The following is a 102,423-nucleotide window of genomic DNA, read 5'->3' as shown; positions in this document are numbered from 1 at the left end:
ATCTGTACAAATGGCCCAAAACAAGCCGACATTGGGGACACAGAAAATGTACAAAGTTATGCAGGCGAGGGTCAGGGTCAGTTCATGACATAGAAACAACGTTTTTTAAGCGCTGACAAAAGGCAACAAGTGCTGTATGCAAACATTATTTACACACATGTGCCACACATGTATTCCCTTCAAAAAGAAAGGTAGTTGCATTACATGTACATGATTATAGAAATCCATAGTCTTATGTACAATATTTATACTTTCATACTTAAAATTAGACAGGTATTAAGAATCGTTCAAGAGAAGGACTCAAACTTTTTTTTTTGCATATAAAGCAACATATAGCTTCATTCCCCCTCCCCCTATCTCATAAGAGTGCAGGGGTGGGGAAGCTACATCCCGTGGACCACCTTCGGCCCGTGAGAGGATTTAGTAATTCCAAATAAAATGGAACGTAATTGTAGATTTCAAAATAAAGGTCTATGGATGCTCGCAACATATTAAAATGAACACTTGTATCACATGGTTTGAATATTGCCCTGAGGACTAAAACTCGAGAGATTCCCCACCTATCATGACCATCATGACATCTTTGTTGTGATTCCAGTTGAAACATCACATCCAGGGGGGCTTGCTTTGGAATGGTCTCAGCCAGGGATTCTCAAAATGTTTGTGTCCGGCCAGGGACCACTGACAGGAAATAAATGTTCCAAGGACCCTCTCATGTAATTTTTGCGGGAACAAAGATGTATTGATGCTAACGAGATCGTTTTTATCCCATGAAATCCGAATGTGATGATATTAACGTCAAAGTTCAACAAAGACAAAATTATAAATTTAACAATTGAATTTAACAACTCCACGTTTATTCCTGTCATGTTACACTTTGTCAGGGGGTCACGTCGAGGATCCGATTTCCTTATGACTGTGAACTCAAATCACATGTATGCTTGCCTCATATGACATCTCCTCATCAAAATTTAGAATAATTAACCCTCAAGTCAGAGGCCTGAAATAACTGTTTGTTCACATATTATTACACTTATTTTAAGCCCTTCAGGGATAGCGGTAACTACTGTGGACCGTTTACCGTGTTATCAGTTTACAGCAAGGGTATCAAACTCATTTTTTTGCTGTGGGCCACGTTGTAGTGACAGTTTCCTCTCTCGCAGGCCGTTATGAATTTTGGGAAAAAATTGAATGTTTCATCTCCCCCACATATTACATACAGAGCGCACAACAAATTAATGAATGACTAGTTTTCAAATGTGAAGTAAAAAATAATGGCTTACTTGGTTTGTATGGGACAGTTTGAAATTTTGGTTCGAAATTTGGCGAGATCATGGAATAATTTCGCAAGTTCAATTTGCTTTCGCGGACTGAATAAAATATGGTGTGCCAGATTAGTCCCCCGGGCCTCTACTTTGACACCAGTCATTTACAGGGTGCATGAAAGGGTTAAAAGGGGCATTGGTAATAAAAAAAATAACGGTTGCAAAATCTCCATATTTGTTAAAGTGAAGACAATTTGCAATCACCTCCTGTGCCACGGCCAGTTTGAGAACCACTGGTGGAATCATCATCAAGAATTGGGAATTCAAAGGTAAAATAAAGGCCTTCTGCCAGGAAAAAAACGTTCTTACTGCATATATTGAAAAAATAGTGAAGTGAGGCAAGATAGTAACAGAGTAATTTTGCTTTGCAAAAAAATGTCCTTCAATGAAGACCCAATAGATTAGAAAGCCAAAGACGTTTCTCGCTGGTGTGTTTAAAAAGATGGGAAAGGGTCACTGAGCATGACTTGGCTTAATATGGCTATTCTACCCTCTACAGAGGACAAAAGTGCATAGACAGCTCTGCTTGACTGTACGGTACAACACAAGAGAGCTCATGTCGACATTCCTGGTCACCAAGTGGAAGAAAAGTTCCCCGGTTTCTCTAGAGGGGGCACATCCAGTATGTCACCATTGAGTTCAAGGCAAGAAAAAAAGGCCTGAGAAAGATTAAGATCCTGTTATGAATCATGAAGAAGAAATACGCCAGTAAGTGGCAAAAGCTATCAATAGAGGCCAAAATGAGAACAAATAAGCGAGGTACATTAGAAACATTTGGGAAATCTTCTTTCAGAAATACAAAAATCAATTATGCATGACAGACATGCTCACTTTACACAGGCATGCCCTTTATTTTCCAGATGCGGATTTGATCCGGCCTTCCACGCCAAGTATAAGAAAAAAACCCTCAGAGGAGTAGGAGAATATTCCAAAACAAAAAGTGCACATTATTTGTAATAACACATATTAGTTTGATCGTTGCATCATATTTCGTCATCAATGTCTTATGGCTCTCAAGAGGGTTTTGTAAAAACTGATCGGAAAACCTTTCCCCACCCTTGAGTTAAAGCTTCGGGTGGTCTCTGAAAAGATTGTTGGAACTCTCAAGCTCCCTTGCCGCGTGATCACAGTGTTTAAAAATAATTTGTGGACTTTTTTTTTACATGATCCATTTATATTGCTTATCACTTGAATACTAGGGTCTTACCATCACAATGTTTATATGTTTCTGGCAATAACGAGTTTAACAGTCTCAAAGGGAAGGAATGGATGATAACACATTATGCTAATTTATTTAGCGCCGTGGCATGATCCGGGTTTATATTTAGATCCAGAATTACAACTGGACAATGACAGAAGTGTGGATCAGTTTTCCATTGATTTTGAAATTCACAATTTCAGTCAAAATGTGGAATAACCGCGAGTTATCTGTGTAGGGGCCTACACTGTAGGATCTAAATCATACAGTGGTGGTCCATCAAGGAAAATGTTTCTTCAGCCGTCATCTGTACTTCTTTGAAGGTGTCGGACGTTTCGCGCTTCATCCAAAGAGCTTCGTCAGCGAACTAAAGTTGTGCTGGTAAACCTGGCCCTATATCCCTCATGGTCAGAGGTGGCCATGCCAGACCTCTGCTCTGATAGGTCCCTGCTATAAGGTCGGGGGAGCAGTCGACCACTTCCTGAAGCCAATTTCACCTCATTAGCCAGATTGGCTAATGAGGTGAAACCAGAGCCAAGGATAGAACAATAGAGGTAATCAGATTGGAAGGGTAATCAGATTGGTCAGAGTAGAGGTCTGGCTTGGCCACCTCTGTCCATTAGGGATATGGGTCCAGGGTTACCAGCACAACTTTAGTTCGCTGATGGGGCTCTTTGGGTGAGGAGCGAAACCTTCAAAGAAGTACAGATGACGTCTGAAGAAACATTTTCCTCAACAGCGACTCTACATATGGTAGAATGCATTCTTAGTGTCATCGCAATGTATTTTGAGATGGGGTTAATTGACAATTCTGTCCACTTGTCCCGATCTAGACATATTGTACATAAAATGGTTGGATGTCCTCAACGTTAAATAACAAGCACTGATGCCTCGACTCACAAGTAAACATGGTCACAAATGCCATAAATCTGCTCAAACTCATCTTTGCACGTTATGTATCTAACCACCAGAGGACAGTATAACACAGAAAGAGACAAAGACTGAAAGTTGTATTATGAGCATTTGTTCTCAGAGGATAAAGAATATAAGCCCAAGAGTTTTGTTACATTTTCTACACGTGTTGCTGGACTTTTCGTGTGCATGTTACTATCTGTTGCTTGAAGGATTATGGCGATAAAATTGTTGCTAATGGTGAGCCTGTCAATGGCATTTTGCTGTATCATGTGTTTGCATGATGCAGATAACTGACTTTCTTCAAGTCAAGTCAAGTCAGCTTTATTGCATGACATACAGCACAGATGAAATTAACATAATTCTTATGTGATTGGTTTAAATACATCAAATGTAATTGTGTTCGTTTTAAGTGAAGTTTGACGGTAAATTTCACCTGGGAGAGGCAAGAAACGGGTTGTAGCCGCTTTTTTCCCCCAAGAATTGTTCACTGTCTGCCATCTTGCTGCATGCTGTGAAGGGAGTGGAGTTCGCTCACACTAGTGTCTTAAATTTCTGCTGACAAATAATAATAATAATAATAATAATAATAATAATAATAATAAAATGTAAAAAAATCAAATGAAATATCAGCTAAGTACATCTGGAAAAAAAAACAGTACTGTAGTTGCGTCACTCCTAATCAAGGCACCACTAGGCAAATCTATCGTCCAATCACATATTGACGTTTTTCAGATCAAATAATGTCATTCCAAAATGCTTCCGGACTTAAAGATACTTAACTAACCGAAGCTTTTCCTCTGAGGATTTCATAGCCTTTTGAATAAAGAAAAAGTATAAAATTCCAATTCAAAGAAAGTTGAATGCATGTTATAGGTTCCACTACAAAAGGAGTTTCATTGTAGTCTCCTACTAAATACTTGTGAGAACATGTTAGATACCCACATCGATGCGCAGGAAAACGATTCATGACCCAGTCCGTCAGTCAAATAGAGAACATTTAAGAGATGAAAGGTTCCAGTCTCGTCCCTCTTTTAACATGAATGCTTTGGTCCTTTTTGTACCGCTACTAGGGCTGAGGGGGGAGGATCCAGAGCAACGCGACCAACACAACTCACAAAAGCACATAAAAAAAAGGGGGAAAAAATAACGTCCACATTTTAGGGTCTATAAAAATACATATCATGGCTACTGTAAAAAGAACAGCCTTGAAGGCCTTTGAGGTTTTTCGTGATTTTTTTTTTTTTAATCGGAGGGCGGGGGGTAGGGTGGGGAGGCAACTGAAGATCCTCAGAAAGCAGAGGTGAGTGTGGGAGCCGCATGAGGGGGTTACCACCAGGGCAGCAGGGCTGTCCTGTCTTTCTGTTTCCCTAGTGGATGGAGTTGATGTCTGTTCGGCTGTTGGCTTGACCATGCAGGCTGTTGCCCCCTACGGTCGTGGTGGACGTGGTGATGGTGTTGTGCTGAATAACCTGCTGCTGCGTGCAAGTTGGAGATGGACTTCCTGCTGGACTGCTATCTGGACCTGAGGACACAACGTTGGGGGTGGTAAATGACCTTCAGGTTACGAGCTGACCCATTATTGTCATGATCTTGTTGGCGACCAACGGGTGGCGCTGTCGGCCCCGCCTGCACCTGCACAGGTGCTGGTCGTCCCGAGCCTTGGCGACTGCCACGTTCGGATTGGCGACCACCGGGTAGCGCTGTCAGCCCTGCCTGCTGCCTCGCAGGTGCTGGTCGTTACAATCAGTGACACTTAAAAGGACTCCCGGCACGACCATCCGTTGTCAGGTCATTGTTGAATGCATTGTGCATTGTATGCTGAGCATGCGTTTGTTTCATCTTGGTAGACTTTTACTCTTGGTCTTTATTTCACGTAAATAACACGTTTCCATAATTTATTACAGAAGAGGTAATTAAAAAAATATTTGAATGACATTGCAGTGTTTGCTGTCTCCATGATGTGGCTCAGGGGATTGTGTAACTTTTATTGCGTAACTCTCTGGCTATTATAATTATTTGTATTTGTTTTTTGTTCCACCAATCGAAAAGCAATGATGGAAGACATGCTTATTTAATGTAATTACATTTAATTACAGGTAATTAAATGTCATTTTATTTAATTTTACAGTATTTTATTTTATTTTATTTTATTTTATTTTATTTTATTTTATTTTGCAAGTGAATTGCCATCATGGGCTGGACCAAATGCTCTCGAGACACATTTTACAGGTCACCAAAGAACGTCGTTTGCACATACACATCTCCCTCTAAAGAAAGACATATTTTAAACACCATAAAATCACCACAAATGCCTCCCCGGTCTAAAATAACCCATAAACAGATCACACAAAAATGAAGAATAGAATCACCCGGCTCTGTACACACACCAGCTGAATTATGATCACATTTAAGTGGACATGTGTGCACAACGTAAGACTCGTTGATGAACGACCAGTCTGGGAGGTGGTTTCTTTCCTTTACACAAGAAACATTCAGTCAGGACGGCCATGGGCCTGGTTTTCCTCTCTGAAACCACACAGGGGAGGCTCGCGCCCCTAATTATGTCTCGTATCGCTATCAAAGGAGGCGGTTATGATGTCACACTGGGAAACAAATTGCAGCTCATGACGTATTTGTCACGTCGGGTTTCAGGTGTGGGATTTCTTCTTTTTAAAATAAAGCATCTCCACAGCAGCGCCATCAACACTGTTGGCCAAGTGTGTGTTTGTAGTTGTTGTTGTTGTTGTTGTTGTTGTTGTTGTTGTGGTGGTGCGCTCGCTCGTGTTTGAGTGACTCACTGAGGTAACCTTGGGACTCTTTTTGCATAGTGGTGATGGGACAGTCCTTGTGTGTTAGGAGAAGCTGCTTGAGCTGAGTCACTTCATTCTTTAGCATCGTCACTTCATTCTGTCAAAATAAGGAGATAAAAAAATCGACAGAATCATAATTTCAGCTGCATAGGGTCTGCATAAAGTTAACGTCAATGAACATCATGTGTAAATAATGAGTACTGTATTTTCCGGTGGATAAGGCGCACCCCCAATGAATGGTGTATTTTCAAACGTTTTTCATGCATAAGGCGCACCGGACTATACGGCGCACATTCAATGAATGACATGTTTTACCATGTTTTCCATATATAAGGTGCTACAATAGAGCCGTGTTATGTATCCATTAGTGCATGGTGTCAAACTCAAGGCTCGGGGGCCAAATCTGGCCCAGCATATCTTTTTGTTGAGCCCGCAAAAGCAAATCCAACTTGTCCACTTCCGTGATGCTTGCTAAAGTCCGAACCAAATTTTCAAATTGACCCATGTAAACCACAATAACAGTCATTCTTTTTTACTTAAAATTTGAAAATGAGAGATTCATTATTTATTGTGCACTCTATACGTAATATGTGGAGCGGATTGAACATTCTCATGGCTTCCTCAAAATTGAATGACTCTGTGTCTTTGTGTTGTCATATTGTCTTTGTGCTGTGCCTTTCCAGCAGCTCACGTATTTTGTTTTTCTACTTTCATTCCTGCCATCACTTTGCTGCTGTGAAATGTAAATTTCTCCACTGCGAGACTAATAAAGGCAAATCCAATCCAATACAATTCATAACGGCCGCTGCAATAAATGAGTTTGACACCCCTCCCCAAGATGAATCCAGTATTTACATAATGGTCAGGGGTGTTCATTTACAATACAATACATATTGAATTATATGGCGCTTTAACAACAGAAACTAGAAACAGAAACAAAAATTTAAGAAAGGCCTATTTGATGTTTGACATCATATTCAATAATATCACTTGTAAATTATGGTAAAAGGAACCTGGGGCTAAGTTCCAGAACCACATACAAAAATGTGAAAATACACAATATAATAATCATATAAAGATGGAGGACACTGATTTGCTGTGGCGACACCTTGAAGGGAAAAGCCGAAAGGAAAAGAAGAAGATATATAAATATAATAAATATAATAAACAAAAAAATAGTTTGACACCCTTGCATTAGATGGTGCTGCAATAAAGGGACTGTCAACAAAACAGTCAGATAGTCAGATGCTGACTATATTATATTACAATCCAATAATAAATATTTTTTTTAGAAATTACCAATCTTCCTTCTTTAAACCTTTGATGTTCCTTACAGGTTTTCATGTAAAATTTTGGCCTTAAAATGTTTCAGAAATGAACACATTTTGTTTTTCTTGAGACACTAAATGCAAAAACAAACAAACAAAGAAACGTAAAATTTTCAATTTCCAGTCATTATTCCCAAAATGGCAAATAATGGCAAAACCGAGGAAAAAATGTCCACCTTGCAAAGTAATTTTAATAGATTTTTGAAATGAAACGGCATTTTATACTGTATATCCCAGGATGGACCACACACGACTTCTTTTACAGGGGGAAATGGAGTCGGTGGCTGCTGACAGTACTTGTGTGCCCTGTTGTGGCTGAATTTTACTTCACATATAAGGTGCACCGGGGTATAAGGCGCAGGGTCATCTTTTGAAGAAAAATCAAGGCTTTTAGGTGCAAGTAATACTTGGCAATAAAGATGATTCTGATTCTGATTCTGATGTGAAATTCCTAGACACCTGTTGCTTTTGGTTTCATGTTTATACCTGAAGCTGCATGTTGGTCTGCGTGAGTTCTTCTGCTTTCTTCTCTAACGACATCACCCAAACTTTTCTCTTCTGTCTACATCGCGTCGCCGCCGCTCGATTTCGTTCCAGAAATTTCCGCCGCCGTTCGTCCGGATCTTCGTCCACAACTCGCCTGCGCCGGCCGCCGCTTGGGGGCGGGGAATGAAGTGTCTGCGTTGGTTGCATATGTTGGGTGGCAGGAGACATCTAAAACAAGGAAGGGGTGCAGGTGACGGGGGGGGGGGGGGGGGGGGTATTAATCATAACCCAGCTCTCTAATGAGACAGTTTATGCCTGCCAACTTGCAACCACAGACGCGATGTTTGTGACACAGCTGGAAAACATCCAGACACCTGACTGCAGCAGCCACCCCGCTGCTCTCCAAACACAAACAAGCGTCCATACATTACCCCCCATCCCCTCAAAGCAATTTCAAGTGTGCCAACTGCCCTCAAAACAACATCTGGTTCAACGAGTGAGTGACTGGGCCGATTCACCAAGCTGTCTACCGAGAGGTGTCGGCACTTTTCCACCACCCACTTCCACTCAGGCTAACACCGCGGCAGACGCAAGTGCGTGGCTGGACAGAGATTGACATATATTTGGCGAGGTCAACTGTTTTTCAGTTTTCGACCGTGACCATTTCTTGATGTGAAATATGGAAAGCACAAACGGCTTCAATGCACGCCAATCATATATCAAAAGTGTGTTTTTCATGCATACGTGGAGCCTTTGGAGCCTCCAAAGACTCGTACTGCTTGATGTTGTGACGTTTTATCATCCAACAATGGAAGAAGGACGTGAATCAAGTGATAATGAATTTTGTATTTGCGGTCGGGTGTTTCCCTCTTTGCAAACGGTTTGGAGCAAAGTTTTCCCAGAACAAAATTACAATAATTAACATTTATTGACTGAACTGTTCCCTGCAGCCGGCTATGCTAAGAGGATAAGAATAAGACAAGCGGTTCGATGACAGTTAAAGGACAACCAACGTCACTTTTTTGTTTTTTAACTGACACCAGAAAAACGTTTTATAGCATCTAAAATACCCAAAACACGCAGTATGATAATTTTAGTCAAATGCAAAACACCAATAAAAATGACTTAAAGCAGGGGTGTCCAAAGTCGGTCCTCGAGGGCCGCCGTCCTGCCTGTTTTCCAGCTCTCCCAGGAGCAACGCACCTGATTCAAATCATCAGGACCATTTTGATGCTGCTTCAGAGCTGGCTGATGAGCTGATCATTTGAATCAGGTGTGTTGCTCCTGGGAGAGCTCGAAAACAGGCAGGACAGCGGCCCTCGAGGACAGACTTTGGACACCCCTGGGTTAAACCATAACACAGAAAACAAATGGTTTATGAGGAGATGTGCACACTTGGAAATTACAGGTATAGTACAGACCAAGGTTATTGTCGAAAAAGAAAATGAAATAACTAAAATTGAAAAAAAAAAAACATTTTCATGAACTAAATCAAATACAAAACGAGGGGAATATCAACCAAATGAAAATGTACTGGACTATTTTTTGCACTTATGAAACTAACTAGAATGATCATAATGTCAATTTTTATCTTCATGTTTTAAGTAGGGCGGCCCGGTAGCCGAGTGGTTAGCACACCGGCTTCACAGTGCAGAGGTCGCCGGTTTGCGTCCCGGTCCGGCCTCCCTGTGTGGAGTTTGCATGTTCTCCCCGGACCCGCGTGGGTTTTCTCCGGGTCCTCCGGTTTCCTCCCACACTCAAAAAACATGCATGGCAGGCAGATTGACCACTCCAAATTGTCCCTAGGTGTGAGTGTGAGAGTGACCGTTCTATGTCTTTGCGTGCCCTGCGATTGGCTGGCAACCAATTCAGGGTGTCCTCCGGCTCGTGCCCGAAGACAGCTGAGATAGGCTCCAGCAACCCCCGCGACCCTAATGAGGAATAAGCGGTTCGGAAAATGAGATGAGATGTTTTAAGTACATGCTTTTATTTTGAATGCTAAATGTTTGAAATACTGTTTGGCCATATACAAGAATGACGGTCGAACAATCGTTTGGGAATTGTAGTTTTTTTTTACCTTGCACTCAACAAATACTCGGAAAAAAAACTAACACCAAAACTAGAACAAAAAAAACTAAAATGAAGAAGTTTCAAAAATGATAAGTACTACAAAAAAGGAACCCCATTAAAATTTACTGGATTAAAAAAAATCAAAATACAGTGATACCTCAGCTTATGAAAGGTTTAGCTCACGAACGAAGAGGACACAAAAGAAAATTACGGTCATAAGAATCAGAAGAAGGAGATCATCGAAAAACACGAACGAGGTGTGCCTTTGTGTGACTTAGCGTCCCAGTACCAGTACGCGAAGTCGACCATTGCTACGTGTGGTTAAGGGTGTTTCTGTGTTGTCGAAGCAACTGTCTCAGGCAATAGAATAGGTTGAAAAACTTATGTTGATTTGGATTAACGAAAAGCAGCTAGCAGCAGACAGTGTGAGTGAGGGTATTATCGACCATCACCAAGGTAAATAAGACGACTTTATTATACAGTACAGTTCATTTCTTTAAGTCTGTGTGAACTCTCAGTCGTACAGGAGGGGCCCATCGATGAAAAGGTTCTTAGTGAAAGAAAATGGTTTGAAAGGGGAGTAAAAGAAGCTATTTTCATAAAACAGCAAAATCCTTCCCTGAACTGTAATGGTGGAGTGAGGTTCAATTTGGATCGTTCGTACAATAGACTGTTTGGGCAACATAGGATTAGTCATACTGATGAGATGATACCAGGGCCAATTGGGCAATCAGGCCAGTCGTCAGTCAGGACAATAGAAGCTGTCAGTGGAGCTGCAGGGATTAGTCCTCTGCTCCACCCAACCTGAGAGCAGGGACCTGCCATAGCAGTATCCGGCACTGCCATGTCTGGACAGTAGGGATATATATAGGGCCTATACTGCCAGTAAGACTTTAGTTCGCTGAAGAAGCATCTTGGATAAGAAGCGAAACGTCCGACACCTTCAAAGAAGTACAGATGACGGCTGAAGAAACCTTTTCATCGATGGACCACTCCTGTACGACTGAGAGCTTAGACAGACATATAGCTGCCAACTTTGGGAGTGACAACCTTCTGCTGGTACGTAACTTAGAAAAGGCCACTTTAAAATTAGCTGACTTAAAGAACCACCTCAGATTCAGACACCTTAGATGTAGACAGAGCTGCATCCTAAATGCTTGAAGCAACCACCCCTGGAACTCGGATACTTAGCTGATAAGACGCAACAAAATTATACTAGGAAAATACTAAATTTGTGAATTAGGAGACTTAACATAGAGATAAAAAACAAACAGTCAGAAATAGAAACTTATTATCAGCGATTACAAACTGAACTTGTCCACAAAATCTATCAGGAAGTGTGTGAATTTACTAAATCCGGAAACATGAGGCACCACAGCATAACCAAAGAGAGACAGAGGGGTAAATTTGAAAAATTACTCTTACAGAAACAGTCACAGCTAGTGGTAAACACGAGAAAAATTAGGAATGAGCAGATTTCAAGGGAGAACTGGATCAAAAATTTGTCAGACAGAGATCTCTGTCTGACAAATCAGAGACAGAAAAGGCTGTACTAACCAAAGGTTTAAATTTCTCAGTAACTCTTAAAACAATACCTACAATAGACTACATCACAGCTACTGAATCGGCTATTAAAAAGAACAAACTTTCGTATGCAGAGGCAGATGATCTACGCATTAAAATACCACCCCTTCTCAGTAGTGCCAAACCACCTCCGTCCAACATAACATGAGAAGAGAGAAAGACGTTAGCTACTCTACAAAAAGATAAAAATATTACTATTTTGCCAGCAGACAAGGGTAGGTGAACAGTGGTTCTCAACACATTGGATAATGGATGTGACGTTTTATCATCCAACAATGGAAGAAGGACGTGAATCAAGTGGTAATGAATTTTGTATTTGCGGTCGGGTGTTTCCCTCTTTGCAAACGGTTTGGAGCAAAGTTTTCCCAGAACAAAATTACAATAATTAACATTTATTGACTGAACTGTTCCCTGCAGCCGGCTATGCTAAGAGGATAAGAATAAGACAAGCGGTTCGATGACAGTTAAAGGACAACCAACGTCACTTTTTTGTTTTTTAACTGACACCAGAAAAACGTTTTATAGCATCTAAAATACCCAAAACACGCAGTATGATAATTTTAGTCAAATGCAAAACACCAATAAAAATGACTCAAAGCAGGGGTGTCCAAAGTCGGTCCTCGAGGGTCGCCGTCCTGCCTGTTTTCCAGCTCTCCCAGGAGCAACGCACCTGATTCAAATCATCAGGACCATTTTGATGCTGCTTCAGAGCTGGCTGATGAGCTGATCATTTGAATCAGGTGTGTTGCTCCTGGGAGAGCTCGAAAACAGGCAGGACAGCGGCCCTCGAGGACAGACTTTGGACACCCCTGGGTTAAACCATAACACAGAAAACAAATGGTTTATGAGGAGATGTGCAGACTTGGAAATTACAGGTATAGTACAGACCAAGGTTATTGTCGAAAAAGAAAATGAAATAACTAAAATTGAAAAAAAAAAACATTTTCATGAACTAAATCAAATACAAAACGAGGGGAATATCAACCAAATGAAAATGTACTGGACTATTTTTTGCACTTATGAAACTAACTAGAATGATCATAATGTCAATTTTTATCTTCATGTTTTAAGTAGGGCGGCCCGGTAGCCGAGTGGTTAGCACACCGGCTTCACAGTGCAGAGGTCGCCGGTTCGCGTCCCGGTCCGGCCTCCCTGTGTGGAGTTTGCATGTTCTCCTCGGACCCGCGTGGGTTTTCTCCGGGTCCTCCGGTTTCCTCCCACACTCCAAAAACATGCATGGCAGGCAGATTGACCACTCCAAATTGTCCCTAGGTGTGAGTGTGAGAGTGACCGTTCTATGTCTTTGCGTGCCCTGCGATTGGCTGGCAACCAATTCAGGGTGTCCTCCGGCTCGTGCCCGAAGACAGCTGAGATAGGCTCCAGCAACCCCCGCGACCCTAATGAGGAATAAGCGGTACGGAAAATGAGATGAGATGTTTTAAGTACATGCTTTTATTTTGAATGCTAAATGTTTGAAATACTGTTTGGCCATATACAAGAATGACGGTCGAACAATCGTTTGGGAATTGTAGTTTTTTTTTACCTTGCACTCAAAAAATACTCGGAAAAAAAACTAACACCAAAACTAGAACAAAAAAAAAACGAAAATGAAGAAGTTTCAAAAATGATAAGTACTACAAAAAAGGAACCCCATTAAAACTTACTGGATTAAAAAAAATCAAAATACAGTGATACCTCAGCTTATGAAAGGTTTAGCTCACGAACGAAGAGGACACAAAAGAAAATTACGGTCATAAGAATCAGAAGAAGGAGATCATCGAAAAACACGAACGAGGTGTGCCTTTGTGTGACTTAGCGTCCCAGTACCAGTACGCGAAGTCGACCATTGCTACGTGTGGTTAAGGGTGTTTCTGTGTTGTCGAAGCAACTGTCTCAGGCAATAGAATAGGTTGAAAAACTTGTTGATTTGGATTAACGAAAAGCAGCTAGCAGCAGACAGTGTGAGTGAGGGTATTATCGACCATCACCAAGGTAAATAAGACGACTTTATTATACAGTACAGTTCATTTCTTTAAGTCTGTGTAAACTCTCAGTCGTACAGGAGGGGCCCATCGATGAAAAGGTTCTTAGTGAAAGAAAATGGTTTGAAAGGGGAGTAAAAGAAGCTATTTTCATAAAACAGCAAAATCCTTCCCTGAACTGTAATGGTGGAGTGAGGTTCAATTTGGATCGTTCGTACAATAGACTGTTTGGGCAACATAGGATTAGTCATACTGATGAGATGATACCAGGGCCAATTGGGCAATCAGGCCAGTCGTCAGTCAGGACAATAGAAGCTGTCAGTGGAGCTGCAGGGATTAGTCCTCTGCTCCACCCAACCTGAGAGCAGGGACCTGCCATAGCAGTATCCGGCACTGCCATGTCTGGACAGTAGGGATATATATAGGGCCTATACTGCCAGTAAGACTTTAGTTCGCTGAAGAAGCATCTTGGATAAGAAGCGAAACGTCCGACACCTTCAAAGAAGTACAGATGACGGCTGAAGAAACCTTTTCATCGATGGACCACTCCTGTACGACTGAGAGCTTAGACAGACATATAGCTGCCAACTTTGGGAGTGACATCCTTCTGCTGGTACGTAACTTAGAAAAGGCCACTTTAAAATTAGCTGACTTAAAGAACCACCTCAGATTCAGACACCTTAGATGTAGACAGAGCCGGTTAATTCCTAAATGCTTGAAGCAACCACCCCTGGAACTCGGATACTTAGCTGATAAGACGCAACAAAATTATACTAGGAAAATACTAAATTTGTGAATTAGGAGACTTAACATAGAGATAAAAAACAAACAGTCAGAAATAGAAACTTATTATCAGCGATTACAAACTGAACTTGTCCACAAAATCTATCAGGAAGTGTGTGAATTTACTAAATCCGGAAACATGAGGCACCACAGCATAACCAAAGAGAGACAGAGGGGTAAATTTGAAAAATTACTCTTACAGAAACAGTCACAGCTCGTGGTAAACACGAGAAAAATTAGGAATGAGCAGATTTCAAGGGAGAACTGGATCAAAAATTTGTCAGACAGAGATCTCTGTCTGACAAATCAGAGACAGAAAAGGCTGTACTAACCAAAGGTTTAAATTTCTCAGTAACTCTTAAAACAATACCTACAATAGACTACATCACAGCTACTGAATCGGCTATTAAAAAGAACAAACTTTCGTATGCAGAGGCAGATGATCTACGCATTAAAATACCACCCCTTCTCAGTAGTGCCAAACCACCTCCGTCCAACATAACATGAGAAGAGAGAAAGACGTTAACTACTCTACAAAAAGATAAAAATATTACTATTTTGCCAGCAGACAAGGGTAGGTGTACAGTGGTTCTCAACACATTGGATAATGGAGACAAAATAAATAGGTTAATCAGTGATTCCAACACTTATGAGCAACTAAAAAGGGACCCTTCCAATAGATACAATAAAGAAATGATCGACTGTCTCCAAAAGTTAGAGAAAGGAAAACATATAGACAAACAGATGTATTTTAGATTATACCCGGGAGAGGCCACGCCATGTATCTATGGCCTGCCAAAAATACATAAAGAAGGGTTCCCCCTCAGACCCATTGTTTGTAGCATTGACTCCTCTACATACAATGTAGCCAAATATTTAAAAACTATCTTAGCTCCGTTGGTTGGTAACGCAGGGTATCACGTAGAGAACACTACATGGTTTGTAGAGAGTATCAAAGGCCTCATATTGGAACCTGAGGAAACATTGGCGTCTTACGATGTGACTTCTCTCTTTACATCTGTCCCAACCCCAGCAGCAGTCTCAGTGGTGAGGACGAGACTGCTGGCGGAAGTTTCTCTGCATGAAAGAACCAAACTTAAACCGGACCACATCTGCCAATTATTGGTTGTGCTATGGGCTCACCAGTTTCACCCATAGTGGCTAATCTGTACATGGAAGAGATGGAAAAACAGGCCCTCACACCTTCCCGGGGACGAAACCCAGACACTGGTTTAGATATGTTGACGATACTTTTGTCATAATTAAAAAACAAGAAATTCAATCATTCACAGATCAGCTCAACTCTGTAGACATCAACATTAAATTTACTCGTGAGGACATTAAAGAGAACAAAGAGAGCCTTTTTGGATTGTAAAGTAATTATAAAAGAGGACAGAGCGCTAAAAACAGAAGTCTTTAGGAAGGCTACGCACACTGACCAATACTTATTTTTCGATTCTAACCACCCACTACAACACAAACTACGAGTTATCAGAACCCTCCAGCATAGGGCAAAACTAATATCAACAAGCGTCAAAGGTAGAAAAAAGGAGTCAAAACATATCAGGAGAGCACTCACAAACTGTGGTTAGCCTCAGTGGTCTTTTAACAAATGTCAAAAGGTAGGAATAGGGAATTAAACCAACCATTCTGAAGATACTAAAAGGAGAGGAGTAGCAGTACTTTACATTGCAGGAGTTTCTGAAACACTACAAAGAGTCCTTTGGCAACAAAAATTCCTACTTATTTCAAACCGATAAACACTTTAAGGCAAAAATTACTGCATCCAAAAGATAGGCTGTCAAATGAAAAAAAAGTAATGTAGTTTATTCAATACATTGTAAAAATGAAAATTGTAAAGAGCAATACATAGGGGAGACTAAACAAATTCTCAAAAAAAGACTTTATCAACATCGCAGGGATAATCGGCAGTACATATCCTCCTAAAAGCTAGCAACCACTCATTTGACGACAATGAGGTTAAAATTTTAGCGAAAGAAAATAGATGGTTTGAAAGGGGAGTAAAAAAAAGCTATTTTCATAAAACAGCAAAATCCTTCCCTTAACTTTAATGGTGGGGTGAGGTTCAATTTGGATTGTTCGTACAATAGACTGTTTAGACAACATAGGATTAGTCATGGTGATGAGGTAATACCAGGGCCAATTGGGCAATCAGGCCAGTCGTCAGTCAGGACAATAGAAGTGGAGCTGCAGGGATTAGTCCTCTGCTCCCCCCAACCTGAGAGCAGGGACCTATCATAGCAGTGTCCGGCACCGCCATGTCTGGACAGTAGGGAGATATATATGTTTATTATTATCCATAATGCTTTTAGCGAATAAGTCTTATGGTAATATATATATATTATATATAAGAATTATACGCTGAAGAAATTTATAACTCATGTAACTGAACTAAAGAATATAGCTGAAAATTTATAATTTATTTACTAACTAAAGCACTGGTAGAATATATAATAAATATATATATATTTTATAGTTTAAGTTATTAGTAAATATATTTAACGGGATTGATAGGTTATTCACTTTGAAGGAATCTTAAGGAAAGTTGGCAATATTCCGCCCATATTCACAATTTGGAGATTAAGTTCAGGGTGAGTAATATTTTAATAGAAACATTAACGCATTTACATGCAAATGAATTTGTTCCCTTTAGACTTGTAATTTATCTAATTAGTCCCTTATGCATGCGTCCAGAATTTTTGACATATTAATTAGTTTTTCGGAGAACATGCACGCATGTGTTAAGGCTTTTTATTGCCAGTAATCAAAGGGAAACCCTGGATTACCACCTTTGCCATCTGTGTTCAGGAAAATGTTCATTTGGTTTTTATTGAACAATATTTAGTTTCTTGTGTCGTGCATTTGCCCATGAGGTCCGTGGCTGGTTGAACGTGCCAGCCATTAAAGCGCGTGTTCTGCCGAGCTCGCCCATATGTCCAGGCATTTGAACAGAACTTGTTGATTCTTTTCTGTAAAAACCATGAGATACACGTTGTAATTCTGTTTAATATCTACAATATTTTGCTTTGAGAACAATTCGAGGAGTTCGGTTAACACAAGAGAAACCATGCGATTTCACCCTCCCGTGCAAAAATTGTGCAGACAAAATGAAAAAAATCACACAGGCTCGTCTTATTAATACACCACATGTGAATGAGAAGTTTAAACAACCTCACATTGTGCCTACCCGGATCAAGGTACTACCACTTCGGACGGGCGATGTGATTAGACGCTTAAGTCCATCACTCGAGGAGCGATTGTCACCTCCGTTTTGAAATACATGAGTGTGTTAATTCTGACCTGCTTTTAAATTATTTTTTTTTCCAGACGTGTTTGTGTGATAAGTCTAAAAACTCCTTATTAACCATAACACTTTGAATAGTGTTGCTAGAATAGAGGTTCCCAACGTACATTGTGTATTAATCCAGAGGTGACGTTGACAGTGGGAAAGGGCAGATCAAGCTGAGCCATTATTTTGGGGAAGATTCTACCCAACCCAGCCTGTGATCTGCGACTCACTACAATGTTCCCCAACAGATTGTTTCTCCAGTCTTACATTATATGTACCAGGTATTAGATTACGGGGGAATGGCCAGGGCGACGAGACCACTTAGTTATGGGGAGAGTTCCTTCCCAAACGCTCATATTCCGACGAGCACAAGGACCTACAACGGCACAGTCCTTATCCTGCAACGCGTAGCTGGTCAGATGAGTGACATAATTAGACAGCATTTTTGTACATCCTTGCCCGATAACCTTGTCTATTTTGCATGTTGGTCTTTCTGTTGTCTTCCGTGTGTATGTTGCCTCACTTCTGCATAATTTAAGGGGGGTGTATGTAACGGAGTTGTACACTTAGGTTATTAAATTATGAAGGAAGTGACGCAACGGCGCACAGTGTGGCACTATGTCCCGCCCATAGTTTCCAGAACAATCTCGAGGAGATTCAGGGTGAGTCGCAATTTTCTGTTGGTCTCGATTAACGCGCATTTTCATGACAATATCTTATTTTGTTTCCCCTTTTGTACTGTCTAGTGTTATCTAATTAGTTCCCTTATTCATTTCGAGTCCAGATTACTTTTTGTGTCATTATTTACTTCACGTTTTGTCGAGTGGAACTTTGGAGCGCATGTGCTTCATAGTGCTTTTCTATTGCTCAGTTAATCACAAGACGAAACCCATGCGACTTCACCCATCCCTTCTGCCATACTGTGTTGCAGGTAATAATTGTTTCATTTCGTTTTTATTGAACAATATTTAGTTTCTTGTGTCGTGTCTCATTTGCCCGTGAGTGTCCGTGGCTGGTTGAACTGTGCGCCAGCCATTACAAGCGCACCGCGTGTTCTGCCGAGTCTCCGCCCATGATGCGTTCAGGGACATCTTGTAAATAACTGAACTTGTGTTGTATTCTCTTTTTCTGTAAATAACCACTATACGATCACACGTTGTTAATTCTGTTTTGTTATCTACAATGTTTTGCATTTGAGAACAATCTCGAGGAGATTCAGGTTAATCACAAGACGAAACCCATGCGACTTCACCCATCCCTTCTGCCATACTGTGTTGCAGAAATAAAAGAAATAAAAAGACACATCCACGCGTCTCGTCTTCATTAATACAGCAGCATCGTGGAGATGAAGACAGTCACTGTTGTGACACCCGTCACATATATATATATATATATATATAATATATATATATGATTATATATTATCCATACTATATATACTATACTACCAGTAAGACTTTAGTTCGCTGAAGAAGCATCTTGGTAGTATATATATATATATTATATTAGTAGTATATATATATATATTATATATATATATATATATATATATATATACTACCAGTAAGACTTTAGTTCGCTGAAGAAGCATCTTGGAAGTGAAACGTCCGATGGGTCCGACACCTTCAAAGAAGTGCAGATGACGGCTGAAGAAAGCTTTTCATCGATTTATTTCTTTAATTACAATAGAATAGCACATTTACTATACATAAAAATAAGGTATATTTTGTGTAGTTTTAAGGCTTATTTAGTAGAAAATTATGTTTTCTGGGGAACTGGGAACGGATTATTCTCATTTTTAATGGTTTCTTATGGGAAATAAATGTTTGGCAGATGAACTTTTCGCCTTACACACACTTTCTAGGAACCAATTAAGTTCATAAGCTGAGTAATTACTGTAAAATATAAAATGTAAAATTATTTTAACCCTGGCACAGGAGAAAATGTGGCGCTTTAAGCGCTTGATACAATACTATTCCAATCCAGTAAGTGGTAGCGTGTGCATTCAAAAGTGGTTGTACCAAACTGAAGTATGTCTTACCTGGGAAGCAGAATGCATCTGAGGGTGTGGCGAGGTCTGGTGTGGGTGCCCGGGATGCAGGTGGGCATTGTGGGAGTTGTGATGCGGGTTGTGTTGGTGATGATGGCCGCCCTGGCCGTGGCCCTGGCTGTGGTGGTGATGGCCGTGGTGCTGGTACGCGTGGGGAGGTGCTTGGAGATGCTGGTGCGGGTGGGAGTGCGAGTGCGAGTGCGAGTGCATGTGATGGTGGTTGCCTTGCTCTTGCCTTGACGACATCATCTCCATCATGTGACCCATGGAGTTCATGTTTCCGTTGGCGATGGCGCCAGGGTGATGTGAAAGTGCAGCTTTCAGCCTCTGAGAGCAAAAAAAAGGACCACAATATTGATGTCACCGATTTTCAGTCAAGATTAGCATCAAAAGCAATTCCTCCATCAATTGGTCACTGTGGAATTGATTTTAAATCAATCCAGTCTTGAAACCATAAAATCCAAATGGGTTATAGTACTTGGCTGCCAGCAAAGGAGGCAGTGTTGAGTTAACCTATACAACTCCAGAGTCAGAAGAAGATCAGGATGTCAGATCCTGGATTATAAAACATTCAGATTCATTGCACCGCTCAATGCCATTGAAATAACTTATTTTTGAACATTTTAACCCACATTTTTCTAACTTGTCCATACCCAATCTAACCTATAAAAAGCATAACTTCATTTGTATGTACAGTGCATGTAAGTTTTATCCATCATTGCTGTTGTATTTAATGGTGGACCAACAGAGTCTGCAAGTCCTTCTCTGCTGGCCTGAAAATATCTGAATCACAGACTGATGTAAATTATATTTTGCCCATGATTTTTTATTGAATACGTACTTTGAAATTGTCTTTCAGCTTCCTTTCATTGCTTTTCCCCTGTTGTGCTTCTTCGAGACGTGTGTTTTCTTATCCAAGCATTTCACCAATCACATTTCAGCCATCATTTGTGACCAGGGTCAGAAACCTACCTGGACACCTTCACAATAAGTTCTACGGGCCTCCTCACATCAAATGTGTCGTAATCAATCACATTTCAAGTTGGCGACACCAAGGCCTTCACACAGGCCTTATTTCTTGGCTAACGGTACCCTCTTACTGGACTTGAAGTAAATCACACCACACTTTTTATATGAGTCGCTATCACAGCTGTAGCTGCAGTAAAGGTTGTATAGTCATAAAATAATTATTCAGGTTTGGATTGATTCTGATGTAGCACTACTGAAGGCCTAGGTGTGAAATGCATGGCTCGCCACTGATATTTCATCAAGTAAAAAGTGTGAAGTAAAGAAAACTGCATTATTTGTGAGCAAGATAAAGTCCTTCATCAGGGGTAGAACCTCGCAAATAAACCATTTCTGTAATTGAAAAGAACATTCAGCAATATTTAATATTTAAGATTGGTTACCATATCTTAAAATGTTATTAGCCAGGTCAGTCTCCGTTCGATCTTTACTGCTCCTTCTTTGCTGTTTTCCGTTACAAGACTGAAAAACTTGATTGTTTTGATGAAGGCCACTCCATTGGGATATGTCACATAGCACCAATAAGATCGTTTCATCGTTTCATCGTTTCCTCAATCCAATCGCAGTTGCACAGCAAGACGGTATGAGAAAGCATGAGAAAGGCGCATTAAAAACAGCCAGGGTAGATTATTCATTCTGATGTTTTTAACTGATTTACTGCCATTCATGAATTTATTAGAGAATTGAAAGTATGACGTAGAATTTCAGAATTTGTTCCGGTTTTGTTTTTTCGTGCTTGGGTGCTGATAAAGCGCTGACCATGGCCTCTGGCAATGTTTTTTTCTTTCCCACAAGGGGCAGCCTTTCCCCTTTTAGCGCTTTGTTCCAGCTTCTGTCATGAGCGAGTTGACAGCGGGGCAGAGCCTCCGCTCCCGCCGTTCGCCAGCTGCTGTCAATTCCCTCATTACTGACTGCGGGACATTTAAACCAGACGCTGGCACTTACCCAGCGTCGGAAGATACTTCGCCTCACGCTTTGCCAGTACCTTGAATGTATATTCAGTACATAGTTGCTTCGCCCGAGGATATCATTCTAGCTACGATCGCATGTATTTTGTTGCCTCGCGTCGTAGGCTGTTTTTGCACCCTCGTGTGCCTTTTCATTTTGTTAGTGTGGTTGGGTGGATTGCCGCCGCTCGCCCACTAACGTTGTTTGTTTCGTCACTATTTCTGTTAATAAATCGGTTGCCTGCACCTGACGTAGTTGGTCAGATGAGTGACATAATTAGACAGCATTTTTGTACATCCTTGCCCGATAACCTTGTCTATTTTGCATGTTGGTCTTTCTGTTGTCTTCCGTGTGTATGTTGCCTCACTTCTGCATAATTTAAGGGGGGTGTATGTAACGGAGTTGTACACTTAGGTTATTAAATTATGAAGGAAGTGACGCAACGGCGCACAGTGTGGCACTATGTCCCGCCCATAGTTTCCAGAACAATCTCGAGGAGATTCAGGGTGAGTCGCAATTTTCTGTTGGTCTCGATTAACGCGCATTTTCATGACAATATCTTATTTTGTTTCCCCTTTTGTACTGTCTAGTGTTATCTAATTAGTTCCCTTATTCATTTCGAGTCCAGATTACTTTTTGTGTCATTATTTACTTCACGTTTTGTCGAGTGGAACTTTGGAGCGCATGTGCTTCATAGTGCTTTTCTATTGCTCAGTTAATCACAAGACGAAACCCATGCGACTTCACCCATCCCTTCTGCCATACTGTGTTGCAGGTAATAATTGTTTCATTTCGTTTTTATTGAACAATATTTAGTTTCTTGTGTCGTGTCTCATTTGCCCGTGAGTGTCCGTGGCTGGTTGAACTGTGCGCCAGCCATTACAAGCGCACCGCGTGTTCTGCCGAGTCTCCGCCCATGATGCGTTCAGGGACATCTTGTAAATAACTGAACTTGTGTTGTATTCTCTTTTTCTGTAAATAACCACTATACGATCACACGTTGTTAATTCTGTTTTGTTATCTACAATGTTTTGCATTTGAGAACAATCTCGAGGAGATTCAGGTTAATCACAAGACGAAACCCATGCGACTTCACCCATCCCTTCTGCCATACTGTGTTGCAGAAATAAAAGAAATAAAAAGACACATCCACGCGTCTCGTCTTCATTAATACAGCAGCATCGTGGAGATGAAGACAGTCACTGTTGTGACACCCGTCACATATATATATATATATATATATATATATATATATATATATATATATATATATATATATATATATATATATACTACCAGTAAGACTTTAGTTCGCTGAAGAAGCATCTTGGTAGTATATATATATATATTATATTAGTAGTATATATATATATATATATATATATATATATATATATATATATACTACCAGTAAGACTTTAGTTCGCTGAAGAAGCATCTTGGATAAGAAGTGAAACGTCCGATGGGTCCGACACCTTCAAAGAAGTGCAGATGACGGCTGAAGAAAGCTTTTCATCGATTTATTTCTTTAATTACAATAGAATAGCACATTTACTATACATAAAAATAAGGTATATTTTGTGTAGTTTTAAGGCTTATTTAGTAGAAAATTATGTTTTCTGGGGAACTGGGAACGGATTATTCTCATTTTTAATGGTTTCTTATGGGAAATAAATGTTTGGCAGATGAACTTTTCGCCTTACACACACTTTCTAGGAACCAATTAAGTTCATAAGCTGAGTAATTACTGTAAAATATAAAATGTAAAATTATTTTAACCCTGGCACAGGAGAAAATGTGGCGCTTTAAGCGCTTGATACAATACTATTCCAATCCAGTAAGTGGTAGCGTGTGCATTCAAAAGTGGTTGTACCAAACTGAAGTATGTCTTACCTGGGAAGCAGAATGCATCTGAGGGTGTGGCGAGGTCTGATGTGGGTGCCCGGGATGCAGGTGGGCATTGTGGGAGTTGTGATGCGGGTTGTGTTGGTGATGATGGCCGCCCTGGCCGTGGCCCTGGCTGTGGTGGTGATGGCCGTGGTGCTGGTACGCGTGGGGAGGTGCTTGGAGATGCTGGTGCGGGTGGGAGTGCGAGTGCGAGTGCATGTGATGGTGGTTGCCTTGCTCTTGCCTTGACGACATCATCTCCATCATGTGACCCATGGAGTTCATGTTTCCGTTGGCGATGGCGCCAGGGTGATGTGAAAGTGCAGCTTTCAGCCTCTGAGAGCAAAAAAAAAGGACCACAATATTGATGTCACCGATTTTCAGTCAAGATTAGCATCAAAAGCAATTCCTCCATCAATTGGTCACTGTGGAATTGATTTTAAATCAATCCAGTCTTGAAACCATAAAATCCAAATGGGTTATAGTACTTGGCTGCCAGCAAAGGAGGCAGTGTTGAGTTAACCTATACAACTCCAGAGTCAGAAGAAGATCAGGATGTCAGATCCTGGATTATAAAACATTCAGATTCATTGCACCGCTCAATGCCATTGAAATAACTTATTTTTGAACATTTTAACCCACATTTTTCTAACTTGTCCATACCCAATCTAACCTATAAAAAGCATAACTTCATTTGTATGTACAGTGCATGTAAGTTTTACCCATCATTGCTGTTGTATTTAATGGTGGACCAACAGAGTCTGCAAGTCCTTCTCTGCTGGCCTGAAAATATCTGAATCACAGACTGATGTAAATTATATTTTGCCCATGATTTTTTATTGAATACGTACTTTGAAATTGTCTTTCAGCTTCCTTTCATTGCTTTTCCCCTGTTGTGCTTCTTCGAGACGTGTGTTTTCCTATCCAAGCATTTCACCAATCACATTTCAGCCATCATTTGTGACCAGGGTCAGAAACCTACCTGGACACCTTCACAATAAGTTCTACGGGCCTCCTCACATCAAATGTGTCGTAATCAATCACATTTCAAGTTGGCGACACCAAGGCCTTCACACAGGCCTTATTTCTTGGCTAACGGTACCCTCTTACTGGACTTGAAGTAAATCACACCACACTTTTTATATGAGTCGCTATCACAGCTGTAGCTGCAGTAAAGGTTGTATAGTCATAAAATAATTATTCAGGTTTGGATTGATTCTGATGTAGCACTACTGAAGGCCTAGGTGTGAAATGCATGGCTCGCCACTGATATTTCATCAAGTAAAAAGTGTGAAGTAAAGAAAACTGCATTATTTGTGAGCAAGATAAAGTCCTTCATCAGGGGTAGAACCTCGCAAATAAACCATTTCTGTAATTGAAAAGAACATTCAGCAATATTTAATATTTAAGATTGGTTACCATATCTTAAAATGTTATTAGCCAGGTCAGTCTCCGTTCGATCTTTACTGCTCCTTCTTTGCTGTTTTCCGTTACAAGACTGAAAAACTTGATTGTTTTGATGAAGGCCACTCCATTGGGATATGTCACATAGCACCAATAAGATCGTTTCATCGTTTCATCGTTTCCTCAATCCAATCGCAGTTGCACAGCAAGACGGTATGAGAAAGCATGAGAAAGGCGCATTAAAAACAGCCAGGGTAGATTATTCATTCTGATGTTTTTAACTGATTTACTGCCATTCATGAATTTATTAGAGAATTGAAAGTATGACGTAGAATTTCAGAATTTCTTCCGGTTTTGTTTTTTCGTGCTTGGGTGCTGATAAAGCGCTGACCATGGCCTCTGGCAATGTTTTTTTCTTTCCCACAAGGGGCAGCCTTTCCCCTTTTAGCGCTTTGTTCCAGCTTCTGTCATGAGCGAGTTGACAGCGGGGCGGAGCCTCCGCTCCCGCCGTTCGCCAGCTGCTGTCAATTCCCTCATTACTGACTGCGGGACATTTAAACCAGACGCTGGCACTTACCCAGCGTCGGAAGATACTTCGCCTCACGCTTTGCCAGTACCTTGAATGTATATTCAGTACATAGTTGCTTCGCCCGAGGATATCATTCTAGCCACGATCGCATGTATTTTGTTGCCTCGCGTCGTAGGCTGTTTTTGCACCCTCGTGTGCCTTTTCATTTTGTTAGTTAGTGTGGTTGGGTGGATTGCCGCCGCTCGCCCACTAACGTTGTTTGTTTCGTCACTATTTCTGTTAATAAATCGGTTGCCTGCACCTACGCCTCTGTCCTGTTTGGCGATCCACCACCTATCCCCAACGTTCCCGCTCGTCAGCTGCAACTGTCGCCGCCGGAACGTGACAGATTCAGCTGTTGTTAAAACGCTATATAAACCGCTGCTCACTTGCGAAAAAAAATATTCTGTGACTGTCAAGTGTCCTTGAGAGTTTTGAAAGGGGCTCATAAATGAAATGTATTATTATTATTATTATTATTATTATTATTATTATTATTATTATTATTATTATTGTTCTTTTCGTTTCGGCTTTTCCCCTCAGGGGTCGCCACAGCGAATCAATGTCCTCCATCTATCCCGGTTTTGTGCATCCTCTTCTCTCACACCAGCTACCTTCATTATTATTATTATTATTATTATTATTATTATTATTATTATTATTATTATATTGCATTGTATTTTGGACAGCCACCCACATTTCAAGCTCATATAACTCCAAATCCATTTGGGAATGAACTCTTTTTTTCTGATGAAAGAAGAGTGTCTAAGGTTTCTTACGCTCCATTGAATGTTTATGTAGATTTTAGTTTTTCCTTGCGTTGGTGCCAATAAAGCGCTGGTCAGACCTCTGATGATGTTTTACCTTCCCACAAGGGGGCAGCATTTGCCTTTTGTGCAGCCGCCCCAATTTCAATTGCAGTTAACTCTAGAGCCAAATAAAACCAACAAACTTTTTTTCTGATGAAAATAGAGAGTCTAAGGTTTCTTACGCTGCATTGAATGTTTATGTAGTCCTAAAACTCAATATTCTGCTGAGCCTGCGATTTGAGTGAACATGACAAAAATCCTGGCATTATGTCTGGCAGCAAATTAGTTAAGTTCGTGTATTACAAAGTAAGTAAAACTAAAACAATAATATTTTTTAAATCAAAGTAAACTTTATTTATCGGTGTTGTTTTTTTAATGAGATGTTTAAGGACTCCGGGAAATAATGCCGCTTTCGGCGATTGCCTGCGTTTGCCAAAAGGAAAGAAAGTAAATAGCATTATGAGACAGGCTAGTCAAGTAATGCAAGCATTTCAAGATCTGCATGATTTTCAGTCTTTTCTGTTTGCTTATCAACGTGGTATTAACATACTTACTTTCTTTGTCTCAACACGAAGAAGCCCATTTTTACATCCTTTTTAGTTTCACGGATGGTTTCATGTCAAGCAGTTCAGCCGGACTTAACGGCCTTAATTTAAAAAAAAATAAAAATAAAAAAAAATACATGTCAACTTGTGCGGCCTAAAAAACGGATATCCAAATGATTTGTTGATCATTTTCCTTTTTGTCATCAATGATTTTGTTTTGTGCCCATCCCTACCTTCCCCAAAAGTAAATCATACAAGTCTTATAGGAACTGATATGTTTTATCTTGCTGAATACTCACAGTTATGATGGCTTCATGCACTGACTAGATAACATCATGAATAGCTCCATAAATCCATATGTCTGGGGAACAAATCAAAGCACTTAGTCTGTCCTCTGTCTCCCCTTCAGTCCTGTCATCCCCCCTTTTACATTCTCTGATTGCCCATTCCACATCTTGCCTCTTCATATTCTTAATAACCTCCCGTTCTGTGTGTGTGTGTTTATGAGATGAGCTCCCTGGCAAGGTGCGAGTCTCAGACTGTTGACCCAGCAGGAGGTTTGTTGCCTTAAGTCTACTTATCCGTGACAGACGTTGCGGTTTTTCCCTCTTCACTCTTTAGGTGTTCTGATGTTGCTTGTGTTTACTCTCGCGTGACATTTTAACGCGAGAGGTTGTTTTTTTTTTCTGGTCATGGCATGAAGACAAGATAATCTACAAATTTACAAGTGTCCAGTCTGCCACAAAGGTTCAAATGTAGACATCATACCCCCCAAAAAATATGTTCACTTCTCATTCATGACATTGACATAAGCGGGGTTCACAAGTAACAGGTCAGCGCTGTTTAGTCTAAAGTGTTGCATAAATGCATTTGCAATTGGTTTGATTTACGGTTTTGGAAATAAAAGTCTTTCAACACAAGGCTACTGCCATGAATCCCACACTTTTCATTTCGGAACTCCCTTCCCCCTGTTCCCCTTCCTCCCAGCTGCTGTCAGTAAGTCCATAGAGCGTCCAGGGCTCCATATCTTTTAACAACCTCTACATTCACGATTCCCACAGGGAACGTCATCCAGCTGGTCTGGATCACAATACTTAGACGCGACCGGAGCACTCCATCAGCTCGCCCTCTCTGCTCTCACACCATGCATGAATGGAAAGCTTTTTACCAGACGAGAAAAAGAAGTCCATTTCTCCAGTCCATTCTTTTCGGACCTTGATTGTGAGCTGCATTCTTGCAATCCCCACATATATGTTCGCATCTATTCTAAGGAAACTGGAATTATGAAATGATGACCTTGTCAAACCTGTTTTTGGTGACTTTGGCCATGCGAGAAATGGCAGAAATAGTGGCACAGACCTCACATTGTTTTATTTTATTTTTTTTCGCTATTCCACGTCCATCTATATCTGATTCTAAAATTCAGCCGGCGGTAGCTTGAACAGGTCAACGCTCACAAGGGGGAGGACTAACTCCTCTGTGTTGTAACCATTAGGGTTAAAATACCACAGAGGCCACGCTAACCGACAGCATGCATCCTCAGCCTTGCAGCTGTCCTTCCTTCCATCCGCATATTCAACAAGAACAGTTTGTTGTAACACGTGGAGAGCAATAATCGGACTCAAAACAACTACAAATCAACCGATCATGCATCCAAGACTGAAAATGAATTAGAGCAGGCTTACAAAGATCCATCATGTTCTTCAGTGTCGAGGGAGATATCGCTCGCCTATCACGGGATGAATTCTGAGGGTGACAGCCCTCACGAAACACATTCACTTCACCCTTCAACTTGTCACTCAGCACCAAGGGAGGTGAGCCCCGCCTCTGTTGTTTGAGAGGAAACCAATCAGACCCAACTGCAAGTCTCCCGAGTCATGTCAAGTTATCACAAGAAATAACATAAAATAGCTATGATGCACAGTGGGGGGCGGGGTGCTTGCAACTGAATGCTGTGATAGCAGGACGTCAAGAGGTAACAGGAGGTGAAGGCAGCCTGCGAGAGGGCAAAAGATCCTTGTTAGAATGTGGTGAAGGGGCAGAGGGGGTGGGGGGAAGGGGTCTGAGATTAAACACCTCTTCCAAACAGGTCATCGGCCCACAACGGCAGGAGCTCGTCTCCCGGTGCGTTTGATACAAGTCCAGCTGGCAGTGTTGTGTTAGCCAGCTATTTTGTAATCGAATTAGCCAACAAACAAAATCCAGATGCAAGTGAAATGTACTGACTTCCATGGACGAAGAGTGGTGATGGTGAAAGCCAGAAACATAACTGAAACTAAAAGGATGATGCGTTATCAGAATCAGAAAGCAGAATCAGATGGCCTTTAACAGTCCCATAATGGGGAAATTTGCAATATACGGCAGTGAAATTGAAAGGGGGGGGGGGGGGGGTCAAAGATGTCAAAGATAAAACAAAGTATTCTATGCACGCAAAAAAATATGAAAATAGAGAGTCTAAGGTTTCTTACGCTGCATTGAATGTTTATGTAGTCCTAAAACTCAATATTCTGCTGAGCCTGCGATTTGAGTGAACATGACAAAAATCCTGGCATTATGTCTGGCAGCAAATTAGTTAAGTTCGTGTATTACAAAGTAAGTAAAACTAAAACAATAATAATTTTTAAATCAAAGTAAACTTTATTTATCGGTGTTGTTTTTTTAATGAGATGTTTAAGGACTCCGGGAAATCATGCCGCTTTCGGCGATTGCCTGCGTTTGCCAAAAGGAAAGAAAGTAAATAGCATTATGAGACAGGCTAGTCAAGTAATGCAAGCATTTCAAGATCTGCATGATTTTCAGTCTTTTCTGTTTGCTTATCGACGTGGTATTAACATACTTACTTTCTTTGTCTCAACACGAAGAAGCCCATTTTTACATCCTTTTTAGTTTCACGGATGGTTTCATGTCAAGCAGTTCAGCCGGACTTAACGGCCTTAATTTAAAAAAAATAAATAAAAAAAAAATACATGTCAACTTGTGCGGCCTAAAAAACGGATATCCAAATGATTTGTTGATCATTTTCCTTTTTGTCATCAATGATTTTGTTTTGTGCCCATCCCTACCTTCCCCAAAAGTAAATCATACAAGTCTTATAGGAACTGATATGTTTTATCTTGCTGAATACTCACAGTTATGATGGCTTCATGCACTGACTAGATAACATCATGAATAGCTCCATAAATCCATATGTCTGGGGAACAAATCAAAGCACTTAGTCTGTCCTCTGTCTCCCCTTCAGTCCTGTCATCCCCCCTTTTACATTCTCTGATTGCCCATTCCACATCTTGCCTCTTCATATTCTTAATAACCTCCCGTTCTGTGTGTGTGTGTTTATGAGATGAGCTCCCTGGCAAGGTGCGAGTCTCAGACTGTTGACCCAGCAGGAGGTTTGTTGCCTTAAGTCTACTTATCCGTGACAGACGTTGCGGTTTTTCCCTCTTCACTCTTTAGGTGTTCTGATGTTGCTTGTGTTTACTCTCGCGTGACATTTTAACGCGAGAGGTTGTTTTTTTTTTTCTGGTCATGGCATGAAGACAAGATAATCTACAAATTTACAAGTGTCCAGTCTGCCACAAAGGTTCAAATGTAGACATCATACCCCCCAAAAAATATGTTCACTTCTCATTCATGACATTGACATAAGCGGGGTTCACAAGTAACAGGTCAGCGCTGTTTAGTCTAAAGTGTTGCATAAATGCATTTGCAATTGGTTTGATTTACGGTTTTGGAAATAAAAGTGAGCAAACGAAAGACTTCAACACAAGGCTACTGCCATGAATCCCACACTTTTCATTTCGGAACTCCCTTCCCCCTGTTCCCCTTCCTCCCAGCTGCTGTCAGTAAGTCCATAGAGCGTCCAGGGCTCCATATCTTTTAACAACCTCTACATTCACGATTCCCACAGGGAACGTCATCCAGCTGGTCTGGATCACAATACTTAGACGCGACCGGAGCACTCCATCAGCTCGCCCTCTCTGCTCTCACACCATGCATGAATGGAAAGCTTTTTACCAGACGAGAAAAAGAAGTCCATTTCTCCAGTCCATTCTTTTCGGACCTTGATTGTGAGCTGCATTCTTGCAATCCCCACATATATGTTCGCATCTATTCTAAGGAAACTGGAATTATGAAATGATGACCTTGTCAAACCTGTTTTTGGTGACTTTGGCCATGCGAGAAATGGCAGAAATAGTGGCACAGACCTCACATTGTTTTATTTTATTTTTTTTCGCTATTCCACGTCCATCTATATCTGATTCTAAAATTCAGCCGGCGGTAGCTTGAACAGGTCAACGCTCACAAGGGGGAGGACTAACTCCTCTGTGTTGTAACCATTAGGGTTAAAATACCACAGAGGCCACGCTAACCGACAGCATGCATCCTCAGCCTTGCAGCTGTCCTTCCTTCCATCCGCATATTCAACAAGAACAGTTTGTTGTAACACGTGGAGAGCAATAATCGGACTCAAAACAACTACAAATCAACCGATCATGCATCCAAGACTGAAAATGAATTAGAGCAGGCTTACAAAGATCCATCATGTTCTTCAGTGTCGAGGGAGATATCGCTCGCCTATCACGGGATGAATTCTGAGGGTGACAGCCCTCACGAAACACATTCACTTCACCCTTCAACTTGTCACTCAGCACCAAGGGAGGTGAGCCCCGCCTCTGTTGTTTGAGAGGAAACCAATCAGACCCAACTGCAAGTCTCCCGAGTCATGTCAAGTTATCACAAGAAATAACATAAAATAGCTATGATGCACAGTGGGGGGCGGGGTGCTTGCAACTGAATGCTGTGATAGCAGGACGTCAAGAGGTAACAGGAGGTGAAGGCAGCCTGCGAGAGGGCAAAAGATCCTTGTTAGAATGTGGTGAAGGGGCAGAGGGGGTGGGGGGAAGGGGTCTGAGATTAAACACCTCTTCCAAACAGGTCATCGGCCCACAACGGCAGGAGCTCGTCTCCCGGTGCGTTTGATACAAGTCCAGCTGGCAGTGTTGTGTTAGCCAGCTATTTTGTAATCGAATTAGCCAACAAACAAAATCCAGATGCAAGTGAAATGTACTGACTTCCATGGACGAAGAGTGGTGATGGTGAAAGCCAGAAACATAACTGAAACTAAAAGGATGATGCGTTATCAGAATCAGAAAGCAGAATCAGATGGCCTTTAACAGTCCCATAATGGGGAAATTTGCAATATACGGCAGTGAAATTGAAAGGGGGGGGGGGGGGGGTCAAAGATGTCAAAGATAAAACAAAGTATTCTATGCACGCAAAAAAATATTTATGATTTTAAAACAGCCAACCAACAACAAGGCGACGAGCACGATAACGGGTAGCCCGTTTTTAAAGTGTGTGTTCGCTAACCAAACAATGACAAGTTCAGGTGTACAAATACTTTTTTTCCACTGTATACTTTGATTGGTTGATTGATATAACAAGTGCTATTTGAACAAAAATGGTAGAGCAAAACATGTACACAGACAATATAATTTCATTTACGGGTATATAAAGGATTATGGATCCTCTGTTAGACAAACAAACCAAAAAAAAAAAACCTTGACTACCAGAGCTTCCAGAATCACTTGTATGAGAGTCTTTCTCATTTGCAGTACACAAATATTCATTGATAGGATGATACTGCCTCCAGATGGCAAAGACATTCAAGCAAGAAATCATGAGGCATAAACTGTTCAATCTATTGCTTTCTATTGAACTGTTTTTTTCTATCTGTTTTTTTAATAAAGTATGACACTGTGCACGGCCATTTTTATCACACAAAATCACAGTACAAACATTATTATAGTTTTTTTAAAGCTTTGGGTTTGATGTAAAAACATAAATTAAAATGAGTCATTCCGCCATTTTTAACCTTTACTTTCGCTGTGGCGACCCCTTGAAGGGAAAAGCCGAAAGTAAAAGAAGAAGAAGAAGAAGACTCAAGTAAAGGAGGTTAATAAAAAAAGGACTAAATCACTTCTGCTCAAGTACAAAGTTTGAGTATTTTTTTTTACTCTATGTGACTGGAACTACATGCAAAGTACAATTTTCAATTAAAGAGTTAAGAACGAATAACTCCTTACCGCTATCGAGCAGGTGCAGCTAATGGGGAGTTGCTCCAGCTCCGCCCAAAGTGGAAACAAACAAACCCGAAATATTTGTTCCCACCATTACAGTGACGCATCGACAGGACGCTAGCAAAGTGATGACAGCCATTCTCAAACACCTTCATCAGCTTTCTTGATGACTTCAAACACATGGTTGCATTTTGCCACAACTGAGCCACCATGTGCTTTACACTCTAATAACACATGTACAGTACTGTATATTCGTACATGGCAGACACCCAAAACAGTCATTAAATAAGGGCAGGTGTTAGCCTGTAGGGTTCAAGGCGCAGAATTTGTCGTCTCTTTTTTTTTAAGATTCCAATTACAGCAAACTGAACTGAACTAAAAATGTCCATTTGGGACTTCATGAAGCCGTTTTCAACAGTTTTGGGAAAAACAGTAAGTGTTGGACAATAATGCAGTAAATAGACCGAGTATGTCTTTTTCAAAATATTTGAGAAGACCTACACTCACACCTTTGCCCCTCCCCCTGCTCTTGCTGCCTTCTCTTTTTTTGACCTTTCCATTTTATGTGGTTTAAGGGAGAGCAGGTGATGGGCCATTAATGATATTTATTAATGGCCACTTCCTCTTTGACACAAGGGTGCTTTGAGTGATGTCCTGTGAGTGCTCTGGCCAGCTTCGAAGATCACGGCCAGGCTTCCACTCGACAAATGACTTCATATCTATTAACCTGAGATGGAGGAAGTGCGGGAGCTGGGACTGTGGGGAGAGGCGATGCTCGGAGGGCTAAATCAAGCCCAGTGAGGTCAAGGTGAGTACTTTTATTCACCATAACAGTGGAATTGGGTATTATTTAACTGCCGGTGGGTCTCTGGCGCCGCACAACAGCGTCCCAAAATTTAGCCAGGGGTCAAGTCACTGGATCATCGAGAAGAAGAAAGCCATAAACACACACACAGCGGAACCCTCCGATTGAAAATGCCCCAAAAGAGATGAAATTCAACTTCCAAGCTCACTTTTTCAGAAAAGTATGAGAAAAAGCCAAACTCAATTTGCAATTACAGGCTTTATTGCACCCCATAACTTGATAACATGATAAGCTGTCCACTGTTGTAACTGTCCACGAAAGGGTTAAATTATCAGCATGGGTCATATCTCAAGAGATGTCAGAAAATCATGTGAGATTTTAGTACTGAGTATCAAACAAAATGTACTTTTTTTTCTGTTTATATCATGTTTTTTTCTTCTTTTTTTTTAGTACCACCCGAAAAGGGGATAATTAAGGGCAATAAAGGTATGACAGCAATTAAAATGGCATAAAAGCTCCTATCCAACTGAACAATTGCAAGTGTTTTTGAACACCAGGGAGTCAAACCAAGATCAAGTCGGTATCATGCTGAGTCGAATGCCAGAGTACAAGTCAGTTTTGAGACGGGTTTTAAAGATGGGCAGCGAGGGGGCTTACCAAATGTTCAATGGTAGGTCGTTCCAGAGCGTGGGACCAGCAACGGAAAATGCTGACTGAGCCTCTGTTTAGTTTTTGGCACATCTAATAATGTATGTTTTAATGGTAGTACTGTAGTTTGGATTGAATTGTTATTATTATTATTATTATTATTATTATTATTATTATTATTATTATTATTATTATTATTATTATTATTATTATGTTTAAACATATTCATTCACTTTAATTCATATTAGTTTCAGTGCTCCATACATATGGATTTTTTTTGTTGGTAAAACTTGGGAGTCAACCAGTATCACAGAATAGACGCAGGTCCATTCAGCTAGCAAAATTTCCAGGGGTCACATTTGATTTCAAGCGCTTCCCTTGTTACAGCATTCCTCATTGTCATAATGTTTTCGGACAATATTTCATGTGGGATTTGGTCCCCAAACTCTCAAGCCAACACGGTTCACCATCTGCAATTTAAAAGCAGCGGCTTGCCTGTGTAGTTTTGCCAAGCGCTAAAAGGATCTAATTCCATTCTAATGCTTGCCTGCAGAACCCACTCTCTGTCCCCTTAAACTCCACACCCCCCATTAGTTCACTTTTATTAGATTTCCCTCTCGCCCAGAGAGGCAGTAACCCTGCACCCCACTCTCTCTCTCATACACCCTTTTCTCCCTGTGCTTGCCAAGAGCTGCGGACTGTTAAACTGATTTCCTCAGGGAACAGCGAGGCAGACAGTCTGATGGGAGAACTCGGCTGCAATGTCGCCCCCTCTCCCCTCTCTCAGGTCTTGGGCCAAGTGCATAAGAGGCGGGCCCACTTCTGGCTACGGCACGGATACAAACTGGCTGTTCTGCCAAGGCCAGACGCTTGGGCGAATGGGATGGAGACAGCGAGCAGCACACCCAACGAGGAGCATGATCCAAAGCATGCGCTCATATTCGGAGCCACTTCTCCACCCTGTCAACTTAATGGATGGGGTTCTGACTGCACTCTGTTCCCGTTCATGTAAAGTAGAGCTCTCAACAAGCATTTTATGCTCCCTGTTACAACCGCTGAACTCAACAGAAAGCCTCATCATAAATGTGCCTGACTGAGACCAAAACTTAGCCTATAATCATAAAAATAATCATCATCATCATAATACAAACTGACTACAGAATGCCTTAGTGGATCGTCAGATTGCCTTTCATTTACTGTAGATGGAGCTCTTTGCCAGTTAGAGACAGCCCTATTGTCTTTTACAAAATGAACAAAAATGGGAAGCTTTTATTACATTTAATCTGGGTTCCGTGGAGAGAAAGCAGAGAAAAGGAAAATAGAGTGGGAGCAAATGAGATCTCCTGGTGTCCATGGAGATCAAATATTGACCAAACTCGTTAATATACACTAGAACAGGGATCTCATTTTTTTTTTTTTGCCACGGGCCACATTGAAGTTACGGTTTCCTCTCGAGGGCCATTATGAATTTGGGGAAACCATTAGAATGTTTCATCTCCTCCACATATCACATTAAGAACGCACAACAAATCAATGATTAACTTGTTTTCAAACTTGAAGTCAAGAATAATGATTGTTATTCTGGTTTACATATGACAATTTGAAATTTTGGTTGGGACTTTTGCAAGCATAATGGCCCCCGTCATTACTTTGCTTTGACTTTGACATCAGTGGACTAGAACATATCAGAGTGAAATATTTGACCCGAAAATCTTAATCCAATCACATCTCTCCTGTATGAGATCTGATCGTGTAGTCCAGGGAACAATTCAATCAACGGTTTGTTGTCTGGAGTCTTTTGGGTGATAGGGTTATTGGCAGTGTTCAAGTCCACAGGGTGACGGCAGCTGGTTTAACCAGGCTTGGCTGTGTTAGATCACGCCCTATTCACAGGCCCTGAACCATGACCATATTTCCTTCGCATCAGCACAACAAAAACAACAGCGTTATCCGAAAATGAACAGATGCAAGACAGTCACCCCCATCTACACACCAACCCCGACACATCTCCTCAAATATTGGATTGGATTGGATTGGATATGCCTTTATTAGTCTCACAGTGGAGAAATTTACATTTCACAGCAGCAAAGTGATGAAAGTGTGATATTATCTAGCAAACTGCATTCAAAATGCAATATATTGCCCCCCCGCCCTCCCAGTAAGAAGTAAATGACTTCAGCAGTTCTGATATGCTCCAAAGAAACAATGGTGATTATGCACACTGTCACCAAGATGTATACGAGTGGCATGCCATCGTAAACGTCTAAGAGACATACTGTCTGGGTCAGAATAAATACAACACAGTGGGATTGAGTGTGAAAGCCTCCTCCCCCCACCCCCTCCTTGGCCTGAGTCCAACACTGATAAACTCCCAGCTAATCACTCTGACTCCACTCACCTCAACGGTGAAAGAAACAATTGCATATTCATCATCCGTAACGGCATGTCAGTACATGTTGGCGTGTGTCCTCTGTCAAGAGTCCATGTAGGCCTGAGGTTAACTGCACATAACCGCTGAGATAAAACAGCTCTGAATCAGTGACTACAACGCAAATGCTTTCTTGTAGTCCAGATAATCCGCAAATGTGTTTTGACTTCCAAGGACAATAACTACCAGGGCCAGAGGAATGACGGTGAGTCATTTTTGTGCACGTGCTGTATATTCACACACACACACACACACACACACACACACACACACACACACACACACACACACACACACACACACACACACACACACACACACACACACACACACACACACACACACACACACACACACACAGTGACACAAACATATACAGCACAGTCCCACGTGCACTGCGGATCTGCCTGCAGATTCAGCTGTGTACTTAGTTCACCGTCCCTCTCCGATGACATCACGCCCTGACAATGTTGCCATTCATACAGATGTTGCTTACAAAACCCGTAGTTACACATCCATTGTGTGTGCGTTCGTACTGTGATTTACATCAAGAAGCGAAGCCTGCGGTATCGCTAAACTGAAAGCAAATGATGTCCTCCCAAAACAATTAGGAGTGTGTCAAATGTACAAAGGGTGACTTATAAACACGTGCTGTATTTTGACATTTTATGAACAGTTATGAAATGTCCCCATACTGATTTTGAGTGTAAAACTGTACCTTTATATCTGTTAATCTGAGGACCTAACATAAACATCTATGTAAACGAAATGTAAAAAGCTACTTTCGTCTGGAAGAAACCCTTTGATTATATGTTCTCTAGCGTATAAGGAAATATCTCTTTAAGAGAAGAATGTTTTTCCTCCCCCCCTCCACGGAGTAAAAAGGAGCACATTTAGAACATGCCAGGAATTATGTCATCTCACCCGTCGTGTGCCAGCTCCCTAGCCAAAAGCGCTGCAGTGGAGTAACATAGTATTGTTTACCTCATTCAAAACTCAGCGCCTCGCTTGATGCTTGGTCACCCATTTATTGTTCTTAGTAACAATGTAAACAATATTTAATTGGAAGCTAACAAATAACATATTTTTGAGAAAAAAAAGAAAAAGACTTGGCTGTCTGAAATTGGAAGACAAGCGGGATGGAGTTAAACCACAGGGCTCATTTGAACAAGAACATAAAAAAACAATATGTGACTTTGGAAATGGATGCATTGACATGAGCTGAGTCATGTTGAACGCATGTGGTGCTCGCTTATGTTTGGAATACGCTTGATAAAGCTGTTGAAGGAGGAAAAAAAGATTTTTGCACATCACACATTTACCTGCCTGCCCAGGTGCATGAGAGTTTGTTATTGTGCGGAGATGATGAAACAGAGCTGGATCAGACCATGTGTGCATGTGCGACTGAGTGCTCACGAGGCCCTGTGGAGGGAGAACCGTCTCCGAACGGTGATGTAATGCATTGGCCGGCCCGTTGTGGAACTTGGCCTCATCCCTATTTCCTTCACACTACGAAGGTCAACGATCCCACAACCTCTCGCCCACAACACGCACCGTTCTGTTCCCTGGGCCACAACAGAACAGAACACAACCACACCCGGCACCACCAGCACCCGGTGCTTCACACAAAAAAAGCACTTGTAGCAAAACTAATAAAACGCGCCAATCTCTGCAAGTTTTCCCAGACTAACTCAAAGCAAAGACAGAAAACATTACGAGTCCGTTTTGCACTTCAACACTGGTTACTTTCTAAGGGGAAGTAGGGGGGCAGATAGAAGGGAGCAAATATGGACACTAATACAGAGATACAGCATCTGGCTCACAGAGCACAACAGAGAGCTTAGTGCGCGATATGAGTCCCCAAGGGGCCACAGCAGTCCTTTGGCTCATTAACTATTTACACCAGAGACAGGCCTCCCTGCTGCTCTGGCCCACCACAAAATCAATTAGCCTTCATTAGCCCCCCAAGCTCTGGACCCACAGCGTACACTCTCTAACAGGGGAGGGTTACATCTGGAACAGGGGCCTCCAGTTACCACAAAATATCAAACAAGCACACAAATTGAGTCCTTTCAAACCAGAATTAGAGCAATTTCCCTGTGTTTGGTGTCTCGGAATATCAATGTCTCTCACTTTTCAACTGGCTGTCTATCTTTTTCCTTCATGTCTGTCAAAGTCCCACTCAATCCCCTTCCTTGCGATAATAGTGTAAACTTTGGTGGGAGAGAGAGCGCACCCGGGGTCCATGCCTCATGGGTGTGGGGTTACAGTGTGGAGATTTCCCATTGGCGGAACGTCAACATGGTCGGGGTAATGCGATTAGAGCCGGATCGAGAACGTCGCAGGGGACACATGGGCCTGATCATGGACCAGTTATCCGATAGCCAAGCCGTATTTATCGACCCGGCCCAGGCACGGATATTATGGAATTTAGCCTCCTTCTTTGCTTATGAAACACATACTAAAGATTGTGCCTCCCGATAACACAATGGCACCCAATTCTTGCATCCTGTAATCACACAAATCCATCAGTTACGTTCCGACATCGGGGATGAGAATCTGGAGTAATCTGCATTTTTCTTTTTTCTTTTGTGCCTTGTGTCTGGATGGCAGACTAAAACGGTGGTGGCCTGTAGCCACTTAGTGACCGCATATGTTTATGGAACGCCCAATGGAGCATTTACAATTCAATTACAGAGATAGGAGGAGAACAAAAACGAGTAAGATGTGTCTGGATGACAGCCAGCGGAGAGATAAGCCCAATACACCAATATTGTGTTACCCCGGTATGTTACCATAGGAACCGTTGAGGAGATTCAAAAGACCACAAAGACGATCAATCTTGAGAGAGCAGGAGGAAGAGGGAGAATTAAATGCCCTGGGAATGGTCCTGCGCTCCGCTATCTGGGCAATAACTCTTCTAATGACCTCCAGTACTCCTCTCTCTCTCTCTCTCTCGCTCTCTCTCTCTCTCTCTCTCTCTCTCTCTCTCTCTCTCTCTCTCTCTTTCTGATTTCCCTCCCTCCATCCAATACATTTCTTCAGCAAAGTCAGCTATCAACGGCCGTTTCCAAGCATGCTCTCTGTTACTCATAATATTTACAAGTTGGGACATTTGATCTTTGTTTGGAGGAGTTCCCATTGTCACTTGGCTGGCGCTGATGGTAGCCCAAGATCACAGGTGTCAAAGTTAAAATCTGGCCCGGCACATCGTATTATTCGGCCCGCGAAAGCAAATCAAACTTATTAAATTCCATGATGCTTGCTAAAGTACGAACCAAAATTTCAAATTGTCCCATGTAAATGTCATTATTTTTTACTTCAAATTTGAAAAGTACTTATTCATTAATCTGTCGTGCGCTTCATATGTAATATTTGGAGGGGGTGAAACATCCTAAAGGCTTCCCAAAATTCATAACAGCCCTGGAGAGGAAACCATAACTACAATGTGGCCCGCGGTAAAAAATTAGTTTGACACCCCAGCCCAAGATGAATCCAGTTTTTACTTCATGGTCAGGGGTGTTTATTTACAGAACTAGAGATAGATGAGGAGTCAATTTAAGAAAGGTCTATTTGATGTTTGTTATCATATTCAATAATGTCACGAGTCAATTATAGTAAAAGGAACCTGTGGCTAAGTTAAAATCTGAAAATACACAATATAAATATAATAATCATAATAATATGATTAATAATCAGCATCTTTGATCATCTTTAGAATGGAACAAAGTTGATACTGCTAATGTGGTATTCCAATGTTGTCCGCAAAGCACCATTTCTTGACCTGAATTCTTATTATTAGGTTATTATATGTCATCTCTTGAGGATGCTGAACACCTGTGCTCTGAAAACAATGACTCAAGTCTTTATACCAGGGGTGTCCAACGTTGGTCCTCGAGGGCCGCTGTCCTGCCTGTTTTCCGGCTCTTCCAGGAGCAACACACCTGATTCAAATGATCAGCTCATCAGCCAGCTCTGAAGCAACATCAAAATGGTCCTGATGATTTGAATCAGGTGCGTTGCTCCCAGGAGAGCTGGAAAACAGGCAGGACGGCGGCCCTCGAGGACCGACTTTGGACACCCCTGCTTTATACAGTCAAACGTCGGTTTTCGACCAGAATTCGTTGCAGAACACTGTTCGAAAACCGAAACAAAATTTGTCATTATAATCAATGTAATCAATGTCTGCTTTTTTTGTATTGCGATAGAACAATACAAACACATCTGCTCAAAATGGAACGCTACACAAAGATACCATCCGATTTGTGGAGATATCAGCCAAATATGTCTGCTTTTGAATAAAAACTTCAACAACACTAATGTGTCGGCCACAATGAGACGCGACACAAGGAAGTGAAGTTGGCCGGTTTTAACCCGGAAAAGGATTTGTTTTTGTGGGGACCACCCTTCTTTGTGTTGTCATATTATTTGTTATTTAGTTTTTTTGTTCTTTTGACTTTTGTTTATGTAGACATTAGTAAGAAATATTGTGCTAAGTCTATTCTCTTTGTCTTTTCTGTAATACCGTACAATAGCTATCTGGCTGGCTGGCTGGCTGGCTAGCTATCTAGCTGGCTAGGTATTAGCTATCTATTGGCTTCCTAGCTAGCTTTCTGTCTATTTGTCTTACTATTCTATTTGAGTTACTTCCGGTTGAGTGAACGCCGGCGCGTGTGGCTGCTCTTCTGCTCACCTGCAGAAGACCTTGAGAGTTTTGAAAGTCGCTTGAAATGTATTATTATTATTATTATTAGTAGTAGTAGTAGTAGTATTATTATTATTAATAATAATAATATTAATTTAGCCACAAGGGGGCACAAGCCAGTGTCTTATTGTGCCGGTCCCAAGCCCGAATACAGAGGGTTGTGTCAGGAAGGGCATCCGACGTAAAAAAGTTTGCCAAAACAAATATGCGAATCAAACCTCTGAATCCCATACCGGATCGGTCGAGGCCCGGGTTAACAACGGCCGCCATTGGTATTGTTGACCTTCAGGGTGCCAGTGGAAAATTGACTACTGTTGGCCGAAGAAGGAGAGGAGGGAGGTGTGCCCGGAGGAAAAGAGAGAAATGGAACGCCAAGAGTATAGAACTAAGAGTAGGAACTTTGAATGGAGGAACAATGACAGGTAAAGGTAGAGAGCTGGTTGACAGTGATGCAGAGAAGGAAGGTAGACATACTGTGTGTCCAGGAGACCAGGTGGAAAGGGAGCAAGGCTATCATGGTAAAGACAGAACGAGAAATTGAGTTGGGGTTACCTTAGAAGAGGAGTTTGTTAGGAATGTCTTAGAAGTAAAATGAGTATCAGATAGAATGATTGGATTGGATTGGATTGGATTGGATTTGCCTTTATTAGTCTCACAGTGGAGAAATTTACATTTCACAGCAGCAAAGTGATGAGAGGAATGAAAGTAGAAAAACAAAACAACAAAATGATGAGTCTGAAATTGAAGGTGTGATGTTCAATGTTGTTTGTAGGTATGCCCCACAAGTAGGATGTGAGCTGGCGGAGAAGGAGAAATTTTAGTTGGACTTTGATGAAGTCATACAGAACATCCCGAGAAGTGAGAGGGTTGTAATTGGTGGACACTTTAATGGACATGTTGGCGCAGGAAACAAAGATGATGAGGAGGTGGTGGGCAGGTTTGGACTCCAGATGAGGAACGCTGAAGGACAGATGGTGGTTGACTTTGCTAAGAGAATGGAAATGGCTATTGTGAATACTTTCTTTCAGAAGAGACAGGAACATAGGGTGACCTATAAGAGTGGAGGCAGAAGTACACAGGTAGACTATATTTTGTGTCAACGGCGCCATCTAAAGGAAATCAGTGACTGCAAAGTAGTGGTTGGTGAGAGTGTAGCCAGACAGCATAGGTTGGTGGTGTGTAGGATGACTCTGGCAGTGAGTAAGATGAAGAAACCAAAGGCTGAAATGAGGACAAAATGGTGGAAGTTGAAAAAGGAAGAGTGTTGCATGACATTTTGGAAGGAGGTAAGACAAGCACTGAGTGGGCAAGAGGTCCTTCCAGATGACTGGCAAACTATAGCGAACATAATCAGAGACACAGGTCGGAAAGTACTTGGTGTATCGAGTGGAAGAAAGTTAGATAAGGAGACTTGGTGGTGGAATGGGGAGGCGCAGGAGTGAATACAGAGAAGGAGGTGAGCAAAGAAGAAGTGGGACACTGAGAGGACGGACGAGAGTAGACAGCAGTACACGGAGAGGAAGGTGAGACTGACCTTTACAGGCTGGCGAGACAGAGAGACGAAGATGATAAGGACCCTCAGCAGGTTCAGGTGATTAAGGATAGAGATGGCAATGTATTAACACTCTCCATTGCCATTAACCAGTAGTGTGATGGCAAGATGGAAAGAGTACTTTGAAGAATTGATGAATGAGGAAAATGAGAAGGAACAAAGAGTAGAAGACGTGACTGTTGTGGACCAAGACGTAGCAAACATTAGCAAGGATGAAGTGAGGAGGGCGCTGAAGAGGATGAAGGGGGAAAGGCACTCGGGCCTGATGATTTACCAATCGGGGTATGGAAGTGTCTTGGAGAGGTGGAGGTGGTGTTCCTGACTGGGTTATTCAACAAGATCTTAGATGGTGAACAGATGCCTGAAGAATGGAGACGAAGTGTACTCGTGCCTATTTTTAAGAACAAAGTAGATGTGCAGAGTTGTACTAACTACAGAGGAATAAAGTTGATGAGCCATACAATGAAACTCTGGGAAAGAGTAGTTGAAGCTAGACTAAGAGCAGAAGTGAACATTTGTGAGCAGCAGTATGGCTTCATGCCAAAAAAGAGTACGACAGATGCAGTGTTTTCTTTAAGAATGCTGACGTACAGAGAAGGTCAGAAGGAATTGCATTGTGTCTTTGTAGATCTGGAGAAAGCGTATGACAGGGTGCCCAGAGAAGAGCTGTGGCATTGCATGAGGAAGTCTGGAGTGACGGAAAAGCATGTCAGAGCGGTGCAAGACATGTATTATGACTGTAAGACAGTTGTGAGGTGTGCTGTCGGTATGCCTGAGGAATTCAAGGTGGAGGTGGGACTCCACCAGGGGTCAGCTCTGAGCCCCTTCTTGTTTGCTATGGTGATGGACAGGTTGACGATGTTAGACAAGAATCTCCTTGGACCATGATGTTTTCAGATGACATTGTGCTCTGTAGCGAGAACAGGGAACAGCTGGCGGAGAAAATTGAGATGTGGAGATATGCCCTGGAAAGGAGAGGAATGAAGATCAGTCGCAGCAAGATGGAATATATGTGTGTGAATGAGAGGGATCCAAGTGCAAGCGTGATGATACAGGGAAAAGAGATAAAGAAGGTGGAGGATTTTAAGTACTTGGGGTCAACTGTCCAGAGCAATGGAGAGTGTGGAAAAGAGGTGAAGAAGCGTGTCCAGGCAGGCTGGAGCGGCTGGAGAAAAATGTCAGGTGTGATGTGTGATAGAAGGGTTTCAGCTAGGATGAAAGGAAAAGTGTATAAAACAGTGGTGAGACCAGCCATGATGTTTGGACTGGAGACAGTGCCACTGAAGAAAAGACAGGAAGCAGAGCTGGAGGTAGCAGAGCTGAAGATGTTGAGGTTTTCGTTGGGAGAGACCAGATTGCATAGGATCAGGAATGAGTACATTAGAGGGACAACTCATATTAGAGGCTTTGGAGAGAAAGTCAGAGAGGCAAGACTGAGATGGTTTGGACATGTCTAGAGGAGAGAGAGTGACTATATCGGGAGAAGGATGCTGAGCCTTGAACTGCCAGGCAGGAGACCGAGAGGAAGACCGAAGAGGAGGTTTATGGATGTGGTCAGGGAGGACATGAAGGTAGGTGGTGTGAGAGAAGAGGATGCACAAAACGGGATAGATGGAGGACATTGATTCGCTGTGGCGACCCCTGAGGGGGAAAGCCGAAAGGAAAAGAAGAAGATTATTATTATTATTATTATTATTATTATTATTATTATTATTATTATTATTATTATTATTATTATTATTATTATTATTATTATTATAAAGAAGCGGAGGATAGTTGAGTGGTGCATTCAGGTGCGCTCAGTTTGGTCGAGGACTGGTTTTTGGTTATAAACCGAGGCATAAAAAAAAACTTTTGGTCAAAAAACAAATTGGTCAAGAACTGAGTGGTTCAAAAACCGAGGTTTGACTGTATTCTAATGTGATAGGATGTATGAACTGAGATAACTACGGTTACAACTATTTTTTTTCCCTGACGGGAAACCCCCCGTCCATTGGAAGGGGGTGTTATTTTAAATATCGATGATATAGGTTTTGATTAACTAGGGCATGCCAGCAACACTTTTAAGAAATACCACGTGTAAACGGCATGCAGATCAATTACAATATTTCGACATGTGCAACTCTCGACTTTGTCTCATTCCGAACTGCTCCCCAGATAAAATATGACATCATGCGAGTTTGCCTGCTTGTGTGAAAGTAGCGTGAACAAGTTGCAGGAGCCAAGGAATATGTTCTGTACATTAAGATATACATCAGGCAGAGAATGGGCCGAGAATGGGCAGCTGTGCTCTACATGCTGTGCTCTACATAAAGAGCCTTTTATTCCGGCACCGGGCACTGTGCTGGCAGGTTGAGACGCAGCTTTGATTACACACCAAATGATGAAATCCACAAAGGCCTAAAAGAGCGAGGCCATGTTTGGCAGAACCCAGTGGAAAAGAAAAACTGCCACACGGTAAGTGTGTGCGCTCATAAATGTGTATGTATGCATATGCAGTACTCACCAGTTTGGCCTCTGAGTGCATGGAGGGAATGTGCGCGGAGGAACAGGGACTGTTGTGGGCGGGACTTTGCATAGCCATCATGTTGGCACTCATCGACATTTGTCTCTCCATCTGACAACACAACGGCAAAAGTGAGTCAATATATCCGGAATGTTTTGCCAAAACGAGCATTGAAAACAAAAAAAGTGAGAGATAAGAATGAGATGAGAGACAACAAGAGTGGGATTTCACATGACAGGCTATCCTCAGCACAGCTTTGTGTAACGATAACAGGAGCTGACCCAAAGCAGGAAGCATATATGGAGAGACTTAACACAGGAAGCCGCTAAAACATGTGGCACGTGTACGAATGGTTGTGTGGCGAGTGACTGTCGCACTCAGGCACCAAACCTTAGGCGGCTCATGTCTTGAGAAATTGCATTGACGTGAGTTAGCCATACACTGGTACCTCTACTTATGAACATCTCTTTGTATGGAATTTTCAAGTAATTAAACGCATCAACAGGGAAAATCTTGTCTCTTGTTACAAAAGAAATTTCAAGATATGAAATATAAAAATACAGTTGAAGCTGATACTACAGTGGAGAAATTTACATTTCACAGCAGCAAAGTGATGAAGGTAAGAGGAAAAGAAAAGAAGCATTTTCGGTGTAGCTCTCTCTCTTGTTTCTATTTATAATTGTATTTTATTATTTATTGCATTGTATTTGTGATTATATTTTATTTATTATAGTACTTATTATAGTGCTTGTCTGTGACTGTAAAGTGTCCTTGAGAGCTTTGAAAGGTGCTTAAAATTTAATGTATTCTCACCCACAGAAAAACGGATCCTGTAACTGTAAAGTGACCTTGAGAGTTCTGAAAGGCGCTTATAAATGAAATGTATTATTATTATTATTATTATTATTATTATTATTATTATTATTATTATTATTATTATTATTATTATTATTATTATTAAAAACACAATAGGACCTGCTGTGAAGGCAGCCACTTTCGCGGCGCCATCTTGAAGTCAAAACAACAACTGAAAAAACAAAATATTATTATTAAAACTATATTTATTATTGTTACCTTAGTAAAGTTTCCTGAACGCAACATATTTATAGCTTATCTGCCATTGGCTATTACCGAGCATTATTGTGGCCTCCCATTGGCTCGGAGTCTATGTGTGCAGCGTACTCATCATTTGGGTGTTTCTATAGTTTTACGAAAATGTGAATCACCCAGAAACATGGGGCGATTGATCACTATGCTAAAGTTTGCCTTGGATATTTTCCATGGATTGTTAAAAGCCGACAAGATCAAGTGTCCTTTGCCTGTTTTTTTTCTTATTTTTTTTTTTACCAAACAAACACTTCGGAGAGAGAACTTGAATTAGAGAGGGCAAAAAACAATTAGGACACAGTTAAAAGTGACATGAACACAATTTTTTATTGATGAGAAGGTTTCTTCAGTCGTCATCTGTACTTCTTTGAAGGTGTCAGACGGTTCGCTTCTTATCCAAGAGGCTCCGTCAGCGAACTAAAATTTGCTGGTAGTTTTGACCCTATATACAGTAAAGTCTCGTTATATCGATATCGGATATATCGATAATCCCGGTTATATCGATACTATTTCTATGCACGCACGGAGAAAATTACATGCAAACAGGGTGGGATATATCGATAGTCCCGGTTATATCGATATTTTTTCGGACTCCCTTGAATATCGATATAACGAGACTTTACTGTATATGGTATATCCCTACTGTCTAGATGTGGTGATGCCAGACTCTGCTATGATAGGTCTCTGCTCTCTGGTTGGGGGGAGCAGAGGACTATTCCCTGAGGCTACACTGATTACTTCTATTGTTCCGACTGATTACTTCTATTGTCCTGCCTGAATATGGGGTCTACGACTGGCCTGATTGCCCCATTTGCTCTGGTATCACCTCATCAGCATAACTAAGCCTATGTTGCCTAAGCAGTCTGTTATACAAATGATCCAAATAAAACCTCACCCCACCGTGGCAATTTATTTTGTGAATATTTAGTGACTGTTTTATGAAAATACAGTAAAGTCTCGTTATATCGATATTCAAGGGAGTCCGAAAAAATATCGATATAACCGGGACTATCGATATATCCGACCCTGTTTGCATGTAATTTTCTCCGTGCGTGCATAGAAATAGTATCGATATAACCGGGACTATCGATATATCCGATATCGATATAACGAGACTTTACTGTAGCTTCTTTTACTCCCCTTCCAAACCATCTACTTTCATTCGCTGAGATTTTAACCTCATTGTCTTCAAATGAGTGGTTGCTAGCTTTTAGGTGCAGAAGAAAATTTTAGTTCGCTGACGAAGCCACTTTGGATAAGAAGCGAAACGTTTGACACCTTCAAAGAAGTACAGATGACGGCTGAAGTAACCTTCTCATCGATGGACCACTCCTGGACGACTGAGAGCTTACACAGACAATTTTTAATTGTTACTTGATTCTTTGTTTTGTACATGATGCACAGCTCTCATTTATTATGCAATCATTTAATTGGAACATGCATTTGCTATACCATTTAATGCATTTTTAAGAATTAGGAAACATTTTTTCGAAATTTTGACGGGTACGTGGAACGAAATAGGGTATTTACATGGAAAACTTGTCTTGACTTACAACATTTTCTAGTTCAGAAATTTCTTCCAGAACCAATTAATTTCATGAGTAAAGACACTACTGAACATATACATGAGAATCACCTGCCACAAAATGGTGCCTCTCAGATTGGTCGAGCGTGGAAATCAGCTGAGCAAGAAACGGGGCTGCGACCGGTGAGTGTACATCCAGGAAAGAAGGTGCCTTTGTGAGAGTGCGTGCATGCATAAATATGCACACGCGAGCTGCTGCAACTTCACAGCCGTTAACTCTGAGTGGTGGTGTTAGTGCTGCGGTGGCCTCCGAGGGGAAAAGCAACCCCCCACCATACAGGACCCCCCACCCCCTTCAACTTCAGTGAAAGGTGGACTCGAACCTGACACACTGCCTTAATTGCACTAAGTGTGTTTTGTGTAAAAATATCACCCTAACCCGCACCCCTTTCCTGAACCGTCAATCTTCCTAAAAATGGCTTAACTCTTAATTTAATAAACATGAGAGCTTCTTTTTTTCTCCTCGTACCATAAACATGAGCTGTCTTATGTTACAATGTGAACATGCCACGAATGGATAAAAGTATTGGGACACTAGGCCATAAAGGAAGTGACGACAAAAGAAAGTATGGAGTTAGTCTCCCTTTACAGCTGTCACAACTTTCCTTCTTTCAACAAGGAGTTGGAATTGAAGGGGCGGGGGTTGTTTTCATTATGGAGAGAGTTTGAAAATCAAACTCTCAACCTCAGTCTTTGTCTTTCCCAAATGTGTTCGAACACGGTCTCCATCCATCTTCTAATTTGCTTATCCTCACACGTGTCGTGGCCGTGCTTGAGCCGATCTCAGCTGTCTTCGGGCAGTCACAATTGTAAATATTTTTACTAAATTAGCTACTGTTTTTATTACGAGTGTCTTGGTAAACGTTGGTATATGTTTGCATTTGTTTTCATGAAACCCAGACTGCAGATGGTACGATAAGCGATGACAAATGGGCCACGTTGGACATGAGATAAAAGTTGTAGAAGTAGTAATCATGGTTAAGGAATTACTAGCCACTGTGTAACTCCAACCAAATGCTGTTCCCGCAGTTTTGTAGATCAGATTAGCAGATCATATTTTATATCGCTGTGTATGTATGTATCTGCACATGTGTGTCTTTTTAAAATGAGACTACGGAGGTGTATCCATGTCAGCAAAGAGGAAATATGTGATTATGACCACAGAACTGGAAATGGTACTCATGGAATAGGGGTCTCTGTTCTGGTTGGCTAGCACAATATTTGTAGAGTACAGTACCATATTTTCTGGTGTCTAAGGCGCACCCCGAATAAATTGTGTATTTTCTAACTTTTTCCATATACATTATAAGGCGCATCGGACTATAAGGCGCACCTTAAATGAATGAAAAAAGTTTTCCAACTATACTATATAAAAAAAAATAATAAAGTTTTCCAAATACAAGGCACACCACATTATAAGGCACTATGGTAGAGGCTGGGGTTAGCACTACAGTATGCCCTTGTTTTTCGTGATTATTGGGGACCACCCGCGATAGACAAAAATCCACAAAGTTGGGTTTGGCCATCGTGAGATATCCTGTTACTGGGTGACATCAGCGCTGGGAACCAATCAAGCTACAGCCATGTACAAAACCCCTGAGTCATTCAGCATTTTTTTTCTGAAGATGTTTTTTTCCTGGACAAAAAAAACAGCGGTGCATCAAAACCGCCATAATCGAACCGTGAAGTAGCAAAGAATTACTGTACTTTTACAGGGGCGAAATGGAGCTGACAGTAGTTAATTCACATATAATCTGTGATGATCTATGTACAACTGTAGAGTCAGGACAGTTTTTACTGCCTTAGGAGTTACATGATAAACATTTGTATGCCAACGGACGGACAAACAAACGGAATCTCTTTTGGCACCATTTCAATCAAATTTATATCGGCCACTCAGATATAGATTTTCTCTGTTCTGCAAGAACCGTATTTCTCAATAGCTTACGCTTGATCAATTTCATGGTGACAGAGTGCGGAGATAGCCATGACTCTGCACAATGCAGTGTATAAAACCACCATATGTGAGTGAACTAGTGTGTGTGTGTGTGTGTGTGTGTGTGTGTGTGTGTGTGTGTGTGTGTGTGTGTGTGTGTGTGTGTGTGTGTGTGTGTGTGTGTGTGTGTGTGTGTGTGTGTGTGTGTGTGTGTGTGTGTGTGTGTGTGTGTGTGTGTGTGTGTGTGTGTGCGTGTGTGTGTGTGTGTGTGTGTGTGTGTGTGTGTGTGTGTGTGTGTGTGTGTGTGTGTGCGCGTGTACGATTGACTGAGTGTATGCGTTTTGTACTCCATTGTGTACTCACGGGCAGCAACACAGCAGAGGAGCCTGGCATGCTGGGGTCTGGCAGCGTTCCAGCCATGGAGGCTGGCAGAGGCTGTCTCTGTCTGTTTCGTAGGTGCAACAGTGAGGACAGAGAGCCAGGGACGGGCCTGAGAAGAGACACAAAGTACTGTAATTGTCAGAGTCTTCCAGGTCAAATCAATAAATCCAACATGCAAAGTCCCAAAGAACATTGCCACAGAACTTTAATGATGCAAAAATATGCATCATTTGCAAACATACTTTTTTTATGATAATAAAATGTCCTAACCAGCTAAACAAGTTCTTATGATTTCATGACAATCTGTTTCGTTTTCCAGAAATTAAGCTAAGGCACTTTTTTGTTTGTGCGAGCGTAGAGTGCTAAGAGGGTTTGGCCATATGCATGAAACTCATACAGCACAGTGGCACTGCAAAAAATGCCCATGAAAGATACTGTATATAAAACAACAATAACAATGTTTAAGAATGGTTTCAAGGTGAAAAAAAACAAACCCTGCGATGACAGTTTAAGATTAAATGCCGAGGTTATAGGATAATAATTTTAGTCAAAGTGCTTGATAGCTTTGTGAACGTTATAACTACTGCAATGAGGCTGCCAAAGAGCTATTGATTGTCACGTTCCTCAAGAATAAAGGGTCGATGCAGGCTGCTAGTTTTAAAAAGTGGTGACGGTCGCACAGCGGACAAATGTCTTTTTCAAAAACGTAAAGAAAGCGCACTTCATCACACACAATTCAAAACCACTAAAGAAGAAATAATTTATAACCGAGAGCAAATGAATTTTCCAAAACATTTGTCACATTATTATGGAACGCTTCTCAAACCTCAGCATAAAGCTGTTACAAAAAGCGCGGTTATAAACCGCAGAGTATCATACTTCCCTCTTTGAGTAATTGCTCTTCTATTAATCATTTTCAAAGCAAGCTTTTCTCCAGCGAGTCCCTGTTTTGGACGTGCGATGTCATGATCGGGAAGTCAGGCCGCAAAAGTTGAAGTATCAGGGGATGGATTATGGACGCGCTTTAAACATCCACCACTTTATGTTCAATGACAGATGATAAAGTCAACATATTTATCACAGTGAAAGCAAGAGATTACAGCAATGCGATTCCCATTCACAAACAGCGAGGCGCATGGGAACATTCTCACAGACAATGCGGTGAGCCTTTTTAAATAGAGGAGCTCTCTGGCTCCGTTTCAACAATAGACAGGTTTCCGATCACAGTAGCTAGCTCAGGTTTAGAGCGATCCAAACATAAACGAGAAGTTGAAACACAGTAGTATTCTTCATCGCCTTCTAATGCATTGCGTATGAGAGCAGCTTTCACAACCGTAATTATTGAAATACTGTATTTTCTATTATATAAGGTGCACCAGAGTATTAGGTGCAGCCCCAGTGAATGTATTTTCAAACTTTTTCCATATATAAGGCGCAGTGGAATAGAGGGCACACCTTCAATGAAAAAATGTTTCCAAATATATTAATATATAATAGATCCCGGATACAAGCGGCCGAAATGAGTTTCTTAGTAGGGTGTCCGGGCTCTCTCTTAGAGATAAGGTGAGAAGCTCGGTCAGCCGAGAGGGGCCCAAAGTGCAGCCGCTACTCCTCCACGTTAAGCGGAGCCAGTTGAGGTGACTCGGGCATCTGATTAGGATGCCTCCTGGACGCCTCCCTGGTGAAGTGTTCCGGGCATGTCCCACTGGCAGAAGACCCCAGGGACGACCCAGGACACACTGGAGCGACTACGTCACCCAGCTGGCCTGGGAACGCCTTGGGATCCTCCAGGAAGAGCTGGAAGAAGTGGATAGGGAGAGGGAAGTCTGGGCTTCCCTACTGAAGCTGTTGCCCCCGCGACCTGACCTCAGATAAGAGGCAGAAAATGGATGTATAAATAAATATATAAAAGTTTTCTAAATATAAGGCACACCACATTATGAGCCGCTACAGTACAGGCTGGGCTGCTGAGTAGTTGCGAGACCCATTGCGGCTCATTATTATTTCACGTATCAGATGCAGAAAATGAAGGGTTTTTTTGTGTGCCTTCTACACCGGAAAATACGGTAATACCTATATTTAAGCAATCCATAAGTCATCAGTGTCATCAGGATGAATCATACCTCTCACTCATCAATAAAGTGCAGGTCAATATCCAAAGGCATTTACGAATAAGTGCAAACGAGGGGGATTTAAGTTAACTGTGTTGAGCAGGTTCATGTAATCAATTGACCACATCATAGCATTATTATTATATTGGCAAGGTCGTGTGCAAGCAGGACCGTCATCTGTGTGTGAGTGAGGGGGTGGGGGGTTGCAACGGCAGGGCAAATGATCCCACACCTGAATAAATAGCCATATTTTTCCAAACCTAAATATGTGCATTTAGCCTGCAGACATTTTGGATTGCTCCGTACACACGCCACGATTACCATCCCGACTGAGTGTCATTTCAGTCTAACATAACAATTTATCACAATCACACTCATTTAACAGCACGAATGACACCTGAGCAGCGCTGCGTAGCCAAACATTTCCACATGGGAAAAGTCATGAAAATACAATGAGCGACGTAGTGTGGCGGCGGCGAACTGCTTCAACGCGGTTTCCCTCCACCAGCTGTCAAGCGCGTGGAAAAATAAGGCGGCGGCAGAAATAAACTGTTGATTTTGCAATTGTTTTGTTGGATTTTCAAACATTGCAAACCATGCCTTGTCAGGCGCACCTTTAAAACAACAACGTCTCAAATACAAAATGGAAAGTATTAAAAGGAAAAGTGCAATTTTTAGTTATGCGAAAGAAAGTGTTTCTGTTTACACTCACTCAAATTTTAATTTAACTCTGATATGAAAAGCAACTGAGATAATGGACAGTGGCACTATAATCAATCATATGGGTTATTTTCCTTTCAAACGTTGCTGTAGGCCACAGGTGTCAAAGAAATCTGCCCTGTCACATTTTATTCGTCCCGCTAAAGCAAATTAAACTTGTGAAATTCCATGATGCTTTCTAAAATCCGAACCAAAATGTCAAATTGTCAGATGTAAAATAAAATAGCAAGGAAATGAAATTGAACAAAATTAAATGTCTGACTGAAAGAAAACTTATAGGCGAACTTGCTGATTGGCAGTAATGTAATAAAATGTAGTAAGTAAAGTTCAGGTAAACATTGAAGCGTGTTTTTATTTTTTCATCATTTTATGTTTGGGGTATTTATAATTAATCTTTCGAAGTTCCACTTTAAGAGAGAATCAAAGTAAAATGTTACTGATTAACTTATTCACTGCCAGAAGTGCAAAAATGTGTCCACTCCAGTGTCAGGGTTTTTGTCATTGTCACTTGAATTCCAGGACCCACAGAATATTGAGTTTAAGGACTACATAAACATTCAATGCAGCGTTAGAAACCGTAGACTCTCTTCTTTAATCTGAAAAAAGTGTTAATTCCTAAATTATATGGGTCTGTAGTTATATGAGCTTGAAATGAGGGCGGCTGTCCAAAATACAAAGCAATACATACATATTGGTTTATTTTACGTCAGCTCACGCTGGAACAAAGCGCTAACATGGAAAAAAGAGAAATGCTGGACCCTTGTGGAAAAGAAAAAACATTGCCAAAGGCTATGGCCAGCGCTTTGTCGGCACCCAAGCAAGAAAAAAAAACAAAACCCGAACAAATTCGGGAATGGTGCTCGATCAATTCCCGAATAAAATTCTGAATGATTTAAATACTTTATACATACCGTATACTCAACTGTATTTATACTTACAGTGACTATTAAAAGTCCACTCACCCTAAGTGCGTTTTTTTTTTTTTTTTTTGCAGTTGGGCAACCACCATTATTTCAGTTGTTTTACAGGTTCCATACAAAGAGATGTTCATAATTTTCTTTATAAAACAATTGCCTTATAAATGCCTTATTATCTCACAGTAGAATACAGTATTATTAAAATGTTATTTGTGTGCGTTTTTCTGCATGTTTGTTTGTGTGTGCGTGTGTGTGTACGTGTGCGTGTGTGTGTGTGTGAGTCGCTGGGGAGAGCAGGTAGACACGCCACGGTCCTGACCCGGCACTCTCGCATTACTGAGTGCTGGGCTCTCACAGCAGCTCTTTTGCGTCCCAATCCCCACGACAGAACTACAAAGACTTCATCCACCTTTAGTCCGCCATGACATCACTGTGAGACCTTCTTACGTGGATATTATCTTTTAATCCTGTTGTCTTTATTAATATGGACGATATGTCTTTATAGCTACAAAAAGTAGATTGTCTCCGGTTTGGTGTGGTCCATTTCGGCTCAGGACCATCCAGATTAGCTTGTTAGTGGACACCGGTATAAACACAGTGTGTTTGCACAATCCCAGCTCGGACTGGAGTACCATAGACTTAGACAGAAGGGCCTTGGATGCACTCCAAAAAAGAAAGAGGGGGGTGAGAGAAAGACAGAGCGAGGCACAGGTCCACTGACTCATATCCTTCCCTCTCTTAGTCGACTCCAGCAATGAGGTCATGCTTTTGGCTTTTCGCCCTCCCCCCACCCTGTGCCTGCCTACCCCGATATTTGGTCCCTCCCTCATTGACTCCTTTCTGCTCCCACCCGATCCACCCCCCCCTCCCTTTCCCTCCAACATCCAGCATCGATGCACTCGCCCCGTGCCGGGGTGAAGTCACCAAACTCCGGCACGGGGTAGACACAGCAGCTAAAAACTTTCAAACGTAACCAAAACATCCCAGGGCCAAGCTCCAGACGCTTGGGAGACGGTGGTGCAGTTACCATGGAAACCAAAGTAAACAGAGGGAGAAACAAGAGCCTCAAACAGCTTGCAGCTGCCTGGCTCTCCGAGTAAACACTACACAGGACCTGCCCCTGATTTACTGCCTTTAATCACTGGTGGGAGGAGAGTGCCATGGGGTTTGGGCTGAGGAAATAAAACGAATCTGATCAAATAAATCTGCGCTAATGGGTTAAGACACAGGCTGACTTTTATTAGCTAGCGAGCGGAGGCATGGATGCCGGGATGGCGCTACGCTGCGAGGAAGGACGCGATGGATCTGGGATGGCGCTGTCCGTATTTCGGGGAGACTCACGATGAGGCAAAGACAAAGCAAAGTGGAAACTGATGAATGATGGTCTGTTCTGAATTAGCGGACTGTTGCTCAATCATTTTACGAGATGTGATGTGGCACCATGAGGACACCAAGGATTTGTCTCTCGTTCGAGAAGAAATATGAAAGCATCTCTATAAATTCATCTTGCCACTGAATGAGAGGAACGTACTGGCAACAATTAAACTTTTTTTTTCCACATAACTCAAAGCAACCTGATGGCTCCTGGCATTGCTTCAAGAGCTTTTTTGACACTGCCTGTTCAAGTCCCTTTTATTTTTTTTCCCTTTGATGCGCTCTGTATAAAACTATGCAGACATTGAATAAGGTGACATAGTCAACCTGGCCCGAGGATGTATTATAAAAGCTCCAACATAGTGTGCGGAAAAAAAACACCAGAACTGCAAGACTGAAGTGTCAAGTTGTGGGCGAGAAGCAACTGTTATTAATTTTCAGCATCTCTGTGAAAATGAAGCTGGGGATTATTATTTCCACCCAAGCAGTCAGACTTCAATTGTGTTTGGTACGGCGTGCTACATTTGTTGAGCATTGCGGTTTACCTTTTTTAGCACTAGATCGAGCTAATTGCTATCTATTAGCTATCTATTACCGGGTTGAGTGAATGCTGGTTCGTGTTGCTATCTATTAGCTATCTAGCTAGATAGCTATTTATTTTCTATCTATTAGCTACCTATCTAGCTAGCTAGCTATTAGTTATATATTAGCTGGGTAACTAACTTTTATTTGAGTAATTTCAGGTTGAGTGAACGCAGGCGCATGTGGCTGCCGTTGCTCATCCACAGAAAAACGTATTTGTAAAGTGACCTTGAGAGTTTTGAAAGGCGCTTAGAAATTAAATGTACTATTATAATACAAAGGTGAAACGAGCTCCCACTGTTTTCCTCAAAATCCCGTTTTTCGAGCGCAGCGTACACACAGAATGCAATAATATATACAGTAAAGTCTCGTTATATCGATATTCAAGTGAGTCCGAAAAAATATCGCTATAACCGGGACTATCGATATATCCGACCCTGTTTGCATGTAATTTTCTCCGTGCGTGCATAGAAATAGTATCGATATAACCGGGACTATCGATATATCCGATATCGATATAACGAGACTTTACTGTAATACAATACAAAGGAAAGAGCAGTTTGCTTGATGGAACCCAAAAAAATCCCTCACATAAGGCTTACTCATTTTTTCTGCCACCGAAAGCACACTTGAGTTTTTAAATGTGTCCGCTGTTGTGAATGGGGCCACAAGGTAAACATAAACTACCGGCGCACCCAAAAGCCTTGATTTTCTTCAGAAGATGGCCCTGCGCCTTATACGCAGGTGCGCCTTATATGTGAAGTAATATTGAGCAACAACAGGTCTCCCAACTACTGTCAGCAACCACCGACTCGGGGGTTGCCTACCTGTCTCGGTTGCAAAGTCCAACCTGTCAGTCCAACACTCAACCTTGTTGACGAGATGAGCGATCCATGTAAGTCAGGGGCATTTGAGAGATAAAGTGCAGTAAAAAGACAACATATTATACAGCTCAACAGTCAACGAGGAGCCTGGATTTTCTGGGACACTACATTGCTGTCATAGACTCGAATTGATATGGGAGGATTACTTCAATCGATTGCAAACATTTATGCTTTCCTCTTCAGAACTATTTGAATCATATTAATAACTGGATGAGTAACAACACACAACAACTACGTGAGCCCATTGTTTTGTTTCTTGAGCAAGGCAAGACGACTTGGCGTGACGTCACGAACTGGGGGCGGGACTTTCTGAAAATCCCCAGTTTCGAGCTGATTTGTGGCAAGATTTTGGACATTTTAAGTCATTTTTATTGGTGTTTTGAATTTGACTAAAAATATCAGCCTGCGTGTTTTTGCGGTATCGCAACTACTGTCCGCAGCCATCAACTCAGTAGTTGACTCCCTGTCTCGGTTGCAAAGTCCAACATTTGATTCACCCATCAAACACTAAACCTTGTTGACGAGATGGTCGATCCGTGTAAATCAAGGGCATTGAGATGACGTGCAGTAAAAACATAGTCTTATACAGGCCTAAAGTCAATGCAGAGCCTGGATGGCCAAATTGGTAGAGCATCAGACTTTTAATCTGAGGATCCAGGGTTCAAGTTCCTCTTGAGGATGATACCTTACTATACGCAAGTGGCTCAGGCGTTTGTCATTTGTATCTGGCTGTTCTGTTTTGCGAGCTGGGTACTGTACACATGAGTTGCCATCTTTTCCATATAATAATTACCGTATTTTACGCGAAGGTGCACCCAAAATCTTTGATTTTCTCCAAAAGATGACATTGCACCTTATACACTGGTGCGCCTTATATGTGAAGTACTATCAAGCCACAACTGGTATCGAAACTACTGTCAGCAGCCACCAACTCAGTAGTTGACTACCTGTCTACCTGTCTAGGTTGAAAAGTCCAACATTTGATTAACCCGTCAAACACTCATACCTCTTGACGAGATTCGCGATCCGTGTAAGTCAAGGGCATTTGGGAGATGAAGTGCAGTAAAATGACAATAAATTCTTAAAGAGACCATAACTCATAGAGGACCGTGGATAGCTCAGTTGGTAGAGCATCAGACTTTTAATCTGAGGGCCCAGACCTTACTAAACGCAGGTGGCTCAGGCATTCGTCATTCATATCTGGGTGTTCGGTTTTGCGAGCTGGGTACTGTACACATGAGTTGCCATCTTTTCCATATAATAATTACCGTTTTCTCCAAAAGATGACCCTGCACCTCATACACAGGTACGCCTTACCTGTGGAGTACTATCAAGCCACAGCTGGTCTCGCAACTACTGTCAGCAGCCACCAACTCAGGAGTCGACTACCTGTCTCAGGTCCAAAGTCCAACATTTGATTAACCCTTCAAACACTCAAACTTGTTGACGAGATTCACGATCCGTGTAAGTCAAGGGCATTTGGGAGATGCAGTGCAGTAAAAAGACAATATATTCTTATAGAGCGCAGAGGTCAAAAAGGAGCCTGGATAGCTCAGTTGGTAGAGCATCAAACTTTTAATCTGAGGGTTCAGGGTTCAAATCCCTGTTCAGGCAGAGCCTTCCCTAGACCCATGTCACTCAAGCCTATACCCCAAAAAAAGACCCTGCACTTTATACGCAGGTGCACCTTATATGTGAACTACTATCAAGCCACAGTCGGTCTCGCAACTACTGTTAGCTGCCACCAAGTCTGGAGTTGACTACCTGTCTCGGTTACAAAATCCGACATTTGATTCACGCGTCAAACACTAAAACTTGTTGACGAAATTCGCGATCCGTGTAAATCAAGGGCATTTGGGAGATGCAGTGCAGTAAAAAGACAATATATTCTTATAAAGCCCGCATCTTAAAATAGGCCTGGTTAGCTCAGTTGGTAGAGCGTCAGACTTTTAATCTGAGGGTCCAGGGTTCAAGTCCCTGTTCAGGCAGAGCCTTTACTAGACCCATGTGGCTCAAGCCAAAATCCTACATTTTCTCAAAAAAAGGGACCCTGCACCTCATACACAGGGGCACCTTACCTGTGGAGTACTATCAAACCACAGCTGGTCTCGCAACTACTGTCAGCAGCCACCAACTAAGGAGTTGACGACATGTCTCGGTTCCAAAGTCCAACATTTGATTAACCCGTCAAACACTCAAACTTGTTGACGAGATTCGCGATCCGTGTAAGTAAAGGGCAGTAGGGAGATGAAGTGCAATAACAAGACAATAAATTCTTATAGAGCCCAGAGCTCAAACAGGACCCTGGATAGCTCAGTTGGTAGAGCATCAGATTTTTAATCTGAGGGTCCAATGTTCAAATCCTTGTTCAGGAGGAACCTTTACTCGATGCAAGTGGCTCAAGCCAAAATCCCATATTTTCTCCTAAAAAAAGACCCTTCACCTTTATACAGAGGTGCACTTTATATGTGAAGAACTATCAAGCCACAGTCGGTCTCGCAACTACTGTTAGCTGCCACCAACTCAGGAGTTGACGACCTGTCTCGGTTGCAAAATCCATCATTTGATTCACGCCTCAAACACTCAAACTTGTTGACGAGATTCGCAATCCGTGTAAATCAAGGCCATTTGAGAGATGCAGTGCAGTAAAAAGACAATAAATTCTTATAGAGCCCAGAAGTCAAGAAGAGCCTGGATAGCTCAGTTTGGTAGAGCATCAGACTTTTAATCTGAGGGTCCAGGGTTCAAGTCCCTGTTCAGGCAGAGCCTTTGCTAATTTGAGGGTCCAGGGTTCAAGTCCCTGTTCAGGCAGAGCCTTTACTGGACGCAAGTGGCTCAAGCCAAAATCTTACATTTTCTCAAAAAAAGGACCCTGCACCTCACACATAGGTGCGCCTTACCTGTGGAGTACTATCAAGCAAAAGCTGGTCTCGCAACGACTGTCAGCAGCCACAAACTCAGGAGTTGACGACCTGTCTCGGTTCCAAAGTCCAACATTTGATTAACCAGTCAAACACTCAAACTTGTTGACGAGATTCTCGATCCGTGTAAGTCAAGGGCAGTTGGGCGATGAAGTGCAATAACAAGACATTAAATTCTTATAGAGCACAGAACTCAAACCGGAGCCTGGATAGCTCAGTTGGGAGAGCATCAGACTTTTAATCTGAGGGTCCAGTGTTCAAGTCCCTGTTCAGGCGGAGCCTTTACTAGACTCAAGTGGCCCTAGCCAAAATCCTATATTTTCTCCCAAAAAAATTGACCCTGTACCTACGACACAGGTGCATCTTATATGTGAAGTACTATCAACCCACAAACGGTATCGCAACGACTGTCAGCGGCCACCAACTCAGAAGTTGACTAACTGTCTCGTTTGCTAAATCCAACATTTTATTCGCCCGTCAAACACTCAAATTTGTTGACGAGAATAGCGATCCGTGTAAATGAAGGGCATTTGGGAGATGAAGTGCAGTAAAAAGACAATATATTCTCATACAGTCCAAAACTCAAAGAGGAGCCTGGATAGGTCAGTTGGTGGAGCGTTAGACTTTCAATCTGAGGGTCCGGGGCTCAAGTTCCTGTTCAGGCGGAACCTTTACCAGATGCTAGTGGCTCAAGTCAAAATCCTACATTTTCTCAAAAAAAAAGACCCTGCACCTTATACGCAGGTGCACCTTATATGTGAAGTACTATCAAGCCACAGACGGTCTCGCAACTATGGTCAGCAGCCACCAACTCACGAGTTGACTACCTGTCTCGGTTGCAAAATCCAACATTTGATTCACGCCTCAAACACTGAAACTTGTTGACGAGATTCGCTATCCGTGTAAATCAAGGGCATTTGGGAGATGCATTGCAATAAAAAGACAATATATTCTTATATAGCCCCGAGCTCAAAGAGGAGCCTGGATAGCTCAGTTGGTAGAGCATCAGACTTTTAATCTGAGGGTCCAGTGTTCAAGTCCCTGTTCAGGCGGAGCATTTACTAGACTCAAGTGGCCCTAGCCAAAATCCTACATTTTCTCCCAAAAAATTGACCCTGTACCACATACACAGGTGCATCTTATATGTGAAGTACTATCAAGCCTCAACCGGTATTGCAACTACTGTCAGCGGCCACTAACTCAGAAGTTGACTAACTGTCTCGTTTGCTAAATCCAACATTTTATTCGCCCGTCAAACACTCAAACTTGTTGAGGAGAATAGCGATCCGTGTAAATGAAGGGCATTTGGGAGATGAAGTGCAGTAAAAAGACAATATATTCTTATATAGGCCCGAGCTCAAAGAGGAGCCTGGATAGCTCAGTTGGTAGAGCATCAGACTTTTAATCTGAGGGTCCAGGGTTCAAGTCCCTGTTCAGGTGGAACCTTTACCAGATGCAAGTGGCTCAAGTCAAAATCCTACATTTTCTCAAAAAAAAAGACCCTGCACCTTATACGCAGGTGCACCTTATATGTGAAGTACAATCAAGCCACAGTCGGTCTCGCAACTATGGTCAGCAGCCACCAACTCACGAGTTGACGACCTTTCTCGGTTGCAAAATCCAACGTTTGATTCACGCCTCAAACACTCAAACTTGTTGACGAGATTCACGATCCGTGTAAATCAAGGGCATTTGGGAGATGCATTGCAGTAAAAAGACAATGTATTCTAATAAAGCCCACAGCTTAAAGTCGGCCTGGATAGCTCAATTGGTAGAGTGTCAGACTTTTAATCTGAGGGTCCAGTGTTCAAGTCCCTGTTCAGGCGGAGCATTTACTAGACTCAAGTGGCCCTAGCCAAAATCCTACATTTTCTCCCAAAAAATTGACCCTGTACCACATACACAGGTGCATCTTATATGTGAAGTACTATCAAGCCTCAACCGGTATTGCAACTACTGTCAGCGGCCACTAACTCAGAAGTTGACTAACTGTCTCGTTTGCTAAATCCAACATTTTATTCGCCCGTCAAACACTCAAACTTGTTGAGGAGAATAGCGATCCGTGTAAATGAAGGGCATTTGGGAGATGAAGTGCAGTAAAAAGACAATATATTCTTATATAGCCCCAAGCTCAAAGAGGAGCCTGGATAGCTCAGTTGGTAGAGCATCAGACTTTTAATCTGAGGGTCCAGGGTTCAAGTCCCTGTTCAGGTGGAACCTTTACCAGATGCAAGTGGCTCAAGTCAAAATCCTACATTTTCTCAAAAAAAAGACCCTGCACCTTATACGCAGGTGCACCTTATATGTGAAGTACAATCAAGCCACAGTCGGTCTCGCAACTATGGTCAGCAGCCACCAACTCACGAGTTGACGACCTTTCTCGGTTGCAAAATCCAACGTTTGATTCACGCCTCAAACACTCAAACTTGTTGACGAGATTCACGATCCGTGTAAATCAAGGGCATTTGGGAGATGCATTGCAGTAAAAAGACAATGTATTCTAATAAAGCCCACAGCTTAAAGTCGGCCTGGATAGCTCAATTGGTAGAGTGTCAGACTTTTAATCTGAGGGTCCAGGGTTTAGGTCCCTGTTCAGGCAGAGGCTTTACTTCGGCGCAAGTGGCTCAAGCCAAAATCCTCCATCTTCTCAAAAAAAAGGACCCTGCACCTCATACACAGGTGTGCCTTACCTGTGGAGTACTATCAAGCCACAGCTGGTCTCGCAACTACTGTCAGCGGCCACCAACTCAGAAGTTGACGAACTGTCTCGTTTGCTAAATCCAACATTTTATTCGCCCGTCAAACACTCAAACTTGTTGACGAGAATAGCGATCCGTGTAAATCAAGGGCATTTTGGGAGATGAAGTGCAGTAACAAGACAATAAATTCTTATAGAGCCCAGAAGTCAAAGAAGAGCCTGGATAGCTCAGTTTGGTAGAGCATCAGACTTTTAATCTGAGGGTCCAGGGTTCAAGTCCCTGTTCAGGCAGAGCCTTTACTAGACGCAAGTGGCTCAAGCCAAAATCCTACATTTTCTCAAAAAAAGGACCCTGCACCTCATACACTGGTGCGCCTTACCTGTGGAGTACTATCAATCCACAGTCGGTCTCGCAACTATTGTTAGCTGCCACCAACTCAGGAGTTGACGACCTGTCTCGGTTGCAAAATCCAACATTTGATTAACCAGTCAAACACTCAAACTTGTTGACGAGATTCTCGATCCGTGTAAGTCAAGGGCAGTTGGGCGATGAAGTGCAGTAACAAGACATTAAATTCTTATAGAGCCCAGAACTCAAACCGGAGCCTGGATAGCTCAGTTGGGAGAGCATCAGACTTTTAATCTGAGGGTCCAGTGTTCAAGTCCCTTTTCAGATGGAGCCTTTACTTAGGCGCAAGTGGCTCAAGCCAAAATCCTCCATCTTCTCAAAAAAAAGGACCCTGCACCTCATACACAGGTGTGCCTTACCTGTGGAGTACTATCAAGCCACAGCTGGTCTCGCAACTACTGTCAGCGGCCCCCAACTCAGAAGTTGACTAACTGTCTAGTTTGCTAAATCCAACATTTTATTCGCCCGTCAAACACTCAAACTTGTTGACGAGAATAGCGATCCGTGTAAATCAAGGGCATTTTGGGAGATGAAGTGCAGTAACAAGACAATAAATTCTTATAGAGCCCAGATGTCAAAGAGGAGCCTGGATAGCTCAATTTGGTAGAGCATCAGACTTTTAATCTGAGGGTCCAGGGTTCAAGTCCCTGTTCAGGCAGAGCCTTTACTAGACTCAAGTGGCCCTAGCCAAAATCCTACATTTTCTCCCAAAAAATTGACCCTGTACCTCATACACAGGTGCATCTTATATGTGAAGTACTATCAAGCCACAACCGGTATCGCAACGACTGTCAGCGGCCACCAACTCAGAAGTTGACTAACTGTCTCGTTTGCTAAATCTAACATTTGATTCACGCCTCAAACACTCAAACTTGTTGACGAGATTCACGATCCGTGTAAATCAAGCGCATTTGGAAGATGCATTGCAGTAAAAAGACAATGTATTCTTATAAAGCCCGCAGTTTAAAGTTGGCCTGGATAGCTCAGTTGGTCGAGCGTCAGACTTTTAATCTGAGGGTCCAGGGTTCAAGTCCCTGTGCAGGCCTATACCTTACTAAACGCAGGTGGCTCAGGCATTCGTCATACATATCTGGGTGTTCTGTTTTGTGAGCTGGGTACTGTACATATGAGTTGCCATCTTTTCCATATACAGTAAAGTCTCGTTATATCGATATCGATTATATCGATAGTCCCGGTTATATCGATACTATTTCTATGCACGCACGGAGAAAATTACATGCAAACAGGGTCGGATATATCGATAGTCCCGGTTATATCGATATTTTTTCGGACTCCCTTGAATATCGATATAACGAGACTTTACTGTAATAATTACCGTATTTTACGCTAAGGCGCACCCAAAATCTTTCATTTTCTCCAAAAGATGACCCTGCACCTCATACACAGGTACGCCTTATCTGTGGAGTACTATCAAGCCACAGCTGGTCTCGCAACTACTGTCAGCAGCCACCAACTCAGGAGTCGACTACCTGTCTCAGGTCCAAAGTCCAACATTTGATTAACCCGTCAAACACTCAAACTTGTTGACGAGAATAGCGATCCGTGTAAATCAAGGGCATTTTGGGAGATGAAGTGCAGTAACAAGACAATAAATTCTTATAGAGCCCAGATGTCAAAGAGGAGCCTGGATAGCTCAATTTGGTAGAGCATCAGACTTTTAATCTGAGGGTCCAGGGTTCAAGTCCCTGTTCAGGTGGAACGTTTACTCGATGCAAGAACCTCAAGCCAAAATCCTACATTTTCTCCCAAAGAAAGACCCTCCACCTTTATACACAGGTGCACCTTATATGTGAAGTACTATCAAGCCACAGCCGGTCTCGCAACTACTGTCAGCAGCCACCAACTCACGAGTTGACTACCTGTCTCGGTTGCAAAGTCCAACGTTTGACTCACCTGTCAAATACTCAAACTCGTTGACGAGATTAGCGATCCCTGTAAATCGAGGGCATTTGTTAGATGCAGTGCAGTAAAAAGACACTATATTCTTATACAGCCCAAGACTCAAACAGGACCCTGCATAGCTGTGTTGGTAGAGCATCAGACTTTTAATCTGAGGGTCCAGGATTCAAGTCCCTGTTCAGGCAGAGCCTTTACTAGACCAATGTGGCTCAAGCCAAAATCCAGAATTTTCTCAAAAAAAAAATGACCTTGAATATGGTACACAGGTGCACCTTATCTGTGGAGTACTACCAAGCCACAGCTGGTCTCGCAACTACATTTGATTCACGCGTCAAACACTCAAACTTGTTGACGAGATTCGCGATCCGTGTAGATCAAGGGCATTTGGGAATGCAGTGCAGTAAAAAGACGATATATTTTTCTTAAACCCGTAACTCAAAGATGGGCATGGATAGCTCAGTTGGTAGAGTGTCAGACTTTTAATCTGAGGGTCCAGGATTCAAATCCCTGTTCAGGTACTAAACGCAAATTGCTCAAGCGTGAATCCTTCATTTTCTCCAAAAGATGACCCTGCACTTTATACACAGGTGAGCCTTATATGTGGAGTACTATCAAGCCACAGCTGTAAAAAGACAACCTATTCTTATACAGTCCTAAAGTCAACGAGGAGCCTGGAAGGCTCAGTTGGTAGAGCATCAGACTTTTAATCTGAGGATCCAGGTTTCACTTTCCTGGGCAGGCCTATACCTTACTAAACGCAGGTGGCTCAGGCATTCGTCATACATATCTGGGTGTTCTGTTTTGTGAGCTGGGTACTGTACATATGAGTTGCCATCTTTTCCATATAATAATTACCGTATTTTACGCTAAGGCTAAATCTTTCATTTTCATTTCATTTCATTTCATTTCATTTCATTTTCTTTCATTTTCTCCAAAAGATGACCCTGCACCTCATACACAGGTACGCCTTACCTGTGGAGTACTATCAAGCCACAGCTGGTCTCGCAACTACTGTCAGCAGCCACCAACTGAGGAGTTGACTACATGTCTCGGTTCTAAAGTCCAACATTTGATTAACCCGTCAAACACTCAAACTTGTTGACGAGATTCGCGATCCGTGTAAGTCAAGGGCATTTGGGAGATGAAGTGCAGTAACAAGACAATAAATTCTTATAGAGCCCAAAACTCAAAGAGGAGCCTGGATAGCTCAGTTGGTAGAGACTTTTAATCTGACGGTCTAGGGTTCAAGTCCCTGTTCAGGCAAAACCTTTACTCGATGCAAGTGCCTCAAGCTAAAATTCTACATTTTCTCCCAAAAAAAACCCTGCACCTTATACACAGGTGCACCTTACATGTGAAGTACTATCAAGCCACAGCCGGTCTCGCAACTATGGTCAGCAGCCACCAACTCACGAGGTGACTACCTGTCTCGGTTGCAAAGACCATTATTTGATTCACCTGTCAAAAAACTGACTTTAAACCAATAAGGTGGACGAACATTATTTTTAAACTACTTTAAAAACAATCACAGCTAAAAACAAGGCGATGTCCTCAGATAAAAATCAAACAGGCTATAAAACTACAACGTAAAACAGTTCTAAGAGTAAAACAATAAAAAGGGGCAGAGTTTCATGCTGAGCTGAAGGTCGAAGAATAAAGACAAACGCTTAAAATGAACAGCGAAAAAAACTCCTGTCTTGACCTCGGTCACTCAAGAAGCAGCAGGTGCCTGTTAACCAGACGGGTGCGTAGAAATGAAATAGCTCGGAAAGAGACGGTGTGGGGAGTATTAAAAATGTAAGGGGGCCTACCTTGGCCGACGTACTTTTCATATAAAAGCGATTAATTTAAATACATTCCAGTGAGGCATTTTGTGTTTTACATTTGCTTTTTTTGTTTAATGTCTAGCTATCATAAGCTCGTGTTTTGGTTCATTTGATCATATCAAAAGTAAATTGATATTTGAAATTGAAATACATTTTCACTTCACTTTTTTTCACACTAACTAACAGTTGAACAGAATGTATTGTTTTTTTGTTGACTAACGCCATTTTAGAAAATTTTAAAACATACTCATACTTGATGGAACACAAAAAAATTATATTATATTATATTCAGAGCGTGCAAAAAAAAATAATGAATAACTCGTCAAATTTGAAGTAAAAAATAAAGACTATTATTGTTTTTTTTACATGGGACAATTTGAAATGTGTGTTTGGACTTGAGCAAGCCAGTTTGATTTGCTTTTGCTGAATAAAATGATGTGTCGGGCCAGATTTGGCACCCGGGCCTTGACTATAACACCTGTGCTCTAGATGGCAGCACTCAGCACACACAGGTAACAGCGCGACTGCCCAATGTATTTATTCTACATGCGGGACAGTCGTTTTTGATTTTATGATGGAGACTGCGGGCCAGACGAAAATTGACCATGGGCCGCATTTGGCCCCTGGACCAGACTTTGGACAGGAGTGATTTAGGGTTTTAAAAATGAATAAAGGAATTCTAAAACACATTGTCATACAATGTCAGGAGGCTATCATCTGTGTTATAAGCTCTCTCTTAGTTGCTCCAATTAAGAGGCGAAAAGCATAATTTTGAGCCAACGTGAAGACGTGTTTAAGAAGGGGCGGTTTGATTCCCAACGACTGTTGACACAATCATCGCCCGTTGGCCTTGAGAGTAAGTGTAAACCCACTGAGGACTTAGTGGTGCAGAAACATCTGGCGGCCAACTAAAGACCGTTTCAAAAGTCATTTACACTCGCACCTTTTCCACCCGAATCCAATTGTCTCCGTTTTGCATCATCAATGTCTTTTGATCATCCGACTACATTGTCCTCAATTTTTCATTCCTCTCATCGCATTTGTCTTCTGTACAATTTTCAACATGATGCGTCCTCGTTTCCTTTTCTTACTCGTTTCCTTTTCTTGCTAAAGCCACCTGATGCCGCCGCTTTCCCAAACTTTCATTTCCTCTCCTCCATGTCCCTCCTGCCCCCTCTTCCTCTTCACTATCCACCTCTGATCCTTTTCTTCCTCCCCCTCTGTCTACCTCTGATCCCCCTTTTCCACACTTCCGCGTGCAAGTGATCCCAGTGAGGCTCGTCCCTGAGTGTGAGCTGCTTGTGCAGGAGGCTGCATGTGTGGTGGCCCCGGGGCAGGGATGACACAGCCCCGCTGGAATGAGAGGGAACAGAGATTGGGCGTTCCTCAGCGAACGCACTATTAAACACGCTGCAGTACACAATGAGCTCATCTTAATTCAGGTCAGATGTACATCGGATGTTCTGCCGCTTTCTTTTCCACTCTTTTCATTTTCTAATCAACTGCACACCACCTTTGAATGCCTGCTTGTTCCGTAGCCACGCATCCGCAGTGTTTAAATGCAGCGCATGGCTTGAGTTTTGCTCATGTGGAGAAGTGTACTCGTCAAGTCGGGACATGAGAGCACCTCAGGCATTCGGTCGAGGTCCTGCTCTCCTGCACTCGGGAAAAGACCTTTCCTCTTATCTCGCTAAACAAATCATAAACACTCATAAAATATGTTTTGTTTGAATTGTCAACTCCACGAGGTTAAAGTTTATCTACAGCACACAGAAAAGTGCTGAGAGGGGCTTTCGACTCTGTCACTCCGCATGGTGGGCTGAAGAATTATAAGCAGAGTGAAATATGAAATTGGCAAATGGAGCTGAGCTGTATTTAAGAAACTCTTAACAACGCCAGATGCCGTTCTGTGGGCTCGCTTGTCTTATTGGAGGCATGGGGAAAACCTATATTTAATGTGCGTTGAATTCAAGACTCCCAATTAGAGCGATACAACCGCGGTACAGTTGTAAAATTGCACACACTGACCACAATTGTTTAAAAAATGGAAGGACATGTTGAAATGTAAAAGGGAATCTTTGGAAGAAGAATATCATCAGGACCTGAGATTAATCCCCAACATGGCGCTATTTAACCTAAGACCGTAACCAACAACGACACTGCGAATATTATGACTTACACGTGTTTTGCATTAAGACGGACTTCAATTTCTTGTGAAAGGAAAGGTAAGGACTACATTTTGTGCATTTCATGCAAAATAGAGATAAAATGAGGATCTGTGATGAAATGCGTGGTATGAACTTGTGGTTTAAGGGGACGTTTTATCAAAAGTAATTGGGAAAGGGTACAAAGCCAATATCCCTTGATTCACTATACGGACCATTAGTACTTTAGTTATATAATTATTGATAGGAATTTCAATATAGCTCAGTTGTTCTGAACTATTTTCAGTGATGTACTGAAAAGAAAAATGCTACCCGAAAAATGATGCGCTGTAAAGTTTTAGCTAAACTTTCTACCAGTAAACTTCTTCCTCTTCTTAATACTACTACTACTACTACTACTACTACTACTACTACTACTACTACTAATAATAATAATAATAATAATAATAATAATAATAATAATAATAATAATAATAATAATAATAATAATAATAATAATAATACATTTCATTTATAAGTACCTTTCAAAATTCTCAAGGACACTTTACAGCAGGGGTCGGGAACCTATGGCTCGCGAGCCATATATGGCTCCTTTGATGATTGCATATGGCCCGCCGCTAAATCTAAATACATATTTTCGCTTTTTTTCTGTTCCTTTTCTGTTGGGGCGGCAGTTGGCGGAAAGCGCAATTTGATTGGATGACACTGACCTAGGTTGGTGGAAAGGGAAAATGTGATTGGATGATACTGGCCGTCAGTTGAAACAGGTAAACGCCCCTTTAAATGAGCCCGACGAGTAAAAACAAAGTACACTTCAGCTTGAATGCACCGGAGGATTCGCCTTTGTGGAGAGAAAAGGTTCTGATTCTAATTTCCAATTAAACAATACCATCGATGAAACAGTCAAATGTCAGAGACATTTTAACAAGCCCCATGTTAACGTTAGCATCAATATACTTCTGTGAGAAGTATGTTGCATAGTAAGTGTGGAAGCTAATGAGCTGTGTGCAGGTTATCTAGCAGTAACTTTGCGTATGGACCTGGACTGTCATTCCGATCATTTGATGGATTTTTACCAATCATGAGGAACGGAAAACCATTCATGTGAACGATGAGTACTATCACAAAATTATTTCAAATAATACATTCTGACATTTTGTTGAAAAGTGGCAGCGCGTGCGTCTGTGTGCGTATGTGTGTGCATGTGTGTGTGTGTGCACGTGCGTGTGCGCGCGCGTGTGTACATGTGTGTGTGAGTGTGTGCGCGCGCGAGTGTGTTGTGGTTCTCACTGAAAAAAAAATCTAAATATTTTACTTTTATGGCTCTCTTAGTCAAAAAGGTTCCCGACCCCTGCTTCACAGTCACGGGATATTTTTTCTGCGGGTGAGCAGTGACAGCCACACGCGCTAGCGTTCACTTAACCCGGGAGTAACAAAGTAAAAAAAAAAACAAAACTAAATAACAAATAACATGACAACACAAATACACAGAGAGTCATTCATTCTTCAGCACATTCTGTACCCTCTTTGTGACATGAAGCAGTTCCAGATGAAAGAGGAGAGGATCAAAGTGTCCTTTTCAGCAGTGGATCAGGGACGTCATGGTGGAATGTGCACGTCTACTGCAAGCTAAATGTTGAAAGCAAACGCGCAGCTTTAGCATCCATTGACGAAAAGGGATTTTCTCACATCACCTGTCCCACATAAATCCACTTCAATTCCAAGCCGCGACAGTTCCACATATGCATCAGCGCTCTGCGCTGACGGTCCTTTCTTCTTCCTCTTCTTATTTATCTTCTTCTTCTCCTCCTCTTTCTTTTCCTTCTTTTTCTTCTTCATCTCCTGCTCTTCCTATTCTTTTTCTTTTTGCCTTTCTACTTCTTTTTCTTCTTCTATTTCGCTTAAGTTTCTTCTCATTCTCTTCCTCTTCTCTTTCTTCTTCTTCTCCTTCTTGTCTTCTTTTTCTTCTTCTACTTCTTCTCCTTCTTGTGCAGTCAAATCATGGACGCTAATGGGTCTTTTTGACTTCCCTTTGAACCGCACCAAGATGTGATGAATTAAAACAAATCCCACAACAATTTTAAATGATCAATTTATCGAATCATACTGATACATTTGGCTCCAATTGTTATTTTTATGATTATAATTAGAGCAGGGGTGTCCAAAGTCGGTCCTCGAGGGCCGCTGTCCTGCCTGTTTTCCAGCTCTCCCAGGAGCAACACACCTGATTCAAATGATCAGCTCATCAGCTAACTCTTAAGCAGCATCAAAATGGTCCTGATGATTTGAATCAGGTGCGTTGCTCCTGGGAGAGCTGGAAAACAGGCAGGACGGCGGCCCTCGAGGACCGATTTTGGACACCCCTGAATTACAGGGTTTATCATACAAAATCCAGACCAAGGATAAAAACTGCTGTTCAACTGCAGACCGTTGACTGAAACAACACGTTTGTGCGACATCCACCATTCGGAAAAAGGACACCTTCTTACAAACACCGTAAATAAATGGCCACTCAATTCACTTAGTTGCATTAAAACTAATTGTTCTACGTAATGGAAACGACCGGAGTGAACGCCTCTTCGGAGCCGAGGACAAATAATGTTGTTTTAAATGTCATGTGCCCACACCCATCTCTGTGCACATCCCTTGTTATAAGAGAAAAAAAGATGAGGCCTGCACCGAATGCTGCATCTCATGGTTGATGCCCGACGCATTTAACTCTGACATAACTCAGTCCCAGATGTTTACAATCGAAAAGCATTTAAATCAGTTCGAGACCCCTTTTCCTTTTTATGATAATGATAGTCAGAGCTGCTGTTTCTTATACTGGGGTTTTTAACACTGGTTTGTATCAGCGGTGCTCCCCAAAGACCATTTTTTAGGGACGCGGGTAAAGGGAAAGGCGAGGGGAAAAAGAGGGAGAGCGAGAGAAGTCCTCGGGTTTCACAGCTGCGCGCCCAGCTCAACTCGAAAGTAAATGGACTTGAGGAAAGCCAATCCTAATTGATTCCAAGCCTCAAAGCTCTTTAGTAAACATTGTGGAGCAATGAAAATGACTTGTTATCCTAATTCATTGGATGCTCGCGCTTGTGTGTTCAACAAAGCTGAAGAACAATTCAAGGAAGCAAAATGTGGTTTTGTCATTTTTTTTCTCTCACTCTTGAAAGTATAACGTCTGCTGAGCTTATATGACGATGATAAAAGTTTATTGGCCTACCAAAATGAAGAAACGTTATTGTATCAAAAGGTATTTCAAGTACAGTTATGCAACTTCCTTCAATAAAGGAGCCGCAGAGGATGGAATATAAAATTATCATGGATAGGGAAAATCCAATATACACGAAGGGTAGTTACCCCATGCACATAACCATTTTAGTCAAAATGAGAATTTGAGCGAAGAATTTATAATAAGCCTACGAAGTGTCTTGTGAAGAAACACTGTCGTTTAGCACTCATAGTTTCTTGTTGAAACACTTTCACAACATTAGTTCATGATCATGTTTCCATTGTGTAAATTTATTTTTACACTCAAGGTCAAAAACTATAAATTACCGTAATTTCCGGACTACAAGCCGCGACTTTTCTCACAAACTTTCAACCCTGCGGTTCATGCAACGATGGGGCCAATTTATGCATTTTTTTTCCTAACGGCCGCCAAGGGGTGCTCGAGCACTAAAGGTAAGAGTGAGACATGGCGAATATATGTGCCGAGGAAGACACAAGTTAATGTAACTACGGTAACTACGCGAGTGACTCGTGCATTTAAAGTGGCCCTCCGAGTTCAATGAGAGGCTTGGATACCCGCGGCGAGAAACCATTTACCAAAACTGGCCATATGCGAAGAGCAACCTTTGCCCAAGTCTGATAACGTATTTCTTTCGCGTTTCAGTGACTTGGTAATTTTTTGTACCCAGACCTGTTAGCGAGTGCGAATGTATTGCTGCCTTGTCTCAGTTGTACCGGCAAGTTTTTCTTTACCAGCCCTGTTCGGGCTGTTACCACCCTAATGCATGTTGTATTGCTGTTGCGTAACAGGCACTGTTTTGAAAGGAAAGTGAAGGTATATTATTAAAACTTTGAAAACTTTTTCTGTGTTCCGTCCTACTTTATAAACATGCGGCTTATAGACAGGTGCGGTTTATGTATGTACAAAATGGTTTGTCCTTGAAAAATTTACTGGGCGTGGCTGATAAAGAGGAGCTCTTTAGTCCGGAAATTACGGTAAACAGTATCATACAGGTTATAGTGAGTATTGTGGCACATCCGTGAATAAACAAATTACACTATTTACAGTAGGTACGGCTTAGCCTGGCATGTGAAAAAAATGGCATATACAGTGATACCTTGACTTACGAACTTAATTGGTTCCCAGACAGTGTGTAAGGCGAAAAGTGTGTATCCCAAAAATTAATTTCCCATAGGAAACCACTTTCTAATTTTCTAAGCCTTAAAACTACACAAAATATACCTTATTTTACGTAAAATAAATGTGCTATGGTATTATAATTAAAGAAATAAACTGTGCTGTATAATAAAGTGGTTTTATTTACCTTTGTGAGGGTCGTTGATGGCTTGATGGAATGGAGTGGCCGGTTTCATCAGCATTAAACACTTGATGAGGAACCTTCTAATTTTCACCATCTTGAGGAATGATCCCTTGTAGGTTCTTTCTCTGCGATAATTTGACCTAGTTCCCCATCAATTGTGTTCTGTTTAGCTGGGTTGATAGCTTTTTGCATCAAGTGTACATATGACTTGTGCGGGTTATTTGTGCAGCCCGATTGATGGGAATTTTAACCTCGCAGTCTACACTCTGCCTTTGGATTGGATTGGATTGGATTGGATTGGATTTCCCTTTATGAGTCTCGTAGTGGAGAAATTTACATTTCACAGCAGCAAAGTTATGAAAGAAATGAAAGTAGAAAAGCAAAACACAGGAGCTGCTGCAAAGGCAGCCACTCTCGCGGCGCCGTCTTGAAGTCAAAAGAACAGAAAAAAACTATCAAACTATCAAAGTTGAAACGGGTCCAAATATCACTGTTTTCTATCCATGTTGTCACTCTCTCTCTCTGTCGTCTGCCTGTCTCTTTAATGTTTAAACCACCTCCCCTCACTGTTGTGTTCTTTACCAATCACATGGCTTTAACTGAAGACTGGGGGCGGGGAATAGAGGACAAAAAAAATGTCGGGTGCCATTTTCTTTTCTGGAGAATGGCTTCTCTCTCTCTCTCTCTCTCTCTCTCTCTCTCTCTCTCTCTCTCTCTCTCTCTCTCTCTCTCTGTAACCCCCACACCCCCCTCACTGCTGCGTTCTTGACTAATCACATGGCTTTAACTGACGACTGGGGGCGGGAAATAGAGGACCAAAACAAGCCGGCAGCCATTTTCTTGTGCGGAGAACGGGCTCGTTCGCGAACGAAACATCACTCATTGTGGCAGCTCCGTGTACATCACGAAAAATAGTTCATATGCCCAGGTAAAATTTTCATAAATTTAATGTTCGTAAACCGAAAAGTTCGTAAGCTAAGGGGTTCGTGAACCGAGGTATCACTGTAATTGACATCCATTGTAACTGTGTTGAAAAAAACCTGTTTTCGATTGTGAACAGAAATGAAAATTAAGGAAAAAAAAATCCACAAATAAGCAAATCTACAAATAAACATGTTGGCCCACTGTATATAAAAATGCCACTCGTTGTTGTTAAAAGCATTAAAAAAAAAAGTCACCCAGCGCCACTCAGGTTCCAAACAACAGAGATAAGACGAGCACGTGTGATCATAAACTTGTGAAGAGGTGAACATTCTTCAGAAAGGTGAAGAGTTTTTAATGACAGGTAAACTCAGGTGAAGCAGGTCCCGCAAAGTCTAGGTTACTGGCTGTGATTGCCGCTGCACCTCCAAAGGGGATGAAATTCCATCCTTGTCCTCCTTGACAAAGAGCCTGATGGGATGTCATTCAGGCTTAGTGATGGGCCTCCCATCCAATATTCACTCGCTTCTCAAGCTGTAAATCTAGTCTGGATAACTTCGGCACCGTATGAGTCCAACATGTAGACATCTTAATGTTGAGCTTTCCACAGGCCTGGTTTAAAGTAACACAGGGCTGGTCGGAAAAAGGTCTGTGCTCGAGTGACTGGCATTTCAAGTGCTTATGTTAGTGTAAACGCAAGATAAAGACTACCACAACCTTCACAAAGACAAATTTCAAAGAGCTATTAAGTTCATACACATCAAAAAAGTCTTCACATATGTTGCTTCATCCCTTTATTAGTCGAGGTACCATATTTGGTCACTTAAGCAAATGTTTAAGATAAAGCCTTCACACTTCCTCACTGAGCCCTAATTGTCCCAGTCAGGAAGCAAGTAAAACTAATATATATGATTAATATTTTTTCATGTGTGATTCAAAAAAAAATACATTCATACCATGGCTTACGAACTTAATTGGTTCCAAGAAAGTGTGTGTAAGGCGAAAAGTGTGTACAGTGAGACAAACACCTTAACTTACAAACTTTTCGTCTTACAAACGTCAAATTTATGAAAATTAAACCTTATAATAAGCACTATTTTCATAATACACACTCAGCACGGCTGGCGGAGTGATCTTCGGCAGAAGCACACGACCGAACAACACCAGAGGTTAAGTTACCAACAGTCCTTATGGAAGGTGACTCTCCTTCCATAAGCCATCAGCGACCATCAAAAAGGTAAATAAAACTTTATTATACAGCACAGTTTATTTCTTTAATTACAGTCCTCATGTAATGTGCCTCTCTTTCCAAACAGCAATTCCCTTTGACCTTCAACCTCCAACGCCATTCCATCAAGCCATAAATGACCATCACAAAGGTAAATAAAGTGACTTTATGATACAATTCAGTGTATGTCTTTCATTACAATAGAATAGCACATTTATTATACATAGAATAAGGTATGCTGTGTGTAGTTTTAAGGCTTATTTAGTTGAAAAGTATATTTAATGGAAACCCGGGAACGGATTATTCCCATTTTAATGGTTTCCTATGGGAAATTCTTTTTAAGATACACACTTTTCGCCTTACACACTCTGTCTGGGAACCAATTACGTTCCTAAGTTGAGGTCTCACTGTATTCCTAACATTAATTTCCCATAGGAAACCATTAAAATGATAATGATCCGTTCCCAGGTCCCCATAAAACATACATTTCTACTAAATAAGCCTTAAAACTACACAAAATATACTTTATTTTATGTATAATAAATGGGCTATGGTATTGAAATTAAAGAAATAAATATTGCCTTTTGTTCTGAAAGCCATATTTTGCAGACCCAGGGCCAAAGATATTTGAATGGTGTGATCCATAAAAGGGTAAAGTCAGTGAGGTTGTACAAAGTAATTCCAAATTCAAACAAACCATTCAAGTAAAATACCCATCTAAAATCATCGAGTACCTCGCGAGACCGCAGTTCAACAAGCCTCAAAGGAATACTTGAATACACTTGTGTAACAATATGAAATGAGATAATTGGAACTAGACCAACATCCAGGAACTGGAATGCATTTTGAGCCTTTGAAGCTGCACCGTATTTCATTCCACATACCAGATATCGGGTGTCGTTCCACACCTGCGGCATGATGGCGCAAAACTCACAGAGAAACACATGGCGATGCCTGTCCATTCCTCGGCAGTGAAAAGAGCAATTTTAGAACACGAAATGCTAAACCACTGTTAAGGTGGACACTAGTGAGGACTTCAACAATGACCTCATCTATGGCACCTTATGCTGAGGAACAATGATGAATAAAGAGCAAAACATCTTCAGCTACCCACTGGTACACTGCTCACTAAAAGTAACCAAACTCTGATATTACCTCGGAGACCAGAGAGAATGACAACTGGTAGCAACACAAAGAAGACATGCTTGTGAACTGCTTGGTGTGAACGTCTACTTATTGGGCATATATTTCAACTGGTAGTCAGATTCCGTTTGGCTGCATTTTCTGGTTCGTGAGCCAATGTCAAGTTGATTACATTGCGGGTTGCAGCGGCCGACTCACCCAATCTGTCTGTTGGTGGATGGAGCCTGAGTGATGACGGAGCTGGACTGAGGAGAGGGTAGAGCCTGCTGGATCACGATGCTGGCATCGTGGTTGCCCATTCTCGAGTGGGCCTGCTGGTGTTGGCCACCTTGGCCGTGCAGAGAGATATTCTGTAAAGTCAATTGGGAAAGACAACAAGTTTAGGATATGATCACAATGCTATAAAAGAGGGAGAGCAAGCCTATATGGTGGATAGGGAGCACAATTTTTCATTGCCGTCCACACACATGTATGAAAAAAGTGCTATTTTAAGCTTAGACAGAATAAATACTGTATTTTCCGGTGTATAAGTCTCACCCAAAAGCCTTGATTTTCTTCAAAATATGACCCTGCGCCTTATATGCAGGTGCGCCTTCTATGTGAAGTAGTTTTGAGCCACAACAAGTCTCGCAACTACAGTTAGCAGCCATCCCCCAGTAGAAGTAGTGTGTAACCAACCCCAGCCTCTACTGTAACGCCTTAGAATGTGGTGTGCCTTATATTTGGAAAATGTTTGTATATTTATATATTATACAGTAAAGTCTCGTTATATCGATATCGGTTATATCGATAGTACTGCATATTACGATACTACAGTAAAGTCTCGTTATATCGATATCGGATAGATCGATAGTCACGGTTATATCGATACTATTTCTATGCACGCACGGAGAAAATTACATGCAAACAGGGTCGGATATATCGATAGTCCCGGTTATATCGATATTTTTTCGGACTCCCTTGAATATCGATATAACGAGACTTTACTGTATTTCTATGAACGCAAGGAGAAAATTACATGCAAACAGGGTCGGATATATCGATAGTCCCGGTTATATCGATATTTTTTCGGACTCCCTTGAATATCGATATAACGAGACTTTACTGTATTTCTATGAACGCAAGGAGAAATTTTACATGCCACAGGATCGGATATATCGATAGTCCGGTTATATCGATATTTTTTCCGACTCCCGAGAATATCGATATAACGAGACTTTACTGTATTTGGAAACCTTTTTTTTATTCATTGAAGTTGCGCCTTATCTGCGTCTTATACAGTATATGGGAAAGGTTTGAAAAGACATTCATTGGTGTGCGCCCTATACTTACTATATACCTTCTACACCAAAAAATACGGTACATTTCTGTTTTTTTTAATAGTACCAATGTGAAGGTCAGTATCTCAGTAGATATGCTAAATGCACGTTTAAAAGACCCAGCCTTCAAAAACAAATAAAGTGAACAATCGATTTTTATTTCACACGACGTAAAAGTGACCATTCAAGGATGGCACAACACCATTGAGCAGAAAACCAACATTGAATGCCAAAAATGTATTTTGTTTGTTTTTGTTAATAAAAAAGAGATCTCACTCAAAAATGTATATTATTCAGGTGTTATGTTTGTCCTGCATGTCATCAAGTTCCCAATTTTGAGTTTTACTTATGTTGTAGTAAAGGGCAGTATAAGACTGCAAGTGCTTGTCTTAAATTTTGAATGGTAATATACTTCAACATATAGTACAGGAAACATGATTACAAGTTCTCTAATCAATGTTTAAAAAATTATAATAATGTATCTAATTAATTGAGAGGCTACTGAAAGCCACCAGTTGTCCATTCCTACTTTAGCTTGTTTTGCACGTGGGCATACAAATATGTGCGCAATCCATTGTGCACTCCAAAACTGCATTTTTATTTATTTACATGCCCAATGAGATTTTGCAAACTTGAAACAAATTGATTTAGTTGATTTTGCTTCGAAAATAATGCCATGACGAGGACGCACAAGAAAAATAAGAAGCCGTTGGGGTAATGGAGCTTTTCCGCATGAGTTATCATTTTTTAAATGCGAGAAAGCTAAATTATCCTGACACCTTACTGATGCAATTTCAGACCTTCTGAATGATCTAACTTTGTAAGAACTGATTTGTTGCCAGTCACTAATGACAAAACACCTTTATACTCTGCATTATTTTGCCTCTGGATCATTTTAGCACTCTTAACAATTTTCGGGAGTTGGCCTGTCCAACAACTGTTTTTCAGCCATACTGTTCCAATTTTGAAATTGGGGGTAGTGAAATCAAGCAAAAAAAGGGTACTGGAATTTCTGAGTGATTTGTTTCTTCTCCATGATTCGATTATGTTTGTTTGCCTTCCACTAACAGCAGTGCAAAATTCATTTTGTGCTTACGGCGCCCTCACACAGTTACACAGTGAATACCATTAGCGCTACCTAATCAGAGATCAGAATCAGAATCAGAATCAGAATCATCTTTATTGCCAAGTATGTAGGACACACAAGGAATTTGTTTCCGGTAGAACACGCTGCACTAGTATCGTTGTCAAAAAAACTGCTAAGTGGCACTATACAGTTCCATTTTGGCTACTGTTGAAAGAGTTCATAGAGTTAATGTGCAAAAGCCCTTTTTAAATATGGCGGTTTTAGCTACTTTTACACCAGTTGCAAACTGCACATGCAATCTGTTGGAGTGAGAGTCAAAATACATTTTAGTGCCTGTTACTTGGAATCAGTCGCCCCTTGATGCAGTCATTGAAATATTGAGAAATTCCTACATTCTAACCATAGACATAGTATATAATGAATTCAAATATGATTTGTCTATGGTTAGAATGTAGGAATTTGTCATCTGTACGTATTGCATGATGATCTCACTGTCAATTCGGTACATGTTACATAAATCTGCCTTTTTCTTTTTGCTTCCCAGGACTTGAAACCCCCAAACACTGAACCCTCCTCCCACCCCGCTGTGCCGGTGACATGGCACAAACTCCCATCATAAAGCATGCAGACTGGGGAGGCTAGATGTGGTTGAGCCGGACACAGACAAGCTCCAGAGTCAAAAGACTTGGACAATGTCCTTGGGCACAACTTGCACCAAACAATTTCGCAGACAGGCAGATTAGATAAGAAGTCTTGTGATGATGTGACAACTAGCAATGCATCGTCTTCATCTGTTAAATCTACAAGCATTATGTATGATGATATTTACTTTAAAAGCACAAAGGACTCTCAACATTTCTGCATTTCTGCTTTAGTATTGTCAGCACTGAGAAAGATGGACTCCCTCACAAGACTGAAGTTTTATTTGAAGTTACAGGTGGAGAAGTCATCTCATCTCTCATCGCCTCACCTGTGCTGGATGACAAATCTGCACCTGCCAGCCTTGTCTGTCAATGTGAACATGGCCAATGAGAGGTCATAGAGCGCAGGGGTAAGGTGAACAACACAATGTTTTATCTACAAAAGGTGAAATTTTGATTTGACCAAATTGCAAGAAGTAGTGAACTTTTCATCACGGGGAATTTGTTCCAGACCCACTCGCTATAGGTGTCCGTGACACAGAGGAACAATTGGAAAAAAAATAGAATGATTTTCCTGTTTTACCCCTCCCACATGCTCAAAAGGCTTAAAACATGATGCCAAAAAATTGTAAAGATATTTGAATACATGCCAAAAATTTTAACCAAAATACAGGACATATTGCAGTGTCTGTTTACATGCCTTTTACTGGTCACCGAGGGTATGAGAAACCGTTGCAAATGCATCTGCGATTGCTATCCCACATTTTTGGGCCTGGGAGTTAGTAAAAATCAAAAAACGTCCAAAAACAATATCTTTAAGAATAAATAAATCTTATTTTCCATTTGGCTTTTCCCTTCAGGTGTCACCACAACGAATCAGTGTCCTCCATCTTCAGAGGTTTGATTCGCATGTTTGTTTTGGTCAAGCTTTTACGTCGGATTCTCTTCCTGACACAACCGTCTGTATAAACAAACAAACAAACAAACAAACAAACAAACAAACAAACAAACAAACAAACAAACAAGCAAACAAATCAGCAAATAAATAAATAACACACAAATAAACACACAAAATAAATACATAAATAAATAATTCAACAAATAAATACATAATAACAAAAATAAATAATCACACAAATAAATAAAATACATAAACACATATAAATAAATAAATACATAAATAAATGACATAATATGGTTACGCATCAATTTGTGTTTTATAAAAATAAATAAATAATAATAATAATAATAATAATAATAATAATAATAATAATAATAATAATAATAATAATAATAATAATAATAATAATGTATTTCATTTATAAGCACCTTTCAAAACTCAAGGTTACATGTCATTTTTGTGTTTTAGCTGTTAAATCTGTCAGTGAAGACGTGGTTGGGTGTATAGCTGGACAGATTGCAGTAAAGTCAAATCTCCGTTCCCTCTCGGTCCCTAAGATCCTCATCCTCCCTTCACCTCTATGCGCCCCGTCTGTCTCACCACGATGGGATGCAGAGCTTTCAGTCGCTCTGCTCCCACACTCTGGAATTTAATTGCTTTCAATGTCTAGTTCAATCTGCTACTTTATTATGTATCATTTTACTTATGGTTTTATTGTTGTAAGCTTTGTTTTTATTGTAACGTGTCCTTGGGTGTTTTGAAAGGCGCTTGAAATTAAATGTATTATTATTATTATTATTATTATTATTATTATTATTATTATTATTTTTTATTTTAATTTTAATTTTAATTTTAATTTTAATTTTAATTTTTATTATTATTATTAATTTTAATATTATTATTATTATTATTATTAAGTGTTTGAGAAAATGCCAATGGATGGGAGACAATAAAAAATGAGCCATTTGACGGACTGACTGACAGCATCGCTGACCGGTGAAATTTACCAACGGAAGTGACGATGGAAGTGCAGTTAAAATAAAACGAGGGACTGAGAAATTGATGACAGTTTAGTTCATCTTGAAAAAAAAAAACAATAATGGTGGACACCATTGACAGATGACAAATGATCACCTGGCAAAATGTTGTAAAATGTCCACCTCTGCAATTCTTGCCATTTAAGTCAGAATGGAAGAGTTCTATATCCCAACCAAATCAACTGATTACTTCCCGATCACTCTAACGGCTTAGTTTAAACATTTAAATGCTGGAGGTCACTCATTCAGAGTTTTCAAATCAGCAAAGTTTTGTCTGTGCCCTTCTTGAGATCTGCAATCCCATCTAGGATGTCTCCAGATATTGCAATTGCTTTAACTTGATGATAGGTTTGCGCTCTGTAAAGTCTAGGACCTTATATAGACAGGTGCATACCTTTCTAAATCATCTCCAATCAAATAAATTTGCCACACAGGAACTCCAATTTAGCTGTAGAAACATTTCAGTGATGATAAGTGGAAATAGGAAGCACCTGAGCTCAATTTTCAGATTCACGGCAAAGGCTGTAAACGTAGATGTCATTTTTCTTTTATTGAAAAAATGCATTCACAAAAAGATTTGTTTTTTAAATACATGTAGTTCTTGGCATTTTCATCTCAAGGTGTTGTGTGTACAATTTTGAAAAAAAAGGAAATTTAAATAAGATGAGACAAAATGTGGAAAGACTGAGAAACACTACGAAAACTTGGATGGGCTGTTGTTTTCTAACCTACTATGGCTTGCACTGGAAAAATGATATAATTGATGACTGCAGCAGATAGCGAGTCATCAGCACCTGACATGACCCTCGTCGGAGAACATGTGGCTTCAAGTTCGCCTGTTTTTACCCAAGGTTTCTATTCCCGTAGTCCGATACCTGTTTGGAGTCCTCTTCTTCCTGGGCTTTGCAAAACTCTTGCTCAATGGAGCAGTCGAGCTCGCTAAAAAGTCCCACCTCCTCGCAGTTCTTCAGGAAGCGTGTCGGTGTTGGCGTCTGGTCTGCAGATTAAGCAACAAGTACAAGTGTTATCATCACTTATTTTTTTTTATTTGTTCATTTCTTAGACTGCATTTTTACTTCAGTGATTTTATTTTTAAGGTATAAATGCCTTTGTTTAACGTTTAACTTGATAAAATGCCACACCGTTTACTACGGGGCAATGTCGTTTACATTTGCAGGATTCGCTTAACTCCTTGAAAAGCAAAGGATGACTTAACTAAAATGTGGTTGCTCTTATATTTAGGAAAACACGACAACTTTTCAAGTGGATGGGGCAGGAGAGTCGCTTCTCTCGACAGCACCAGAGCAGCTGATAAAGTACAGAGCTCACCCACCATGCGGGGGTCTCATTTGTTGAGGGCACTCAAAAGCTGTGGTATTCAACTTGGCTTTGTAGAGGATGGGGGGTGCATGGAGATCAGGTTTCAGACAGTTGAGGCCGATTTTAGGATCAGGGTTGTTTCAAAGGCTAAAAGCATAGCTCAGAGTCTGTTTATCTACTTTCAGGAGACCAAGACTTGTTTTACTCTGACTAGTATGCTGACCTATGAACCCCAAATAGTTTTTGTTTTTTTTCTGCCCAGCACATATTTTTTTTCCAATAGTGCTTGAAAGAAAAACGAGAGTATCAGCGTTGAGTTGTTGATACAACCTCTGACTAAATGATTTTGCAAGCAATAAATTAATAAATGCCTTTTTTCACACAGTTCATAACAGTTAACATTTGTGATTTTGGAAAGACCCAAAGGAAGAGGTGCTTTCATTTCAAGCATTTCTTATGAAAAATAAGGCAAGCTTTGGAGGTGTAACGTGAGCAAGGAAAGCTACATTTGATCTCGCAGTCGAGGAGGAAGGCTATAGATTTTGGGCTAAGGGATGTCACATGTGGCAGACAGACTGTTATCCAAATTACTTTTTGCATCGTAGATTGACAGATGACGTTAAGGCTTGGAAAATGAGACAATCAAGTTCATGTCCAACCAATTCTTTGTGCTCCGTATGATATTCTTAATCATCATTGTCATTATAATAAATGTGAGCATGTATGGTTGGTAAAATATTACACACTATAAACTACTGCACGCACAGTTGTCTGAACAGCATATAACATGGTGAAAAAAAGTTATTGTCTTTTTATTTTTACTCAAATGAAACTTTGCATGGTTCTAGAAAACCCACAGAAGCACAAAAACAACCTGCAAATCCTCACATGCAAAAGCCAGAACCTTTTTTCCACTGTGAGGCACACATTCTTGTTATTTTATCACAGTCTGCTTATTTTATCACTCTCCTAATTATTTGGGACATTTAATGGTTGTTGTTTTGGACATATCACTGCACTATTGAAAGACAAAGGACCTTCTGTCACAAATCACATTCTTAAGTGCCTTCTCATAAATTAGCATGCCATCTATTGCTTCAAAATCCAACGAGAAAAATCAACCTTAAAGGACAACCGACACCAGTTTTTTTGTTTCCTAACTGACATTAGAAAAACGTTTTATAGCATCTAAAATACCCAAAATACGCAGGCTGATATTTTTAATCAAATGCAAAACACCAATAAAAATGACTTGCGAAATCTGCCAAAAAATTGAGCTGTGGATTGGGCATTTACAGAAAGTCCCGCCCCCCAGTTCCTAACATTACGGCAAGACGTCTTGCCTTGCTCGAGAATCAAAACAATGCCTTCAGATTCGGAGAAGATGGTTTCTTGTGACTCATCCGGTTATGAATATGATTCAAATAGTTCTGAAGAGGAAAGCATGAATGTTTGCAATCGATTAAAGAAGTTCTTCCGGGTCATTTTGAGGCATAAAGACTGATGTGTAGCATCCCAGAAAATGGCGAAGATGGTGCCAGAGCTCCGTTGGAAATGGCTGATTTATCTGCTTGGAATTTGTATCAGCGAATATCAAATAATTGTCTTGGTGCAACACACAACGATTCACCATGGCGTTATTTGTGTGTTTTCCTTCTAATTTTGCCATCAACACGAAGTTTTCAGACCAAGCAAAGTACTGCAAAATGCATTGTGTGTCCTTTCTCGGTCAGGGGCGTCCCTTTCGTGACGTGACGTCAGGACTCGTCACCAACTCAAAAACAAGACTTCCTGAATATTCAGTGCGAGTCTTAAAACGTAAAATATAGCTATATGCGGTGGAATCTTTGTAAAATATGCTCAGTAGAAGTCATTTGAAGCGATTTTACAAATTATGGACACAAGTTGTTCGGTCGGAGGCGTCGGTTATCCTTTAATAATGGCCGAATGCAAATCAATCCAGCGTGAAGACATTCACGAAACAGAATACTCGCCGACATGGCAGCATGTCTTCAGCCAGCCGCGTGCGTGTCATCTGGCTGTAAACAACGAACGGCGTGAAGATTGCAGGCAGAGGGCAAGCCGTAACTCACCTGATAACAAGTTGTCATTCTTTATGGAAGGAAACTTGAGGGTCATCTCATGTTTGTGTCGATGTATCATCAGATGGTCTTCGGTGGGGAAGCGCTGTAAGGAAAGAGGTTAAAATACAAATATGACTAAAATGCATCAGCACTTTATTTGGTGTGTGTTAATACAAGTGCTACGTCTACGGACATTTCTTCGTACGAAATTTTCAAATTACGAAACGCCTCAACAGGACAATATTGGCTCTTGTTTGAAAAGACTTTTCAAGTTACGAATGGGAAAAATACATGATGGGTGGCTTGTCGCAGCATCTAGTTTCCTGAATGCAACATAATTTTAGCTGATTTGCCATTGGTTATTACCGAGCATTATCCTGGCACGCAATTGGTTCAGATGGATCCACCCCCTCCCCCCACACACAGACAGACAGACAGCAGCAGACAGACAGACAGACAGGCAGGCAGGCAGACAGACAGTCAGACATAGCTAGCTAGATGGATAGCTAGCTTGATAGCTAAGTAGATAGCTAGCTAGATTCCTGATAAAATGCCATGCAAAAAAACACTTCTGAGAACATGAACTAAAAAAGAGGGGAAAACTGAGGAATCAGTTAAGTTAAATGAACATTGGTTTTTATTCTTCATTCTTAAATTTATTTTTTAAATTATGCACATTTCTCATTTATTGTGCAAAAATTTAATTGTATGAGTGTTTGTAACATATTTTGATGGATTACTATGCTTAAGAAAACATTTATGGTTGAATTTTGTGGTGCTTGGAACGGATTAGGGCATTCACATGAAAAACGCGTCTCTAATTCCAATATTTTCTAGTTCAAACATTTCTTCCAGAACCAATTTATTTAAGAAATAACGCTACCACTGTACAAATAATAATAATAATAATAATAATAATAATAATAATAATAATAATAATAATAATAATAATAATAATAATAATAATAATATGGCCTGTGGGACCCCTGAGACCGCTGACAGGTATCGATTAGCCAAGCGGAATACAGCCTCGGTCGTCGCCAAGGCAAAAACACGGGCATAGGAAGAGTTTGGTGAGGCCATGGTAGCAGACTTCCGGACCGCTTCGAGGAAATTCTGGTCCACCATCTGGTGTCTCAGGAGGGGAAAGCAGTGCACCACTAACACTGTGCACAGTGAGGATGTGGCGCTGCTGACCTCGACTCGAGACGTCATGAAGTGAATAATAATAATAATAATAATAATAATAATAATAATAATAATAATAATCTTTTTCTTCTTCAAGGGGTTGCCACAGCGAATCCAGCCTCACTGGAAAGGTCTATTCAGGGGTTCTAGAGGGGCAGGTCCGTCGGAAAGTCGAGCCTCATATTGAGGAGGAACAGTGTGGTTTTCGTCCCGGCCGCGGAACAGTGGACCAGCTCTACACCCAGCAGTGTCCTCGAGCGTGCATGGGAATGCACCCAACCAGTTTACATGTGCTTTGTGGACTTGGAGAAAGCGTTCGACCGTGTCCTTCGTGGAGTTCTGCTGAGGGTGCTTCGGGAGTATGGGGTAGAGGAGCGCCTGATACGGGCCGTTCGGTCCCTATACGACCGATGTCAGAGTCTGGTTCGCATTGCCGGCAGTAATTCGGAATTGTTTCCAGTGAGGGTTGGGCTCCGCCAAGGCTGCCCTTTGTCACCGATTCTGTTCATAACTTTTATGGACATAATTTCTAAGCGCGGCCAAAGCGTTGAAGGTTTCCGTTTTGGTGGCCTCAGTATAGCATCTCTGCTGTTTGCAGATGATGTGGTCTTGTTTACTTGCTTCGAGTGGAGATCTCCAACTCTCTCACGAGCGTTTCGCAGCTGAATGTGAAGCGGCTGGGATGAGAATCAGCACCTCCAAATCTGAGACAATGGTCCTCAGTCGGAAAAGGGTGGAGTGCCCTCTCCGGGTCAGGGAGGAGATTTTGCCTCAAGTGGAGGAGTTTAAGTATCTGGGAGTCTTGTTCACGAACGAGGGTGTGAGGGAGCGAGAGGTCGACAGGCGGATCGGTGCGGCATCTGCTGTGATGCAGACTTTGTACCGATCTGTCGTGGTGAAGAAGGAGCTGAGCCAAAAAGCAAAGCTCTCAATCTACCGGTCGATCTCCATCCCAACCCTCCTCTATGGTCACGAGCTATGGGTTGTGTCCGAAAGAACGAGATACCGGATACAAGCGGCCGAAATGAGCTTTCTCCGTCGGGTGTCCGGGCTCTCCCTTAGAGATAAGGTGAGAAGCTCGGTCATCCGGGAAGGGCTCGGAGTCAAGCTGCTTCTCCTCCACATAGAGAGGAGCCAGATGAGGTCGCTCGGGCATCTGATTAGGGTGCCCCCAGGACGCCTCCCTGGTGAGGTGTTCGGAGCATGCCCCACTGGCAGGAGACCCCGGGGACGACCCAGAACACGCTGGAGAGACTATGTCTCCCGGCTGGCATGGGAACGCCTCGGGATCCGCCAGGACGAGCGAGAAGGAGTGGTTGGGGAGAGGGAAGTCTGGGCTTCCCGACTGAAGCTGCTGCCCCCACGACCCGACCCCGGATAAGCGGCAAAAGATGGATGGATGAATAATAATAATAATAATAATAATAATAATAATAATAATAATAATAATAATAATAATAATAATAATACTACTACTACTACTAATAATAATAATAATAATAATAATAGGGCGGCCCCTTAGTCGAGTGGTTAGCACACCGGCTTCACAGTGCAGAGGTCGTCGGTTCGCGTCCCGGTCCAGCCTCCCTGTGTGATGTTTGCATGTCCTCCCCGGAACCGCGTGGGTTTTCTCCGGGTCCTCCGGTCTCCTCCCACACTCCAAAAAAACATGCATGGCAGGCAGATTGACCACTCCAAATTGTCCCTAGGTGTGAGTGTGAGAGTTACTGTTGTATGTCTTTGTGTGCCCTGCGATTGGCTGGCAACCAATTCAGGGTGTCCCCCGCCTCGTGCCCGAAGACAGCTGAGATAGGCTCCAGCAACCCCCCGTGACCCTAATGATCAGTGTCCTCCATCTTCAGATGTTTGATTCTCATGTTTGTTTTGGCCAAGCTTTTACGTCAGATGCCCTTCCTGACACAACCCTCTGTATTTATCCGGGCTTGGGACCGGCACAACAAGACATTGGCTTGTGGCTAATAATAATAATAATAATAATAATAATAATAATAATAATAATTATTATTATTATTATTATTATTATTATTATTATTATTATTATTATTATTATAATAAAACAAAGTGCCAGAAGTCTTCTCACAACCGTTCATGTGTTCCTCCTTGGTATGCAAGGCGGTAACCCCCACTCCGGTCGAACTCAGTGTCCTCCACTTCCCATTACACCCACGAACACACATTTGTACATGCTGTGCAGTGTTGTTTTGTCATGACACACCTACCTGAGAACAGCCAGGAGCATTGCAAACATACGGCCTTTCTGGGTCTGAGTTCATCACAACTTTTCATTAAACTAAAAAAAAAAAACATAAGAGGAAAATTAAAAAAAGGAAGTAAGTGACACAGGTTTTTACTTCGGCATCCTAAAAGGAAAAATACAGTCATTGTGTAGCGGAAAATTATATTGCACCTGTAGCAGCTGCGAGGTAATTTCAGTCATAAACGACGCCTGCTCACATTTCACTTTAAATTATATTAATTTAATGGGCTGTGGTTTTTGAAAACGATGGATTGAACAAAATGTCCTCTTGGGACACCTGACAAACAAAGCTTGTACAGAAATTGGAGTCACACCACATGTGCTGGCCAAGTTTGGAGGAAATTGTTTTCACCACAATTGTTTCTGTAATTTTGCAATTAGGGAAATATGAGACAAATTGGTGAAGACACTCAAATTTTACACGAGAATCTCATTTTTGGGTTTTGGCGATAATAACCTCAAGTTTCATCACTAAGCATTGTCAAATTTGCTCAGTCAGGTCTTAAAACAAAAAGATAAAAAGAAAGCAGAGATGTGGCAGAATTTTCAGCAGTGGTCTTAATGCTAAATTTAGCTGCCCACGTTAGTCAACAAGTCAGATGTGACAGCCAGTGTTTAGACAGGGTTTAGGGTTTTCCATGGCAACTTTAGAGCGCCCCGTTGTCACAGTATGGAAAATACCCGCTGTGACCCGTACGGTGTATATCAGAAAGCGAACAGTGTGTATTCCAAAGATTAATTTCCCATAGAAAACCATTATAATGAGAATAATCAGTTCCCAGGTCCCCAAAACACATAATTGTCAACTAAATAAGCGTTAAAACTACAAACAATATACCTTATTTTATGTATAATAAATGTGCTATGGCATTGTAATTAAAGAAATAAACTGTACTATATAATAAAGTTGTTTTATTTACCTTTGTGATGGTTGTTGATGGCTTGATGAAATGGATAGCTTTTTGCATAATGTGTCTCAAGGAGCTCTGGGTTGTACATCTTAGAAGTTGTGATCTTGCAACAGCAACAGATGCAGGCAGACACACTAGAAACTTAATTAATAGCTAGTTCCCTTGCTTGTATATTCTCTTCGAATTGTACCGATGGCTTGTGCGCGTTATTTGTGGAGCCTGATTGAAGGGATAATTAAACCTTGCATTCTACACTCTTCCTTTGAATTATCAATAAAGACGTCCAAATTTCTGTTTTCTCTCCATTTCTCACCATTTCACTTTGGGTTTTTTTTTCACTTTTTTTTGTTTCAAGCTCTGTCGTCTCCCTTTCATGTGTGTGTGTGTGTGTGTGTGTGTGTGTGTGTGTGTGTGTGTGTGTGTGTGTGTGTGTGTGTGTGTGTGTGTGTGTGTGTGTGTGTGTGTTTCTGTTGCTGTTAACCCCCCCCCCGAAATAGTTCGTATACCAAGATTATATTCCCGCGAATTTAACGTTCGTAAGGCACAAAGTTCATTAGCTAAAGCGTTCATAGCCGAGGTATCACTGTATATAGCGCTTTAACAACAGCTTAAGCTGTAACAAAGTGCTTCACATCTTTGTCATTTAAACCTGGACTGTGAATTAGAAAGATGCATCTAATTTTGAAAATAGCATCCGATTTCAAAGTTTGGCGAGAGTGTGTTTGATTGACAGCTGACAACTGAGCATGGATTGCTTCCTCCATATTCAGAAAACATACCCATAGCATTTGATAGTGAAACGAAGAGCTTGTTTTCATACAATTCAAAAACCGCACGTTATATATGTGGCTTTTCTTAATCGAGCCAATTATTCAAATCTAGAAGATATTTTCCCTTTTCAGAATCATTCATTTTTATAGCGTTTCATTTCTTTTTACGCTTTTATGACAGACGTTAAAATTTAACTTCAAGGATTGGATGTATAATTAATGGATGATATTATACCATGGCATCTGGAACTAATTATTTTTCTTGGCATTATTTCCTGAGGGATAGTTGTTTTGAAATCCAAACAAACTGGAGGTTGAGCAGCTTTCCGGGATTGAGTGTCGTCAACCTTGAGGCTTCGGTTATATTGAAGCAGTGTACTTATTGAACAGCACATGCGCACAATTCAGAGATACAGTGTGGAGTACCTGGGGAAGAGTTGCCAAAGTTTAATGCTTCACTCAAGGGAATATGACTCAGTTTGAGCCTTCCACCCCCTTCGGCTCTTGTGAATTTAAATGGCAAAAAAAATCTTTTTTTTCTCATCTTAAAAAAAATACTGTCTTTATGAAGACAGTATTTTTTTTGCCAGATCCTGCCAAATGTTCTTGACTGACATCATGGCCATTCCAAGTACCACACCGCACTTCTGTCTTCATTTTATATTTTACTACGATAGAAAAAGTAATATATTGCTCAACAAACAAAGGGAGGGGTTTTGGAAAAGAAGCATGTGTCATATGTGCAATTTCAAAACTTTTATCTTGAAAACCCCATAGAGATTTATAGTTCTACAAATTCCGCGACTCTCTTTTCACTTACAGTAATTGGAATGTCGACATGGCCCCGACACCAAGTCGACATTCGGAATTCATCTCAAAAAGTATTCACGGTTGAGCATCAGAGAGAGAAAAAAAACACATCAAAACATTTTAACGGCTTCTCAAGAACGATCCAAGGCTGAATATGTGACAGTTTAAAGGCTCTGCGTCCCGAGTGCATTTAGGAAAATACAACCTTGACTCAGTGTTGTGAAAAAAAAATCTGAGCAGGGGTTGACTACCTGTCTCGGTTGCAAAGTCCAACATTTGATTCACCCGTCAAACACTCAACCTTGCTGATGAGATGAGCGATGCGTGTAAGTCAAGGGCATTTGGGAGATGAAGTGCAGTAAAAAGACAATATATTCTTATACAGCCCAAAAGTCAAAAAAGAGCCTGAATAGCTCAGTTGTTATAGCATCACACTTTTAATCTGAGGGTCTAGGGTTCAAGTCCCTGTTCAGGCGCAGCCTTTACTATGCGCAAGTGGCTCAGACATTCGTCATTCATGTGTGGGTGTTCTGCTTCAAAGCAGCTTTGCGAGCTGGGTCCTGTACACATGACTTGGTGTCTTTTCCATATACGTAGTAATTACAATATTTCACGGTAAGGCGCACACAAAAGCCTTGATTTTCTTCAAAGGATGACCTAGCGCCTTATACGCAGGTGTGCCTTATATGTGAAGTAATATTGAGTGACAACAGATCTCGCAACTACTGTGAGCCGCCACTGACTCCATTTCCCCCTGTAGAAGAAGTAATGCATAACCCCAGCCTCTACTATAGCGCCTTATAATGTGGCATACCTTATATTTGGAAAACTTTCATCTACCAAACCTTTAATCGTCCCACAATGGGGAAATTTGCATACACAGAATATATACGTATGCTGTATATATATGTATATTGTGTATATATATATATAAAACATAGATGAATAAATATGTGAAGATATACAGTAAAGTCTTGTTATATCGATATCGGATATATCGATAGTCCCGGTTATATCGATACTATTTCTATGCACGCACGGAGAAAATTACATGCAAACAGGGTCGGATATATCGATAGTCCCGGTTATATCGATATTTTTTCGGACTCCCTTGAATATCGATATAATGAGACTTTACTGTATATATATATATATATATATATATATATATATATATATATATATATATATATATATATATATATATATATATATATATATATATATATATATATATATATACTTTCGGCTTTTCCCTTCAAGGGGTCGCCACAGCAAAACAGTGTCCTCCATCTTTGGAGGTTTGATCCGCATGTTTGTTTTAGCCAAGCTTTTACGTCGGATGCCCTTCCTGACACAATCCTCTGTATTTATCCGGGCTTGGGACCGGCACAAGAAGACATATGTCCGTCCCTTTGTGGCTACAGAACAAGCAACATTACACACGTGTGTGTGTGCGTAATCGGCACAGCAACATTCAAAAAAAGCAAAAACTATATATATATATATATATATATATATATATTACTTTGAAGGTGCACCTTATAGGCAGTATATGCATGGATAAAGTTTGAAAATATACCATTCATTTGGGGTTCGCCCTACACTCCAGTGCACCTTATACACCAGAAAATATGGTAGCTGATTGCTTATTTTACAAAATAAGAGTCAGCAGCAACTCCCGTTTCGTTTCGTTCTGTGTGGACTCTCAGTTTATGTTTCTCAATGATAATACAATTGTCCATTTCTGTGTCAATCAGAATATCAGCACCACATCGTCGGTCACCTTGCCACTCAAAATGTGTCAATCACCACATGAAGCATCAAGTATTACTCTCAATGCAAATTTTGTCTTGCATCACTGAGTTGTTGCCTCTGGCTCCTGAAATCATGCCATTTTGGAATATTTCAGCATGCTGGAAAAAAAAGTGCAATTCTTGAATGTAGCTTATTTATGAATCGCAACACCAATAGTTTTGTAATGATGTACAACTTCAAGGTTTGGGTATTTACTATTGCTCAAAAACCAAATAAAAAACATGCTTACTCATTAAACAAAAAAACTAAATAGACAAACAAATAAATAAATAAATAAATAAACATGTTAATAAATTCATAAACAGCTAAATAGATCAATAAATAGCAACATAAATGACTAAATAAATAAATAAACAGCTAAATACATAAATACATAGCTAAATAAATAAATACACAAGTAAATAAATTAATAGCTAAACAGATAAATAGCTGAATAAATAGCTAAATGAATAAATACATACATAAATACATGAATAAATAAACAGAAAATAGATACATCAATAGCTAAATGAATAAACAGAAATAAATACACAAATAAATAAAACATACATCAATAAATACATAAATAACAGCTTAATAGCTAAATAAATAAATAGCTACATAATTACATTAATTAATAAATAGCTAAATAAATAAACATACAAAAGCAGAAAATAGCTAAATAAATAAATAAATGAATAAATAAATAAATGCAAGATATATGCAGTGTTCCCATCTCAATATTTCCAAGGCACAAGAAATATGACTGAATATGCCATTGACAACGTAATGGTCAATTACCAATCATTAACCACTATAAATAATTTTCACTGAAAATCTGTGAACCTGTTTTTGATCCAGCGCTAAGTTTAGCGAAGGTTGAGTTATTATTGAGGTATCCTGCCAAGCTAAATGTTCTCTATCTTCATTAGACATAATGCAAAGAGCACCCCGACTTTACGACTGACTTTTCCTGCTTTATTGTTGACATATGGATTTTTATTTTATTTTTGTCATGATCTTAAAGTTCTGACTTTAATCCCACATATGCTTGATGTAAACACAGCGGAATCATAAATGGCAATTTATGAAATGTATTTTTTTTTGGTATTGGTATTACTCCAAAATAATATTAGGCAGTATACTATTAAATACCAATTTCCCATTTAGTAAAATAAAATACAATTTGAGGGTTGCTTCATTTGTGTCTTCTGAAAGTTGCCAATTTGCTACTCATCATCAGTTTTCATTCATCATCAGTCATCCATTTTCAAGCTTGTAGACTTCCGTTGTTCAATTTCTGGCTTTTCCTAATGTGACAAAAGGGACCAAAAAATAAAAAGTAAAAAATCATCTTAACCGAAGGAGTTTTTGCCTCTTGTATGTAAAGTTCTTTGCTATCTGTTTAACCACACATTTCTAACAAGACATACATCAAAGCATCGCTGTCCTTCTGAAGTACCGATGCAGCCTGCATCCCTACGCCAGATGCAGACCTTCATGTTTAATCTAATAATAACACTATACATGTTTTTATTTATTTTGTGCTTCCGCAACAGCCGAGGTGCATTTCATTATCTGATCAGGGGATGCCGTGGAAAGGTCTGTGGCTTCTGTGACAGGTCTGATGTGGCATTTTGGCCGCATTTCTTAATACAAGAAGCAATTGTAACACACGGGGTGCATAAAAGCCGGATGATTTAGCCCTTATTAATTCCTCCTTGCGTTGAATATGTTGTCATTTATTCCGCACAACACGTTTGTGATTAATTTACCTTTGGGCAAGTTCAAGTGGGCAGGAGATGTAAACTACTTAAATGTGTCTTTTTCATGGCGACAGACTTATTTCCTCAAGCTCAGTCAAAACACTCAAATATTGTGTTATGCTAAGCAGTGCTGTTTTCCCAACAAGCTGCGCTTCATGAGCAGGTCGACAGAACAAGGTCTGGACAGGGTCTCTCTGTCAAGGACCGACGAGGCCCTGCTCTGGCTTGCTGTCACCATGTCGCTGTGGGCCCCTGAAAATTCAGTTGCTCCCCTTTGACACAACAAACAAAATATGAAGCCAGACTGGATGAAATATGGCAAGTTTCGATTTGTCACTTGTTCTGTTTCTGCTTCCTTCTTCAATAGGTTACACGTCGCACCAGTTGCTGACCAAATAATCAACAAGAAAAATATATAACGACCCAGACGAAAAATACGTCTTTCTGCATTTCAAATACGCCCTTCAGCGCATTTGTCAAGAAATTCAAACCATATGAGGTGAAAAAAGGTGGACGTCATTAATTCTGTAAATGGCCCAATCACTTTCACACTTCTCATAATCAGTGCAAAATGTCCTTTCCTCAGAAAGGCCACTTGGCTCTAATTTGATCGAGACGTTTGAGTTTGGCAAAAGGAAATTTGGTTACGCTTTACATTAAGTACAACCTGATGTGTGCGCACGGGAAGAATTAAGGGCAAGGAGTTCCATTTCAAGACAAAGTAAGGGAATGAATTCTCCCCGTCGGAGCGCATATTTGAATTTCAACAACACATCAAGGGAAAATAAGCGGCTGGGGTGGGAAAGCGTACGGGGTGAAAGCAAGTGAAAACATGCACAGCAATTCAAACCTGCGGCTCCCCGCAGCCCGGGACTTTGACAGCACAGGTTCAAGGTGGGATCACGACAATCCCCGAGGCGGCAAACATGGGCTACATGAGACAATATCTGTGCACAACCTCAAGCTCTTCCACTGAACATGAAACAAAAACACAAAGTAAGTAATCGTTGTCAATTTGCTGCTGTCTTCCTCTGCATGTAAACTAACACGGATTGCTATTACAACAGCCTTTTCTGACACTCATAATGTGCAGCACTTCCCAGGCACATGTACCTTGACTGACTTTCAGATGTGCCGCGGGAAGTTAGCCAATTTCACTCAACTGCTTTGAAAATACTATAACGCCTCAATGTTTGTCTATCTATGCCAGCAACATATAGCGACAGGCAGACCAATTAAATGCACTTTGACAAGATGTATGAAGGTACACAATTATTCAGTTTATGCACTTTTGGATTTTTTTTTGGTTTAATTGTGTGCCAGCGTTTTTTTTTTCAATGCAAAATATACACTTTGGCAAAATAAAAGTTGGCAAGCACCGCTGTTGAGGATATTTGTTTATGAATGACGGAGCACAACTGTCGACTGAACCGTGACTGATTTCATAGATTGGAGCTACAACTAGGAGAAAGGAGTGTTTCACCTAGAACACATGTAACAACCATCACGAAAGAAATGGAAGGGAAATGCAGATCACATTCCATGTGCAGCTGGATAATCAACAAGCTGCTTCGAAATATGGTAGAAATTAGGTCCGCATTCAGCACATAGGAAGAGTTATCTACATCAGAAACATTTTTGAATCTGGAGACAGTCGTGATGAAGTATTTAAGAATGATGGAAGAAAAAGGTCGCTGGTTTGAACTCGCCCGACACCCCCCCTCCCCCCCTTCCACACACACACACACACACACACACAAGTTACCTTCAACAAGATATTCAAGCCCACCCGCATTTAAAATCAAGTGCTGAAACTCTGTGTCTTTGTGTTGTCATGTTATTTGCTATGTATTTTTTTTGCTCTTTTGACTCCAAGATGGCGCTGCAAGAGTGGCTGCCTTTCCAGCAGCACATGTATTTTGTTTTTGTACTTTTATTCCTTTCATCACTTTGCTGCCATGAAATGTAATTTCTCGACTGTGAGACTAATAAAGGCAAATCCAATCCAATCCAATACACAATGTATTACATTGATCGACAGAACAGAGTCATTTAACAACCCTGCAAGTGGCCCATATTCATTTCCCTCCATAATTAAAGATAAAAATGGAAGAAAATAGTCATCCCTAGCTGTTACCACCAATTCCATGTTTACATTGATGAATTTCAAACGGCAAACATATTTCTGGTACAGTTTTGCCATAACAGTAAAAGAACATCGATCTTATGAAAAGCATTGGTGTTATATCCCCTAATACAAAGCAAATGCAATTAAGGCAAACAGTCAGTCACAATCACTTTAACTATTGACCTGATTTTATAGGAGTATTCATATATGCAATGTCATCCGTAGCCCAAATGTAAGGAGTGCTGAATAAATAACAGCATCATCAAGCTTAAAGCTTTTATATGAGGCCTTTGATTACTATAAATAATTCAAAGGGACACGCCGGATAATGGTGAAAGCCTACATAATCATTTATCAACACTCACAGCAGCGTGCGCTGGACACAAGTGGTTATTGATAGCGTGTCACATAAACATAATGACAGTGGGGAGTAATCAAATGATTGGAGCGAGGAGTTGTGCGCGCGAGCGTGAGCGTGTTTTTTAAACCCCGTCAGCACAAGCTCGCGCAAAGTCAGACAATATCAAATATCGACTTTGTTGCAAAATGACGTCACGATGTGGATGAATGTAAGGCAAGGGCGAGCACAACCGCTTTGCTTAAAACTGAAAATCAAACACGAACAATCGAGGATATGTGCTTGATGTGGGAGTGGGGTGCCCGCAGAGCGCGCACCAGCTCCTGCTGCCTATCCCGAGATGGGACAAGTGTGACAATGAAATCCCCGGCATGAAAAGGAAAAACATCAGAAGGAATACAACCGGCGTCTTCCGATGGAATGATCAACGTATTGTGTAATAAACCTTACTTAGATATTCAATCGCGATAAATGCTGTGGACTTCAAACTTAAAGGTCAACACCCAAGCGACATGTCACCGCGGCCAGTACAAGATCATCGTGACACTTAACTCGCAAGTAAAAAGAAATAAACAAAGCGTGCCACTTGACCGACAAGCTGTTGCGTTCAATGGCAGCGAGGAAGGCGTAAAAAAAGGCACCCGGCAAAGCGACGCGGGACGACACGCGGCTTCCCCCCGGCGAGGCTTTTCAACTTACCAAACAAGTGTTGAAACGCGAAGCAGCCTCTCAGAAGAAACCACGTTGGACTGAGAAAAGATTACAATACGATCTATTTAGAGAAGCATAACGTCACCCGCGGGTGACGTCACGTGGGATTCCTGAAGTTCTAAATCATTGCGGTCCGTTTGGAGGCGGCGCGAGGTGGGCGGAGTTTGCAAGTGGACAAACCAAGAGGATGGACCGACAGACTGAGCCACGGTGGACGGTACGGAGCCAGGGGTGGGTGTGGCGCAAAGAAGGAGCTCTGGCCGGGACGGCTAATTAAGTCGACTGAAAATTGTGGCACTGGAACAAAACTAAACATGGATTATAAGGAGTACAAATGATATTTTTCCAGTGATGGGCCGTCAGGGCCTGCACTCTGCTGGCCTAAAATATCTGAATCACTGACTCATGAGAATTATATTGTGTCCATGAATTCTTATAAAATAATTCCAAATTGTCTTTCCGCTTCCTTTCATTGCTTTCCCCCTGTTGCGCGTTTTCCAGATGTGTGTTTTTGTATTCAAGCATTTAACCAATCACATTTCAGCCATCATTTGTTACCATGGTCAGAAATCTACTTGGACGCCTTCACGCTCTGTTCTGCAGGCTCTGTAGCATAAAATAAGTGTCGATAAAACAGTTGCTTTAACCGATCACATTTCGAGTTGGGAACCTAAGGAGTGCTCGAAGGCACTGGCAACATCAGTTTTCGCAAATTATGATTGGCAAGTTACATGATTGGCTCATCACTAGTCAATCATAGTATTACTAGCCTCTAGTGATAAGCGCATACTGGCCAGAGCTAGCACACTGTATCTGTAGCGAGCTGCATAAGCAAATACATTGTTGTGTTGAGTAATTAGCAGTTTTTTCAACCCACAATGGCTGAAGGAGGAGAAGAAATGGATTTGGTTGCAGATTTACTGTTGAAGCCATTTTCAAGATGGACTTTTCAAAAATAGATGGACATCGTTAAGAAAGATTGGACAGGTCCGAAGCTCGCACAAATAGCAAATAATATTACATTTTTTAGGTTATCATGAATCCACAAGTTCATAGTAAAATGTGAACAGTTTAATGACAGTATTTCTTAAGTTTCTTCAAGTCACAAGTTATGTCCTTGCTATCGGCACCCTCTAGTGGACATGTAGTCAATCACACCACACTCACAGCTGTGGATTGATTTACACGTAGCACTGCTGAAGGCCTATGAGTGATATGCACGGCCCGCCACTGCATTTAGCGATTACCGCAACTTAAATACAGTAAAGTCTCGTTATATCGATATTCAAGGGAGTCCGAAAAAATATCGATATAACCGGGACTATGGATATATCCGACCCTGTTTGCATGTAGTTTTCTCCGTGCGTGCATAGAAATAGTATCGATATAACCGGGACTATCGATATATGCGATATTGATATAACGAGACTTTACTATATACACAAAAGTAACTAATCGGATGATATCGCTAACCTAACATTGTGTAAAGATTTTGAGCATTCATTTTCGAAATCGTTTATCCTCACGGGCGGTCACCAGCATGCTGGAGCATATCCCATCCGTCTCAGGCAGTTGGCGGTGCACTGTGAACAAATGGCAGGGCACACATAGACCCCAAAAGGCTCACAATCAAACCCAGGGAAAATTTGGAGCAGGGATGTTAAACTCTTTTTTTTTTTTTTTTGCAGAGGGCCACATAGTCGTGATGGTTTCCTCTCGGGGTGGTTATGAATTTGAGGAAGCTATTAGTATGTTTAATGCCCTCCACATATTACTGCAGTTTCCAATGTATAAGCCGCACGGGAGTATAAGGCACACCCCCAATGAATGGTGTATTTTCAAACTTTTTCCATATACAGTATACTAGAAGTGGACGGGAACTGAACTAGAAAGTGCATCTGCAATTAATGAAAAACGTTTTCCAAATATAATATGTCAGTAAATAAAAGTTTTCCAAATACAGTGTATAAGGCACACCACATTAAAAGGTGCTACAATAGAGGCTGGGGTTACGCACGACTTCTTTGACAGGGAGAAATGGAGCCGGTGGCTGCTAACAGTACTGGTGAGACCTAGTAACAAAAAGCATTATGAGTCGAATAGTTTTTCTCTTTTCTTTCTTTGTTTTCATTTTAATATATTATAAAAATGTTTACACAGTTGTATTATTGAATACATTACTAGTCCTTACATGTTTTGTATTACTCACCTATTAACGGATGTAAAAGTGAGCTGTATGCTTTTTTTCTTTTCATTCATTGTATGGACCAGTGAAATCATAATGAACTGTAAATTGAAAAAATAAAATAAAATGCAGTATAAGGCACACCACATTATAACGGGCTACAGTAGAGGCTGGGGTTACGTTTTATATATCCCAGCATGGACCGCACACTACTTCTTCTACGGGGGGGAAATGGAGTCGGTGGCTGCTGACAGTACTGACCAGTTGTGGCTCAACATGACTTTAAAGACAACTTCACATATAAGGCGCGTCTTTGTATAAGGCGCTGGGTCAACTTTCAAAGAGAATTAGGGTTTTCAGGTGTGCCTTATACACCAGAAAAGACGGTACATATAGCGTGCACAACAAATTAATGAATAGCTAGTTTTCACATTTGAAGTAAAAATAATCACCGTTATTGTGGTTTACATATGACATTTTGAATTTTTGGTTCAGATTTTTGCAATCATCATGGAATTTGATTTGCTTTCGCGGACCGAAGAAAATTGTGTCGGGCCAGAATTGGCCCCCAGGCCTTGACTTTGACACCTGTGATTTAGAGTGTTCCATTAATCTGACATGCAGGTTTTTTGGAATGTGGGAGGAAGCCGGAGTACCTGGAGAAAACCCAAGCAGGCACTGAGAAGAACATTATTATTCCACACAGGAAGGAATTTATGGGCCGGTTTTCATCCTCCGATTGACTGGCGAGCTGTCGAGGATGCATGTTACCATTTATCTGAGATAGACCCCATCTCATCTGTGAATCTATTGAGGACTACAACGCTCCAGAAAATGATTAGATGAATTAGGATCATGTCAGGAAAATAAAATATGAATGAATCAATTAATTGGAACAGTGGAATGACTCTTAAAGTGTTCTCAACTCCTGTTTTAATGTAAATGTTTTATTAAGCAGAACACAGCTGCATGCATGGCTCACGACAGAGCGGAAATCTCATTGCATGTGCCGTTGCTCCACTTCCATATTTTGGTCTGCTGCAGCTTCATTCCTGCCACCCCCTGCTGTCCTCAAGTGTTACGAAAAGTCTTTATGGATTAAACAACGACCTATCCTAAAGTTTTTACGGCCTTTGATAAGAGTGCATTTCAGTAACAATCTACGCTAATGCACCCAATAGGGCTAATTATTGGGCTCTAACTGTTTGTACCGTTGCCAAAAAGCTACACGTTGGCTTCCAATCCTCTCCAAGCCAAGTTTCAAGGGTACAAAAAGCAAAAGCGGGAGATCTGCACGCTGTAAAGTCTGAAGCGTTATTGTGTATGACATAAGCAGAGATGTTATCAAATCTTGCAAGATCGCAGCATGCTTTAAAGGATTCATTCTGGGTGTGTTTTGATTTTTCGGTGACTTTTGTGTAAGACTTATTTAGCAAGACTGCATCTATGTCTGGCAAGACTTCAGCAAATCTCACAAGACTTCAACTCTGATCCAAAATATGGAAATTGGTATGACTGCTGGCAAAATGCCAGGCCACTTTCAATCATTGTCGAGATGCTCTTGATTAGGCACCGATCCACAAATCACTGAGTTTCTTTCCCTTTCCTGGGTTCCGCCTCCTTTTGGTTCATATTGTTCATGAGTAGGTTCCATGTGTTGATGGAAAAAATATGGGATCAATTAAGTTTTCCCCAAGGTGAAAAATGAAGACAAGGTACACACATACCAATTTTGACATCTTAACTGATTTGTTCTAAATGAAGGAAAAATAGCCATGCCACCTAACCTCTCTTGTGTTGTGCGGTACTTGAGCACACCACACACATGTAAAGCAAAAATAAAAGGACAAGGAGGAGTAGTGGGAGAAGAAATATACAAAACTAAATGAACTGTTAGCTTGTCTGGTATCCATATTGCAACAGAAATATCCTAAAAGCAAGCCTTTGCCGATTTTGATTGCTCGCCAACTCATCACGGTCTATGTTCTCGGTGTAGATCTCAAGTTGC

General features: G+C 41.1%; 1 protein-coding gene, 1 long non-coding RNA gene and 13 other non-coding genes across 16 annotated transcripts; 14 read left to right on the top strand and 1 right to left on the bottom strand.

Moving 5' to 3' along the window:
* Positions 1-2,916: 2,916 nt before the first annotated feature.
* Positions 2,917-98,610, bottom strand: creb5b (cAMP responsive element binding protein 5b). Its single transcript, XM_088998694.1, has 11 exons — positions 98,219-98,610; positions 88,942-89,012; positions 85,523-85,616; positions 82,985-83,106; positions 77,323-77,474; positions 50,741-50,867; positions 45,750-45,860; positions 23,709-24,038; positions 8,063-8,290; positions 6,237-6,345; positions 2,917-4,960 (listed from the first exon to the last, which is right to left on the bottom strand). Exons 2-11 carry the CDS (start codon positions 88,993-88,995, stop codon positions 4,806-4,808), a joined length of 1,482 nt encoding a protein of 493 aa, XP_088854820.1. The 5' UTR covers positions 88,996-89,012; positions 98,219-98,610; the 3' UTR covers positions 2,917-4,805.
* Positions 58,888-58,960, top strand: trnak-uuu (transfer RNA lysine (anticodon UUU)). Its single transcript has one exon. It is a non-coding gene; the product is annotated as a tRNA-Lys (tRNA).
* trnak-uuu (transfer RNA lysine (anticodon UUU)) lies at positions 59,262-59,334 on the top strand. The gene has a single exon. It is a non-coding gene; the product is annotated as a tRNA-Lys (tRNA).
* Positions 60,036-60,109, top strand: trnak-uuu (transfer RNA lysine (anticodon UUU)). Its single transcript has one exon. It is a non-coding gene; the product is annotated as a tRNA-Lys (tRNA).
* On the top strand, positions 60,471-60,543 carry trnak-uuu (transfer RNA lysine (anticodon UUU)). The gene has a single exon. It is a non-coding gene; the product is annotated as a tRNA-Lys (tRNA).
* On the top strand, positions 61,247-61,319 carry trnak-uuu (transfer RNA lysine (anticodon UUU)). Its single transcript has one exon. It is a non-coding gene; the product is annotated as a tRNA-Lys (tRNA).
* Positions 61,635-61,707, top strand: trnak-uuu (transfer RNA lysine (anticodon UUU)). The gene has a single exon. It is a non-coding gene; the product is annotated as a tRNA-Lys (tRNA).
* trnak-uuu (transfer RNA lysine (anticodon UUU)) lies at positions 62,021-62,093 on the top strand. The gene has a single exon. It is a non-coding gene; the product is annotated as a tRNA-Lys (tRNA).
* On the top strand, positions 62,409-62,481 carry trnak-uuu (transfer RNA lysine (anticodon UUU)). Its single transcript has one exon. It is a non-coding gene; the product is annotated as a tRNA-Lys (tRNA).
* trnak-uuu (transfer RNA lysine (anticodon UUU)) lies at positions 62,794-62,866 on the top strand. The gene has a single exon. It is a non-coding gene; the product is annotated as a tRNA-Lys (tRNA).
* trnak-uuu (transfer RNA lysine (anticodon UUU)) lies at positions 63,183-63,256 on the top strand. Its single transcript has one exon. It is a non-coding gene; the product is annotated as a tRNA-Lys (tRNA).
* trnak-uuu (transfer RNA lysine (anticodon UUU)) lies at positions 63,959-64,032 on the top strand. The gene has a single exon. It is a non-coding gene; the product is annotated as a tRNA-Lys (tRNA).
* trnak-uuu (transfer RNA lysine (anticodon UUU)) lies at positions 64,347-64,419 on the top strand. The gene has a single exon. It is a non-coding gene; the product is annotated as a tRNA-Lys (tRNA).
* On the top strand, positions 65,018-65,091 carry trnak-uuu (transfer RNA lysine (anticodon UUU)). Its single transcript has one exon. It is a non-coding gene; the product is annotated as a tRNA-Lys (tRNA).
* On the top strand, positions 68,422-84,585 carry LOC148896385 (uncharacterized). 2 transcript variants are annotated; one of them, XR_016115289.1, is made up of 6 exons: positions 68,422-68,562; positions 75,870-75,990; positions 76,070-76,132; positions 80,075-80,581; positions 82,977-83,124; positions 83,352-84,585. It is a non-coding gene; the product is annotated as an uncharacterized LOC148896385 (long non-coding RNA). The 2 variants fall into 2 exon arrangements; XR_016115290.1 differs by lacking the exon at positions 68,422-68,562 and adding an exon at positions 71,803-74,760.
* Positions 98,611-102,423: the final 3,813 nt, after the last annotated feature.

This window comes from Hippocampus bargibanti, linkage group LG06 (genome assembly GCF_051943395.1).
Source record: "Hippocampus bargibanti isolate YZ-2025 linkage group LG06, ASM5194339v1, whole genome shotgun sequence".
NCBI classification, from domain to species: Eukaryota; Metazoa; Chordata; class Actinopteri; order Syngnathiformes; family Syngnathidae; genus Hippocampus; species Hippocampus bargibanti.
Note: the sequence above shows the minus strand (reverse complement) of the source record. Positions and strands in the feature narration are given on the sequence as shown.

Coding starts and splice junctions, on each gene's coding strand:
- creb5b (XM_088998694.1), bottom strand. CDS start 88,995: ATGAACTCAGACCCAGAAAGGCCGTATGTTTGCAATGCTCCTGGCTGT. Junction 6,346..8,062: donor AGACCAACATGCAGCTTCAG/GTATAAACATGA, acceptor TTATTTTGACAG/AATGAAGTGACGATGCTAAA. Junction 4,961..6,236: donor AGAGTCCCAAGGTTACCTCA/GTGAGTCACTCA, acceptor TTGTGTCCTCAG/GTCCAGATAGCAGTCCAGCA.